Genomic DNA, 123,329 nt, shown 5'->3' with positions numbered 1-123,329 from the left:
ACACATATTCAGTATGAACATATGTCGTAAGAGACTCTAGACAGGACGCTCTTCTTGGGTGGGACTTTTTCAAAATGCATGGTGCTTCAATTGACACAGCCTCTGGTGTTTTTTTTGTTCAAGAATGACAAAATTTCACTTCTCAGTTCCTCCCAAGCACTGCCTTTTTGCTGTAATGTGTTCCTCCTATCACAGGTCTCAGTCCCCCGTTTGACAGAGATTGTTGTTCCTGCCTCTGTAGCATGTAACTCAGAAACAGGAAGTCAGCTACATGGTTTTCAAGGTATTCTGGAACCACACGTGACCTTTGACAAAGATTTAGCTGTTGCTCGTAGCTTCTCTAATGTCGAAAATGGGCTCACAGTAGTTCATCTGCTTAATCCTACACACCAAGACATTGAGTTGCCCAAACAGACCCATTTGGGTCAGTTCTACACTGTGCGTGACATGCCTTCTGATTTCTATAAGCCTGTAGACGGTCTTGTAGCTCAGGTTAACCTGCCAAGCCCTTCATGCCGATTACTTGATGTTCGCATAGGTACAGACACTCTTACTCCCAATGAGTTAGAAGTAGTTAACTCCCTCCTACAAGAGAACTGTGATGTATTCAGTACTTCCTCTACTGATCTAGGTAGAACTGATTTGATTAAGCATAGCATACACACATCCTCCACATCCCCTGTGCGTCAGAGAGCATACCGTACATCTCCTGTCCTACGAGAGGAAATCCATAGACAAGTACAGAAACTCCTTGATGCTGACTTAATTGAGCCTAGCCATAGCCCATGGGCCTCCCCAGTGATACTTGTTCATAAGAAGGATGGGTCTTACAGATTTTGTATTGATTATAGGCGTTTGAACTCGATAACCATCAAAGATGCACATCCACTGCCACGTGTGGATGACAGTTTAGATGCCCTTTCTGGAGCCACCTTGTTTAGCACTCTAGATTTGTCAAGTGGCTATTGGCAGACTCAAATGGATGATGCTAGTAAAGAAAAAACTGCCTTTACTACAGGAGATTCCCTCTATCAGTTTAAGGTCATGCCAATGGGCCTTACTAATGCCCCCCCAACATTTCAGAGGTTGATGGAGCTTGTTCTCCGTGGCCTCCACTGGTCTAAGACTCTGGTTTATCTCGATGACATCATAGTCTTCAGTAAGACCTTTAAAGATCACATTCACAATCTCGCTGAAGTGTTTGGTAGATTGCGCCAGGCCAGTGTCAAACTCCATCCTCAAAAGTGTCAGCTTTTCAAGCAATCTGTACTCTTTCTAGGACATGTGGTGTCAAAGGATGGCATTCAACCTGACCCCAAAGTGACTGAGAAAGTGCTGAATTGGCCTCGTCCAACTACACCTACAGAGGTTAGAGCTTTCATAGGCCTCTGTTCATACTATCGCCGGTTTATCAGAGACTTTGCGGAAAAGGCAGCCCTTTTACACATTCTGACGAGGAAACATACCAAATTCACATGGAGCGAACAATGTGAGGACACATTTCAGTATTTTCACCATGCTCTATCCTCCCCTCCTATTCTCACCTACCCTGATTTCAGCAAGTCTTTTATTCTCTATACGGACGCATCTCACCATGCGATTGGCTCCGTGCTTACGCAACAGGGTGTTGAAAAGGTAGTAGCCTATGCCAGTCATGTGCTAAGCACAACAGAGCGTAACTGGGACAGAGAATGGTGCTATTGTTTGGTCTGTTCGACATTTTTCACACTACTTGCAAGGATGCCCCTTTGTGATTGTTACAGACCATCAACCCTTGTTAGGGTTAAAGACAATGCCTATTGATCGAGATCCAACAAGGACGTAGGGCACGTTGGGTATTGGAGCTTGACGTGTACAATTGGGTCATAAAATACAGGAATGGCGTAAAGCACACAAATGCAGATTCACTATCTAGACGCCCGAGTCACAGTGATACTATTCCTTCTGTTCCCGCAATGTCAGACAAACCAGAACCTTCTGTAGACACCGCCCCTCTGACAGCTCATGCTGTCATAGACCTTTCTCAGACTTTGTCAGTCGATCTTGCACAGTGTCAGAAAGATGATGTCACACTGAGGACAGTGAGTGAATGGTTGAAGGAAGAAAAGAGACCCCAGCTTGGGTTCTAAAGAAAGGTTCGACAGAGCTCAAAGTATACTGGCGACAGTTTGATAGACTGCATTTGCAGGATGGAAAAATCTACCGTTTTGCCTGTAACAAACCAAAAGAGTCACACTCTCTTCATGTAGTCATTCCCAGTAAAGCTGTCCCCCAGGTATTACAGTTTTTACATGGTCATTCCACTGTAGGTCACCTTGGCTATAAGAAGACACTTGCAAGGGGCAGGGAGCATTTCTATTGGCCATATATGGCTAGAGACAGAGAACTACTGCCAACAGTGTGTTTCATGCCAGTCTAGATCTATGCCAGTCCCACATCGAGTAGCTCCCTTACAGACTATTCATGCCAATCATCCTTTTGAAAAGGTGGCAGCTGACATTACTGAGCTTCCTGTGACACCATCAGGCCATAGATATGTCCTTGTTCTTCAAGACTATTTCACCAAGTATGTGAATTTGTACCCCATGAAGGACCAAAGAGCTGTAACGGTGGCATACTGTATTTCTGAACAATATGTCACAGAGCATGGAGTTCCTGAATGCCTTTATACAGATCAAGGCCGCCAGTTTGAGGCAGATTTAATCCAGGAGTTGTGTTCCAAGTTGGGTGTCACCAAAACTAGGACTTCTCCTTATCCGGAGGGAGATGGTTTAATTGAAAGATTCAATCGCACCCTGAAAGACCAATTGAGTAAATGTCTGTATCAGCAAACAGAGCCATGGGATACCATGTTGAGGTCAATCCAGTTCTCTTACAATACCAGTGTGCACAGCAGTACTGGATACACCCCTTTTTTCCTCGTTCGTGGACGTGAAGCCAGACTGCCTGTTCATTTACTCTTTCCTTGTCCTACTGAAGCTTCTACTGCCTCTGCTGGCACCCCGGCAGAGTATGCTACATCTGTCTACAGGAAACTACAGTTTGCATTCAAGTTGCGTCAGTAGAATCAGGAAAATGCTCATGTACAGAAAAAAGCTCAATATGACAAAAAAGCCAAATTCACAATTATCCTGTGCTGTATGCTATTCAGCCAAAAGGTTTTCCTGAAAAGACACCGAAAGTGGTACATCACAACCGTCTTAAACCCTACCTGCCTTCCACATATAAGCTGGGGCGTACAGCATCAGATGCATTGTCTCCCATTACACAGACTGTTGAAAAGGAAGTACCCCCTAGCACTTCTAATTCTTCTACGCTTGCTGTCCGAGAGAACTTGCCTTCTGTTGTCTTTACTGGAGAAGTCCCCAATCAGAGTCCAACTAGGTCATTGTTTGTGGGACAGTCACCGCTGAGCGTAACTCAAAACACTGGACAGTTTCATGTTCCTCAGTCTGATAATATGGACACTGTAACCTCAAAAGGGGGCTGTCCTACTGCTGTGGCTCCACAGGCTGTTCTAGACTCTAGACCGTTAGGTCGCAGGCCTGTCAAATTGCCTGCAAAGTTCAAAGACTACATTGTGAAGTAAAAGAAAGAGAGAAAAAAGAAAAGGGTTATCCATCCTTTGCTTTATAACTTTTGCTGAAATCCTTGCATGTCTTGGACTACAGACCATATTGTGTTTATTGAAACTTTTGGTTTTAGTGCACCAATAATCTTCACATTGCTTTGCCTGGTTTATTAATGGCATTGTTATTTTCTGTATGTTGAAAACGGAGATGTTTCTTTTCCTACAAGGTAACTAATGTGACGTTTCTTTTGTTTAATATTCATTGTATTCTATTTATACATATTTTTGTTAAGGACTTTTATTTTGGTGTTAAGTCCTCAGAGAAAGAGGATGATGTAATGAGAGGGGAGGAGTTTTGGGAGAGTCGAAGAGTTTTGTGCGGGAGAGAAGTGTGGTGTTGCTCTGCTCTCCAGTTCTAACACTCTGCTCAATAAAAGTTGTTAGCCGTCAATATTTCAAGTCCATCGTCATTCTTGAGATTAATCCACGGACAGTTAAACCCCACGCCTTACAATATGTAAGGAAGGACTACATGCCAGCGCACATATATTCAAACGCGCATACTTATGGACTGAACTCATGGTGTGCATGTGCACACCGTCTGCGTTCTCGCAGGTTCGCGTTTTTGAAGTTTGCGCAGAAAGAACTTAAGAGTTTTCTGTTAAAACGGTGTCGTGTTAGCGGCCCCTAAATTAATAACTAATGATCGTTGCGACGGAAGTGAATCAAACTAACTTTGGCTGGACAATAACTTTATTCTAGAGCTGCTATAAAACCAAAACAATCTCTGTTACTTTCCTATTATCAATGTAAAGCTGCTTTGGAACAATCTACATTGTTTAAAAGCGCTATATAAATGAAGACGACTTGACCTGACTTGACCTTTACCTTTATGCTGGTGAAATGACCTGGAATGACTGGCTGTTTTCGGAATGATTTATTTTCTCTTCTACTCAATATCTATTTATTTAAAAAAACATCATTTATTTTACATATACTGCGTTAGACTAAACTGGGAAGGGTCACACTTACAGTACATATTGTTGTCCTATTGTTAGTTTAACTGCTTCTATTGCTCTCCTCATTTGTAAGTCGCTTTGGATAAAAGCGTCTGCTAAATGATTAAATGTAAATATAGAAATAAACTGCTGCAGAAAAAGTAAGGACATGCAAAATGTAACCATTAATTGCATTACTCATCATGAATGTATTGGAGTAAAGAGTACAAAATACTTACTCAAAAATGTAGTCAAGAATAGAGTGAAAGTACACTCTTAAGTACATACTTAAGTACAGTGACATTACATTTACTCAGATACTTGGTATAGGTACACCACTGCTCATAACTTTTCAATAGCATGTGCTCACAGTATACATGGACAAAAGGATACAATAGCAACAAAAACAGACATTTAGCATGTTCTTCCTGACATGGGAAGTCAAGAGGATTATTTGTTAGACTCATGGGGATCTGGGTCGTAACTTTCTTTCTCAATCTTTTTATTAGACTTTTTATTATTATGGCATTTAGATATGGATAATAGCAAAGCCATTTTTGTAAGAAATGTTCAGCAAGGACGATTTGCTAATTTGATTAAAAGTGACAGTACAGGTTTTTACATTGTTAATTTTTATAGTTCAACTTAATGCTGTTCTTTTGAACTTTCTATTCATCAATTAATCCTGAAAAAAAATGCATCACTGTTTACACAAAAGTATTATAAAGTACAACTGTTTTCAACATGGATAATAACAAGAGATGTTTCTGGAGCACCAATTCAGTATATTAGAATGATTTCTGAATGACACTAAAGACTGGAGTAATGGCATTGATCTTTGCTGTCAGGAATAAATGGCACTTTAAATTATATTCAAATATTTCACAATATCATTGTTTTAACTGTATTTTTGATCAAATAAATGCAGCCTTGGGGAGAATAAGATACTTTCAAATACATTTTACCAACCCCTAACTTTTGAATGGCACAGTGTAATTGCCAGGCACAATTAGATTTTTTAGATTAGGCCCTATTGTTTCCGGAAGGAATTATTTTTTTAATTTTTTTTTTTTTTTTTTTGTGCCTTTTTGACACTTTTGGGGCCCTTAACATGCTCAAAAACTCTTGAAATTTTGCACACATGTCAGAACCTGCGGCCATCAGGGCCGGACTGAAGCTGGTACCTGGGCGTGGCAGGGGGCTCGACAGCGCCCCCTGGAATGGTGTCCGAAAACTTGGTCCATAAATCAAACACGCTTGCATGTAATAATATGAAACTCAGTACACATATAGATCCCATTGGGCCGAACAACTTTCGTGCTCTAAGTTTTACACCAGCCCAACAGGAAGTCGATTATTATACGTTGTTTGGAAAACGCATACAATGGAATGTGAAATACCCCTCCTAGGGAATTCATCCGATCGCCACCAAACTCGGTGTGAATGAAGTCAAGACATTGAGGATGAATTCTTGCTAACAGATTTTTGATATCTCGAACGGTTTGGCCGTGGCGAGGAAACGAATTTATGGCGAATAATGCAAACAGGAAGTGTGTTATAACTTCAGCATACATTAACTGATCTTGATTAAACTTCAGCAGTGTGTTCGTTGTAAGACGCCGATCACATGGATGTGACTATTGTGAGTCAAAGTTATAGCGCCACCAACTGGCAGCAGGAAGTGTGTCAATTTCAAAATGCTTTGAAATCACCCTCTTATTTTTACCCGATTTGCTTCAAACTTTGTGTATAATGGAAACGCACGGCAGATGTAGACCTGTGAAAGGATTTTTGATATCTTTAATACTGTTGTCATGGCAACGCATCGAACTTTAATATTCTTTGTTGATGCTTTTGAGACTCTTAGCATGCTTGAAATTGCATGAAACTCGACAGACACATCACATTTATTACCTAGTAGACATGTGCAAAGTTTCAGAAACGGGCGTGGTGAGGGGCTCAGTAGCGCCACCTTTAGCCAAAAATGGGGTATTAGTTTTACCTACATTAACAAAAATCGGTATGTATATTGTTCTCCTCGAGCCGGACAACTTTCTAATTTACAGTCATTAGCTCCGACCAATAGGAAGTCAGATATTTTGGTTTGATGTGTTTTTTTTGGAGAATTGTCTCTCTCTCTCTCTGTCTCTCTGTGTGTGTGGGGTGTGGGGGATTGTCTGTTAGGAGAGACTGCTTTTATAATTGTTTTTCAAGGTTTCAGGGGCTTTTGGGGCCCTTAACGTGCTCGAAAACTCATGAAACTTTGCACACAGGTCAGAACCTGCGGCCATCAGGTATGGAGGTATTTTTGGTGCAAAACTACTGAACGCCTGTGACAGTGGAATTTGAAGTTGTAGAGAAGAGCCACACATGTGTATCAGTAAATTTGAAGTCACAGAGAGAAATGTTTTAAGAGTTGCAAACTTGTAGACTTTTTTTTTATCTTCCACAAACACAACACAACAGTTACACCTTCTCAAATTCTCCATTGCAGGTGGGCAGATGACGTGACGCATGTTTTTTCTGTAATCAAGTGTAAACTGCATTTTTCAACTAAAACAACACATGCCAGTGGGGCATAGAACATCATTCAACAACATCTGATATGTTGCATTTTCATTAATGTTCAAATAGAGATGCAAATGAATTTGTTTGTTACAAAAATATTCAATACATTTCACCATAAATGTTCATACAGTGTCTCATTTCGTCCTGTGGTGTGACGGGATGTCCTGTGGTGTGACATCACTTCAAACACAATTAAACGACTTTTACTATGTTAAATAGCTTAAATGATTATATGCATTTGAAAACATTGCATAATATAACTATATAAAAAATAATAAACATTTTCAAAAGAAAATTCTCATTTTACACAATATTTCCACTGGAGTGACTGGTAAAAGATGGCACAAGCAAAGAATATAATAGAAAAACAGCTGTGAAAAAAATAATATGCAGAATTTTAATGATCATTCTTTAAGAATACTTGTTAAACTTAAAACATACCTGATTTGTATTTAAAATTAATAATATTTCAATATTTGAATTTTATAGTAATGTCATGTCACACCGCAGGACATATTTTGCCTGGAGCTGTGAGAAAAGCTTAATAAATTACATAATGAGAAAAAAAATCTGCTAACCTCTAACAGTTTCAAAAACAACAGTATTTGAACTTTAGAAATTCATACAATTCTCAAGCAATTTAGAACTTTGTTTAAAAAAATGCTGTTTCACCCTTATTTGTCATCAATGCATGATCTACTTCCGACTTGAACTCTTGAAAATGAAACCCTTAAACTTTGTTGGATCAATGTTAAAACATGACATTCTGGCATTTAAGATTTGCATGACAAAAGTTTGGAATCACTATGATTTAAGAAATGTTATACTTTTATAGCAGGCAAGGTCAATTTCCACACTTCATTAAGCAGCACAACCATTTTCAACTGTGATAATAATCAGAAATGTTTCTTGAGCAGCAAATCAGTATTAGAATGATTTCTGAAGGGTCACGTGACACTGGAATCTAGAGTAAAATGAGCTCTGCCATCACAATATTTTTTTTTAAACATTAAAATAGAAAACAGTTGATAAAAATATTTCACAATATTACTGTTTTTCAGATAAATGTAGTCTTGGTACCTTAGAGGTACCTTACCTTAGAACCTTAGTAATACCAAACTTTTGAACAGTGTATATATTATTATATCAAAACCAGCACAAGCACACCTTGCAATCAAAACATTCAAAATAATATTGTTACATTATTTTGCCAGTATGTTTGTAAATATTTTTTTTAGAACATCAGATTGGTGGCTTATTATATTCCGTAAAATAATGTTGTGTTTTTTTGTTTCTCATTTACAGTAACCTAGTTGTATCAAATGTAATTTATCCACTTTTGTCCATACAATTTTGTTTAATCCAAATTGTACGTATGTATTAAAGCAACACATTCATGCTTGAGTTTGGTCTTAAATGATTTGGCTTATTTAAACGAACAAGAATTTAAGAACAATCACACCAGGATATATTATATATATTTTAAAAAGTGTTAGCCCACAGATACATTTATGAGGGTTTATTTAATTTATTGCAATCAACAAATGATAACAATTAGTAAAAGCCACAGTTTTAAAGCTTCGCAAGGTGCAATTTATACGGCGAGTTGAAGTTTGCTGTAGCTACTGTATATAGGCCTACACAAAGTGAATGCCAGCAATTCAGTCAGTGACGAATTAATAAAAACATTATGAATTTAACAAAACGATACACAATTGTAGTTTAAGTTCGCGCTGAAACTATATTTACCTTTTTTGAAATAATCCATTAAATCTTGTAAAACACTTTTTGTTTGTAAAGGCAATATGCGCAAGGGGCGTCAACAATTCAACAGCATCATGCAAATGTAGTGGTTCACACCTGAGGAGACAATGGGGCCCGCATACTTAATGAGCCATTCATTCAGGTGTGTCACCTATAGCCACAAGAAAGAATGCAAGAGCAATATATATATATATATATATATATATTCTACCAAATTGGTTCACAGTTGGAAGCATGTCAATTTATTTATTTTTTATTTTTTTTCACAAATTTTGCTTGCAAATTGTATAATATCCAAGGAAAACATGTCTAGTAATTGTGCAGTTAATTCTCATACTGTATTTTCAGTTTTGGAATATGTATCCTCTCCCTAAATTTGTCAATAATAAAACACAATAAAAATTATTTAAAGAAAAGGCTTATATTTACCTTTTAAAATGTGTTTACATCTACCTTGTAAATATATATATTTTTTTTATTAAAAAGGTTACAATTACAACAACAATTGAAGTGTAATCTTTCTTTGTAAAAACTAAAGTATACATTTTATCATACATATTTCAAAGTTAAGGATTCATTACTTCGAATATAGCCTACACTGACAAAACATACTATATTTAACATATTAGCAAAAATTGGCAAACAAAAGCTTATTTGAGGTGGCAGATATTTTACAGTAAAAATGTGTAATCTATCCAAAACTAATCAACGAAATGTTGTCTTTCATTTGTCTGTAACATAGGTCTTTCCTTTTTATTATAAAGAATATTTTGTTAATTTGCAGTTTAATACGTTGCTTATACAAATACATTTTATTTCAACATATTTCAGTCGATTTTTACTCAGTATAGCAAAATAGTTTGCTAAAAGCAGATCATTCATTCATTCACACACGCGATTTAAATTTAAACTGTCTTTTTGCGAGCTGTCTGCCGTTCATTCATTCATAAACAGAAACCCGATTCACGTGAGAAGGAAAAAAAACTTACTACAGTATTCCTCAGCTCGCTCCTCGATATACCCGCACTTCTGAGGTACATTTTCCATTATTATTATTCCTCACAGCGCTACGGTGTAAACAAGTAATGATCTGAATAAACTTGTGTTTTCTCGAGCTGATATGGGGGCCTCAATCATTTGCATTTGAATAGCGCGCGCTCTCAGTGGGCGGGGTCACATTACATTTGAATGAGCTGTAATGAGCTCGACTGGAATCGCTCTCTTTTAATACAGATTTCACAAGATGAGAATATTTGTTTTTTATATAAATTACTTCATTTAAAAGAAGAGAATTCAAGCTTCATGCCTATGTGTCTGTATGCCTGTTTGACTGAGTATTCGCTGAGTTATTGTTCATTTTCGGACACGTTTCAGAATGGACTTCACTGGCAGAGAGAAGGCAGAACTCGCTTCGTGTTTATTTTTCTTTATTTGGCAAAAAGCACAACACTTTGTTTTTATTGTGAGTATACATAAAAATAATACACATTTAACAGAATCGATTGATGTATGAAACTCCTATGGAAAATCAAAGTCAACAGAGTATTTATGAGTTTCTTTTACACTGATAAAAAAAAAGCGAGCTGGTATCACCGGCGATACCGCCGACCTCAGGGGGTTAAACCTGCTGAGAAACGAGGAGCGTGAACTAGAATGAGCAGTTCCATGCGCATGCCTGGGAAACTCATGAATATTCATGTAGGCTCCGCCCACTGCCTCTACAGATGCACAACTCACTTTTGCCCCACATTTCACGGTGCACTTGGTGCAAAAGGGAGAGCGCGCGAAACTTGTCACTTGAAAGCGAAAAACAGTGTTTGAGATTCGTCGTAGCAGATTCAAGCAGCTGTAGTTATGTACTTGTGTTTGTGCTAGAAAAATATACAAGACATTTGTGAGAAAATATTCTACAAGTGTGCAACTCTCATTGGATGAATTCACATACTAATTTGCAGATGAGCAAAATTTCTCTGTGACTTATTCACTGCAGCAACTGTAGCAAAAATGTGAGCGTATGAGTTTCTTAATTTGTGATTTGTAGAATAGTATTTGTGCACCTGCAATGGAGAATTTGAGAAGGTGCAACTCTTAAAACATTTCTCTCTGTGACTTCAAATTTACTGATACACATGTGTGGCTATTCTCTACAACTTCAAATTCCACTGTCACAGGCGTTCAGTAGTTTTGCACCAAATCAGGGCCTGGCTGAAGCTGGTACCCGGGCGTGGCAGGGGGGCTCAACAGCGCCCCCTGGAATGGGGTCCGAAAACTTGGTCCATAGATCAAACTAGCTTGCATGAATAAATATTAAACTCAGAGCACGAAAGTTGTTTGGCCCGATGAGATCTATATGTGTGCTAAGTTTTGCGCCAGCCCAACAGGAAGTTGGCTATTATGGGTTGTTTGGAGAACGCTTGCTGTGGAATTTGAAACACTCCTCCTAGAGAATTAATTCAATCGCCACCAAACTCGGTGTGCATGAAGTCAAGACATTGAGGATGTTAAATTGCGGACGGATTTTTGATATCTCGAACGGTTTGGCCGTGGCGAGGACACAAATTTATGGCGAGAAAAGAGAAACATGAAGTGTTATAACTTCTGCACACATTAACTGATCTTGATGAAACTTCAGCGGTGTGTTCGTGGTAAGAGGCCGATCAGATGGATGTAACTATTGTGAGTCAAAGTTATAGCGCCACCAACTGGTAGCAGGTGTGTGTCACTTTCAAAATGCTTTTGACAAAAGTGGGGGGGGGTTAGTTTTACCCACAGTTACAAAAATCAGGACGTATATTGGTCTCATCGAGCCGGAAAACTTTCTAATTTACAGTCATTAGCTCCGACCAACAGGAAGTCAGATATTTTAGTTTGTGAACTGTGAACGGATAATAAATATCTCAAACGGTTTTGCTATGGCAAGGGATTAAAGTAATGTCAAAAAAGGAAACAGTAAAAGCCTCATATCTTCTAAAAATGAAATTATACATCATTTATTTCTATATAAAATTATACAAATATCAGAACTAAACCCAGTTTTGGGTTTATTCAGTTTTTTCAATTCAAGAATTATGTATAAGTTTAAAAAGAGCCAGAATGCGCTATTTAGTAAAAAAAAAAATCATACATAGGGCTATTCTGCCCTCTTGTGTTCAAAATCAGGTAGGCCTATTACAAAATGACGGAGTAGCCTATGTTTTTATGTTTCCAGAAACATGTTTCCGCCCGCGCCACACACACACACACACACACACACACACACACACACACACACACACACACACACACACACACACACACACACACTGTGCATTCCAGCATTGCAATCTTGACATCGCAGCCGGTTCATTATAGCCGTAATAAAATATAATAATAAAATAGTCAACCTATTTGCAGCAAATGATAGTAGATTTCAGATCAATATATTTGTTTTCCTTACAATTTTAATTAACACTAACTTTATTCTCATCTGAATTATAAATAATTTATTTCTGTATAAAATAATACTACCGATTGAATATATAGTATTTCCAAAAGAGGGCAGTATTGGATTATTTTTAAACAGGGTTGGATGAATCCTTGAGAACAGTGTTTTACTGTAAAGAAAAGCAGAGCCAAGTGAAGCAGAGCGAGCGTTTTCAATTAATTCCTATGGAAGTAGGAATGAACTATTATTTTATGCCTAAACATACCCAGTCACAGAAAAATATTAAAGCTATCCTATGGCTTTATATCACTTTAACACGGTAAAGGGCTCATACTGTAGGCCTACATTTTGGCGAATTATTTCCAATGCTATCACGGATCATAACCTCATCATCTAGAAACTGCCACCCAGAATACATACATAGGACATGAAGACATCATAGGGAATTGTGAACATATTTCACTGGAACTTCATCTTCATTACATCTATATCTATATTTATATATTTTAATGATTATTTTTAGATTAAATTTAGGAGTAAACAAAAACTCACCCAAATCCATTTTGCAAGACATAATTACACTTTATTATTAAAGTGAGAACAAGCAGCATAACAATTGATCATACACACACTAAAAACCATGAAACATGAAACCATTCAAAGAGTTAGTATTTAAATTAAAGAGAATCACTGCACCAATTTACAGAAATCTGTAGTATCTATAAAAATATACTTAAAAGAACAATCAACAAAACTATTCACAGTTTACGGCATGTTGATGGATGGATAGTACACCGCAGCATGATTTACCAGCCATACGTCTTAGCTGCTGAAGTGACTGAGAGCCGATCCTGTAAGATGATCTCAAATTGTCTTCAGATTGTAGATTCTCCCTGAATGTGTGTGTGTGTTGCATCCTGCCAAAACACAAGAAATGTGTATCAGGTGCCTTTCTTCAAATTTAGACAATTTTGGTCAATTTGTCCTGCACATTTAGAAAAGGTAGTCTCAATTTATACTTGAATCACTATATATCATTATCTACCAAGCCATTAGGTGCCTTTCGTTTCTGCTGAGGTGGGGAAATAATGTCAAGGTAGATGAAGGGAATGATAAGTGAGTGGGAACTGAACATAAAGAAAATTAATCTGCATTTACAGAAATCAATCTCCTCGCAGGCCTCGACGGAGCAAATCAGAGCTAGATCTATGTCACAGCCATATTTTAAGCATCTGAGAGGCAGGCCAGGACCTTTCATTAGACTATTTCAAATGACGTATTTTGAGCTAATTTGAGATGAGATAATGACAGTCCATGCCTCACTTGCTAAATGGTGCAGTATATTCACACTTAAATACCACAAAATATAAGAATGAGAATGCTCTGATAGCGGTTAAAATATGACCCAAAAGTATCATATTTAGATAAATAATTAATTAATTTACTATTATGTTTTTGAATAAAAAAATTTTTATTCATATATATTTATATCATATACAAAATATATATATTAAGATTATATATGTAATAATATAATATATTTTGTATATGGTATAAATATAAAATATTTATTAATTACACAAAATTATTATATTTTTATTATTATATATTTAATACAATATTACAATTATAATAATTGTAATATAATATTCTAATATACAACATTTATACTATATATGCACATACATAATTTCAGATTATTAAATGCAATATGTAAGGGTTAATGCCCGACGAGGTGTCCATTGTCAGGTATTAATGGACGACGGCGAGGCGTGAACCGTCCGACGCGCAGCCGAAGTCCATTAATACCTGACAGTGACAGTGGACACCTCGAAGGGCATTAACCCGCTTATACCATGGTCACTTGCTAAATAACACATTTTTAAAACATTAGTTTATATTTTAATTAGTTTTACAATCGAAATCTAAAGTTTTTACTAACAATAACTTGGTTTCGGAGATAGTCCGCTCAGCTCGTAGAACCCTTCAGTTTACTGCCTGTTGCTATGGTTACAGCTGATGTAGCCAGCGCATTTATTTATTAATTTCGAACGGTAAACAGTCAGTTTCACCAGATCTCCTTTACTAGGTGTCCTCTATCACTTTTTAACGGACACCCTGCAGCCAATCAGAATCGAGTATTCACCCAGACCATGGTATAAGTCCTATTATGCTCTATTCAGGAACTATAATTTCCTTTATGCCTGCAGTGTGCCTAAGCACAGAATAGAAGATTGCCTCTCTCTCAATCACTCAGTCATTTCAAAAAGGAGACTTTCAAGGTCTTTCTCTTCCTTTATTTGCTGTCTTCACCACTGAGGGAAATTCTTCTTCCCCAAGAGGCCTTGACATGCCTTCACAAGCTGTTAAAATGAGCCCCTCCCCACTGTTATAGCTTTCACTGTATTACAGCACTCAGCTTCCTGCTTTTAGCAGCATAAGGAGAGAGAAGATGTCAACAGGGCCGTGTGCCTCCATCAGTGAGCCAGAACCACATTACACCTAGTCATAGTATTTACCTCCAACCCGTACACATTCCCTCATTGAACACATTCAATATTTAGCTCTCTTTACATTTATCTCACCATATACAAGGGGTTGTCGAACATATCCACATCCACCTCGTGCTGTAACTGTGAATTATTAGCCTGTGTAAAGGAGGAACAAGAAATAAAGACACAGCTTAAATGACAGACACGCTCAGAACTGACTGCAATAACAGTTTCGACCAAAACACAGATCTATCTGCGCTAGCATGCTGTGAGGTATGAAGGTCGCCTGTGGGTTTGTGCTGTTTTTTATTGATGTCTCTCTAACTCCTCTGTGTCCTCTTCTCCCACATACTCTTTATCTTTCTTCCTGTCACATCTTCAGAATAACTCCTGGTGTGTGGGTGTGTTTAGGGCATTTATTTTGCTACAGTGTTTGCACGGCAGCACTATATTGATATTCCTCAAACATTTTGGATAGAGTTTGTTTTAAACCCCAAGAATTTCCCCCCTTAACAAGGCTGAAACCAAATCTTCTTAAAACTTTTTCACCATTTATTTTTGTAACGGTACACATATTTATACCAAAAATGTTTTATTGCTTATATTGATATACTTTGTACACAATTTTATTCCATTTATATCGGTATACTTTGATGTTGCAAACGCAACTTAAAAAGACACTGTCCTAAACATGAGACATGCCTTATATTAAGAGCTTCAAACTAACTCTAAACTAAAGTGGCTTGTCCGTTTGTCAGTTGTGTGTTGTTTAATACATTTGAGACCTTTTTTCCTCACATATTACGGTTATATTTGTAAATGTTAGAAATTCAAGCATTTCCATTTTGCATAAAGGCTCATTCTTCACTGAACGAGTGCCGGAACGCGCATGCGTATTAATTCTGACTAAAATATGCATTTTTCTAAAATGTATTGCATCTAAAAGTGGAAGGACTTAAAATGTCTTCCACCATTTACAACAACACCATAAACTGCAGTAAGAAGTGTGTATTGAAGCCATTAGACGCAGTACCAACAGACAGTTTTTATTTTAAGACATAGTTTGTTGGAAAAGTCATAGTTTGTTGGGGGAAAAAAATTGAAGAAATTTTATGTTTTGTTTTTATCGCTGCTGAACCGAAGTATGACTTTAAAACTGAGGTACATACCAAATAACCAGTTTGTGTACCATTACAACCCTAATTTATTTGCTGCCCTTGTAAAACCTGCTATTTCCTTCAGCAAAAAAAGTTTTCCATCATATTTAGGCTGGGGTGGTAGGGTTTACTAGAGCGAAATGAGTGCAGGAGCTCATGGTCTTTATCTGACTGCTCGGCTGGATTCTCAAAGGTCAGAGTAAATCACACAACCAAACAAAGCAAGATCATTTCCATGCATCATGTGGTTACTGTGACCATGGCTAACCTTATCAGGCTCAGTGCTGACTGGTGTGGTATCTGCACTGACAGGTGTTGCAGCATCAATTGGCTGGGTCACAATGCTCATCTCAGCAGCATAGAGTGGGTTTTCAACACTCTCCTGAAATTCAGAATTAAAAAAGGAAAATGAGCCTAAAAAGCAACTGAATTATTCAATTCACAATTTCAGTCAACATTTGAGGGATAGTTCACCCGAAAGTCTGGGTGAAAAGGGGACAGTTGCTCCTTTTATATTCCACAAAACAAAATTAGTGTCAGTAAGTGATGACCGAATTTCCATTATTGCCGAATTGATTCCTGTAAATCAAGGTTCCTCAAATCCGGTGCTAAAGGGCCACTGCCCTGCAGAGTTTGTCAAACCCTGATCAATACGGTGGTCTAGAGAGAGCTCAACGTGCTGCAGCTGAAGAAAACACATGCAAATAGAAAAAATCTTAATCAGTTTGACAACACATGTGGTGTAAATACTCACAACACACCCAAATACAGAAACAAATTCTACAAATTCTCACAACGCACATACAATCATGATGTGATAATAATAAATAAACAAAAACCTCACCTTTCTGGTCATCAACAACACCACTGACTAGTAGAAATTGAACAATAAGAGGTCCCAGTCAGGTTTGTCACTTTTTGGGGTCCCCTTGAAATATTTCCATGCTATTTGCAGTGCGTTTCTGTATTTGGTAGTGGTTTGAGTATTTGCAACACATACACATGTTGCCAAACTGATGATGTTTTCTTAATTTGCTGGTGTTTTTTCTATTTAGATCTCTCTGCCACCATTGATCAAACTCACCTACATGTGATTTTCTAGTGATCCTGAAGACCTTGATTATAGCTTGCTCAGGTGTCTTTGATGAGGGTGGGAGCTAAACTCTGCAGGGCATTAGCCTTTGAGGAACCCTGCTCTAAATACAGATAGCATGCATTAATCTGCTTTAGCCAGAAGAGGTCATACTTTTGCAGGCTCATTCATGACTGCAGTGGCTACAGCTTTAGGGGCAGCAGGAGAACCCTGTGTGTCATCACTGTATGCTGGGTTTTCAAAACTCCTTCCTGTTCCCTCCACTTCTACTGATGTGCTGGATTCCTGGTGACAAAGGCAAAAGTAGAGATATTAACAAGGCAAACAAACCTAGTATACTCAAACTAGCATAAACCCATTTGATTGTCAATTTTTATTTCCATTTTTTAATATTTCAATTATAGTTATCGCAATATTTTTTTTTAAATCTGTTTCAACCACAACATATAATACATGTAATATAAATCTAAAAATACACTACCGTTCAAAAGATTTGTGATCGACTTTTTTTTCAGGAATCTTTGATGAATAGAAATCTCAAAATAATATAATTTATTTAAAAAAATATATATATTGTAACATTATAAATGTCTTTACTCTCACTTTTGATCAATTTAAAGCATCCTTGCTGAATAAAAGTATTAATAAAAAAAATCTTACTGACCCCAAACTTTTGAATGTTAGTGTATATACATATATATACATATAATAAACTATACATGCTTTGGATATGTTTAAAATACATGGCGAGTACAAACCTCTTTAGGAAAGTTACTGCTGTCATTTTCATTTTCCGGTTGGTTGTTAAAATGTTCAGAGTTACCACCCCTAATTATGTGAAGTAAAACCAAACCAAAGGTTTAATTTGTTAAATACTGCAACTTTATTTAACTGAATTAAGTTTGTATTAAGTGCCCCTATTATGCTATTTTAAAAGTTCCTAATTTGTACATGCATCCAAAGGTAAAAAAACACTTTTCTCATGATACATACATTGCACATCACCTCATTTCTCAAAGAGTCTGAAAAGGGTTAATTCAAAGATTTGGTCTCTCTAAACCCCTCCTTTCCATAAGACTATGCTTTGATTGGTCAGACGGCCCAGTCTGTTTTTGATTGGTCTACTGCTTACAGCGCATGAAAAAAACTAAACGCCTATTACCATACCAGAATTTCAGCTCTAGAGGCTTCCTCAGAGCTTGATACGCAGTAATACAAACAATAACGATACCGTTGCTTTTTCCATATCAATTCCAGCGCAATGTATTTCCTCATCATTTGGAAGTGCATGCAAAGTTAACTGTGTCTTCTCAACATGTTGTTAACACGAACCAAACTATTTAGGGCCTCGGGTACAACTACAGTGTTTGAGAGCGGGTCAAAGTAGACGTTGTTCACAGAGGACCAATGAAGACTATAGGCTGGCATTATGCAAATGTATTATATTATTATTATGTAGGTAAGACTGGAATTGCTGACGGCTCATTTCGGCAGTTCAGAATCGATTCTTTCTTTTAAGAGACAATAACTTTATCAGTTGTGCACATTTATCTTTAACATTTTGCAGACCTTTTACATTCACAAACAGCTATATTACACACGTCATGAAAAGTAATATTCGAAAAAGAATAATAGGGGCACTTTAAATATGTAATATCTGCATTAATTATCTTTAGACACTTTTTTTCATCCTCACCAGAAGCTGGGCCTACTGAAGTTGGATACACTAATAGACAGATTAATGTTATGCAGTGTGTTCATTATTTTCTCCTTCTTTTTTGCAGAATATATCAAGCAACCCAGGAAAAGAGCCACAACAGCTGTAACTCCAAGAGCAATAGCAACTGTGGATGGACAGAGAGAGACAGAAAGGTTGTGGGTCATTGTGGTTTGTTTGCATAAGAGGACAGCTTGAATTGTTGTTGCACAAAAACTTCAAAGCTGATATCATGTCCTGCCATAAATTTTTACCTGAGGTTGTGACCACACCATAAATACTGGTCTCACATAAATCTCCTTTCCATTCAGAGGGGCAACTGTATGGGGAAAATTTACAGTCAGCATTACCCCATCCATAAGTTTATTAATCCCTGCTTTTATATCTATGAAAGATTTGTGTCATTATTAGATCACAAACTTACATGCAGAGCGCTTTATTGTCATCAAAATAACAGGTTCCGCCATTCTTGCACTGGCATGGAGGGGGCATGGTGGGTTCAGGCTCAACCCCTAACAAATCACACACAAAAATAAAAACAATCGGATGTGAGGGAATGACATATTTAAAGTGAAGTGCCCTCTTATATACTTTATTATTACTGGAAACCAGAGATTGACGTCAGCACTGTTGGTTTCAACACAGTGTTCAGCTACAATGAGTTAATTTATGGTCACATCATTAAGGTGACTATAAAGACAGAGATAAAGAGTATAAAAGGCACCTGCGTCACAGTCAGTACTGCTGCCAGGGAAGAAGCTAGTGCCCTCTGGGCAGGCGCAGGTGTAGCCTCCCGGCCTCAGCAGACACAGGTGACTGCATGTGCCCTTACAAGGGTTCTTCACTGTGGACGTGAGACAGTTTACACACATTCAACCCTCTCTATATCTATAACATCACTTTAAGTGACTTCCAACAAAATGACCAATATAACATTTTATCAGCGCAATAAAAGTTAGCTAAAGTTTAACCACAGACTGGATTTATAAATAGATCATCATGCAAATCTCACTTTACTGAGGTTACTTACGGGTTATAGAGTTGTATTTCTGCTGCTGGTAGACATTGACCTGGGTGAGCCAAGGTCCCGCTATTAGGAGTCTGGTTTTAGTGCCTTTGCCAAACTTGTCCTGTCGGAACACTTCACCCTTCTCCTGCGTGCTCCAGTACACATGATCCTCAAACACATTCACACTGAAAGGGTTTCTTACATCTGAGAGGAAAGAAACGTGGTAGGAGACATGAATGTCCCTTGTAAAAAAGAAGTACACCTTAGCATACTTTTAAAAAAGAGTACTTATTACAGAAATAATATACTTTAAATAATATACTCAACTGAAATTAATGTTTTCTGACACTTAATTGTGTAACACAGACGCGCAGCGCAAAAACACTACGAGGCCCAGAGAGAAGGAAATGAATAGTGGAATAAAGTCTGTATTTTTTTTGTTTTTGCGCACAAAAAGTATTCTCGTTGCTTGATATACTTAAGATTGAGCCACTGTAGTCACTTGGACTATATTAACGATCTCTTTAATAACTTTTCTGGGCCAGTAAGTTTGGGCCACCTAGCAGCCTATGGAGAAGTGATCCAGCACTCAGATTTCATCAAAAATATCTTAATTTGTGTTCCGAAGATGAACGAAGGTCTTACGCGGTTGGAACAACATGAGGGTGAGTAATTACTGACAGAATTTTCATTTTTGGGTGAACTAACCCTTCAAAATGACATGAAATGTAAATGACAAATTACATGACATGTAAGTTTCAATAGAAATTACATTTATTTTTATATATTTATAATTACACATTTGTAATGATGAAAGTGCAATTGATTACATTTAAAATATATTCACTTTAAATGTAAAATCGATTACAGCTAAGATTATTTTAGTGAAAGTACTTGTGCTACATGTGCTTTAGTATGTCAGTCAGCACATCAAAATAAGTGTAAAGCATGAAAAAAGATCATTAAAACAATTATTTAAAATGTACTTTTAATTTGACATTACAAAGTGCTCTTTTTAAAATTGTACTTAACTGTGGTAAGAAACAGTTATGAAAGTATACTCTCTTCAAGTACACTTGAGTGTCCTTGTATTTGAATAATATTATCTGCAAGTATAGTTTTTAAAAATGTACTTTTAAGATTTGAGGAATGCTACAAGTGCACATTTAAGACAATTAAGTGTACTTTTATTTCACAAGGAGTTTATTAATATCTAACGGTTTCTACTTATGACAATTGATTGTTGAATCAGTCAAACCCTTACCTATGAAAACTGAAGTTTGTCGGTTCTGTCCATCTGGCAGGATGGACTCAATGCGACTCTCCTTTGCATCTGACCAATAGATTCTGTCACTGTTTGTGAAGTCGATAGACAGGCCTGTAGGCCAACCCAAAGCACTATCCACCAGAACCCTTCTCTCTTGACCATCCAACCAGGAGCCTTCGATACGGGCCGTGTTGCCATTGTCAATCCAGTAAAGCATGCTGCACCACAGCATGAGAAAACAAAATCCAAACATTGGCATTTAAATGACGAGCTTGAAGAAATAGTAGTTAAGTAGTTTTGGAGATTTAACAAGAATAAAATAAACCACAGAAAAAATAACAGCATGTGGACTTACATGAGGTTAACATGAATAACATGAGGGTGAGTAAATGATAACATAATTTTTTACTGTGGGGTTTACAGTCCCTTTAAACAGACCACAAGCAAACAGGAAGCAAATCTCACCCCAAACGAGGGTTCACGGCCACAGAAGTGGGTTCTTCCAGGTCAGTGTTAATCAGATGCTTCCTGTAACGCCCATCCAACATGACCACCTCTAGACGTTTGAGCTGTGCATCAGCCCAATACAAATTCCTATAAGAATTGTAAAAGCTCATGAGTTGTTACAGACTGATTCATCAACTGGTGTTGCCCAAACTATTAGTTATTGTTCAATTTCATTCAGCTTCAGGGCAGGGTTTGAATATTTAGAATATTTTAACAAATATTATTGTAAAGAACATTTAAATTATTAATTTGATAAAATGCACTTAGTATGTATATAAATGTTTTTATATTGTACTTATATTATTCTAATTACCTGTTATCAATTTGGCAATGTCACTTTGTAAAGAAAGACTATGCGCCTGCGCACAAATGCATTCGCGCATGCCGTCACTGTTTTCACAGATTCACGTTTTGTGAAGTTTACACGGAAATGATAAGGGTATCATTTTCACAACTCGTTTTCAAAAACTTGCACTTTGAAACCTATTTCAACCTATTTGGCCTTATTCATTTTAAGGCCAGACAAGTAGTATGTTGAGGGTTGATTTGTAGGGAAGGACTACACGCCTGCGCACATATATTCAAACGCACATACCTATACTGAACACGTAATACGCATGTGCACGCCATCTGCGTTCTCACTGGTTCGCGTTTTTGAAGTTTGCGCAAAAAGAACTTAAGAGTTTTCTGTTAAAACGGTGTCGTGTTAGCGGCCCCTAAGTTAATAACTAATGATCGTTGCGACGGAAGTGAATCAATCAAATTAACTTTAGCTGGACAATAACTTTATTCTAGAGCTGCTATAAAGCCAAAACACTTTACTTTAAATTCCTATTATCAATGTAAAGCTGCTTTGGAACAATCTACATTGTTAAAAGCGCAATATAAATGAAGATGACTTGACTTGACTTCAAAGTTTGCGTTCTCAGGCCACCAGAACACCATTGTCGTGTAAATGAATGGCCAGAACACATTAAAAGTGTTCTGTTTTCAGTTGTAAACGTTGTCATGTAAGCGGCCCCTAAAGGCCTCATTATACTTCTGCGTCGGACCTACGCCGGAGCCTATACGCCGTAGGCAACGTGTTGGTTTTAATTTATACTTCTGCGTTGTTGTCCGCGTTGACGCGCACCTAGGGAGCATGTGAAACCCCGAGGGAGGGGTTCTGGCAGACCAATCACAGCGCTTGCGTCCGCGTAGAATTGACGCGTTGTTACATTTTTGGAGAGGTGCACGTCAGGGTACGCCGAAAGGCCTCATTATACTTCTGCGTCGGACCTACGCCGGAGCCTATACGCCGTAGGCAACGTGTTGGTTTTAATTTATACTTCTGCGTCGTTGTCCGCGGTGACGCGCACCTAGGGATGTGAAACCCTGAGGGAGGGGTTCTGGCAGACCAAATTACAGCGCTTGAGTCCGCGTAGAATTGACGCGTTGTTACATTTTTGGAGAGGTGCACATCAGGGTACACGCGCTACACACAGCCTACGACGTAGCTACGGCGGCAGTTCGACGCAGAAGTATAAATAGGCCTTAAGTTAATTATTAGTGACCGTAAAATGTAATGTGAGTGCTTTACCTGCCAACCCAGTCTACTGCAATTCCATAAGGCTTGGTGATGTACTTTATGTCCAGGTCGACGGCAGCAGCAATGTTATTATTATGATCATCCACAGCTGGCAGATAAGCTCTTTTAATAGCACCAGGCACTGCACCACTCCCTTCTACTGTAAAGTACACCATACCTAAAATACACAAGAGAGGGGACGTACCACTAACCATTATTGTATCTCTGAAAGTAATAAAATATGATTAGAAAGATAAAGATAAATAATGATAAAGGAAGCCCAATTGAAAGCCCATTTCCGCCACAAAGGAACTTTGGTAACATACTTTGGTAAACCATAATAAATTATGACCTAAAAAGTCAAAACATTTTGACAATTTCGAAATTTTGACGTGTCATAATTATAACTTTTTATCTCATTATCAATTACCAAAGCATTATTGTTTTTCTTATGCGGTGGAAATGGGCTAGAGAATACACCATGGGCGTAGTGTAATTTTTGAGGGGCTGAAGCATTCGAATTGAGTACATACTAAGTTTGGTGTTGTTGTGGTCCCAGTCGTAGTCCAGCGCCACAATGCGCTCCTCTTCCTGCAAGAAGTCATGGTACTCCTCTGTCTGGAGGTTGTAGCGACGGATGCGGATGTTCTCCGGAAGCAGGAGCAGCGGTTCAGGGCCTAAGAAGGAGAAGCTTTAAGATTCTACACATGCTCAGAAATTCCTGTCTTGTTCCTTCCGATTTCTGTCCTACCTTCAGCCTCACACTGATTGCCAGTGCCCACTTTCCTGTAGCCCTGGACACACTCACAGTCATAGCTTCCTTTAGTGTTCTTGCAGGCCTGCGGGCACGTGCCATACTCTAAACACTCGTCTATATCTGCAGGAAGCAAGAGACACAGACTTGAAGTCAAATGAGGCACTTAAAAACAGCAAGTCAAGTGTGGCAGCATACACAGGTAAAACTTTCTATTTACTGACTCTGATATTCATTTAGAAAATGTAAGACTGCCTGCCAAAATTTATCCAATGCGAAGAAAATTATGATAAGGTGCTTAATATGTGTTTTTGTGTGTACCATTGCAGCGGAAGGTGTTATCCGGATCTACGGTATAGCCGCTTCTACAAGAGCAGATGAAGCCAGTGCCGTTCAGGTTTGTACACTCATGCTGGCATAACTTCTCATCACAGTTGCGGTCGTGGCCAAAATCTAAAAAGAGTCACTCGTCATCAATTACCTAATCTTACAAAGTTCCATTATAAGTTACTGATCATATATGGTGATATTTGTTGACTTACTGCAGCCCAGTTCATCAGTAAGGTCTCCACAGTTGTCGTTGTGGTCACACACGTAAGGCAGAGCCACACAGTGGCCATTGGTGCATTTAAACTCATTGGGCGTGCAGGGTGCGAGAGTGGGTTCCTGACCTAATTGAAAAACACAATTCTTACCGTCATCACTGATCGTTTTCTTAATCAGTTTTTTTTTCTTAAATCACAAATTTGTTTTGTTTTCCAGTAAAAATATACTTATACTTCAGGAGCCAAATAAACTACCTAATATAAAGTTTATTTTATTAAAAATGTGGTAACATTTGTAAACATTAGTTAACTACATTGTCTAACATTAACTAACAATTAAAAATGTAATGACAACATTATTTGTTCTAATATATTATTCAAATCAAAAGCTGTACTAGTGGCCCAGAGTTGAAATGAACTAACAATGATCATTTGTATTTTTATTAAATAATGTTAACTAATATTAATAAATATTGTAACAAATGTATTGCTAGCTCTTAGTTAATGTTAGTTCATGCATTAACTAACGTAAACTAGTTACTAAAACGTCTCTTTATTGGCAAATTGTATTTTATCTTGTTGAGAAAAAAAAAGGTAGGTTTATGCTTAAAACAAGGGACAAAAAGACAGCGGAGTGAAAAAAATAAACTTTATTCTAGATATTATTTAATATACTATCTCACATAATAATAATAATTAATAATAATAATAAATGCTTCTTGAGCACCAAATCAGCCTACTAGAATGATTTCTAAAGGATCATGTGGCACTGAAGACTGGAGTAATGGCTGCTGAAAATTCAGCTTTGCCATCACAGGAATAATACAAAATGATATTTGTATATTTATATTCTATGAATAGAAAACAGTTATTATGTGTATAAATATTTGTGGAAAAAATAGTTAAGTTGTATTGAAAAGATATGGGTGAATCTCTTACAGTGGTCCTCCTTTTCGTCACTGCCATCCCCACAGTCGTCTTTTTTGTTGCACATGAGACCACTATAAACGCAGTATCCATTGTCACACCGAAACTTGGCAGGCATTTCACATGTAATGTTCCCTGATCACAAAAAAATTGTGACAGTAAGACAGAGTTATTATATTCCTGCTGAAATAACCATCTTAAGCCAACATGAATTTCCAGGTTTAAGTTGTAAGACCTAAGGGCTGGTAATGTACCATAAAGAGACAAATGTATAACTGTAATGGTAAAAGTTATCTGTAAAAATAGTATAATTTCAGTTTCCTATAATGTCTTACAGCACAGGCTGAGTTGCTCATCTGAGCGGTCTCCACAGTCGTTGAAGCCGTCACACACCCATTGCTGGTTCACACACAGCTTGTTGTTACACTGGAACTGGTGTGATGGACACCAGCGTCCTCCAGGATATCGAGTTGCTGTTGGGAAAACAAAAAGTACATAACTATTTCAATATTTCCAATATATGGAATAAGAAGACTTAAAGGTCCATATATTTCTAGCCCAGCATACTCACGGCAGGTGGACTCATCAGAGAAGTCCAGGCAGTCGGCATAACCATCACATTTCAGAGCTTCTGGGATGCAGTGTCCAGATGTACACTGGAATGTCCCAGGACGACAGGTCCCCAGCTCTATGAAGAAAAAAAAATACTTTCCCATAAATCCCATTGCAATCTAAAAAAGATGTGAAGGGGAATCCATGTATCTTAGCATTTTGTAAGCAAATTTTCTTTATATGAAGTATTTACTTATTTCATATTTCAGAGCGAAACTTTATATTCAATAAGAAGAAGAAAAATGGCAAGAGGGACTTCATGTTATCTATCAAGAATTGTTTGGATCATGAAAAGTGGTCTTTAATAACATGTGGTTGGAGGGGAGGGGCTGAAAAATGGGTGCCTGTTTCGACAGTCAATAAAGAGATAAGAGCTAAGAGAGTAAAGTGGGTTAATTTATTTTTTACTTCAACTTACCACAGTCCCGCTCGTCAGAATTGTCCCCACAGTCATTGTCATGGTCACAAACCCAAGATCCTGGAATGCACTGCTGGTTGTCACAGCGATACTCACTCTCAGAGCAAGGTCTGGGTTCTGTGAGCACATAAATAAAAACTGTGAGCTACAAAGACAACGTTAAGGTGACCTACATGTGTAGAAGTAAATGGATGGCCAATGCATTACTCACCACAATTTCTCTCATCAGATCCATCTCCGCAGTCATTGTTCCCATCACAGCGCCAGCGAATTGGCACACAGCGGTGATTATCACAGCGGAAATCTCCCACAGGGTCACAGGTCAGCTCATCTGCATGAAGCAAAATGTGCCAGTTAATTTTCATTTATTTCATATTAAAAATTTAATTATAATCCCTTTTATGTAATACATCAAAATAAATATTGTTTATTTGTCGAATCATGATAAAGGAACTTTGACAAAAGAGTACAGGCTCTGATATTAGCCTGTTTGGTTATTGTTTATATTTCAAATCTGATATTTAGGATCTTATGCAAAAATCACATATATTAGTGAGGCCAAAGTGCTTTATAATCATATCAGGGGGTCTACACACCAGCTATGTTGAGAGGAGAGAGAGTGAGAGAGAGAGCCAGTTGAAAAAGCAAGGGGATTATTATTAGGAGGCCATGATTGATAAAGGCCAATAGAGGGAATTTGGCCTGGACACCGGGGTTACAGGATGTGAAGAGAGTTTCAACCAGTATAACAAAAAGTGTTTATAACACAAATAGCCTACCCTACCTTTAAAAGAATATGTTTTTGTTTTGAGTCAGCCTGTCTCATGAAAATATTTTCAATCATTATATGTGACTTACGGCAGCCCTGCTCATCACTGTTGTCTATACAGTCATTGGCACCATCACACACAGCCCACAGAGGTATACAGCGATAGTTTGTCTTGCAGGAAAACTCAGTGTCTGCATCACACTTGTGATCAGGACCCACTACAAAAAGAGATGCAATGTCAAATAGACAAAATGTCAAAGGTCAGTTAACACCAAGCTGTTAAAGAAAAGCCAATTTTCCCAAAGGGACACTCACTGCACTCATCATACGGCTCATCTGAGTTATCTCCGCAGTCATTCTGTGCATCACACACGTAGCTTGGTGGTATGCAGCGTCCGTTTTTGCATTGAAACTGTCCAGGTTTGCAGGTCTTCTCTGTACAACTGTCGGCTTCCTCATCGCTACCATCTGCACAGTCCTGCACACCATCACAGTGCCAGGATATTGGGATACAGTGCTTATTTTTACACTGGAACTGGTTCTCGGAGCAACGGTGGTCACCTGGGTTACAAAGAGAATAAAAAAAATTTTAAATCAACTGGGATGTCAAACATGAATGTAAAAATGAACAACAGGAATCAGCTATGCAGTTCAATTCCCAGATACAACAGTCAACCAAAAACTGCTCTTTTGAGACCAACTTAAGAAAACTTAATTTTATTGTTCTATTATAACAATAGCCCCTTTCACACATGCAGTCTTTACTAGTAAATTACTGGTAAATTACCATTTAGAGATCGTACTTGAAACGGGATCTTTTAAAAAATAAAAAAAGCAATTTTATGGTATGAGAAGTTGTAACATTACCATCTTCGAACCTACCCTCTCCTTTGTACCGCATGTCAACCACGTCACCAAAATTGCCTTCTTTCACCTTCGTAACATTGCACGGCTCCGTCCCTCTCAGTCTACCATTGCAGCTAAAACACTCATCCATGCCCTCATCACCTCCAGACTAGACTATTGCAACCGCATTCTTTATGGACTACCAAACAAAATCATCGATAAACTTCAATATGTCCAGAACTCGGCTGCCCGCCTTCTCACCTCCACCCGCCGCCGTGATCATATCACCCCTGTCCTCTACAACCTCCATTGGCTCCCACTCAAACACAGGATCAACTTCAAAATACTTCTCCTCACATTCAAAGCACTTAATAACCTTGCCCCTCCATACCTCTCCGTCCTACTAACCCGCCACACTCACGCCCGCCTCCTCAGGTCCGTTGGTGCTGACAAACTCAAGACCATCAGGACTAAGCGCCGGACCTGGGGCGACAGAGCCTTCTCAGCTGCTGCACCAACCCTCTGGAACGCCCTCTCCGACCACATCAAACAGTCAAGCACCTTAACATCCTTCAAACAGGCCCTCAAAACTCACCTCTTTGACCTTGCTTTTTCCTGTAAACAGACTTTCCCAGTTCTTCATCCCTTTCATCGCCCCTGTCTGCTTTGCCTCTGCTTGTCCATGTACTTATGTGTTTTCATTTCTTGAGCTAGTTATGTAACCCTGTCTATATACCTTGTTTGTTTGTTTTATCGATGTAAAACCAATAACTGTAAAGCATCTTTGAGTGTCTAGAAAAAATTTATGTATTATTATTATTATTACTAATATTAATTACCATTATGATGCTATGTGTGCACAAAGAATAGGATTACCTGTATGAGCATGTACGAGGGCAGGGAGTACTGATGCAATCATAATGCTCTATTGGAGATATTTACATTAAGCTCAGCTGCTTTTAATTGTTTTTCTAGACATGCTACATGCACGTTGTGCTGTGTCTTGCGTTCGAGACCCTGCTTCTTTTCCATTCATCAGCACTGCAGGCTCTGTAGTTACTTAGTACTATAGTAATTGCAGTACTATAGTAACTGTTATGCATCTCATGTTTTTAAGAGAAAAACTGTGTTCCTTGTGATCTTTCGCTTACGCCATCATGATGTTTACTGAAAAACTAAAGCGCTTCTCATCTGGGTGGATAAAGAAAATGGTGCAGAATTTAAAGGTTATTTCTGATGACTGACCTCACAGAGTTTACCGGTATTTTTGTCCTTATGTGTGAATGGTATCTCACCGGTAAAAAGATGTGTGTGAACTGCACATTTGTGTATTTACCAGTCCAAATCAATCTGGTTATTTTTATGGAAATTTACCAGGTTTAATGTGTGAAAGGGGCTAATGCGGAAACAGCCATGGTTAAGATAAACTAGAATATAAAAGTTGCATACTGCAGAGTGCAGCATCTTCATCAGATCCATCAAGGCAATCATTGTGGCCATCACACAGGAAAAACGGATAGGTGCAGTTTCCATCCTGGCATTGGAACCGTCCAATTGGGCAGTAACGTGGAGGACATGTTTGAGGCTCATCGGAGCCGTCCCCACAGTCTGACTGACCATCACACTTCCACCATATGGGAATGCACCTGGAGACAAAAGGCAGACAGAAAAAAAAAGTGAGAGAGGAAGAGCACAAGATCATCAGATTATCATCCTGTGTGCTGAAAAATCCGCATTAAAGTATCACCATTAGAGAACAGATTCACTTACCTCTCATTGTCTCCACAACGGAATTGAGTGCTGGAGCAGTCAGCCACGCACTGGATCTTAAAGCCAACAGCTAGACCAATGAAGTGATCAGGACACTCACATCTGGCCGTTGTCCCGCCCGGGCCAATCAGACACAGGTGACTACAGGTCAGGTGATGGTCATTGCAGGGATTGTCACCTAAGAAAATTTTAATACAACTTTCAAAAAACCATCATGCAATTAAAGTTAATGATGAAGTGAATTATATATTGTCTTACTGCGTGGCTGTCTGTAAGGGTGATAGACGTGAATGTCATTAGGGCGGTGTGTGTTGTTGCCCATTACTACACGGTTAGCGCCAGTGTACTTGTGGGCTCTCTCTATGGTGTGGGTGTTCCAGTCAGTCCAGTACACCAAATCCTCAAACAGGGTCAGAGCGTAAGCATGGGGCATGGAACCTGTTATAGCTCTATGTCTGTTTTGTCCATCCATATCGGCATAACTGTAGGAAAATAGACATTAGAAAGGTAGTTTTTAGGGATGCACAATATATTGGCTTGTCAGTGCATCCCTAATAATTTTGTTATTGTGTTTCAAAATACATCTGAGCGTGTGTGGTGAATGTTTATTAAAACAACTTAAAATAAGTATTTTGCATGAAATTGACCAAAATCATAATATTGTAAGTGTTACATGAAGCAGGGCTATCTATTACTGCCTGGAGATCAGATTTGGTTTGGATACATTACAGGACAACAACTTACTCAAGGAAATTTAGGTGAGCATCAGCAAAAAAGATTTTGTTGTTGGTGTAGTCGATGGTCAGGGCATGAGGCCACACAAGCTTGGTAGTGATGATAGCTAATGTGTTGGTTCCATCCATGCCAGCCCTGCCAATGAAAGCAGTCCGCCCCCAGTCTGTCCAATATAGCCATCTGACCAGGAACAGAAAAGGGAATGTTTACACACATAAAAATAGCAGATGTTCAACTAAACAAATAAAATCAATATTTAACTCACCCATATTTAGGGTTAACAGCGACAGCCCGAGGACTGGCAAAGCAGTACGTAGAGTTGGCATCAACACAACCCTTCAGGAGTTTTTTCCGGTAACGGCCATCAAGTTCAGAGACATGAATGGCTCCAATAGTCCCATCTGCCCAGTACAGCTTTCTGCAAGGAAAATCCACTCATGGATTAACCTTGCACAGTTGTTTTTAGAACATACTTCAAGTAAATGAGTGAATCAAGCTGCTCATTAACCTACCGGCCCACCCAGTCCACAGCCAGGCCTTCTGCTCCATCCAGGTCATTCTGCAATATGACCTCCCTTCCTGTCCCGTCTGAATACATCCTCTCAATGTGCAATGTCCCAACATCCACCCAGTATAAACGCTTCTCAGTGGTATCAAAGTCTAGAGCCACAACGTTTGACAGGCCCTGCAGCACCACCGACAAGGACGAACCATCCGCGGTCAGGTTACGGATGTAGTAGCGGTTGCTGTAGAGGAGGTACGGTGCGATTCCACTGTTCTGACGGCAGGTGCGTCCATCAGGCTCCCGCAGGTATCCCGGAGCACATTTGCAGTAGAAGGAGCCCACAGCATTCTCGCACACCTGACTGCACACTCCCGGTATTTCCTTGCACTCGTCTATGTCCTCACAGGCCTTGCCGTCTGGCATGAGTTTGTAGCCGTCCCTGCAGGAACAGTAGTAACCCGTCAGTGTGTCTGTGCAGTTCTGAGCACACTGGTGAATTGCTGGGTTACTGCACTCATTTATGCCTGTGGAGGGACAGAAAGGCACATTATTACCTAATTCATCCAGTTAATTAGATTCATTGTAATTGTAAATGTGCTATTTACAAATTAATTGTAATTAATTTGTTTGTATATTTGCAATGACAATATGATATGTATGTGCATGTGGGGGCGGAGCTTAAATCAGAAATGTGTCAAAACTAAATAAAAGTCAAGTCAACTGTTCTTTTTTATTTTCTATTCATTAAAGAATCCTGAAAAACATGTATCATGGTTTGCACAAAAATATTAATCAGCACAACTGCTTTCAACATTGATAATAATGTTTCCTGAGCACCAAATCAGCATATTAGAATAGTTTCGGAAGGATCATGTGACACTGAAGACTGGAGTAATGGCTGCTGAAAATTCAGCTTTTTCCATCACAGGAACAAATTACAATTTAAAATGTAAAAAAAAAAAAAAAAAAAATTATAATAATATTTCAATTTTAATGTTTGACTATGTAAAAAAAATATTTCCGACCACAGTTTTTTGAAAGGTATTGTATTTAAGTATATATATACATACACATTTCAATCATGACAACTCTCAAAATAGTTTTAGCATGTTATTGAATATGGCAATGTTAATGTAATTGGCTGCTGATGTTAATTATTGCTGCTGCTGCTGCAGTGCAAATTTGGACTTGTTACTGCCAATAGATAAACAGACACGCTGCTGTGAGCATGTAAGATATGCTGCTGCATAAATAGACATACATAAATACCATAGCAGATCTAGGCAGGTGGAGGGTTTTCACATTTTAGACATATTGGCTTTAAAGACTCATCATTGCAATGTAATTTTAGATATACTCATTAAAATGTTGCTTTACTTTAACCTTGTGTTTGTTGAATAATCAGTCAAACAAATTTTTTCTACTATTCAATAGAATTCATTATTCATAAATAATTTATTTGCTGTTTCAGGCACATCAATAAATGAGCCTTTTCCCAAACACGAAGTGGTGTCTTACCACAGCCCTTCTCATCACTGTTGTCAGAGCAGTCCCTCTGCTGGTTGCAGACATTGTGGATGTCAATGCACTCCCCAGAATTGCAGATGAATTGTCCAGGTGCACAGGTGGGTTCTGGGCTCCTGCACAAGCCCTCAAGTTCATCAGAGCCATCCTGGCAGTCTGTATAACCATCACATGCATACGTTGATGGAATACACACTCCATTCTGGCAGGTGAACTCCCGGCTGGAGCAAGTGCCATACACGCAGCCGATCTCATCACTGCTGTCCCCACAGTCATTCACACGGTCACAGCTGAGGAGTTTTACACACACAGTATATATTTTATGAATATTTTGAGTAGCATTTGATTTAATGTGCATTGTTGGGTACTGCCGGAGAGTAAAAACTCACTGGAAGGGCACCAGAATGCAGCGACCATTGGCGCAAGCAAACTCGTTCATGTGGCATGTGCGGTTGGGGCAGTTGTGCAGCTCATCTGCAGCATCTGCACAGTCCTTCTCACCATCGCACACATAACTCAATGGAATACAGCGAGGAGAGCCTTGGTACCAAGTGGGGCATGTGAAATCACTCGGGTTGCAAGTCCTTGATCCTGAAATTCCAAATACAAGTCAGACTAGCAAGTTACAAGTGCACTGACTTGCTGTTTTATTAAATCTTGAATGACAGGCCTTACCGCATTGTAGTTCCTGTGCCTCATCACTGTTGTCTCCACAGTCGTTGTTGCCATCACATACCCACTTTTCCAGAATGCAGTTTCCATTCGCACAGCTGAACTGCTGAGGGTTACATGTATAAACCTGATCCTCTGTGTAAAGAGATAAAGAGAGTATTAGATAGTAATTCCAGGCTCTGCTTTGCAGACAGAAGAGGGATTCGACATGTACCGCAGGTGGGTGGCTCATCTGTGTCGTCCACACAATCTGGGATGCGGTCACACACCCATGACTGGGGAATACACTTCCCGTTATCACAGCGGAACTCGTCTGCAGAGCAGGTCCGGCCAGCTGTTGACCACAAGCGACATGACTTTGAGGACATGCAAGAGTATTTTTTTATATTAAAGGGACATTTCACTTAAACATAAAACTTCTGTCATGAAGGGCATCTGCAGGCAACATCTAAAAGTTGAGACCCTGTAACTCACCACAGAAGAGTGGATTTTCATCACTGTTGTCCCCACAGTTGTTAAAACCATCACATAGGCTACTCGAAGAAATGCAGATATTGGTGGTGTCACATTTTACTAAGCCAGGTGCACAGGTTCTGTCAGCTAATAAATCAAATAAATATGATTGTTCTTTGTTACCAGAAATTGCACACTTCACATTTAATATCATACTATACCAGTTAAAGAGTAGCACGTGCAGGGCTTAACATCAACAATTGTTTTAATTAAAAAGGGAAGAAAGGCAGCAAATGATATGCAAATCTAGATGTTGGTGTCAATGACCCAGTGTTATTATTGTTAACTCAAACTAAATCTGCGACTATTAAAAATAATTTTCACAAAAAAATTACATAAATATTAGATGGCAAGTTTAAACTTGAAAAACTTAAATAAAATGAGTTTAGGTTGAATTTACTAAAATTACTAAAACTAAAATAAAAATAAATAAACTATGACAAAAGAATGTAACAAAAAAATTACAAAAGCACATAACAGAATTACTAAAAATTTTAATTAAAACTGAAAATATAAAAATAAAAGCTAATTCATAATATTAATAGATACCATAACAGTATATAAAAAATACTAAAATAACAGCACACTCACGGCAGTTAACTTCATCCGTGGTGCCGTTGTCTCGGCAGTCATTGAATCCATCACACACAAAAGCCGCACTGATGCAGCGTCCGTTAGCACAGGTGAACTCTGTGGTAGGGTTACAGGTTGGGAAGGGACAGCCATGCTCGTCACTGTTATCTCCACAGTCATTTGTGTAATCGCACACATAGTACAGAGGCACACAGCCTCCGTTATCACAGGTGAATTCCGTAGGTGAGCAGGTGTGGAAAGCTGTAGAATGTAGAATTCATGTATAAAGAAAAAAAATTATAAAAAACCAAACAAAAAAAACATTTTTATTGCTAAGGTCACTTACCACACACTCTCTCAAGCTCATCTGAGCCATCCAAGCAGTCCCTGTAGCCATTACACTTCCAGCGCTGGAACAAACAGCTTCCGTCCAGACAGGTGAACTGATCCGCATGGCACCGCTGCCCATTGTCGGGGATGCAGTCTTTCCCATCATTGGCCAGATACCAGTTACCAGTGCTGGGACACTGACACTCTGGACCAGATGGACCTGAGAAAGTGATAAACGAGAGACATGAGATGTATAAGCTTCTCAAAAAAGAGAAAAAAGAAAAATAAACAAACACACTAGAATTTGGGTCCAAAAGTCTGTGAGTACATAAAAATCGTTCCATGTTGCAATCATATATAGGTATTGTCTGACTGTATGAACAAAAATTAATGTCACAAATTTTCTTATTTGATTAGTGACATCTGAAATATTTAAAATTCATTTTCAATTATAACATTTCATTGTTTAATTTTTTTTGAAATCCTAATCCTCTCTTTTATTTTCCAGGTTTCTATTTTAAGTTCTAATTTAACTACTAATTTAATTTACATTCATTTAAAGGTTGCAATTTAAGTCTCTTTTGACGCCCACTGCATGTATGTTCAACAGTTTCTTGGAAGCCTTACAGATCGATGTGCACTGATTGGCTATAACATGCACACTTGGCATGGGACACCAGACCGACCTGGGACACAAACATGGCTGCATCCTCCGTTGAACAGCTGGCAAGGACTCAAGCAGTTCTCCTGCCTACTGGCCGAGAAGACGTGGATGTCATTGGGTCTATATTGGAGATCAGTGGCAATTATAGTCAGGCCAGAACCGTCGTCCTTGTTGGCGCGGTACACAATCCTTGTGTTCCAGTCAGTCCAGTAGATATCCTGTTGGAACACTGTTACAGCAAACGGGTACTGTGTCTGACTAAGAATGACCTCCCTGTTTTCTCCAGTCAAAGAGGCACGCTCAATCTTATCCCTGTGAGTGAGAGAGTGAAACAGTTTTATCAGTTGAATGTTTCTCATCTGTCTGCACTAAATATGATGTAAAATGACTAGTAGGTGAGTATAAAACTCACAGTGTTGCATCAGCCCAGTACAGTAGTCGTTCCTCGTAATCCAAAGATAGAGCATTAGGCTGAGAAAGACTTGTGTTTACGATAGGGACCCGGAAGTTTCCACCAAGTGTGGCGCGTTCAATTTTAGCAGGGGATCCCCAGTCAGTCCAGTACAGGTATCTGCGTGACGAAAATCAGTTTTCACTGAGGAATTTTTGATCTGGCTGGAACTATCTGAACCAGTCTTTTAACCCTGGGGGCTTTTACACTTGTCATTTTGAAAGGGGGTTAACACTGTTTTGTGGTTCCAAATGTATAAGGTACAAACAACCAATTACATACTAAACTCATTAAATATTCATACATTTTCATGGACTGTTTTTCATTTCAGCATTTAAGGGCAAAATCATGGTCATGGAAAACACAACAATTGAAGTAAAAAATGGGTTATTCCAGCCCGATCTCACGGGAAAACGTACAAATTCTACAATGTGGCTTATTCGTACGAATTCATACGACCTGACTCGTACGAATTAGTACGATTTTTGCAAAATCGTACATATTTGACGAATTGGCCAATTCGTATGAATTCATACGAATGACCTACCCCTGACCCCGCCCCTAAACCTACCCATCACGTGGGTTTAGACAAATCGTACAAATTCGTACGAGTGAGGTCGTACGAATTAGTACAAATTAGCCAACTTTTTATCATTCGTACGAATTCGTACGAATTGGTCGTGAGATAGCGTTGGTTATTCCTACAGTTAAAGTACAAAATGTCTATTCAGGACAAGCTGTATCATATAAACCATATATTTAACCATATAACCATAAACCCGAATATATAAACCAAATTAATGTGCAAGAGTGAGATGAGGAATTATAAAATTACAAATACAAATAAAACTGTCAACAAGTTTACAAATGTACAGTGTGAAACCATGAAAATTTAGTACAGGATTAAAGGCCAAAGTGTACTTTTTTACGTGTACACTAGGGTATGTGCACAGTGCATGTGACCTAAATTTCATCATCAGCCATGCACATGCCCGATACTCTCTATGCTGAAATCATACATGCTTCTTGAATTTTTTTTCTTTTTTTCTTTTACACTCGTCAGTTTGTGCAGAAGATGACCAACACTACACTGGCCCGTTGTTTCACAGTTGAAAAATAAAGGAATGAGATGTAACAACAATAACCTGGATATGGCAATAACAATAGATGCCTGTGACAATGAAAGCATGTGAGAGGCAATTAAGAGATACCTGAAACACAAATTCATTGGTCATACCTTCTGAAGAGAAATAGCGAAGACACTGGCAAGAATGAAACGCATAATATGCTAAGCGTTTGCGTCAAAACTAAAGTATATTTTGGTTAAGATGACGATTTTAAATGTGAAAAACCCAAAAGTATTTTTACCCAAAGCAAGGATCCACCACGACAGCTCTAGGGCGGTCGCCATGTGCGATGAAGGAACGATTTTGGCCATCTATTCCCATAGACTGCACACTCCGATTGTAATAATCTGTGAAATAAAGACGCTTGTGGATCCAATCGTAGGCCAGACCTTCAGGATCATCCAGATCTAACAGATGAGAAGAAAGCAGAGAAATTTTTAACATTGTTATTGGCTGGTTTCTGCTTATTCATTCTGAGAATGTTAAAGCATCAGACTGTACCACTGGCTATGGTGATCGGTGGGCTAGTGCTGCTGGTGGTTGTGATGTATCCTATTTTACTCCTGCCTAAACCCACATACTGGGTGAAGAACACTCTCTTGTCTTGGAAGTCAAACTCTGTGGCTAAAACACCGTAGCCCAGGTTAAAGGTAGGAAATGGTGCGCTGTGGTCCTCTGGGTCCAGTCTCATGCTGTTCACGGTGTAATCCGTGGTGAAGATCAGGTACTCATCCAGGCCAAAGCCACACGAGACTCCATTGCTGAGCAAAGAGCCATGGGCACAGCCACATTTGGGCTGCTGCTGCTCAGGCATTGCAAAACAAAACTGTTGGCAGCGCCCATTGTCCTCATGGCATGGGTTGAAGCCCACCAGGTTGGCAGAAGTGGGCTGAACATGCGAGTCAAACACTCCAACATCTGTCAGATCCTCAATGCCATCTCGAATCACCTCAGGTGTGTCTGTATTCCCAGGAAGCTTGCTAGCCTGAAAGAGTTTGCCCAGCTTGCGATCGATCCACAGCATGTACTCGCCAAAGATGGCGACACTGTATGGGGCGGGGTAGCGACTACCGTAGCGTACAATCTGCCGCTGAGAACCATCAGCCGCCATGCGAGATATCATATCCAGAGTATCGTCAACCCAGTACAGGAAGTCATTGGTGTAGTCAATCGTAAGGCCTCGTGGGGATGACAGGCTCTCAGAGGCAAGAACTGTCCGATTGGTACCATCCAAAAGCGCGCTCTCGATCTTAGGTGTCTGGCCAGCGTCAGTCCAGAAGAGGAGACGCAATTTGGGGCTGACGGCAAGATCTACGGGACGATCCACTGAACTCTTCAGCAGGATCAGTTGAACGCTTGTGTTCAGACGTAACACCTCAATGTATGTCTGAGAGGTGAATGCATTAGTGAAGTACAAGTTTCCTTACATAAAAAAAAACAAGGATCAGCCCGATATTTACAAACACATAAAGCTATTTTCACAGTATACATGGTGTCACTTCATTTTCACAGTAATTTACCCGCGATCCAATCTACTGCCAAACCCTGAATCCTTCCAGTGCCCAACTGACTGATGACAGTAGAATAGCGTGAGCCATCTGTCTTAGTCCTGTAAATGCCTCTGTAGGATGAGTAGGTGCTGTTATCAGTCCAGTACAGGAATCCAGAGGCAATGTGCATGTCCAGCTTGTCAATAATTGAGTAAGTACCTACAGAATAAAAGCACATTATATTTTGTAGTACACAACACTACATCATAGGACTAACCTGTGGTGTAATTTTCATTAATATTCATTATATATTTAAATATGAATTATTATTATATATTATTTATTCCATTTATTATTATTTATACAATAAATGTTTTCTCTCAAACTTTTCAGTAAGCTTTAAGTATGTTTTTACAGCAAGACATAACAACCAAATCTGTGAATAGTTTTATAGTTTTATGTTTAATAAAAAAGTTAATTTAGAAAGTTTTTCATTGCCACTCTCTTCCTATAGATATCTAGCATACGTATAGATATCTTATAGAAAAATCTATTTTATTTAAAAAATAAAAGATTTATTTATTTATTATTTATATTTGAATATTATTTATTAGTATTACTATTACTATTATTTTATTCATTGTACTTTATCATTATTTATTTACATTTATTTAAAAAATATTCTCACACTTTCTGAAGTGTCTAATAATTTTTTTTTTTTTTTTTTTTTTTTTTTTTTTAAGAATAGATATTACCATTAACATTGCCATTAACCATTAAGTTATGTTGCCAGGGTTTTCAAAACTTCCTCTCTAACGAGAATCAAACTGCTTAGAATATTTTAAGATAAAGGTCTGAGGCACTCAGGAGGATGAAGATTAAAAAGCCTTTATTGATCCATGGCTAGAATATTTAACCAATACTCACCTGCTCCTACAGGAACCATGGCCTCAGAGTGGTCAGAGCTGTTGATGTGGAATCCTCTAATAAATTTGGAAGAGGACACTACAGCATAAGAGTCATACTGCTCGCATTGAGACCCATCCTGAGATGGGATAAAACCTGTGGTGCAGGCGCATGTCTTCTGTTCATTAGGTTTAGGCAGACACAGGTGGGGACAGCCTCCGTTGTTTGTACTGCAAGCATTGGTAGTGCCAGCAGAGTCTGGATTTAATGGATTGTGGGTGAACAGATTATAATCAATGATTTTTAAAAAAGGGAAAAAATCCAGAGGATTACACTTTTGGCTAGTCTTATATTGCATTATTAAATGTATTATTTTGTTTTTGAAAAGAATACTTGTTTCTCATTGGTCGATACTGGGATTTAGATGTTAATCCCATCTTTTGGGATTATTTTTGGGGTATTTTTTAATAAATGCTAGACTAAATATTGGACCATAGTCCAATATTGCTACTTTCAATTATCTTGTATCACTCTGGGGTCGCTCTTTTTTCATACCAACAAAAGTTATTGTATTATTATCCTTTACTTCAAATAAAGAGCAAATTGCATTGCTTCACTCACTGTCTCTGGCATGCACTTTCAGTGCTCGCACCCCTGCCATGCCGCTCCTCATCACCACCATGTCTGCTCCTGTGCTCTTTTCAACTCTCTCAATGACCTCATAGTCAAGGTCAGTGTAGTAGAGGTAATTTTGGTAGACAGTGATGCCCCAGGGATGAGACAGGCCACTCACGGTAGTCACCCTGCTCGCACCATCCATGGTTCCACACTCAATCTGCCGATCAAAGAGAAATACCAAAACCAAGAATATAATGCAAGTGCATAATGAGTTATTTCTGCATGTGGATTCATGAGCAAGTAATGTCTCACCATCCCAGTTTGAGGGACACCCCAGTAGATCTTCCTGGCCTCTATGTCAGCAGCGATGAACTCAACATTGCCCAAGTTACCAGTGTAGAGGTTTCTGAGGTTCCCACCATCCATGTCTGCACTTGCCACCTTTGGTGGAACTCCACTGTCTGAACCTCTGTCTGTCCAGAACAGTGTCCTGCATGGGTGAGAGGATGATGACAGTATATTAATAACTAAAGAATAAGTACAGGACAAATGTCTACTAGTCACAAAAAGTGTTTACCCCCTGGCTGGATCAAGAGCTATTCCTATTGGCTCTCCAGCTCCTTCTGGTTTCCCTGTGTTTGTGATGATAGTCTTCCTGTAATGTTGAGATCCATCAACCCTGATTACCTTTTGGGGGCAAAGAGCAAAATAAATAAATAATTATAATAATAATAATACATAAAATAATTAAATAAATTACAAATTAAGGTCACACTTTATATTAGGTGTCCTTAACTACTATGTACTTACATAAAAAATAAGTACAATGAAGTTATTGTGTTGATGTTTTATTGCAAAACACTTGTGCTGCTATTGAGATGGAATATGGGTAAGGTTAGGACAGGTTTGGTGGTATGGGTAGGTTTAAGGGTCGGTTAAGGTGTTAATGGAAGGGTCAACAGAGTAATTATAGATGTAACTACAGAGATTAATTACAGCTGTAATTACATGCAGGTATTTAAAAAATATATAAGTGCATTGTAAAAATGTGTATGTACACAATATGTGCATTGTATCAAATTATTAATTAAAATGTTAGTACATAGTAGTTATAGACACCTAATATAAAGTGGGACACAATTTAATTAAATAAATTGATATGTATGATATAATATGCTGATGTGTGTCACTGATCTTAAGAAATTATGATGTTCACCTCAATGGCTTTAACGGAGGGATTAGTGTAGTACATGATTCGTGTAATCCAATCAAAGGCAAGACCAGAGGGGGAACCAATGATAGCAGCTGGTGCAAACTGAGTTCGATTTGCTCCATCTGTCTTGCTTCTATAAATTGAACCCTAGGGGAAAAATTCAACCTTAGTTTCAAGATAAACATTACTTTAATTTTTTTACTTGTTTTTTATAAATATTTCTATTTCAAAATATTGTTTAATAGTTAAAGTGTCAGTAATGTTATGAGTTAATTCCAAAACAATGTTATGGAATAGTCAAGATATTGAATGATTTACTGACAGTGCCTTGCACCCAGTAGACAAACTGCTCTTGGTCATCAAAATCAATATCTCGGCCCTGTGTGATGCCTGAAATTGGTGCCATGGCATTGTTGGACGTGTCATTGGGGTTGAGAGGGATTCCCATAATCACTGTATCTCTGACGACCATCAAGAATGGTGTGTCATCTAGGAAAAATAAGTATTACAGCATAATTAAGTCAAGTAAAAGGCCATAAGACCTCAAGAACTCAAATGGCACACAGTAATTTGGAAAGAGACTGACCTTTAGCACAAGTACGACCATCGCTGGCAAGGGTCCAGCCAGACTGGCAGTCACACATGTAGTATCGGGGTCTTAAGGTCGATAGAAGACACAGCTGACTGCATGGATGGTTCTCACAGGGGTTGAGAGCTGTATGGTAGCCAAAAGACTATGTTAGTCAAGTGAAAGAAAGAAAAAACAGCTAGATATTCTTTCATAAATAACCTGCATGAAAACCTAACCTAAAGGCTGCTTGACGGGGTGATCCATGACGATACCCATGCACTGGTACACACTGCTCAGAAGGGTGGTGATGTTTCCTCCATGAAATTTGTTAGTCCTCATGATTTGACTTGTGTAGCGGTCACTCCAGTAGATGTTGTCTTCAAAGATGGTTATGCCATGTGGTTGCTGAAGAACCTGCAGATACAGAGATGTGTGATGAGTGAAAAATACGACACCAGATAAACTCAGACTGTGCCCTTATACTTCATGTAAAAAATAGATGGATTTTAACCAGGCACTTTAACTCCTACCATGTCACTTGCAAAGACCTGATGCCTGTTTTTGCCGTCATAGTCACAGTAGTCAATATATTTCAGGTAGGCGTCAACGAAGTATAGTCTTCTAGTTGTGTAATCCAGGGTGAGTCCATTGGGCCAGTATACCTTGCTAGTCACAATTGCTCTTCTTCCGAGTCCATCCATACTAGCCTGTTCTATGCGAGGGTTCTGACCCCAGTCTGACCAGAATATTAGATTGGTACTGAGAAGAAAACAGAAGGAATTATGATTTTATAAAAAAAGACTCCACTTTAAGTGATCTTAAAAGGACAGTTTACAAACAAATGAAAATTCTGTCATAATTTACTAATCCTCATGTCATTTCAAACCCATAATACTTTTGTTCATCTTCAAAACACAAATGAAGATATTACAAATAAAACCCGAGAGATTTCTGTCCCTCTATCGAAAGTTCATTCTTGACACTTAAAAAAGTCCATAACGAGATCGTAAAGTAATCGTAATCCATATGAATCAAGCCATTTACATGAAGAGACACAATCACTTTTTATGATAAACAGATTTAATTTAGGATTGTATTCACATACAAACATTGATTAAAGGGGACCTATTATGCAAAATTCACTTTTACATGGTGTTTGAACATAAATGTGTGTCAGCAGTATGTACACAACCACACTATAAATGTTAAAAATCCACCCACTCCTCTTTTTTAATACCCATAAGTCAAAAGCAGTGTCTCAGAACAAGACATTTGCAGATTCTAGCAATGTGGTGTCACATTGCCCAAGACTGCTGACGGACTCTGCTCTATTATGAATGAATGAATGAATAAATGAATGAGACACTTATATAGCGATTTTTATATGTGCTACTGTACACCCAAAGCGCTTTACAATCATATCAGGGACTCTCTCCTCAACCACCAGTGTGCAACATCCACTTGGATGATGCGACGGCAGGCACAGTACAACGGCGCCAGTGCGCTCACCACACCAGCTATAGGTGGAGAAGAGAGAGAGTGATAGAGCCAATTCAGTGGATGGGGATTATTAGGAGGCCATGATTGGCAAGGGCCAATGGGTGGAATGTGGCCAGGACACTGGGGTTACACCCCTTCTCTTTACGAGAAGTGCCATGGGATTTTTAATGACCTCAGGTAGGACCTCGGTTTTACGTCTCATCCAAAGGACGGTGCTCTTTGACAGTGTAGTGTCCCCGTCACTATACTGGGGCGTTAGGACCCACACAGACCACATAGTGAGCACCCCCTGCTGGCCTCACTAACACCTCTTCCAGCAGCAACCTGGTTTTCTCAGGAGGTCTCCCATCCAGGTACTAACCAGGCTCAGCCCTGCTTAGCTTCAGTGGGCAACCAGTCTTGGGCTACACGGTGATATGGCTGCTAATATGTCTATTAGCATAGACCTCGCCCCTAAATGAGCTGTACACAGTCCGCCATGTTTATCTCCACGCCAGAGCATTTAACAGCAGCATTCAAGTAAGAAATGTATTCTTATTAAAGCTACTAAAGTAATTCAATCAAGAGCAGTGAGTTATTTTCTAGAGTGAATGAGTATTTTTTCTTTTGTTGTTTGATTCGTATTAACAACATATTTAGCAGTAGGTACTGTATTTTATGCTGCCTTCAATTTAATACCCAGATCTAATATACACATGCACTTTCTTTTCCTGCGGTTTACGTTCACAGACATAACCGACTGTGTTTATGTGAACTTTGTGTGTTTTTTACATGTATTTTTTGCGTGTATTTGACAGTTTAAGTGCAATAAGATGTGAAAGAGAACTTAGTTTCACACTCACGGGATGCGCTGTCTGACATCCAGCTTTCTGTGCACATGCTTCGGATGTGTGCGCTCAGAAAACCATTTATCAGAAGTTTAGACTGATATGGCTTAAAAAAAACGCAAGCAGGTAAAAAACTTTCATGATGATAAAGAACTACAATGTCACGTGAGATTAACCGCAATAGAGATGATAATCAAAACCAAACAGATGTTTTAGTTTTTGGCAGAGTATGTGAGGCACAAGCTGTAAAGGCTCCGCCCTCTTCTGGAAAGCAGGGTGGCGAGCAGCAGCTCATTTGCATTGAGCTCATTTGCATTGAGCTGTTGCGGGGTTGCATACTGGTTGCGGGGGTCTAGAGCCAGTCCACAAGGGCTGGTGACATTCTTGGTAATCAGAATCTTCCGGAAGCGTCCATCCAGAGTGGCTACTTCAATGTTTTCCATGACGTAGTCGGTCCAGTAAATGTTTCTACCAACCCAATCCACTGCTATACTCTCAGGCACCATCAGGCCAGATGAGAACACCTAATATATCGACATCACCAAATGGGCATGGTATAATAAATAATCTGTGGGGTATTTTGAGCTGAAACTTGAGCAAAAAAAAAAAAAAACATTCTGGGGACACCCGAGCATATATTACATCTTGTAAAAAGGGGCATAATAGGTCCCCTTTAACACAAATACATAGAGCACATCAAATATGGTTAACGGAATATCAAACGTGCTTGCCAAACATGAGAAAACTGAAGAGATTTGTTCTCATGGGTCATGCAAGCACGTTGGAACTTCCACAAGGACCAATGAGGTTTGTTCTCCTGCATCAAGCAATTTCTGTTTAAAAATTTTTGGTTTGGAATGACATGGTAAGTAAATGATGAAAGAATATTCATTTTCAAGAGTCTCTCAAAATTCATTAAATAGCAACAAATTAGTAAGTATGTCCAATATGCATACTGGTTGCGGGGGTCTAGAGCCAGTCCACGAGGGCTGGTGACATTCTTGGTAATCAGAATCTTCCGGAAGCGTCCATCCAGAGTGGCTACTTCAATGTTTTCCATGACGTAGTCGGTCCAGTAAATGTTTCTACCAACCCAATCCACTGCTATACTCTCAGGCACCATCAGGCCAGATGAGAACACCTAATATATCGACATCACCAAATTAATTAATCCTAAACTGTAGTTGATTAACACAGATCCAATATATCCATACAATGAAATTCATAAGCCCTATAAGACAACAAATCTTTATTTCTTCTTATTACTTACCTGTTTTTTGTCTGTGCCATTCTGGAATGAACTATAGATCATTTTCTCAGATGAATCACCCCAGTAGACTCTTTTATTGACATTATCAAAGTCTACAGCAACGATGCTCACGCCGCTAACTACGGGATTGACAAGGGGTGGTCTGAAGTAGATGCGGTTAGCGACAATCTGACTGCGCCTGGCCACCAGAAGTAAGGCATCACCTGGGGCTGGAGCAGATTACACATTTGCAACAGATTTCAGGTTTTACTATTCTTATATTACTGTACAAACAATTTTTGAAACTACTTCACAAGAAATGTTTTGGATTTGGTGTTAGTTGGAGCAGTGTGAACTAGCCTTAAAGGGTTAGTTCACCCAAAAATGAACATTTTGTCATTAATTACTCACCCTCATGTCGTTCCCAATCCGTAAGAACTTCGTTCATCTTCGGAACACAAATGAGGATATTTTTGATGAAATATATTCTTTCTTACCCCTCCAGAGACAGCAATGCAACAACCACTTTCAGGTCCCAGAAAGGTAGCAAAGATATCGTTAAAATAGTCCATGTGACTCCAGTTGTTCAACCTTAATGTTATGAAGCGAAGAGTAACCACAGGTTGTAACCACAGTGCAGCGCTTCCAGGTTCTACGTCAAAAGGCCAACGCTAATTGGCAGACGCTGTTCATATGAGCACCATAACACATGCGTGTGATGCTGAAGCAGGAGTTGACCAATACAAAGTCAGCATTCTGACGTAGAACCCGGAAGCGCTGCAGTGTGTTTACGACGTCAACAGCGTAGGAGACTGACACAGAAGAGAAGAAATTATTTTTTAAAAAGTAAGTTGAATCGTCGCTATTGTGTTGAAGCAAAAAAAGTATTCTCGTCATTTCATAACATTAAAGGTCCCATGACATGCTACTTTTTGTAGGCTTTAATATAGTCATTAGTGGTCCCTAGTACTGTATCTGAAATCTCTTTCCAAAAATTCAGCCTCAGTGCAGAATTATAGCCACTACAAGCCAGTCCCAGAATGAGCTTCCTTCAGACAGGCCGTTTCGGTGTCTGTAGCTTTAAATACTAATAAGGAGGAGAAAGGAGGAGAAAGGCGGCGCAAGGTGGAGGGTGGGTGTGGCCTTGACCATCTTGCGCAACGGTAACGTGGCGTGCATGTTTACGTTGGATATAGCAATGGCACGAAGACACGCAGTCTTTCAAGCATTTCAGTTTGACCCAGAATCTGATCCAGAATTCCAGATGGAGAAGCAACGGATGAAGAAGTTGCAACTCCGCGGCTCCAGCAGGACGTTTCCGAATGGTTAGTTTAAAATATTATGTCTGGATACGGTACTTTATTCGGATGGTTTACAGTTATTATCATGTAGCTAACGCGAACCTACTGTTGCCTTTTCATGAGAGATCTGTAATGTCTGTAATTTATCTTATTACAATTACATCAAGCTCTGCGATCTTGAAATGTGGATATCGCGCGCGCCATATAACCAACAGGAAAACGGTTATCCAAATAACAAAGACGTGTACAACACTCGCGTTACAGTGTGTGTATTCACACACATAAACTGCATAGCTAATGTTACAGCCACATTCTACGTGTAAAATCTAGGTAACCATAAACAGTAAAGCAACACACTTATATATCATTAGTTGACTTACTTGTCCGAGGTGTGTAGCTGAGCCAAAGAGAGTGATCCAGACTTTAGTTTCAGACGTTCAGCAAGCCCAGCTCTGTATTGACCCTTCGGTGTTCATTTGTACATCCAATTATTGAGCAATTGTTATGCTTCGCTCGCTCAAAAGCCATGATATCTCTTGTGGACAAACTAAAATCGCGCGCGCGCGTTCCTACTTCCTAGCGCATTTTCTCATGGGCGGAAAATATTCTCTGGGCGGGCAAAGCAGAGAAAGGGGAGGTAACATTTCCTCCTTATGACGTCATAAGGAGGAGATTCAAGATCAGCGCGTATGAGCCTCCATTTTCTCAAAGGCAGAGAAAGATAGCAAAAGCTCGATTTACACCGATTGAAATTTTTTGAAACTTGGGGACCATATACAGGCTAGGGGAACTCATATTAATGTTAAAAAACCTCAGAAAGTGGAAATTTCATGTCATGGGACCTTTAAGGTTGAACCACTGGAGTCACATGGACTATTTTAACGATGTCTTTACTACCTTTCTGGGACCTGAAAGTGGTTGTTGCGTTGCTGTCTATGGAGGGGTCAGAAAGAATATATTTAATCAAAAATATCTTAATTTGTGTTCCGAAGAGGAACGAAGTTCTTACGGGTTTTGGAACGACATGAGGCTGAGTAATTAATGACAGAAATTTTATTTTGGGGTGAACTAACCCTTTAAAACCATTGAGTTCTAATCCATTTGACTAGAAATGCAATTCAGCAACATAAAGTCTTAGTTCAATCATGTTTGATGTATAAACGATCGAGATGTTACTTACAGATGGCTTTGCATGTACGTCCATCTGGCTCCAGCTGGTAGCCATCTTGGCAGTAGCATCGGAAGGAGCCACGCTCATTGAAGCAGGTTTGACTACAGAATCCAGGGATCAGACACTCATTTATGTCGTCACAGGTCTTTGAGTCGTTCAGCAGCTGGAATCCTGGGTCACAGGTACACTGAGCTCCAAATGGACCCTGAATACAACCATGACTGCAGCCCCCGTTATTTGCCTGACAGTCATTTTCATCTAATAATACCAATAATGAGAAAGAAAGAGACAGAAAAACAGTCTGAGAAGTTCATCAACAACATATAGCAACATGTAACACCTGCTTTACTCCAGCAGCAGCAGAACTCACTGCAGAGGGGAGACTCGTCAGCTCCATTTGGGCAGTCTCTCTGGCCATCACACACCTGAGCCTCTGTGATGCACACCTGGTCTGTGGGACACAACCATTGACCTGATGTGCAGCTGAATGGTGGAGTGGGACAATTTGTTTCATCGCTCATATCCCTGCAATCATTTTCCCCATCACAAATCCAGCTCTGAGGCACACAGTTTCCATTAGCACACTGGAACTGTACAGAACTACAGGTACGGGGCGGGCAGCCATTGTGCTCATCAGAGCCATCCTCACAGTCTGGATGACCATCACATTCCCACACTTTCGGAATGCAAAATCCGTCGACCTGGCACTGGAACTCATCGTCATGGCACAGACCTGGCCCACGTGTGGCTGCACATAAAATATCAGCTATTAGTCATCACTAGCATTAATTTACACTGCTAGATACACATTTAGTAGCTTATATCCATATAAAGATGATGATGACATATATGGCACAATCCCATGTTTCTGTTATGAAAACTATTAGATATGTTAGATTAATTATTTTCAACAACAATTAAACATCAATTACAATAAATAAATATTTATATTTTTTATATTTATATATTTTATATGACAGAAATCAAGGTTTTAAAATGTATTTAGATATTTGTGAAATTTGTAAATCTTGTGGAAAATTAATAGCGATTAAAATACTGGTTGACAAAAAAATTATTATGAAAGAATTGCAAGACCTTTATGTTGTGACTTATATCAATGAAATTAAATATGTAAAAACTGATTCACTTCCAAGAACATCAATCTCATTTTTTTTACAGACATGGACTCACAGTTAACAGCAAAAAAATCATAAAATATCCAAATTTATGTCATATGATCCCCTAAAACCAAGCTGAAAGAGGACTTCTAAACACATATAACTTACGACAGCTGCTCTCATCTGAGTGATCCCTGCAGTCATAAACCCCATCACAGCGGTAGCTCTGACTCACACACTGATCTCCACTGGCACATGCAAACTCGAACGTCGAACAGGAGTACACTACCCAAAACACAAAACATCCATGTCATCCATGTTAATTAAAGTCACGATGAAACAGAACTAGTTACAGATCTTTTCTTTCGTATTGTGATGTACATCCGAGTGTAACAGATTATCAACAAAGAAACAATTTAGGCTGGGGACTTGGGTCTATGAATTGATTGTTGATTGGATTTTGAGATATGGTCCTTGCTCTAAAAAGGCACAAGCTTGCAGGGGCGGGGTTTAAGTGGATTATGACTTTTTATTAAATATTACAAGGTGAAAAACGTTTTTAAAAATGAAACATACAATAGATATGATGAATTGTTCACAATAGAAAATAGATTTCCATTTCATGCCGACTTTAAGTGGATCCTTTGAGTGTAAACCAATACCTTAAAAAAAGTGGTTCAACGTATCACAAAACTCACGGTTTGGATAATGTAAAAAATGTTGAGTCACTCACTGGATCATTTTTCAGATCAGCAAGAAAAAAATATATTTGGGGGGGTAACTTTGCTTTCCATTTATTACTTAAAGGACACTTTAAAGGGACAATGTGTAGTTTTTTTTAAGCTATTTTATTATCTAAAATCTATATTTTTATTCATAAATATGTCCTCAATGGTGTACAAATACCTCTGCTAATTATCTGACTTATCCTCGTAAACGAAGAATTTATTATCTTTATATACATGGGACGGGTAGGTCCACGGAGGCTTCCATGTAGTTCCGCCATCTTGAAAAATAGCAGAGAGGGACAAACAGTACTAGGCCAACGCGTTTCCACAATGCATTTTCGTTCAGAGCCAGCGTCACGTGACTGAAACCAGCAGAAGCGGAGGAGCAGAGCAGTGAGAGGCGCTTGTCACTGCCCCGGCAAGTTTAAAAGGCTGCACTGCACGGTTATTTATAATGGAGGACCATACGCTGAGTCACAGGATAAGGAGTCCTCGTCGTCGGAAAAGTCCAAAATAGACCGTAAAAGGAAACGTGACCGGAGATTACAAAAAACAAGGGTTATTGTCGGGATAGCTTTTTCCAGGTGGAAAGAGCTAATGCAGGAGAAAGCTTTCAAAAGAGACGCTGAAGTTGCCTGCTTTCTTCTCGACAGGTAAGTCAATGTTACGTTCTTATTTACAAGCTTTTTTTCATTGCTTGGTTGTGTACTTTATTATATAATATACAAAAATATAACGAATAAAGAAGGCATCACTACTAATTACCATAGTTCATGTCAGTAATTCATACCGTAACATTTGTTTGTTCGTTGTGTCAAGTTGCAGTTTGTTAGAAATAACAAACCTGTTCACCCGAAGGAAAACTCGATGAAGTGCGATTAGAACATCCTGTCATAGCTTTTTGGTACATAATGGCTACCGTAGATGCAACACGCATTTGAAAAAGCGAGGCGCTGGAGAGCACTATTCGTTTGAATGCAAAATACATTTTCACCACTAGATGGGAGAAATTCTTACACAACGTCCCTTTAAGTACTCCGATACCACAGCAAAAAGTAAAGTTCAAACATTTTAATAGGCAAGTGAACAGTTAGAAATAAAGTAAGGTCTAGGTAAGGTAAGGTACATTTTATGTTGATTGTGTTTTGTTGTTTGATTTACATTAATGAACTAGAGTAGACAATGGCAGAAATGTATACTGCTGTCATTAAGACCTAATGAATCCAATATAATGATACACATTCAATATCTTTCTCAACTGTTTATGTTCACTTAAGACATAACCAAGAGTGTTAAATGAGAATGATTGCCGAGATGGGTATTTTGACATAATTTTGTGTGTATTTGTCCATCCAAGTGCAAGGAGACGCGAAAGAGGAATCAATTCGGAGAACTGAATTTGGAACTGAAACATGCCTCTCTGTGTATGCATGCGCTTTGGGTCTGTGCTGCTGTGCGCACAGATAACAGCGTACGAGTACTGCATTAAATTATTTTTTGCCTCTTCTAGCACTGGAATGGTTCAAAATCTATTGAATGTGTAAACTAGCAAGACAAAAAGCGTGCGAGTTATAAAATTTCACTCTATGGTAGTTAAACTTGCAATTAATCCACGAATCACATGCATGCCGAACCGTGGGGCCTGGTCTGTACGGATCACGGATAAACATGATCCGTTTAACCCCCTACTTAAGGAGAGACAACCCAGGTGTAAAGGGTAAACATTTTTTTAAAATAAATATCACCATGCTTCACCAGTTGATTGATTACATTAATAATTGCAAAAACAAATTATATTACAAGTTTTCAGAAATGTCGTGTTTAAATATGCAAATGAGGCATTATCTAAATGTACTAATTTGCATACATTTCTAGAACAAAAATCTGAACATTGGATAAAGTCAGGTTCAAAATTCTTGTTTCATTTTTTTATATATATTAGAGTCAAAGGTTTTACAGAGGGGATTTTGGATATCTCGATTTATCACTAATTTATCACATAAATACATTTTTCGCCATTTTTTTAAGAATAAAATGTTGTATAAAATCAGGAAAATTATATAATATGAACAAACCCCTCTGTAAAAACCTTCAGAATATAGATAAGAATAAAACTGTAAAGTAAGTTTGGTGTATGTAAGTGTTACTGAAGTGGAGATTTCTGGCTCAATGTAGGAGAAAAAACTCATTTTGAGAAAACGGCCTTTAAAGGTGAACTAAGTAACTTTTTTTACCTTAACTGAACAGCTTCGGAGTCATTGGAATGGTTATATTACTTATTTCGGGTTGAATGGTGGTCGTTTCGCACCCCCCTGGTGCCCGTGAGCGGAAAATACGCACTTGCAACTTTGAGCCGGCGGGCCGCCGGCCGCTGCGTCAGGAAGTCTCGCGTGATATCAGGTCTCGCGATGTAAACAATTGCTTTATGGCCAAAAGAAATCTGCTAAAATGCTGTCATTATTGCGCTCCCTCACGCTGTCCGAACCCGAATGAAGAAGACGTTTTAAAGAACGTCCCATCTGCTTTGATGTCGTTGATCTATAGCCTCTGGTGTCTGAGAATCACCAACGAGTTTTTACAACAGTGTTGTCAAATATCTATTCCGAAGCTGTGGGGGGAGCTCTAGAGAGAAACCTGCGAGCAAAAAGCGAGAATACAGCGAAGAAGTCCCGAAGCTACTGAGTGCTGCTTTAAAGATATATACTATAATTGAAATCTACGGACGCAAATAGATAACGTGCTCTAAAAGACACAGTTAAAAGTGTATTTTGGATGTTTTCTGTCCACTAGTCTGAAAAAACACTCTTTTTGCCTGTAGTGACTCGCCTTAAAAATCAAATCACTGTCTTACCGCAGTCCTTCTCATCAGAGCCATCCAAACAGTCCTGGTCTCCATCACAGACATATGAGTTATAGATACAGCGGTGATCTGGACACAGAAAGAAGCCAGGCTGGCAGGTGGTGATAGTGGAATCTGGAAGAGGACAGAGGAGAATGACAGTGGTTATAATTAACTTAATGTATTGCTGTGTCAAATTTGTATACATGGGCAGTGCTAGGGCTTTTCAGAGTGTTTTTTTTTTTTTTATCAAAATGTCTTTGACAATAAACATTTATGCATATTCACTGACCCTACATTCACCCCTACATTGAAATTCTTCAATACTCACTGCACTGTCTCTCATCAGAACCATCGCCACAGTCGTTGAAGGCATCGCACACCCACGCTTTTGGGATACAGTTTCCATTGGTGCAAGCGAATAGGTTGGATGGGCAGGTGGTTGGACCGCGTGTGGGGCAGTTATCTTCGTCGGTACCATCACCACAATCATCATGTCCATCACAGCGCCATCTAGCAGGGATGCAGTGCTTGTTCCCACAGGTGAAGGCATATGGAGAGCAGGTTGCACCTGATTAAAAAGGTGAAATGAGATGTTCATAGACATGTCTAGGTCTTCAGGTGGTCTACATGTTCATACACACCTGTATCTGTGCAGTTGGCTTCATCTGTTTTGTCGACGCAGTCGTTCACACCGTCGCAACGGTAAGAATTTGGCACACATCGGCCCCCGTCACAGGGAAAAGCATAGTCTCCACAGTTATCATCTGGTGGGGGCTCAGAGTCATCCTTCACACAGTCTCTCTGGTTGTCCTGCAGCTTCATGCCGTAGGGACATCCACACACACGGCTGGACGCAGGCGTAGGGAAACAGAAGTGGCTGCAGCGGCCGTTTGGAATCAGATTGCATCTGCTTTTGAATACTGTACACAGCAATGAGATTACAGTAGTTAATTATCACTTACTTTGCATGTGACAAATAATACTTTACATCTAACAAGTACAAGGATTATTTATTTATTTTTGTCCAATCTATTTGTTTATTTTTTAAAAACGCTATCAAGGAGGAGCAGTGGAGATCCTGGAGCTGTGCTGGTGTTGTTAATCCACCCCCTAATTTATATATATATGTATTTAATTTTTTTTTACAAGTAAACCCTGGTCTTGTATATAGTTATTTATGGTCGCACATGTGGACCATGTTCAACCTTGCAATAAATAAATAAATAATCACACAAAAAAGAACCTCCATTTGAGTTTGATTTTGGTGGAATGTTAATAATATAATGGCACATGCAAGTGTCTGACCATATAAATCCACAATATCGATAATTTCAACTGTGACAACACAGTGTTTAATTATTTTTGAAAATATATATAATAATAATTTCCTGAAAAGTAGTGGTTTTGAACATTTGAGGTTTATGCCAGACAGCGATGATATACTGTATGTATATAAGCTACCGGTTGTGAGGGTATACGCTGATTTCACGCAGCCGCCATTTTGAAATCGAAAGTGAGGCTCCGGTGGGAAGAACCCCGGAAGTAACGATAAACAACAATGCCTTGGATTACCAACCTGAAGCTGCTGCCGCGATTTACACTATTGGATGTTAATATCCAATATAGGATATGTATATAGTTCATTCCTGCTTCTTTTTTTACATTCTGAATTATACATAAAAAAAATATTTTATTTATAAATTAATTTCACTGCATATAGTCTTAAGTATGAAAGAAATGTATGTACATTTTTAGAATTGACACACCATCATTAAACACAACAATACGCCATCGCATTCACGACTCTCCTGTGATTAAAGGCGACACTTCCGGTTTTCTTCCCACCGGAGCCTCGCTTTCGATTTCAAAATAACGGCTGCGTGAAATCAGCGTATTGGGGGGGACCCAAAAACGTATTTTGCCTGTCACAGTATGAAGTGAATTCGGCACTGCAACATCATAATGAAGAAAAAATACTTAATTAAAAGAATGATATTATGGACAAAAGTACATTATTATTATTATTTTCTCTTGATCTACTTTTTTTTCATGTTTGCTCTTATTATTCATTGACCCAAAGTCATCATCATGTCGAAACATGTCTAAATAGTGCAGAAAAATTGATGAAATTCAAGTGAATTGCATAAACAGACAGCAGTTTATTAAGCAAGAGCTTATCTGTGTCACTCACAGTCCTGGAGATCAGCTGAATAGGCCTTAACATTCATTATGCCTGAGATGCCCTTTCGGAGAACTATATTTTCCCCACCATCCCTCTTCCTCATTCGGAAAACAGAATTCGTCCTCCAGTCTGACACAAACAAATGATCTAACAAATGGAGGAGACAGATCAGTCAGTGACAAGTGGAACAAATCTAAAAAATGCTGGATAACAGTCTTTGTAGTTTAAAATCATCTCAACATCAACATCACAATGTGGCTTTGAAATGACTAAAGAAACACAGAAGTGACAACCTGTGTGTATCGTAAGTGAGAATGGGTGAGTGATTTGTCCAATGCTGGAGAAGGCCTGTCGGTCAAGCCCATCAATGCTCACATGCTCAATCCGGTCCAGCTGCGCATCAACCCAGTATAGCCTATCCATCCTGTGGAGCACAACAAACATCTAAGACAGCCTTTAACCCTCTTTTTTAATTGTCCAAACTGATCTTTGTGTCGTTTCTCATTTACATTTACAAACTATTTCAGAAATCAAATGGTTTATTTTAAGAGGACTTCCTTACAGGTAGTCCACAGCAAGTCCGTTAGGCCAGCCAAGTGTTGTGTTAATTAGAGGAACAGCATTGCTTCCATCTGTGTATGCTCTGGTGATCACTGCTGGACGATACCAATCCGACCAGAAGAGGTATCTAAAAATTGCAATTTCGATTATTACGATTATTTAGGTCTTATATGCAATTAAGTTATTCTGTATTTACACTACATTATAAAGATGTTTTATTTAGCACAAAATGGTATTCTGAATTATGTATTCTTGCCCATGATGTCTCATACCCTGCACTGGGGTGCACAGCAATCCCCCGGGGGTATTTCAAGTTTTTAAAAACAATGTCCCGTCTTGATCCATCTGTTACTTTAAAAGCTGAGACGGTGCGATAGGTGCTGGATATCCAGAAGAGGATCTTAGAGGTCCAGTCATATGCCATTGACTCCACAGAGCCCACTCTGTAACCTGTCAGGATCTCATGATCTGAGATATAACCACAAAATAATGATTTTATATTTTATTAAAATGGTAATGAAAATGGTGAAAATCCATTTTATAATTTTATATATGAATTAAATTTTATTTTATTTGATAAATATTTGCAATTTATTTTAATAATTTTTTTTTATAAATATTTAAAATTAATTTAAAAAGTAATAAATACTACATTTATGGAATTATTTTTTTCCATGTTATATTTATAATATCAGATTAATTTTAACATTGCTGTTTGGATTTAATCAAAGATGTTACTTCGCATAAAATAAGTTTGAAAATCACTGAACAGTTTAGTATCCAATTGTTAAAAAACAACAACAAAAAAGCTGCGTGTTTTCCGGTGACTCACTGGTGCCATTGATGGGTGATTTGTAAATGAGCTGCCGCATTCTGTCATTGTAGAACACTGTCTCCAATGAGCCATCATACTCCACTCCAGAACCAGAGAAGGTTTCGGCCATGCCAGCGAGCGGCAGGGTGACATCCTCCTGAGAAGACACGTTAAGAGGAATCCCCCTGACCGCTTGTGCAGTAGCCACCAGTAAATAATCTTTAATCTCTGAAAGAGACAGACATGTTTGTTTCAGAGGATCTGGTGCAGTTGAACTGAAAATAAAGCCTGTGAACAAACAAAACAAACAGTGAGGTTCATGATTTGCAGGGCAGGCTCTGTCTGTCACTCACTAAAGCAAGTGTGGCGGTCATCCTGGAGGTCGTATCCTAGGCGACACTTGCAGCGGTAACCCAGTCCATCGTTGTCAGTGCGGTGACTCAGAAGGCAGATTTGCTGACACCCGCCATTGTGTCTGCCACATGGGTTTATCACTGCGGTCAGAAAAGGCCAATTATTTTTTTTTGGTAATCACTTTTTTTTTTATTTTCAATTTTGCCAAGATACAATAACAACAATAACTTGTGCAGTTACATTACTTCCAGTAATTGCATTAAACATAAGCAATATACACCACACATTCCTTAGCTACGAAAACCCCCCCTCCCTCCAACCCTCCCTCCCTCATCACCACATCACATCACACCAACGTTTTTAGTTTGGCATTATTAATACGGGCTGATGACCACTCCAGGTAGATCACCTCGAGAAGAGCTTGAAGCCAGTGTTTTATTGATAATTGGTGCGGAGGAAGCCACCTCAGAACAACAATTTTTTTTTGCTGCAGTCATGCCAGCCAACCAGAGTTTACGCTCTATCTCAGTGATCTTGAGCCTGGAGTCGTCATTTAGAAGAAGCAACACCGGCTCCAGAAAAGGCCAATTATGATGTATACTTAGCATTGGCCTTGTTAATTTTGTGAGTATTTTATAGTTTGTATTATAAACATTCAACTTTGTCTTACCGAAGGGCTGAAGAGCTGGATGGGAAACCACAATTTGTCCAGGCCTGTTAGTGGAGCGGTAGAGAAAAGTCGGGTCACTGCCATTGAAGCGGTTGGTTCGAATCACACCCATCTTGACCCAGTCAGTGAAAAAGGCATGGTTCTCGAATACCGAAATCCCGAAAGGATGGGGGACCTGATGACCTCCATTCAGCACTGTTTTCCTGGAGGCACATTTGAGAGCACAAATATAAACATAAATTTAGCAATCAGTTTTTTTTTTTAAATGCACTATATCAGTGTTCTCAACCCTTTTGTCTACAAAGACCCCCATTGTCGACAACAATGTTTAAAAGGCCCCATGACAGTAAATTTTTCATAATTTACTCGATAAGGATTTTAAAAATCCTTGAATGATCCTATGAATGACTGATAAAATGTCCATAAGCACAATTTTTTTTCCTAAATGCATCCCACTTTATAAATCACATTTCATTTTAAATTTGAGCGCAATGTGAACAAGCACATCATCTCCACCTACAGAATGCCCACAAATAGGCCTACCACTTTATGGTTCAGAAGAAGTATCTCATCATCATGGTCATATGTATCCACCTTATTTTTTACTAACCTGATTGTCTATTTGTCTTTACATTTTAATAAACAATGTTGGATTATTCTAATTACTGGTATATTATGAGCACAAAAAGTTTGTACGCATAAGAACATCTACAAATCAGTTTTTTTCTGTATAAATCACAATTTGTTCCTCACTTTTGACATAGGTTGAAATCCACTGAATTTGACCAAATCCCATCAAAGTGTGTTTCATAAATATATAACACTATTTTGGAGGGGAGGCAATAAAATAAGAAATATCCTGATTTGTAATTGTTTTGCCTTATTTTAAATCATTTTAGGTCATATTGAGGATATTGGATATTTGCTAAGGCCTCCTAGTGGGCTCTGGCCACCTGGTTGAGAACCACTCATTTACATGGTCCTAAAAGGTTTAAAATAGTGAGTTGCGGAGTATAATACCTGTCCAAGCCACTATATGTGACGGTCTCTACCAGGTTAAAATGGCTGTCTGTCCAGTAAACTCTCTTGGTAACCAAATCCAAGGTGATTCCAGTAGGGGAACCCAGTCTGGTCTTAACCAACTCAAACCGGTTACTACCATCCATGAAGGCCCGCTCCAATTTTACATTATCTGTGTTATAGCCAGTGTCTGTGAAGAACATGTATCTGTAGGAGACAGTATAGAGCAATCAGACAAGAAGGTAGATGAGTTAAAGTTTCCTTTACAACACACTGAATCAAATCCACACACAAACTGTACTTACCCCACAGTTGGGTCCAGAGCAAGCCCATGAGGAGTCACCAAGTTTTCTGCGATCAGCGTGACACGGTTTCCCCCATCATAATCACATGCTTCAATTCTCTCCACACGTTCCTCAACCAGGTAGAGCTTGAAGTTGATCCAGTCCACAGCCACATTCTGGGCATTATGCACTGCTTCAGACAGCACCTCCGTCTTATCACTACCATCAAAATTTATGGAGTAAACCTGAAAGAAAATTTGTTGTTGTTTTTTGTGAACATAACTGTATTCACATTTACAGTACATTGTAATTTCACACTATAAACCATGAAACACCTTCTGAGAATTGGTATCTGTCCAGAAGATCCTTTGAGTGTGCCAGTTGTAACCAACACCCACAGCATAACCTTTACCATCTGACTGGACTACAAGTCTGATAAACCGCCCATGTATATCTGCCATCTTGATATCACGCCCATCTGTGAAGATCAGCTGTGGTAAACCCCCTGTGAGGACCAAGAAGACAAGAGACATTACAACGTACTATCGAAAATGTAGATACAATTCTAAAATGCTGTGCGCAGCCTAAAAAGTGAAATAACTGTTTACTATAATACTATAACATTTGAATATATGAATATACCATTTCTATTTTTATCTGCATTATATTACTAAATTACATATTTATTGGATTCCTAGTACTGTGGGAAGGGCTGCTGTGATCCTGTATAAAAATTTCGAACTCAAACAGTTACATTAGAATGAAATTTAGAAATACCATTCATTAAGGCAAGCATTATGTTTGACACATTTTAGCATGTTAAAAGCATTTTCAGGGGTTTTTTCCACTCACCTGAAATATTGGCCTTGCAGACATGACCCTGCTCCAGGAAATATCCATCAGCACAGCTGCAATGATGTGTGCCTGGGCGATCCTCACAGAAATGATCACAGATACCCCAAATTTTACAGTCATCATAGTCTGAGGATGAACCACATACATGGGTCAATGACGTGATTCATTTCTTTTGTCCAGATTTATTAAGTTAATCATAAATGCATTCATACATACAATGACTTGAATACATTTTACATTTCTGAATTAAAAGTAATTTTTATATTTTTGTTGGGATTAAAGTAATGTCTAGGTGGTGGAAAAGTCCAGAGATTGTATATAGTTTCACTTTTAAAAAAGCAGTAAATCTGTCTAAAAATAGCCATTTTATTGTCATGTGACAAGAAGCCATTTTGTTGTCGTGTAAAATGAAAACTATAATACCTAAAATACTTTCTTCTTTTTTTTTAAACAACAATGATTATGTATTCTCACATGCATTTAAGTTGTAAGGTGTAACATTGTATTATTTTAACACCACTAAATATCTATCAAAAATGTATGAAGGCAATCTGAATACAAAAATTACATTTCTGAGAACTTGACACTTGCATTTTGAACTAGATTTTTTAAGATTTCTCCTTTTCATAATCTCAGACAACCTTATTAGTCATTAACCCACATGCTAAATCCGTCTTAAAGTGATAATCCAATAAATTAAGGGTTATTCTGAAAAACTGGATTGTATAAACTCACAGAGATTATTCTGTCTAGTATAATGTGGTATTATCCAGATTTTATCTGTAATCAGATAATAAAGGGGTATCATGCACTGACCCACACAGGTGCGGCTGTCATTGGCCACAGTGAAGCCATCGGGACAGTAGCAGGCTCCACCCTGCGGGCTGGGATGACAGCGGTACTCACAGCTCAGAGCAGAACACTGGTTTAAACCTACAGGACAGAGAGTGTTATCAGAGGTAGTTAGTTACTGTAAGTATCTGGGGCAGCTGAGTGATCACAGCCTGTCTGTCACATGCATAACATATGAAACACACATCAAAGAACATCTGGTCATCATGAGTATTATAATAAAATGTGACTTTAACCCAGACACATGTGACTGAAGTAAAAACTCAATACACATAAATACTCAATAAAATACTCTAAATTGTCCTGTAATCAGGGATCCCCCATCTCATACACCACTGAAAGATATTTATGTTATGACCTGTGTACATATGATCAGGAAAATAAAGTAAAATAATGATAATTTTATAATCAACTTGCTATATCCATTAAATGTATTTTTTTAAAAAGTAATAAGATGTGGAAGAAATGGTGCCTCAACGAAGTGATCCATGCCATGTTTTGGTGATGATCTATTGGATTTGACCGCTATTCGTATTTCCAACACACAACAATTAAATAGGTAATACAAACTTCGATGCACTTCAGTTATTTGTGAAGCGGTTTTCTGAAACTTATGCGTGGCATAATTGGCTTAATTTGGCTGTTGGAATAATGTAAGTATTTTATATTGGTCGCAAAATACGCATCTTTAATGTTTTTTCTAAAAAAAATCTATATTTTTGTACATTGCACAAGACGTGAACACCTAATTCTGAGTATCAGAATTTTTAAGTAGGCTAGTCCTATTTACTTCAAATCTACTTTGCTCTTTCCATGAACTGAATTTCCTGGCTATCCATGTTTTCACTGTTATACATGGTAGGGGGCGCTATTACGCATCTTCTGCAAGAGTAACCGAATCCCCAGATCAAAACACAGGTGAAGAAAAGCAGAAAAAAGTGATAGAGGATTTCCTTATGCAGATGTAAAACAGCGCGATCATCAAACATTAAACAGCATATAAATCAAAACTGTCTAACGTTATTGAATGAAATGATGAACACAAGAACTATGAAGCTTTGATGGACTCGATCTAACTTACTCGATCGTGTTTTGATCATCATTCTAAATCCCGATCTGGACGTAGTCTTTGATAAAAAATGAGATTTTTTTTCAGCTTTTTGTTTAATACTTTGCCTTTTTTTAATTAAACTTACCCACATTCAAGTGTTGATTAAAAAAAGCATGCGTGAAACTATAATAAAATGTTTTTAAAATGCAAAGTATAAAAAAAACATCGTAGTATACATATAGTTTACTATTTATATATTATTTTTGCACTTTAAGTATGATGTTGTGTTCACTTAAAGAAAACTTACAAGTATACTTGTGGTATAAAACTACTAAACTAGTAGTATTCACTTCAAAGTGTACTTTCATAAACTATAAAATGTACTACTAGTATACTTATAAGTTCACTAGTACAGAAGCAGTAAAATGAGAAACATAGTTGTGAACTAGTTGTGCACTTTAAGTTTACTACTGTTACACTTACAGTAGACTTAAACGTATACTTTTATATACTAAAAAGTGTCCCAAGTAAGTAGTATTGAAATAGTACACTTACAAGTATACTACTAGTACACTGATATCAGTATACTTATTACATTAACTATTATATTAAACTAAATATACTTATTATTATTAATAATAATTATGTAAAAAATTTAATTAAATTCATTTAATGTCTTTTAGGTATTTACCACAGGTCAGATGTGCTGTAGTGTTGCTCTCATCTGTTCCACCAGGGCAGTCAGGGTGTTCGTCACACACTTTGTTTATGGGCACACACATCGAAGAGCCAGGACAGGGCCATTCACCAGGGTAACAGTCTCGGATACCTGGGTCTGAAGGTATGAAATCCTCAGCATTTAGGTTTAACTAATTAATCATATGTTTTTTACTATATAATAGATGTGATTGAATCTGTTGCGTAATGACAGGAGAGAGGAGGTGTCAGTCTCACCACATCCATTTTCATCGCTAAAGTCTCCACAGTCGTTGATGCCATCACACACCCACTGCTGAGGCATACAGCGCCCATTACTGCAGGCGAACTCTGACCCAGCACAGGTCCGATACCCTGGCAAAGAAGACAACACAGCAGGGCTTTATGTGGCAGAAAAAAGACTATAAGTTAGCTATGTACTATGGTACTTACATGGTAGTCAAAAGTACATGGTACTACCATGTCCAAAAATCAGGGTATTAGCACATACCAAAAACATTTTGGTACTTTTATTAATGACCTAATGTACGTATATTTTGACTGATTACAATACATATTAAGAACCAAACCCTCCCGTATTCACTTCCTGATACATTTAACTTTCTCTAATGACAGTAGCTTTGGTAGAATAGGTGAGGTGTATGGAAGTAGAATAATGTCAAATGTTTTTGAAATAAAAAGCCTGTTGAATTGCACTACTTGAAAAAAAATAGGCCTTGCATTAACCATGCTTGCATTTTAATGCATTGTATTTTTAGTGCTTACATTTTTATGGGCTGAAATTCAACATGGTTTAATATTTAAGCTGTGAATATTTAAATTAAAAACATTTCAAACACCTTTTCATTATTAAAAATTCAATAATCCATATTCACCTTTCATATTTCACTTCCAAAATATTCAAACTGTTTAAAAATACAACCAATAATATTCAACAGGCAATTTTCGGTCCATTTTATTTCGCTTTGCAAATTCGCTTCCACAAATTCAGTGGTTCAAATTCGACAGTAAATTCAACATTGACGTCCAGGAACTGCAGGAAAAGCAGTAGATTGCCGAGCATACTCTCCATCTGCTGTTAGTCGACCTCACCATCAGATGGTGCAAAAGCGCTTGTTGCTGACGAAGACATTCATTCATAAAATGAAAATGATTATCTGTGTCAGTATATGCGGAAAAGATGATAAACACACAAAAGCTGTGTTTATGTTTCATTCAATAACTTCATTGTTACTTTCCCTGTGTATTCTACATGTCATCAGCTTTCTCTACCATGAACAGGATTATAATCGGTTTCCCTCAATACCTCATACTCAAGGATTCCCCTTCCGTTGATAGTGATATGAAAGACCAATCTTGCACCTTATTAGGGAAGTAGGCTGTAGGCTATTATATAGGCTACAGGCAAGAAGATGGACTCAGAATATGAACTTAACGCGCAAAGTTTCATGCTGAGCGTTTCGTGATATACTGGCATAAAATCAAACATACATATAGTATGCATACGTGTATTGCATTAGCTTAAACTGTCACAGCACTTGCATATTGTCCTCCTATTGTTAGTTTAACTGTAAATCGCTTTGGATAAAAGCGTCTGCTAAATGACTAAATGTAAAAATTGGCTTGACATGGACATTCGCACATTTAGGGACCGTCTCTAAAGTTGCATACAACATTGGCATACACGTTTCTAACTTCAATAGCAAACTTCAATTTATTTGAATAAATATCAAAAATCCAAAGGGTGCGCATTATGCCTGACACTAAATGAACACTTTACAGTTGGTTTTATGACTGTAAGCCGTTCTATTCAAATGCTATCGGAGTTAGAAACGTGTATACCAAAGTCGTATACACTTTAGAGACGGTCCCTAAATGTGCGAATGTCCAACATCAAGCCATCTGTATGCCAATCTATCACTGGGAAACGCTCAGCATTAAGCTTTGCGCGTTATTCTGAGTCCATCTGCTTGCCTGCGAGTTTGGTCTTTTACATCACTGTAGTCCATTAAGCTACGTTAAGCGTTGTATATGTCCAGCAGGGGAATCCTTAAGTATTGAGGGAAACCCTAATAGCCTGCATGCAGCACATCGCCACAATATAAAGTTAAGGCAACTAAACAACCAAGAGAAATATATGTCAACCTCAAAAATGTAACATTGGATCTGTATATCCGCATCGGGGAATAACATTATAATCTCGTTCACGGTAGAGAAAGATGCATGTAGGCTACACAGGAAAAGTAACCATGAAGACACTGAATTTAACATAAAACTGCCGTCATAATAATCACAAATACACTTACATTGCTGTAAATGAGTTTTATGAATGAATGACTTTTTCTAACTGTTGCTGGTCTTCAACACGCGCTTTTGCACCATCTGATGGTGAGGTCGACTAACAGCAGATGGAGAGTATGCTCGGCAATCTACTGCTTTTCCTGCAGTTCCTGGACGTCAATGTTGAATTTACTGTCGAATTTGAACCACTGAATTTGTGGAAGCGAATTTGCAAAGCGAAATAAAATGGACCGAAAACTGCCTGTTGAATATTATTGGTTGTATTTTTAAACAGTTTGAATATTTTGGAAGTGAAATATGAAAGGTGAATCTAGATTATTGAATTTTTAATAATGAAAAGGTGTTTGAAATGTTTTTAATTGAAATATTCACAGCTTAAATATTAAACCATGTTGAATTTCAGCCCATAAAAATGTAAGCACTAAAAATACAATGCATTCAAATGCAAGCATGGTTAATGCAATGCCTATTTTTTTTCAAGTAGTGCAATTCAACAGGCTTTTTATTTCAAAAACATTTGACATTATTTTACTGAGGTGTATTGTGGGACCCACCACAGTTTTGCTCATCACTGTTGTCGCCACAGTCATCCCAGTGATCACAGACGAAGGACATCGGGATGCAGTATCCACTGGCACATTCAAACTGATGCGACTGACAACGCCTCGCTGTTTCAGGGAAAAAAGACAAAGAATATGGAAGGATGGTCAAATGTTGAACATTCATCTGAACATGCTTTATTGGCATCTTTGATTGATAGTACACTCTCACTCACTGCAGTTGGATTCATCTGATCCATCTCGACAATCTAGTGTCCCATCACATTGCTGAGTGTTGTTATAGCAAGCACCGTTGGCGCATGTCTTCTCTGTGCAGGCGGGGTAATCTGGATTCAACAAGAGGAAATGTGATGCATTTTATTGGCATTCCAAAACCTGATGATTTTTTTTTTTTTCATTACCCACCACCAGCATACCATATTAAAATGGTAACTGATTTATCTTGAGATTTAATGTGTATTGGACAATTAAAAGTGGTCATATGCCTTTTGTCTTGTAAAGATAGCATTGCTAAAGACCTTTGTAACATTCATCAGAGGCCTGTTTGCAATAGCCTACATTTTAGTTTTTGAAGTTCATTCTGGATCAAATAATATCATTAACAAGTATATGTTATGTTAGATTATTAAAAAAAATATTTATTGAAATAATACTTTTAATTTTCTAACTTTATGAGAATTTTTAAGCTTCTATATATTGAACAGCAAGAGTCTGTACTGCTACTGAAGAATGGTAAATGGCAAATTTCTTTTCATTGTACAGTAGAAAGAGATGTTCTTACTGCCACCATATTTATTTAAATGTTTTATAGGCCTAGGCTACATTATTTTGTTTCCATGATGGAAGTGCTAAAATAAACATGCACATTTGTTACTAAACAGATGTTTAAGCCTCATTTCGTTTTTTTATATTTGCATTTTATTTAATTTAGGACTAATAATGTGTTCAAAAGTTTACATACACCATGCAGAATCTGCAAAATGTTAATTACTTTAACAAAATAAGAGGGATCATTCAAAATAAAAGTATTTTATTTATTTAGTACTGTCCTGAATAAGATATTTTACATAAAGGATACTTACATATACTTTTTTACAACAAAAATGAACCATCACTGAACTGGACTAAAGCTGGACTATGACACTATTTTCTTCTAGAAACAAACTTTGTTGCATTATTTTCCTGTTATCACTGTAAAGCTGCTTTGAAACAATCTGTATTGTAAAATGTGCTATATAAATAAAGGTGACTTGACTTACATATAGTCCACAAGACAAAATGACCCTGTTCAAAAGTTTACATACCCTTGATTATTAAAACTGTGTGTTGTTACCTCGATGAACCACGGCTGTTTTTTTGTTTTGTGATGGTTGTTCATGAGTCCCTTGTTTGTCCTGAGCAGTTAAACTGTCCAATGTTCTTATGCATACAAGCATATGTAAACATTTGAATAGGGTCATTTTTATAAATTCAGCTATTATTTTGTCTTGTGGACTATATTATGTAAACATCTTTTATGTAAAACATCTTATTCAGGACTGTACTTAATAAAAAATAACATTAATTTTGTATGATCCCTCTTATTTTGTTAAAATAATAAACATTTAGCAGATTCTGCAAGAGCTATGTAATCTTTTGAGCGGAACCATATACAGGGTTCCCACACCTTGGTAAACTTCAAATTCAAGGACCTTTCAAGGACTTTCCAGGTCTAATACCCTCAAATTCAAGGACTTAATGTGGGGACACATTTCAAGAGAGAGTAAGGTTACATCGTTTCAGCCTATTTTTGCAATGTTTCACAGTGTGTAAATGAAACGCTGAGGTGGCCTATCATCGTAGTAGTTTCGTGAACATGTGAACGTCATGGCAATGTACAACACAAAGTAAGTACTTCACGCGGGAAACACTTAGCGTAACGTGTAAATGTGCATAACTAGCGTAAATCAAGCAAGCTAGTATTCATAGACCACGAAGAGTTGGTGAAATAACACATTAGCGGACCGGAGGGAGTAATATGGAATTTTTACAAATAAATTCAAGCACTTTCAAGGACCTGTATCTATGTATGTTTATTTTCAAAAACTTTCCAGGGCCCTGAATTAATTTTTTCAAGGATTTCAAGAACCCGTGGGAACCCTGCATATATATTCGATTTTATATTATATATATATATATATATACTTTTTCTGTATATAAATATTCTGAATGTGACAGATGACAGATTTTTCTAAATAACTATACTCATAAATAGGTGCCTGTTTAAAAAACTTTTTATTTTATTTTACAGTATAAAGAAACATTCTTACTGCAGTTGTTCTCATCCGAGTTGTCCACACAGTCTGATACATGGTCACATCTGTATTGTTTGGGAATGCACTGCCCTTCTCGACAAGTGAACTGGTTTGGGCTACATGTCTGACCACCTTAGAAAACAAACAGTAGGGTCATGTTAATACTCCCATTTTATTTGCTGAATTAACTGTATTATTTCAGTCATTTAAGGCACATATAGACATACTGCAGGCTCTTTGCTCATCGGAGCCATCGGTGCAGTCCGGCTCTCCATCACATACAAACGCTTGAGGAATACACTCCCCTCCTGTCAGGCACTTGAACTCAACAGAGCTACAAGTTGATATAGCTGAAAATACAATGAGAAAATGTATGAAGATATTTCCTGTGCATAATAATAAAGTGCATTACATTTGTGCATTTGGCAGATGCTTTGACATGACATTGTCATGGGTCAATCCAACAAGTCAGTGTTCACCCAACGATACTCACGACAGTTCAGTTCATCAGAGTCGTCCGTGCAATCCTTTGTTCCATCACACCTCCAGTTTTGATTTATACATTGACCATTACTACACTGGAACTGACCGCTGGTGCACTGACCTGCTCAGAGAAGAATGGGTTAATTTTCTCTGACCAGCAATCTAATTTGACAAAACATCACTTGGTGTGCCAATTGGACATATGACAATCTATTATGTGTCCATATAGTCAAAAATTTAAATACGTTTAAATAAATAAAAATTTAAAAAGTGTTGTTGCTGGTTTGATAGTTGGGCGTCACTGCTCAGGTCCAACTTATTACATATTAGCATATATTTCTTGAGTCAGGAAAAATGCCAGACGCGAAACTACAGGTTGGTGTTAAATGAAATCTTAATGACCATGACCATGACCCTGACTTAAGTTTTTATGGCAATTTAGGGGGGAAAAAAATCACTTTTGCAAGGAATAACTTTTCAATGAGTAACTCTGTTTATGGATTTAGGAGCTACTGTGTAGAACATCTGAACCTCATGCGATTGTCTTGTAAAATTTGCTATAGCCTAAGCCTACTCATTTTGTTGGTGGGGTTACCCATAGATTACCAATAAAGTTGCTAACTTTTTCAGTGGCCTAACAGTAGAATGATAATGTATTGTAGATCATCCAGTATATTCTATCCAACGAGAAGCGCTGTAGCTGTATAGGCTAGCTGTACAAACGCTGTAGCTGTTTTTATTTTGGATAAAATATAATTATGCACTTACCTAAACTGTCTCACATTTGTTGGCGTGGCAATTTAGATTCATTCTAGTGAATCGGTTCAGCCAGCCTAAACGTGCCCCCATACAGTCATTAGTGAATCAGTCCGTTCAACTGAGATTCCCAAAAATGATTCACCAGTTCGAGCCTCTGTTCTATGTAGCTACTATTTCGACTCGGCTGCGGAATTTATTTAAATTTTTTTGTAAACTCACCTTTTCAGATGTGATACTGTCATCCTAATTATTCATTAATTTAAATATATATATATATAAAATTAATTGTTTTTTGTTTGTTTTTTGGCCAACAATTAACTTTGAATTATAAATCCTATTGGATAGTTGGATATAGATATAAATATAGATTTAGTGGAGATATATATATATATATATATATATATATATATATATATATATATATATATATAAACATTGATCCCTTAAGCATTTAAATTAAGATAGCTACTTTTTGTTTGTAGAATATATTAAATCATTGAATCATTGCTCAAATTGTTCACACTGAAAAAAAAAAATGAAAAAAAGATGAGAGTATTGTATGATTTCACAGCCTACTTTGTATTGTTTGTTGAATAATTATCAAAATCTAATCATTTATATAAGATATGTTATTACAGATTCTAGTGTTAAATATATTCTACAAAAGGATTACTGAAAAAAAATCATCCAAACACATATATATATAGCCTAGCTAGTGGAGCAAAGAGTTAGAACAAAACATGGAGAAGCTGCGTTTAGCGTCTCTGCTGTACACGACTGGAACAAACTACCAGAAGATCTTAGATGCGCCCCAAATGTGTTGATTTTTAAATCAAAGTTAAAAACATTTATTTTTTCACGTGCTTATGATTGAGCTCTTAAATCTAGCTATACTGTTCAGCCTTACAGTTTCTTATGTCTTTTTTATCCCATCTTTTTAATCTTTCTTGTGTCTGTGTGTATCTTGTACTATTATTATGATGTTTTTATCTGTTTTTGTATTACTTTTCTTTGTAAAGCACATTGAATTGCTTTGATGTATGAATTGTGCTATATAAATACATTTTATATATATATATATATATACAGAATAAGAATTATGAAAGCAAATATTTCAATATTGTATTAAACATACCTTGCACAATGGAGGGTCCATGGATTAAAAACAGCACTGCTAAAACATAAAGACCTAATATGTCCATTATTGTTTTATTTGGTCAAAACTTTTGCAGAGTTGAGGATAGCAGGCCATAGAATGAGAAGAACTCTACACGTCTAGCTCCGTAACTGTCTCAGTATCCATCCAAGGTGAGTTTGTCTCCAGACCACAAAGGTCCTTGATAAGCTTTTCTCTTAAAATAAGCAAAGACTGGATGAAGGAAACAAAGTTGCAGCCCTTTATGACCCTGACTCTGTATGACTTTAATCTAATATTAACTTTTTCCAGTTAAACATGTGAGCATCAGCAAAAAAATCTTCAATGTCATTTTTGTATAACAGGAGGATATACTGTCCTAACCAATAAAGGCATAAAAAAGGTCAAACAGTTAACTTAAAAAAAAATAAAAAATAAATAAATAAAAAGTTATATCTTGTATTCTTTGTCTATCCTCATGGTTTGTGTTATATTTTGTTGTTACTGTAAAATGTTATTTAAACTTAAAGATAGCTGTAAGTTATTTTGGGCCACTTTTCCAGCACTTATTTTTCCACTATACTGTGTATATATTGCAGAGATATGTTTGTATAATATTTACTTCTTTGATTATACAATTTGTATTTAATCTTGGGCAAAAAAAAATTATAATGAAATTCTCAACTTACAAAGTGAATATGTCCAAAATTAAGCTCGAACATCATTATAAGAATTTCCTTTAATGGTTAAATGTCATTTTTCTTTGGGAGGTAAACACTTAAGCTTTTGGGATTCCTAAATTGATGATGTCACATATTGTGGCATCAGTTCACAACCATCTACGGGAAAAGCACATGCAAATCTAAAATAATGACAGAAATCTGAGATACATCTTGTTTGGGTATAAGTTACATAATTTATGATGTGAATTGTGCCAGAAAATAGAATGAAATTTATTTTTAACAGAAACTTTTTTTCTTCTGTCCCACTTTCTCTGAGGCGTTTTTGCAAATAGGACAGGGTGATGCTAAGTAAGTTGAGATGAGTTTATCATTAACTTAGCCTATATAGAATTAAAAATGACTAAATGGCAGTGCAGTGCGTAATATAGGCTAGTGTATTTACAAGTGACTTGTGAAGAGTATTTACATTGATGAAATGTATTCCAGAATCAAATAGCAAAAATTATGGCAGGAAGGAAAAGTTTTAATAGGCATGCTAACAAGCAAAAGTTTTGTCATGACAGTATATGCTAATCAATGACTAGAAGATAGTTGACTCCACATCAGCTACATAAATTCATCAACTAAGCAATTCAGAAATGTCTTGTTGCATTCTACATGTTGTCACTTCTTCTTGAGTCTCTCCATCACTGTCAGACTCCGGTTTGAACATAAAAGGCTAAAAGTTTTTGACATTTTCAGTGTCTGTGTGAGGTAATCGGAGCTGCTAACACTTGAAGCTCCGCCTTCTGTGTTCACCCTCAAAAAGTGACAATTTTAACATGCAATATCTTTTGGGTATTTTGAGCTAAAACTTCACATAGGCCTACACACTCTGGGGACAACCGAGACTTATTTTACATCTTGTGAAAAGGGCATTATACCACCCCTTTAATGTCATACACTAATAGAGAAAAAAATGGATGGAAAAAGAAGACACAAATACCTTTGAAAATTAAAAAAATGTATTACATCTTTATTAATGTTATAAATATAACAAAATTATACCTTTTATTATATATATTTTTTTTTAAATGTGAAAGTGACATGTGAAGGCCAAATATAGTAACCCATACTCAAAATTTGTCCTGTATTTAACCCATCCATGTTAGTGCACACATATTAGGAGCAGTGAGTAGTGAACACACACACACTGCAAACTGTGGACAAAAACACCCGGAGCAGTGGGCATCCATTTTTGCTGTGGCGCCCAGGGTGTGATTGGGGGTTAGGTGCCTTGCTCAAGGGCACCTCAGTCATTTCCTGCCGGTACTGAGAATCGAACCCGCAACCTTCGGGTTACCAGACTCTCTTACCATTAGGCCACCAACAAATATATATATTTTAAATAATAAGTAATAAAATACATTGGCATATTCATAGCATAATACATCAAATCTCATAGTTACAGTTAGAACAGTTAATCATAATTTCTCTTTCTGAATAAATTGGGTGTATTACTGCTTGAATATCTCGATTTGTTTAGATTAATTTTGCATACCTGAGTTCCAGCCCAAGCATTAACAACACTAAAACCAAATAAAACCACAAAATGTCAAGGACAAACATGAAAATATCTGATTTACAAACATAGATATGTTTTGAAAGAATGTTTTGTTGGAACCAACAACAACAATTTTTTGTGAGATGGTAATTAAGAAAATGAAATGTAGAATAGGAGCTGCTGTAAAAGCTAAGGTCCCTGCAACACAGAAAAAAAACTTTTAAAGCAAAAGCTTAGATCAAGTGAAGCCCATGGGCTGAATTTCATTAGCTGCTAAAAGCATGGAATGTAAATACAAAGGATATCTGAATTATGTTCCTGTGGTTAAAGAAAGGGGTATATAAAAATGCAAAAACTGTTTGTAGTATTTGTATTTCATTTCATTAACCTTTGAATTTTAGTCAACACAAAAATAAAAATAAAAACAATTCAGTCCATATGAAGATGAAGGAAAATCCTCCAATTGCAGAGATTTGTCCTGATCAAGAGATGTTAATATCTGCGCGTTCTGTCATCATCTTGCCGAAAGTATGGGTTTTGGACACCATTTTCCACTCCTCTCCCACCGTGACCGGAGTACGCTGGGGGAACTTGACCCCTATAGCTCACGTCCTCCCCGTAATCAGAGTAGTGCTATAAAAACACAAATAATGATTATAAACACTTGCAGATTATTATTAATAATGAAGGAGATTTTATCACTTAGATCAAACTGTTAGAAACGTTCTTACCTCTTTGCTGTCTGGGCGATCTCTGGCCACCAGTGCCTGATTGCTCCCACTATTGGTCATCTCCAGACTGTTAGACTTCCAGCTGGCATCAGGGTTGGCCCGAGGGATCCTGGGAACTGCTGTAGGTTTGTGTAATTCCGTATTGCCATAGTCTGAGCTAAAGTCTACCCTGGGTGAAGAGCTTTCCTTTTGATCCCTACAATCGTAAATGGATGCACAGACAAAAATGAACGTGTTGCATCTATAGAAAGTTTGTCTAAACAGACCCAGAAAATGTGTCCTTGACACTCACCTGCAGCTTACAACTATCAGGGCCACAATAAAGATGATCAGCAATGCACCCAATACAGTGGACACCACGACCACAACCAAAAGATATGCTGTAACGAGAATTTTCATTGCACAGAGATGCATAAATGTTCCTCAAAATAACTGAGCATACCAGAGAAGATGCAGCTTGATTCTGATGATGGCGATTATGATTACTTACGATCATTGCAATTAAATCCAGAAAAGCCAAATGAGCACCTAAAATAAGCAAAACAGCTTTCAGTGATACTGTGCAACCACAACACCCATAATTACATATATTACATTACATTTATGTTTTGGCACTGTAAAATTTAAATACAAGCAGCTGTTTCTTTACGGAGCTATTTCTGTTTGATCTTAAAAATGACCTTTATTAGTGTAATCTCATGTATTCAGGTTGATTCAATCATAATGAATAATATTTGATTTGAATAAAACCAGTTAAAGATCCATCACTTAAAATCAAAGGGCTTGAACATTTTCATGGGTGAGCCTAATGAGTATGTTATATTATAGAGGTCCTTAGTGGACCCTGGAAAAACTTTAATAGAATTATTTATGAAATAATAATGACATTTACATATAGAATCATGAAAATCTCTAATGAAATGATGCAAGTGCATACTTTTCACATTTGTTTTTCACTGCTTTTTCCCCATTCGGACAAGCTGTAAAAAGATGGGAGCACAATAGTAAAATTATCAGAACCAGTCTGAATGTTTAAAAGTTGTGCAAATAACAGTGAAACAAAAATACTTACATACGCAGGAATATTGTGTGAATTCTGAGCTGATGTACTCTTCTTTGCAAGTACATTTTGCAGTACCAAGCCCGTCATTACAGACTGTGGTGGAGTCGTCACAAATAAGCTTACACAGACTGTCCCCTGTGATTTGAGTAAATGAGTTATAGAAATTGACTAATGTATGCTTCATTCCTAATTTTTTAAATGGTTAAACATTTCAATATTCTTGAAGGAAAACCAGTTAAAAGAAGCCGTAGAAACATACGACTGAATCCATCAAAGTCTTTTAATTCGTTTTCCATTCCTTCCGCAACCAGTTTTTCAACGTTCTCAGATGTGGCATTGGATGACAAGTCATAGAAATTCTGCACAACTGCAATTATACTGCCAGGACTGAAAGAATGGGTACAATTAAATTATTATGAAAAACACACATGCAACAAAACTTATTTTATATGAAATAATTCCTGTGGGGAAGCAAAATGCTGTTAAAGGTTTTAGATTTTATCTAGGGGTCAAATTAAAACCCTCTACCTTGAACAATGATTAAAAAACTAAAAGCTCAGCCTCAGTTAAATAACAATTATAAAAATGTTTAAAAGAAAGGCTATTATAACAACTGGTACTTACCTTAGACTCAAAACGATGGAATTAATGTAGCCTTCTTCTCCCAGAATCTTTCCGAGCTGTATTTTGGGTTGAAATTAGCTGTTACTTATTTACAACCATTTATTTGTATCACTCATCCTTTACACAATAGGAAGAATGGAAAATCTTTAAGCTGACATGATGCTGCCATACAGTGTCCGATAGGACTGAATCTCTCCTCAAATCAAAAGGAAATTCAGTCTCTTACCGCATTCTCAATTTGATCTGCTTCCTCTTGAAACAGTTTAGATGTTTTGTCATTCATTTCTGGTTGAAAATCCTTTTTAAAAGATAAACGACCAGGGAACACCTTAGCTGCAATTGTTAAAAAAGAGAGTAACATAAGTATATATATTCATTGATAAATTGGTCAAAAAGCAAGGTATAATACTCAGTCGTGCCTGATGTTGTTGTGCTTGTATTGTTATATTCTCAGATCACAGGAAAGCAGATGATGGCAGTTTGATTCATAATTAAGCTTAATTTCTATACAACAGGCTGATCGGTGGCTGTTTTATGCATATTTATGTGTTACACATCTGCACTTATTTTTTGATGATTCAAAACTGAGCATACCTTGACTACACCCTGTACCCAGATAAACCAGTCCAGGCCGGCAGATGCAAGCAAATGAGCCATTAAACCGTTTTTCACAGCTACTGTCTCCAACACAAGGACTTGCTTCACAGGCATCTTTAAAAAAACAAAAAACAAAAAAACATAATGCCATTTTTAACCTGCAGGAACTAGTAAATGATCTTCTCCAGCAGAAGTTTAAAGATTATAGTAAATTATTTTCTGGAAATTATAGTTATATTCTAAAATGACACTTCTCACTACATAAACTACAATGTACACTGCCTTAGTTAGACCTGGTGACTTCAGACCAGGAGACTTGGTTGTATCTTCAGCATCACCCTCATGTCACCCTAGCTCGTAGAACCCTTGTTTTTTACGTAACATAAAAGGAGAAATTCTGAAGTATTACACTGATTGCTCTTTTCCATTAAATTACAACAAACGGGACTGAAGTTTTCAAGCTTTAAAAGAGGCTCAAAGCACCAGTATCATAAAAGTAGTCCATGTGGTATATTCCAAGTTTTACAAAGCTAAATGAACCGACCAGAAATTTAGGTTATTATTCACTGAAAATCTAGGCATCTGCCCTATAGTGTCACCTTGGCAAGTTCATTGTGTAGCAATGTCTTAAATGAATCAGTTGATCCAGTTAACAAATGATTGAGTAGTTCACAGCAGGCATATAGCAGCGTGAAAGCAGAGCGCTGACAAACTGCTCTACATTCCCTTTAACACATAATTCTGTGTTAAACACTGGTATGATATATAAACATTATATGGAAATATATGGAATATACAGTGCATGCAGAATTATTAGGCACGTTGATTTTCTGATCATATTTTTTTTCCAGGCACATTTTACCAATTCCAAACCACATTAATCGTAATAACTACTATTCATTTTGTATTTAATCATTTATAAGTGATATATAATTGTTCATGAAGGCTGGAAATGAAAAACACCTTATATTCAGGTGTGCATAATTATTAGGCACGTTTTCTTTTACAGATAAAATAAGCCAAAAAAAAAGATTTAACTCGGACTGAAAAGTACAAAATTATTAAATCCCCATGAGAAAGATGCAATACTAATGCAATACTAGAAATTGCAGTTAAGGCATGACCATTGGAAAGTGAAATACTCATTGGGTCAGCAGGGTCAGACAAAAACAGGTGGAGAAGAAAAGACACATGTTAACTGCAAAATAATTAAGAATTAAGGTGAAGAATTAAAGTGTGAAACCATCAGGAACCCTTAAGTCTCCAGCGCCACCATTTTCCAGAACTGCAACCTACATGGAGTCTCCAGAAGTGCAAGTTGTCATAGTCTCAGAGACTTAGGTTAGGCAAAGAATCCTAAAAAATTACCCCCACTTAATAAGAATCACAAGCTGTGAAATACATGAAGACCAGAAAGCCAGTATCCCATTTTTTAATTACAAAGCTTTATTTTCTTTACATATGTTTAATTATAATGAATTTTAATTTAGGTAAAATGTTAATTCAAAAAGTGCCTGATGAAAAATCAATATCAGTGTCTTACATACAATAAGAGTTAACTTGTAGAAATGTTATTGTTGTTAAAAGCAGTAAATTTACGTTACTGCACTCTAGCTCAAAATGAATTTTACTGTCAAATGTGACAAAAAAATTCAATATTTTGATAACTGCATTTGCAATATTTTCAAAAGCCTAATATCTATTATTTTTGGTTTCTGTCCTATTTTATTTGTTAATTTATTTAAGGCCTTAACCCCAGCAAAACATTCATGGGGGAACCCATGGGCTGGATGGGCTGAATTTGTCCAGGGCCTAATTTTAGCCCCAGTCCAGCCCTGGTTCACAGATTGGTCTAATAGCTCTTGGGTTTAACTCTGACTTAAGGTCCCGATATACTTCTAGCAAAATGAACGAACTGATGTGACGTCATTTCGAGCAAAATGAGGCCAAAACTAACCTCATTTGGAGTTTGTTTTGGGAGTTTGAAACAGCTTGCCAAAGTGAACTTTTCGGAACTTTCCACCTTCTTTCACATGGAAATCTTTTCTGGTTCATTTCTCCTGTAGAGTCCTTCGAGGTCAGACGTCCGTGAGTGAAAACATGAACACACTAGAGAGCTGCTTTATAGTAAAAAATGAAGTTGTACTTCTGATGAAATGAGACACTGACACTGTTTTTCATGTTTAATATGGTAAAGCTGCTTGATTTTAAGCAATCCATTTGTATAAAGTGCTATAATAATAAAAGAGACGTGACTTTACTAGAATGCCGAATTGCAAAGCTCGTCCAAACATATCCACGTTCCAATGATCAGACTACATCCTCTCCACACTGGTGCGAGTGATACAGCACAGCAGTACGAGCGGCCTTTTTTCTCTCTCATTCTTTTGTCTTTGTTTTGACTTGAGCAAACAAAAGCTATTTTCACAGCTGGTAAGGTGCGCTTGAGAGCGCTCAAAGGCCGTTTTCACGGCTGGTAAGACCAGTGAGGAGAGAGCCTCCTTCGGGTGTGTTAACGGTGCCCGAGATGGACCCAGAGATGATGGCCATGCTTTCCCGGGCCTCCAACAGGATCGGGCTCGTGTGGAACCCTCCACCGTGTCCCGAGCCCTCGAGGCTGGATGATTGGTATCTCGGTGTGGCGCACGCTGGTTCTCAGCAACCCACCCCAGTGCCTTTCTTCCAGGAAGTGTACGAGGAGCTCTCAGGGACGTGGACGGCACCTTTTACTGCCAGAAACCGTTCCGGCGGCTCCTCCTCCCTCACCACCCTTAATGGCGGGGCGGCTAAGGGATACACGCATATCCCGCCAGTGGAGTGGGCCGTTGCTATGCAGCTGTGCCCTAACTCCACTTGGGGTGGAGAACCGTGTCTCCCTTCCGGGGCCTGTAAGTACTCGTCGGATCTAACCGGCCAGGCTTACAAGGCCTATGGGGAAGCCACCTCTTCCGTGCACGCCATGGCGTTGCTGCAGGTCCATCAGGAGTGCTCGAGTCCAGCATCATGTGCAAGTGTTTCATCATCGGACTCGCACTTGGATTGATATGGTAAAATCAACGTCATTGTGTGTTACTGTCTTTAGATTACAGTGTAGGAAGCCTCAGGACAGCAGACGTTGTTATGGCAATGGGCTTTTTTTTTTTGACACGCTGTACGCAGTAAACCAATCACAACAGACTGAGCTGTCTGGCAAATCAGAGCAGAGTAGCTCACGGAAAGGAGGGATTTAGAGAGTTTGATTCATCTCACGATTCGTTTGATAATCATTGAAAATGTGGTGATGTGCAAATGTATATTATGAGAAAATGATACAGTTTTTTGACCTTTGATGCATGTAAACCTGTCGTAGGAGTCTCCAAAACAACATTAGGAAACTTTAAAATAGCATAATATGGGCACTTTAAGAAATGTCTTACTGTTGCAGCTTAGAAAAATTAAACAAAAGCATGCACATCAGTCTCAAAAGGGTGCTCGACTAAAAAACCAACAAGTAAAGAATAAAATTGTTGTTTACTGTTGCAGCTTGCAATGGCATTCGATGCTGAATCAAATTACTTTAGATGTGAAAAATAGTTACAGTCAGTTTGTGGGTTCAGTAACAGTCTTTAAATGCATGCATCTTTAGCACGAATAACAGCACCATTTCAGTTGAAAAGTACTTACACTAGCAGTGGCATTACTAGACAGAGAAACATAATCACACACTAAATAATGATAAAGCGGTTAGACATTTTGTATTCTAGAAATAAGCCCAATGAAACACAATCTGTGACTGTCCAAATACACTCACCTAAAGGATTATTAGGAACACCATACTAATACTGTGTTTGACCCCGTTTTGCCTTAATTCTACGTGGCATTGATTCAACAAGGTGCTGAAAGCATTCTTTAGAAATGTTGGCCCATATTGATAGGATAGCATCTTGCAGTTGATGGAGATTTGTGGGATGCACATCCAGGCACGAAGCTACCGGTCCACCACATCCCAAAGATGCTCTATTGGGTTGAGATCTGGTGACTGTGGGGGCCATTTTAGTACAGTGAACTCATTGTCATGTTCAAGAAACCAATTTGAAATGATTCAAGCTTTGTGACATGGTGCATTATCCTGCTGGAAGTAGCCATCAGAGGATGGGTACATGGTGGTCATAAAGGGATGGACATGGTCAGAAACAATGCTCAGGTAGGCCGTAGCATTTAAACGATGCCCAATTGGCACTAAGGGGCCTAAAGTGTGCCAAGAAAACATCCCCCACACCATTACACCACCACCACCAGCCTGCACAGTGGTAACAAGGATGATGGATCCATGTTCTCATTCTGTTTACGCCAAATTCTGACTCTACCATCTGAATGTCTCAACAGAAATCGAGACTCATCAGACCAGGCAACATTTTTCCAGTCTTCAACTGTCCAATTTTGGTGAGCTCGTGCAAATTGTAGCCTCTTTATCCTATTTGTAGTGGAGATGAGTGGTACCCGGTGGGGTCTTCTGCTGTTGTAGCCCATCCGCCTCAAGGTTGTGCGTGTTGTGGCTTCACAAATGCTTTGCTGCATACCTCGGTTGTAACGAGTGGTTATTTCAGTCAAAGTTGCTCTTCTATCAGCTTGAATCAGTCGGCCCATTCTCCTCTGACCTCTAGCATCAACAAGGCATTTTCGCCCACAGGACTGCCACATACTGGATGTTTTTCCCTTTTCACACCATTCTTTGTAAACCCTTGAATTGGTTGTGCGTGAAAATCTCAGTAACTGAGCAGATTGTGAAATACTCAGACCGGCCCGTCTGATACCAACAACCATGCCACGCTCAAAATTGCTTAAATCACCTTTCTTTCCCATTCTGACATTCAGTTTGGAGTTCAGGAGATTGTCTTGACCAGGACCACACCCCTAAATGCATTGAAGCAATTGCCATGTGATTGGTTGATTAGATAATTGCATTAATGAGAAATTGAACAGGTGTTCCTAATAATCCTTTAGGTGAGTGTATATGAGCAACTAGAAAACACAAAACCAAATTGCTTATAATAAGCGGATGTGCAACTTTGAAAGAAAGTCATATGGATCCCTTTATGACACTTCTAGGATTTTTGTCCTTTTTGAAACTTAAAGGGATCACTTCTTTTGATTAAAAGTTGCTATGTAGCCTTTGGGCCTGCTAGTGGGATTTTGGACTATGGAGGTGTGAGTACCTTGTGTTGTAGACATAGTAGTTGTGGTGGCAGCAGTTGTGATGGCAGGAGTATCATCTGTAGAATTAGATGTTGTGCCTGTGGTAAAAGTACCATTACTCGTCTCCGCAGGAGCTGTAGGGAAAGGTTTTATGTTAGGGGAGGTTGCTGAAAGACCACAATAAACTCCACCAGGGTGATCAATCTTATATCACCCTGATGAAGTATGTTTAGTGATAATGACCAGATGACTGTAGGTACAATATCCCACATAATATACAGCTACTCATCAATAAATACATAGAAAATAAATATTGATTTGAGTTTAAATAATCATATACCTTTACCTGTATTTTATCTTACAGCTTCCGCTCAAACAAATAGTCAATTACAATGTACAAAACAACTGGCCTAGAACAAGAAGAAACACTACAACAATATTACAGTTATGTTAATACTGAAGTCCTCCAAAGTCATTTTCACTAGGCTTCATGCTGAAAGTCGCAAGAAAAAAAGGACAGCTCTCATCGCATCTGCTTGTCGCAGAAAGTATCAATGGCAGTATGAACTGATGGGGATATCTATGGACTTTTAAGGTAATATAGCTAGTTATTGTTTTATTTAATTTCAATATCCAAATGTTAGTAAGAAGGAAAAAAACTTTTAGATATCAATCTGTATGTGATGGACATCGGTTAGTTATGCTCATCTTTAGTGGATTCTCTGAAGGCATCTTGAATAAAACAGCTCAAGATGTAACAAAGCATATACAGAAGACTTGGACTGAAAGCGATGCAACTTATTTGACAGAATACGGAATTTTGTTCCACATAACCCATAACTGAGACGCAAGATGGCACCAGTTGCGTTTGTAAGTATAGCAAAAGAGATATATGCCGTTGCCATGAACAAGTCGATTGTGAATATTAAGAAATATTCAAAAATATCAACCATCAACACAATAGTACAGAAAGACAGTAGGCCTACTTTAATTTTTGTGTGAACTATATCCTAAAAGGGGAACTATGGGGATTAAAAGTTACTATGTAGGCCTGCTGGTAGGGTTTCTGATTATGGATATGAGCGTACCTGCTGATGTGGTGGTTGGGATTGCAGCATCTGTGCTGGAAGGATCATCTGTGATGGTAGGAGCATCTGAAGTGTCAGATGCGACTGATCCACTACTTTCCAAAGCCTCTGTGGTGGAAGATTGAATATTATGGGAGGCAGCAGAAAGACCATGCATGTGCAAAGACAAAACAATATACCAGAACTACTGTCAAAAAAGAAAAGAAAACGTGTATATAGTCAAAAAGTATATGTACTGTAGAACAAGACACTGGAAGAAGAACATTACATATTTAAACCAGGAAACACAGTGAAAAACATTAGCATAATGCTCTGCTTCTCTCTACTCTTCAGTCACAGCTGGGAAAACTCCCATAATCCATTCTGCCTGATGAAACTATCACATGTTTTCCATTTTAAAAAAGAAAAAGAAAAGAAAAAAATATATACAGTACTGTGCAAAAGTCTACACGAAAAGTCTTCATGTAATCACAGACGGACTCAATGATGGTGGTGAGATCAGATCATCCTGGCTGTTGTCAGATTCCTTGTGCATACACAAATCTCACTGGATTATAACAATTAATGGCAAAAAGAATGTTTGGAAATGTAAACTGCCTAACTTGGCATTAACATGCCTAAGACTTTTGCACAGTACTGTATATATATTTTTTAATGATGTTATGTGTATTTGACAGACATTACAGACCAGTTCTGGAATCTTAACTGTCAACACAAGTTACAACAGTGTCTCATGAGAGGGAATACCATGAACCATGAACATGAGCTTCCCTTAAATGTGTAAATATGATTACATTTTAATCATCTTGGTTTTAACAGAATTTTGTATCTATTAGGGAAAAAAGCATATTATTTTATCCATCCATATCATTTGGTGTGAGGGGTGATAAGCAGGCTGCTGTTAATGAGTCTTCAGCACAGCCCTTTCTGTTAATCCATTATTTGTATTTTAGGTGAAATCCATCTTTGCTGTAGAAACTAGAAAGTTAGAAACTAGATTTCTTTGGATACAAAACCCCCAAAAAGAAACAAATATATAATGGTTATTGAAGAGGTCAAATTGATAATCTGACTAGTTGAGCAACCTCAGATATAGTTGCTGTTTTATTTATTGTTTTGTAAACATTTATAAGGGTGGAAAAACATTCTTAGATATATTATGCTTGTAGTGAATGTGTAGTTTGGATTCTTTTTGATTGTTTTATTTGGGCAAAAGACATTCAACTAATTTGGAGTAGTTAACCTTGAGCTGGCTCTTCCTTGATGGTAAATGGCAATGTGAACTTTGTTATCTTAATTCCTTATGAGGTCTGAGTAACTGCTGACATTTTATTGCTTTCAAAGTCCTGACCATTTTTTTTTATTGGCTTTTCAAAGATTATCTACTGAAATGACTAGATATGGTGTGACAAGACCTCCAACTAAAAAAACAAAACCTTACATCCCACATCAACACCCTACCCCTCACTGATAACTTAGTTTAGTAAGGTTAGAAAAGTAAAGAATTACATTTTAAAACACACTGATCGAAAACTCTATGGTTTACCCAACTGCCCAGCCTATCTGCAGATAAATAACAGAAAATCCCAGTGTTGATTTAGGATTATTAATTACTTGCAATGACAAAAGTTTAAACTGTAATTATATTTCTTATATTTGTAGATCACCTTTAAACAAAAACTTTCAAACAATCCAAAACTGTGAATTATTTTTCTCAAAGTTGTCCGGTTATTAATAATTCCACCTAGATTAATATTTAACCTTAAATCTAAGCTAAAAATCCTTGCACTGAAATGACAAATATTCCATGTTAGCACACATAAAATAGTGAATTATTAAGTAATAAACTTAAGCCAAGAAGTCAAGGTAAAATTTACGTCCGATTCATAAATCATTAACAACAGGACAACATTTACAACAATAATCATCTTTTAAAACATGTGTAAACTAATTTGTAATCACGATTTAACAATCCAGAAATATAGATGTCCATAAAAAAAAAAATATTCTACAGTAGCTTAAAGGAACTTGTACTTTTTTGTTTAAACTAAATATGACATTCCTTTCAAATTTCTCTATTCCAATTTATTATAGGAAAGAAAAACACTCACCTTCATGTTTAGACAGAGCAATCAGTAAGCCGAAGACCAGAAGTGTCTTGAGTTTTATATTCATTTTCAGATTTTAGTCCCACAGGCAGTACAATACGTATGATAAGAAATAGGACACCGTAAAGAATTAAGCAGATCTTCCTGTGACAGGTTGTCTGGCACTGCCCTCAGTTCAGTGATTAGAAGGTGCTGCTGGGTAGCCCAGTTTAAACGCCGTGATCAAGGGGCAGCGCTAAGATGAGTAATGACGGTTGTTGACGTCGACGGGCAAAGCCACGCCTCCTGGAAGGGTAAAGCCATAGATATTATATAGAGACTAGATGCCCTATTGGCCGCTGGGCACTGAGAAATGCGGCCGCCATCTTAAACCGGTCGTATTCCTAGTTTCGTTGCGTGGCAGCAGTGAAGATGCTAGAGCACTGTGGAGTATTTTCCTGTTCTAATCGGCGGACCATCGCAAATAGGGCCCGGGGGATTACTTTTAACATTACCGTACTATTGGTTGTATTTTGTGAATAGAATATTACCAGATAATTGAGAAGGAGCAAGGATCTTTGATATTACTATACTGAAATCGTAGCCAGCTAACGTTAGCTAGGCAATGTTTACTGCACCAGTCAGTGTTCACCTGACATGGAGAGGTGGGGTAAAGTAATAATTACAAGAGCTTCTCGGTTATTTTAGTCCCGTCCGAATGTGCATCTCAGTAATCATTATGGACAATGTCAGTAAAGATTACGGCGACTTTTACCTTCTGTAAAAAGGTCCAGGAAAATTACCTCAGGTAACGTTAACGTTTATATTAATAGACGAGACGAGCGAATAGACCCTCTGTAAATCAAGTAATTTCGTGTTTAAAAGTAGTTTCCTGTGGTTTTTCCAGTATTGAGACGCTTGAAAAGGCATTCAGTTGCGTTCTGGACACTAGGAGAAGTCTTCCACAAGTGTTTTCTGGCTCCCTCAACGCAAGTGTTTTCCACATACCATTCAGATCAGAAAGAAGTTCGAAAGCACTTGTAAGAGGCACGAAACTTACTTTTAGCGCAATCCAATCTGAAGTTAATTCATACATTTTTCGACCGGACATAACTGTTTTATATATAGGTTATTTGTGTTTGCGCACGTGATATCAGGAAGCAATGTAAATGTAAAACACACGTTTCTTCAACTTATTAAAATATCTTACTTTACTGCAACTATCTGTTTCTGCTTCTTTATCATATTTATAATGTGTGATTTATAAAATACCTTATATCCTACATCACATATTTTGATTTTGGACGTCTGGTCACTTTATATCTTAAATCAGAATATTATATTAATGTTAAGCCTACTATGAATATTAAAATATGCCGAACCATGTGTCCTGTATAATAGCTACATGAATGACCTTTGCAGCAAAAAAACCCGCATGAAAATCAGAGGTATTCAGTGAGGTATGATTAATTAAATGCGCTGACAGCTCCTTGCACCTGCCATTCAGATAACACTGAGTGGAGCGGGTGACCGGTCTAAGATGGCGGTCCCACGGCTCGCCCGCGCCAGTAGGCAGTAGCGGTCGATAGGGCGTCTATCTATATTATGTCTATGGGTAAAGCAGTTATCCTTGTACCGCGAGAGCAACTAGAGCTACCGACAGGAGGCTTGTTTGAGATGCGCCTTGCCTCGCCTGAAATGTATGCGAGAGTAAGCGGCTGCAGTGAGAGGAGGAGTGAAAAAAGCGCAGGCAAGCCGGACAGATCTCTCTTCTCGTAGTGGATCTGACACCTGCGAGATCAAAGATGGATATCGCGGGATTCACGCTCGTGCACAGTGTTGCTAATAAACTGGAAGTAATTCAAGTTCTGTTGCTTTTATATGAAAATAAATAAAATTAACAAGACACCCAAAGTACTTGTTATTTAATTCCATTCCAAATACATGTTTATCAATATTTTTTTTCTTTAATACAGTCGACATATGTGGTTTTTTTTATTTTTTTTATAAAAATTTAATTGCATAACCCAAAGAGATCGCACTGTCAGATAGTTTGGGAATATTCACTAACATATACACATAAAACATGATATTCGAGTTTTAAAATCAAAACATTTTAAAAGAGAACAATACATCACAGTTGTTTAAACCAATGAGCATTAAGCTGTGTCGTCAGCAAGTCGTTTCCCATCGTGCTTTTGATCAGCGCAGTTGGTGGAGAGCAACTGCGCTCGACTGCAGAATCCGACACGTGCGCCTTGCGCTCGCGAGAGGTTTTTGACATACGTCAGCATGACATCAGAGCAAACACTCGGACACATTTCTAACCGGCAGGCATCTCGCGCTGATCACCGGTGATCGATTCTGCGCAGATTTTGCTCATCTCAAACAAGCCTAGGCTCTCTATAGCCCCTTTCACACAGAGATTCCGGAAAATACACGGATAAAGTGACCCGGGTTCGTTTGATTTTGGTTCATTCACACTGCCAGTGATTTTCCGGAATCAGAGAGTGCGTTCACACACAACCCGTAAAAATGCCGTAAAGACACGTGACATCGATGTGACTTGTAATCTCAGCAGCGTCTTAAGTTTGCTTATGAGCTGCGATCTCTCTCTCGAGAAACCACGCCTGTGCATTTGTTTCTCTGATTCGATAAGGCTTGTTTGAGATGCGCCTTGCCTCGCCTGAAATGTATGCGAGAGTAGGCGGCTGCAGTGAGGGGAGGAGTGAAAAAAGCGCAGGCAAGCCGGACAGATCTCTCTTCTCGTAGTGGATCTGACCATTGCGAGATCAAAGATGGATATCGCGGGATTCACGCTCGTGCAGTGTTGCTAATAAACTGGATGTAATTCAAGTTCTGTTGCTTTTATATGAAAATAAATAAAATGAACAAGACACCCAAAGTACTTGTTATTTAATTCCATTCCAAATACATGTTTATCAATATTTTTTTTCTTTAATACAGACATATGTGTTTTTATTTATTTTCTTTTTTTATAAAAATTAAATTGCATAACCCAAAGAGATCGCACTGTCAGCTAGTTTGGGAATATTCACACATAACATATACACATAAAACCTGATATTAGAGTTTTAAAATCAAACATTTTAAAAGAGAACAATACATCACAGTTGTTTAAACCAATGAGCATTAAGCTGTGTCGTCAGCAAGTCGTTTCCCATCGTGCTTTTGATCAGCGCAGTCGGTGGAGAGCAACTGCGCTCGACTGCAAAATCCGACACGTGCGCCTTGCGCTCGCGAGAGATTTTTGACATACGTCAGCATGACATCAGAGCCAGGCGGACCGCACTCGGACACATTTCTAACCGGCATGCATCTCGCGCTGATCACCGGTGATCGGTTCTGCGCAGATTTTGCTCATCTCAAACAAGCCTATAAACTTGCGCATTACGTACCGTTTCACAGCTGGAGAACGAGCCCGGCTTGGCGGCTTCAGCGTCATCACTACGACACGGCATTATTACGGCTTTTGTTCACACAGTGCGCGTTCCGGGACTGAACACGGCAATGTTACTAGGTCCCGACCCGGCATCGATCCCGGCATAAATCCCGGGTCGAGTTTGCGTTCACACAGAAGGCGCTCTGGCAATTTGCCGGGTTCAAAGCGCTGTGTGAAAGGGCTTTATGCTTTTGAGTCCCTCTCGCGGTACTTTGATTTTGATGTCATACACTGATCCATTGCGCAGCCCAGCTTTAAATAGAACACACCTACTAAAGTTAGTTGACTGAAGATGTTTAAATATTAGTATTAAAATATATAGGCTACTTAATTACATTTGCACGGTTTTTAAATAAAGCCCTGTTTAACACCTTTTATTAAGGGGTTTGTTCACCCAAAAATGAAAATTCTTTATTTAACGTACTCACCCTCATGTCTGTCCAAACCCGTAAGACCATTCATCTTCGGAACACAAATTAAGATATTTTTAGCTAAAATCCGAGAGCTCTCTGACCCCTAGACAGCCATTTAATTGTTGATTTAACTTGTTATTATTGTTTGTTTGTTTTTGCGCTCAAAAAGTATTCTTGTCACTTCATAAAATTAAGGTTGAACCACAGTAGTCACATGGACTATTTTAATGATGTCATTACTACCTTTCTGTGCCTTGAAAGTGCCAAATAAATTGCTGTATATGAGGCGTCAGAGAGCTATTTTACGTATGTAGAGTCGTCCACTTGTGATCGGCTCAATGAAAACGTTTTTTAATACCAGGTGTAAACAGGGCTTAGGTTAAGCGTAAACAATACATTATGATTATTGACACATACGAAATCTTTGGAAACAGTCCCTAAATTCCGAAGAGATATGCCTCAACGTAGACAAACTATAGTATATTATTAATTTCACTTTTCTTTACTTAACCAACTGCATCATAGCACTGATGACATGCATACTTAATCAGAATAAAACTTAAACTAAAGTTACAACAACTTATTACTAGATCTGGCTTATGTCTGTAAGATATTTTTTAACCTAATGATTTAAAGGCTATCCGATTAATTTTGGGACCTTTGACACCAAACTTTTGATAAAAGGCTGATGCACAGTGAAATTATACCTATAAAATATATTAATGGTATAACCTTCTATTGAAAAAATACATTGTTATATCACTGAGTGATAATACAATGCCAAATTGTGCCAATATTAGATACAGAATAATGAAGTGAATACACACAAAATAAGTACATAACACTTCCTGCAAAAACATCACTACTCAAATATGACAGTTTGTGACAAATGGTAGATAAGACTGAATCATAGTCATAGAAGATTAAAGTCCCATAATCAAGTGTTTGTAATTAAGTGTTTTATTAATCTAGAGCACCTACAAACTTTGTCCCTCTTCTGAGATGTAATGTGCTAGTATCGGATCAGTCCAGCTAAATCACTATTAAAACTGTGACAGACAACTTCATATTTCTTATTTAGCCTAACTTTTATATTACTTTTTGGTAACGAGAGCTGAATCAGAGAGGCATTATAATGTTTTTAATGTAGTAACAGACTAAATATCGCTGTTGACGAAACCATTGGTCATATAATGAAAGGCTAAAGATATAATGAAATAGACTATTGTAAATTTTGACCAAAGTTCAAAGCATGAAGTCTGACTTACTGGAAAATGAAATTGTCCTGTTGCTAAGTCACTGACTCACTTACCTGAAGTCCAACCCATTCTTTACCGATGGCAAATAAAGAACAAATTAAGTAAAGCCATTATTCACCTGGTCTGTTTTGATTGAGATACATGGGCGACCTGGTTCAGACTATAATATACATTTGATAGCTTCACAGAGGAAATACACACACAAAAAGAAAAATAATTATGTCCAATCAGTAAACTAAGTAAATTTCCGGTTGCCCACAACATGAAATCTCCTTGTACAAGCTCATAAAACAAAGCCCTTTGTACTGTACTTTATGTTTGATAAATTTTTTCCACTAAGGATCATGAAAATATGAATAAAGTTAAATTTTTCTGTAGGTTTACCAGTATGGTCCTCTGTCCATTTTATACCAATAGTGTCATAACAGACACATTTACAGTTCAAAAAATATTTGACCCAAGTTGACCTAAACTGATATAAATGTCAAGTCAATTCACACACTCCCATCAATATTTATGGTCCCCAGTAAAGCCTTGCCCAGAAGAACTGATGTTTACTCATGTTAAAATTCATCACATTTGACAACATCCAATAACAGGACATGGTTTTTCCTTGTCAGATAAATAAATGGTAAATCACTTGTTTTGGTCTGATACGCATACCTTTTTTGCTGCAACAAAAGAATTTGTGCCAAGGGGCCTTTATAAAAGACCTGCTATTTTGCTGCCTCCTAGTGGTACAGAACAGATAAAGATTCAATAAATATCCTAATGGCAAGGATGTTAATGGTTTGTTGCATTGACAGCTACAGACGAAAATGTTTTGTTCTATATGTAGTATATTTAGGTCAACTCAAATATGTGTATGTTTATGCAACTGTATGTGAATTGCCATCGAAATTGAATTGAGTAAATGGTGTACATGAATGAAGAATTAAAGTTTGGCAAATGGTAACGCAACTACATTTTATACTATAATGTAGTATACAATCTAATTCAAATTATTTGTTTTAATATTTAGATTTTAATGAGAATTTAACTCTCCATAGCACTTCTAACAAGTTGTCATCAGCTAATGATTATCCTAATTTCTTACCTTGATGTCATTTAATTGTTGGCCAACAGTGGTATACTAGAAAAATAGCTACATTAATATTCACTGTAGCACAAATATCTTTTTAATTAGCCTTATGCTTACACACCTTTTCCTCTATCTATAAGCTCAGTAAAAAAAACTGCACATTCCATTTTCCCGCATTACTAAGAGCAGAGAAAACATCCCAGCATGAAAACACTCATTCCCATTTCCTGTCTTGACATCAGCTGCCCTGAAGTTACTTCACTAACCTTATCTGGACAAATATGATAAGTTTTTTTTTTTTTTTTTTTTTTATAACAAAAAGTTTTTATTGGCTTACCTAATCATTTATAAAGTCATCTGACACGTACAGCCCTGTGACAAATGAGACTGAAGTCGGGGACATATATGCTACAAACATTTGGTGCAATAGATCAGAAGAAAGCCATAAAAACAACTTCATATCATGCATATCAGAAACAAAAAGAAAACAAAAACATTTTTAGTGTTTTTGTACATTATTGTAAACAAAGTCTCTCTAGAAATCATATCAGAAGAACACATGGCAAGTAACAAAAACAAGGGGGAAACGAGAGATTTCATGAAATTCTAGGGATTATTCTACAATGAAACACTGCTTGGCATCACCGCTTAACAGAAAGAAAAAAAAAAGTACATTTGTATTCCAAGAAATCAGCTTTAACTGTAAACACAGGTGGCATTAAAGGATTATACACAATACAATATTTCCACTACATGAAACATGTCCCTGGTTTCTCATTTTTACAATGATATGAGGTATATTAAGGTCAATCCTATTCTTCACGCCACTCTTTTTTCCTTATTTTTTCATTTCATTCTATAAAAGCATGGAACGAGTTTGGAGTGCAGCATTCAGACTTTGTTCTTGATAGCATCGCACCCATGGCATTTCTCTGGGACAGGTTTACGTAAAAGGCAGGGAAACACGGCAAGACCACCGAAAGGCCTCACGCGGGACACAGTCTTGCTGCATGGGCCAAAAACCAGGAAGACAAAGCAGCCCACCACTCTTTCAAAAGGACATCAAAAATTGCATTGGGAAGAAAACACCTCGTCTCAACAGTCTTTTCCTAATTCACTGCTCATTTAAAAACAAAAACACCACAGGTTTAGGTCCTTTACTTCTGATTCATTAGGTTCTTAGGTTCTCCTCCCTCCAAATATTTAAAAGGGAAGCTTGCAATTGTGTCAGGCATTAAATTCAAAACCACACTATAAGAGGTAGAACTCCAAATGATGCTGCTCAGCCCAAGTCAAATAGTCATGATACCTGAACACCTTCAGCACAAAAATGCTTCAGAATAGCCCACAACTATAAAAAAGTGGCATTCATGTCCAATAACAGTGTTTTTAATTAAAGGAACAAAATATCGCCTATACCCTCCAATGAATATTCAAAAATGCCCTTTGTCATAGCAAATCTGCCGTTCCCTCCCCCACTTTAAAAAAAATTAAAATAAAATCACAGCTTTCTTCATCAAAAATAATAGTTTTATGTGTCCTGAATCTGAATTCTTGCTTTCAGTGGTTTATAAAAGTGCTTATTTGATTCCTTGAGAGACCAAAGTGATGTCAGCTGACAAAAAGTAAAGTTTAAAGAAGGGGATAAGAATCACTGCTCACCCTGAGACATTAGTTATGCAAATTCCATGTAGCTACAAATAAATATCTACATACTCAAGAATGTTTGTATCTGCCTACTTGACTACCAGTATATTTTTTTGTTTTAAACATGGCCCTTAGGGATGAAAGTGTTTTCACATTGATATTAGAAGTACCATAAACTTTACAAATGCACAAGAAGTGGAAAGGTCACCAGTGTCATTCCACTGAACACGCAGTTTCCCGATTGGCTTTGTCTTTTTCTTCAAGGAATTTCGAAAACAAAAAGCTTCACTGTCATTTAAAAAAGTACACCTGTAAAAAAAAGGGCGCTAGCACACCCTGTTTAAAAAAAGTTACTGCTTTTTCCTGAGTAATACTTTAGATCATTGTAACAGACAATACATTTTTTTGCCATTGAATACTGGGCCACTCCCTGACATCTGTTATTATTGTAAATCATCTTCAATTATTAACTTAATCTTACAACTGAACTATGATTGCTAAGACATACAAGGTTTCTGAAAAAGTCCTTCGCTAGCCTCTAACATCGCTGGAAATTTCATTTAATTCTAGCCTTACATCCACTACACTAATAAAACAAAAAGACTAAAACACATTAAAAAACATGAAAAATTGCATCTGAGGTCTTGTAGACCTTCCCTGGTAATGTCTTCTATTGACATTTAATGGCAGTGTAATAATTAAAGTTTTACTCAGCGAGGAGAGGGACGCATTAGAGACAGTCCTCATCCCACATAACAGGGTCAGGTGAGTTCCCTTAACCTTTACCTGTAGCTTTGGCTTGTGGGGGTTTTGGATCCTGAGCTAATCGGCTCGTTGACATCTGCTAAGAGACTAGTATACCCTGAGAATTCAGTCCGCTGTATCCTGTGGTCGACCTCTGTGATGCCTCGCGGGTCGCCGCCGTAACCTAGTGGGGTTCGGCAACCAGACTTGAACTGAGAGCCGAAGGCTTGGGCGAAGTTCTCTATCTGGTAGGTGGAACGCATGTCCACTTCCTTAGATGGATCCAGGGCAGTGAGGTCAGGATAGACAGAGCCATTAGATGAGCCGCCAACGGTGCCGCTCCCATTGTTGCTGCCACTGACTGAAGATCTGCCGTCCTTGGTCTGCTGGTCTTTCTGGCTGCCATTGGTCAGCTCCTGAGTTGCGAGAGTGTACGGTGGCGAATGCTGCTTCTCCAGCTGGTCGGTGAGCTCTTGAGATGGAGTAAGCTGCTGGTGAGGGACTGGCTCCAGACTGCTGAGATGAAAGGCCTGCTGGGAGGATGGTGAGGCATGGGAGGGTGACGGAGAACCTACCAGCATACCAAAATGGGACTTACTTAGGGAAGTTGAAGAGGAAGGTGCAAGAGGGGAGGAAACGGGCTGTCCAAATCCACAATCCAGTGGCGAGGTGGTGTAGATGTTCTTTTCTGGGAAGAGTGCGCTAACAGGGCTGCTGCTAGATGATAGGAGGTTTGGGAAGGGTCCGGACGGGCCCAAAATGAAACTGCTGCTGTGGCTGGTTCTCTCCAGGGTCTGGAGCAAGAACTTGGAGTACTCGTTCATCACCCCACTCTTGTCTCCAGAGCCAGGAGATCCCTCATCCTGGCCCAGTTCAGAAGTGGTGGAGGCAGGCTGCAATTCCACATGGTGTGAATCTTGCAAATCAAATGTCACATCGTGGTGAGAGCCATCAGATTTGTGGCTGTAGTGGTCCAACAGGCTCTGTAGCACCTCATCTGGGATCCCTGATTTGTCATGCTTGTCAACGCTTACCAAAGGCGAGGTGTCAAGCAAGGCTAGTGTTGGTTCTCCTATGCCGCCTTGGATGACCGTCGGCTGCGGAAGGTGGACAGAGCTGAAGTCAGCTGCAGCACTGCTGTTTGCAGCATGCAGGTAGCGTCTTTTTTTCAAAAACTGCATTGCATCGTCGTAGTTGCTGCTGGTACCTCCTTGTTTGGGGCCACCGGAGGTTTGGAGGAGGCTGAGACCATCCATACTTCCGGCTCCAGACAGGTCCATAGAGCCTTGCTTCTGCGCCAGCAGCTTCTGCTCATGGTTGACCTCCTCCATAGAAACCTGACCCTTATCCATTCCCTTGTGGCCACCTTTCTTAAAGACAAGCTTGGGTGTGCGTCCATGCTGGTGGTCCATACTCGTCTCAGCCAGAGCCCCTGAAGAAGATGCCCCTGACCCACTGGGCATGTCCAAAGTGTAGTCATGTGGGCTGAGTCCTCGTGCCATCTGCACTCCTCCTCCCGCAGCTGCTCCTTTCTTCCTTCGCCGCTCTCCTCCATCATTGCCACTTTTGGACTTGCCCCTCTTGCGTGGTGGGGCGCTGGTGTTTCCCTGAGTGAGTAAGTAGCTGCCTTGTCCCACGTCCTCGTCTCCAAGGTCCAACATCCCTGGGTCCAGACCTTTCTTTATGGCTTCTCCACAGGTTCTCTTGTGCTTCAGTAATCGATCCGTCCTTGAGAAATACTATGGAGCAAGAAAGAAAGGGTTCCTGATGCTCATTATTTTGTCCAAAACAATTAACTTATTCAAAAGTGCATTAAAAAAATGCAATTCATACATAAAATGACTTGAATACATATCTTCGATGATGAGCATATGTTAATTCACATTAGGGCTGGGCGATAAAATGGTATCGGTAGATTCGGTACTTATCGACGGTACATCATTGTCGGTAACCGATCTTGATGAAGCGACACCGTTACTACACAGCGCTAAGAGATCTAGTAAAGAAAGCATTTGAATTCGCCACTGAAGTAATAACAATCGCTGCGAGATCTAATGAGAAGCATTCAAATTTCTCAGTTATTAACGGTTCAAACAGCGCTGACGTGGAAACCTGGAGAAACATTGTGCCATGAATGAACTAGTTATAGGCTTTAAGTCCACAGATCAGCAATATTCACCATGGATTTAATGTAGTAACACTAACTGTAACTATGGAGGTTTGGCAGGAATAGTAAAATGCTTTCAAGTACATTTTAAAACACATCTTTTTCAGCACTTCAAAACTCAAATTATCATATATAAATGTTATTTATAATGTGATGGCCAAACCATTATTTGTTCATCCTACAAAGATTATCCCCATTTATAAAAACTAAAAGAAGTAGGAAAACTCACACTTATTTAAAAAGCATTTTATCATAAAACTTATCATAAAATTTGTTTTTTTAAATCAAGGAAATTTCTCTGGCATTACTTTCTTTTTGCTGTATCAAAAACGTGCCGAACCGTGACACCGTGTCGTATTGAACCGAACCGTGAATTTTGTGAACCATTACACCCCTACTTATTACAGATGTTGATCTACCTCTAAGTTTGCCATGATTGTTCGACTACATTTACATTGCACATATTTTGTAACATTTTAAGTTCAAGAGTTTCTTTAACACTTACTTTTTTATCTGAATATAAGACAAAAATAATTTTTTTAATTTTTTTTATGGATACATACAAATAAAAAATTCATACATAAAAGGAGTTGAATACATATCTTCGATAATGACCATATGTTAATTCACGCTAGGGCTGGGCGATGCAACCACACAGTGGTTTAAATTCAAACAAAGAGCTGTTATTCTGCTCTTTGTTATTCTTTTGGCTTACCCTATAATTGACCTATAGCGGAAAAAGAATGGGAGGTTTGAACATTCCCAAGAAATAGCTTATTCTGCATTGAAAAATAAGGTGGCCTTTTTTTCCTTTCCTTTATTGTGAACATTATTATTTGTCATTAAGTCAAAAAGCATTTTGTGTTAGGACTTACCTGTAGACAGGTATCACATTTATATGGCTTTTCTCCACTGTGTGTTCTTTTGTGTCTCTCCATGTGGTACTTCTGAATAAAGCGCATGTTGCACTGATCACAGCTGAACGGTTTCTCCCCTGTTGAGCAAAAAATACAAAATAAATAAATAAATCTCAGCACCATCATAATATTTGTTTTTGACAAGTATAAGACTATAGGCTTGTTCGACTTAAACCGGCGCTGCACAGACCGATCGGTGAATGACATCAAAGTACCGCGAGAGCGAATAGAAAGTAGACGGCTCCTTATGCTTTTGAATTGCTCTCGCGGTACTTTGATGTCATAAACCGATCGGTCTGTGCAGCGCCGGTTCAAGTCGAACAAGCCTAAAAGTAGACTGACTCACCACTGTGGATTTTCTCATGCCGCTGCAGCAGATACTTCTGTATGAAGCTCATATTACACTGACTGCATCTGAAAGGCCTCTCACCTATACAATAAAAAAAAGAATTCCATTAATGTTGTTCACCAAAATATCCCATGAACGCTGTTTGAGTCTGAATCTGAAAAGGGTAGTGAAATTGGGAATATAAGCTGCTCACCTGTGTGAATGAGCACATGTCTGCGCAGATGATAAGAACTGCGGAAGGCTGCATTGCAGTGCTCGCATATGTGCGGTTTAGAGTTGGGAGAGAGGGGCCCAGAATCCCCATCCAGCATGAGTGACTAAAACAGCAAGTAGACAAAAAGAAATTAAACTTCTCAATGTATTAACTTTGTGTGTAATAAAATAAAATACATTTTTTTCAGCCTTTAGTTATACATTCAATACGCATCTTGATATTTATTCATTTGTTCTGAAATATGTATCTACCACTATTTTAATGACATTTAAATCACAGACACTATTAAAAAAAAAAAATCTCCACCTTGGCACCTGGGTTACGTTTGTACATGAAATAACATATACACATACCTATAATAAATATATTGTAAAAACTACCTAAATCACCACTTTATTTTTGAAAGGTCATGATATAGGTGCATTTGTTATGTTTTAAGTAAATGTTGAATTAAAAGTTGATAAATAAATTTACACTTCTTCAGTAATCAATTTTCATTTTCATAATCATTTTGAATTTAGGCTTTTATTCACATATAAACATTCATCAAATCACACATACCGGTAATCAGTTGTGGTAAACGGAAGCTCAAGCATGTTCGTGCAAGAACCAATGAGGTTCATTCTCGTTTGTTATGTAGCACGTTTGAGATTCGCAAAAGAGGTTTGTTCTCACGCGTCAAGCAGGTTCAGTTGAGCTTCTTTTATGTTCGCTGATCAGTGTTTATATATGGAATAAAGCCTAAATTCAATCTGTTCATCAGTCAATCAATCTCTTTATGAACTTTTTGAAGCATCAAAGAGTCAGTTGCGTAGCTATCTATGGAGGGATAGAAAGCTCTCAGATTTCATCAAAAATATCTTAATTTGTGTTCCGAAGATGAACGAAGGTCTTACGGGTTTGGAACGAAGGTCTTACGGGTTTGGAACGACATGAGGGTTTTTGGGTGAACTATCCCTTTAAAGTGTCATGAAACACCCCTGTTTTAGCACTGGTCGTTCACACCTCAGAATTTAAAAAGACTCAAGAAATGTGAGTGTAAAGCGGGAGTGTATAGGGTGGGAAGAGGGGAGACAACAACCAATAAAATACAATAAAATACCTGCAACACACTCATTATACAGACAAATGAATATTAAAATGTGTAGAAAAAAAACAGCCTCATGACAACAAACTCACAAATCTTTTCTTTAAAGACTACAACTATCATGAACAAATCATATGTTTTGATAAATTATTCTTAGAAGTATCAACAAATCAGCATTATAGTAGAGCTACTGGTCTGAAAAATGAGGAAGAACATTTAAAAGGTCTAATATGTATCACCTTTACGAGCACTACAATCTCTGAACAAATGACACTAATCAGTTTAACAGAAAGAATAAAGGTATAGTTATGTTTTTGACCATTCTTCGTTGAATTTTCAGTCTACATCATTGTCTTCTGTGTATCAGAATAATTAATTGTGTCATCGCGTTCATGATTAGACGTGTAGCTGTACCAGTGTCCTTATTTGCACATATATATTTCATTCGAAGACGACATGATTAAATATGTGAGCATAGAATACACAATGCTAGTTCATGTTTGGAGCATTACAGTAAATTAAATATGTCCATAATAAGTTAAACACGCTGGTCGGTCCATAAAATTAACTGTGATTCACGCTGCAAGAGTTGTTAAACTAATCGCTTTGTTGCGTGCATAAACTGCTCTCATACATGCACCGCATGTGTGGTTACATATTAAATATCGTTGCAGCCACATTTTCCATGTGGTAGTCAAACTCCAACTCTGACTGCATCATGGGGGAAATGCAAACAACACTTTTGTGTTACTTTACTGAGGAAACATACACTGTGTCTAAGTGTCTAAACGCAAAGCTAAAGAGGCAGAGGTAAACTAGCGGCGCATAATAATAGCCTACATACATGTTTTCATATCCACAAATTTTGTTCTAATGTCACAAGTAATAATCTCAGGGTTTACTGGATTTTACACGATTCTTTTTGTAGTGTGGTATTGGTGGTGATGTACTAAAATAAACATTGTTACGTGTGGACCTTTCTTCTTCTCACCTTTGATTCCTGATGGTTAAGATTTGGCCCACATCTGGTACAAGTGGATTCCACATGGCCCAGATGTGGGCCGAAACTATGTTGCTGCCTGGGCAATTACTTGAGTCGCCCCCTGTCATTTCACAGAATAGTACAACGGCAAGCGCGTCAGGTATAAACACCTCGTCCGTTTGGGGAGGTGCGCGCGCAGTCTGCGGAGACTCGCGCTGCGGAGCCAGGCGAAAGTATAATCAAGGCTTTATGTTCACTCTTACATCCTACCACAGAACACCGGGATTGCTTAAGAGACATTTTTGTAGCTACAGCTGCTTGGAGCACAAAGAAAAGGGCGAATAGAGTACAACTCGCTGACGGATGGACACTATGGTAATATAGTTCTGTCAGTCAGTGGCAGGGGTATGATGTCACACTGCTCAGAGAATCAAAACAACATGTCTAATGAAACTGCTTTGGTTGAAAGGGGATTAAAAAAAATTATATGATGAGTATATATAAAATAATAAGTAATATGAGTGGGTGAATTTTTATTATTTTAGGGTGATGCCAACACACATTTATGTCCAAGTGGATTTAGCATAATAGGGGACCTTTAATAATAAACAATGACTGCTATCATTGTTTTCATTGATGTGCATCCCGTTCATATCAGTTAAAATGTCAAAATCAGTTTTAGAGTTTTGTGACCCTTTAAATGACAGTGATTAATGAAAAGGCATATACACCTTTGCAGAGTCCCCTTGTTTCCTTCTGGCTTTGCCCTCTGATCCTTCTCCATTTGCTCTTCTTCCTCTTCTAGGTCCAGATTCTTTTGGGTCTTTCCCCAGTCTTCCAGAAAACTGCTAATGAAGCAAAGGAAAACAGCTTAAAATAAAAACCACATAGACAGTATAGTACAGTATGGAGTGCACCATGTATTGATAACTCCTCATTTATCATCTAGACATACGTTGGTAAGGCTTAGGTCATGCAAAAGTATATTCTGGTGGTTGCCAAGTGACATGTCCAGCATATCAGTGCTTTTTCCTCCTGGTGTCCCGGTTCCCGTTGCATACATTGGGAGGCGGTAGTCCAACTCGCTGAGCTTCTCCTGTTTGATACCCATACTGTGGAGAAAGCCACCACCATGGTCAGGAGAGTCACGCTCCTTCTTCAGGATCATCTCCTGGGGAAGATCCGTCATGGAGGTTTGTGAAGTCAGGCGTGTGAAGCTGGTCACTGGAGGTAAATGGCTGAACATGATCATGCTGGGGGGGAAGTTGGGGTCCATGCCTCCGTTCCGTAAAAACTCATTGCCTAGCTTGTCCTGGATAATACTCATGCTTGGGTCTTCCAAAGAGCAAAGTTCATTGATGAAATATGCTATGAAGACAAGAAAAAATGAGATTGATTAGGACATTAACGTAGTAGCTTAATGCATAAACTACCGAGTAGTATTAGTATATTAGTTATTTATAGAAAAAGTCAAAGTAAGTTTAGTAGTATTTAATATGCAATGCATTTTCTTAATTATTCCTGGTCCATAAATACAATTGATGTCAGTTACTACACTGGCTGGTGATTCAGGGAAATGTGCACATTTTGTGCATTACATACTGTCATGTGATTAGGCTAGGCCAATAGTAATTGTAATGCAGCTTTTTATGACAAAGCAAAATCAGATATAGTTTCTGCTGCTTTGGTTTGCTATACCACCAGAGACATCATATCTTTAAAATCAAGGTTATAATTTCTTTGCAGGTCATTGACAATTTAAGACCTCTTAAAGGTCAGAAAGACTCCAGAGCTTCTGACTGAAGCAGTTGAGATGAAAGCTAAAAAAAAAAACCCACCATTTAGTGTTTACCAATCAGTGACTTCAACTATCACTGTATCACTTAAAAAAAATCTATTATCAAGCGTTTTATATTGTATTTAATTTCTTTGTTGCAAAATTGACAGGGCTATTTATAATATACATGGTCTAAATGTGAAAATGGGGTACATTTATAGAATCAGTCTAGTCAAGGCTGTCTAAAATGTAATAGTAAGGAAATGATGGAGATTACTCACAGTATTGTGATCATTTAAAAATAATAGCTTTAGTTTTGATTATTGGGTTAAAAAAGCACAAGTTCACGGAAATAAATACAAACAACCCCTGTGAAGATCCAAATCAGTCATTTTTGATAATCTGTTAGCCTTAGCATCATTAGATTAGAGATACTTGCGACGACTAAATGACGACTATGAAAACTCTATATTCGGAAACACACAGGAAATTGTTTCAATAAATACTTAAAACTTCCTTAATATGAGATGTATCATCTTTTCAGAAAATAAAACACGGTCCAAGCTCCGAGTCTGCGGGTTGCCGCAGCATTGTTCTCTATTGTGATCAGCTAACGTTAATGGATAGCTACTTAATCTTATTGATATGGCCCAGTCTCTTAATACATGTGATATGATAAATTAAAGCAAGTTTAGGTGCAGTGATGCTTTGATTTCACATTGTTTATAAGTTTACTTCCTACTTTTCAGAGCTAAACTGAGTCAAAATGTAATCTTTTATCAAATCCGGCTAATCTAGTCGTTCATCACAATTACCAAACACATCTCGGTCTAAATGACTCCATTAGCAGCTAACGGCTAACTAACGCGAACGAGTGAACCGTGAGAACTTCACAACACAAGATGTTAAACAAACTCGTGTGTGTAACGTTACATATACCTCTACACAGGAATACACACTAAAGACAAAGCTTAAAAAACACAACCAAAGTGAAGCGTTTTATTGAACTAAGTGATGGACGGGGCTAGCCAGCAATAGCATGCAGATGAAAGAGCTACTGCTAACAGCCCATCTCCACACCGCACGCTTTACTACGCTACAACAAACGAAATCTGATACACTGAGAATCGGGATCTTCCAGGGTACAATTTCTTTGATAATAACGAGCTGTAATTATAACGCCTCTCTCGTTCTTGTCCTGTACATGAGTGTGATATATAATGACCATTCATCCATTCGTCACCATCACTAATTATAGCCACACACAGTAACACAATCCGCCGAGAATATTCGGCGATAAATGCGATGTAAAGAGCACGCAGAGACTGGTATGTATGTACGCCTGCAAAGGTAGATCGAATTTTTATGCTAAAAGCGTATGCTAATCGCCACAGTATATTGCAGCAGAAACAATGATGCTCGGCGCTGAAATGCATCTCTCGCTTGAGCGGCTGTGATTTCAGTCGTGCGCGATCCCTCATCTTTACAACCTCGGGCTCAAATAAATGGCACAAACGCAATCCCACTTACTTGTTCATGACCACGGCCGACTCGCAGCGTTCAAATTAATCCCGGCGCTCGATTCTTTGAGTTATTTTACAGCCAAAATATTGTTCTCTTACAGCTGTTGGCCTCTTCCATGTTGTGCCGACGCTGGGAATTATGGGTTGAGCGGACGGGTCGTGAGAGGAGACAGACGGATACAGGCAGGACTAGTCAAGTAGGGGGCCACTATGCAAATGAAGATTGTGCCTGAGCATCTGCGACTTTGTCCTGCGTGTGAATTAGTTCTTTACATAATAGCTGCCACATTTTTTTTTTTTTTTTTTGCCTGCCTGCCTTTTCCTCAAATCAGGCTATGTAAATGTGTATAATACAGATATCTATCTATCTATCTATCTATCTATCTATCTATCTATCTATCTATCTATCTATCTATCTATATATATATATCTGATATGATCCTTCAGACTCACTCAACTAATTTTAGTCATTCATTTTGTTATTGCTTGAACTGGCTTATATAAATCAATGTCATTGTGCCATTTGTTTAGTTAAACATGTGCAAGGGCATCTCTTGTTCAGATTTTTTTTTTAAATGTAAAAGGGACAAAATGTAATTTAAATTTAATCATGCAGCAATCTTGTATGAACTAATTGGATTTAGCCTACTGAAAACAATAAGAAGTAAATGAAAATAAGCTATTCAGAATTATATTTGTTTTGTTAAATATTTTTAATCAATATGTCAAACTTCATTGATGTGTTTTGATAAACTCTCGATCAATTCAGGCTTTGCTTTATTGGTTACTTTCTCTCTTAAAAAATGATTGATGGTTAATTGTAAACTAACATCCTCACAAATGGACAATCGTAGGCTAATTTTACTGTTGTGAAAAACATTTTGGAGAGATGAAAAAAAAAAAAATCCTTAATCAAAACATAAATTGTACTAAACCCCAAACATAAATGACCATTATAATTTTAGATTTATTAAAAATAAAGTTATTTTAATTTAATAAGTTACTTCTATAAATAATTGTAGTCCAAAAGAACAAAATAACTTAAAGGGCAAAAACATTTAGGCTTTTTTTTTTTTTTTTTTTTTTTTTTTTGAGGTATGGTGCATTTGCTGTAAATAAATATTTATATAAATATATACAGTACTGTGAAAAAGTCTTAGGCATGTTAATACTTTCAAAAATAAAATCACAAATTGAATTTATTTATGATTTAACTTTTCAGGTAGCTTTGCAGGAAGGTTTCTTCAAGCATCTTGGAGACGTTCCCGCAGTTCTTCTGGATTTAGTCTGTCTCAGTTTTTTCTGTTTCTTCATGTGATCACAGACGGACTCGATGATGGTGAGATCAGATCATAACGGCTGTTGACTCCTTGTGCATACACAAATCTCACTGGATATTAACATGCCTAAGACTTTTGCACAGTAGGCCTACTGTATACATTTATTTATATAAATCTTCATTTACAGCAAATGCTTAGCTATCTCCAAAAATTTTAAAAAGCCTCTGTTTTTCCCCTTTAAGTTCTTTTGTTCTTTTGGATAGACTAAAATTGAAACTTTTGAGAAAAATTATTAATTCAGAAGTACAGGATAAGAACATGAAAGTGTTTGTATATTGTGTTTTGCAGTAACAAGCATAATAAGATGTATCTTTCAGAAATACAAACATTTTACCCTAAACTTCTAGCTAATAGCTTTTCACAATTTTTTATGAATAGGCCTATTTTAATGTCTATTTTGACATCGCTTAATTACCTCGAGTATTTGATCATTGTTAACTTTGGGTTTAAATTAGATTTTGATAAACAGCTCTTATAGCCTTTTAGATGACCTTGAGCGGATGTTATGATCAGTATGTTCTCAGCAGATGGCACTATAATGCTAGTATTCCACAGCAGACAAAAGCGCGCTCGAGTCTCGCTCTCGAGAGATATACGACCCCTTTCTACTCACTATACTACAGCTGCTCAGTGATTTGAACCCACACACACTGACACACACACACGAACGAGCGCATTTGCCCAACCTCTGCCTCCCTCTCTCAGCGTATAGGCAGAAGAAGCGCGCGTCAGTTCAGATTTAGTGCCGCAGTTCATCTACACTATACATCTCCACACTGAGAGAAGTTGCTGGAAAGACACGGGAGCACTTGCTCTGTTTTTGAGCTACTTTTTGCGCGTCCACACATTTTATTAATTTAAGGATATCAGTTAAATAATCTGAACTGAAAGGCTGCAAGTGAAGTTGTCGATCTGTGGAGCGATGAACGTGTGGAAACGTACACCCTTAGCGTGTTTATTCTAACTGTTGTGGATCGAGCATCATGTCTGCGATCAGACGAAAATTCGGCGAAGATTATCAAGTGGTGAACACCAACCGGACCATGTCCTTTTCTGCCCCGGCCAAAAGAAAGCGCCAGCGGTTCGTGGAGAAAAACGGGCGCTGCAACGTCCAGCACGGTAACCTTGGGGGGGAGACCAGCAGGTACATCTCCGACCTCTTCACCACGCTCGTGGACCTCAAGTGGCGCTGGAACCTGCTCATTTTCCTCTTAACGTACACGGTCGCGTGGCTCATCATGGCATCTATGTGGTGGATCATCGCGTACATCCGTGGGGACCTCGGTCACGGCCACGACGACTCGTACACCCCGTGCGTCGCCAACGTTTACAACTTTCCCTCCGCTTTTCTGTTCTTCATCGAGACTGAGGCTACTATAGGCTACGGGTACAGATATATAACGGAGAAGTGCCCAGAGGGCATCATACTTTTCCTGTTCCAGTCGCTGCTGGGCTCGATCGTGGACGCGTTTCTCATCGGCTGTATGTTCATTAAGATGTCTCAGCCCAAGAAACGCGCAGAGACGCTCATGTTCAGCCAGGACGCGGTCATCTCACAACGGGACGGGAAGCTCTGCCTCATGTTTAGGGTCGGGAATCTCAGGAATAGCCACATGGTGTCGGCGCAGATCAGGTGCAAGCTCATTAAGGTAGTGCTTTCTGTGGCAAATACCTACTGAAATATCAATAGAGCCCATGTGGATGGTGTGATGTGTGTGTTTGCGCACAGGTTTTAAGAGCACAAAGTCGCATCTCGCAACAATGCTGTGTAGGGAAAATATCCGGCAAGAAATTTAGTTACTGGCGTTCTGGTGAATGTAGCCTAGTTAACTGGTCCTCTCTGGGAAGAGCAATATTGAATGTTTTTAAGCTTCTCGTGACATATGGGCAGGGGAGCTCGCATCGATTTTAAGCAAAGCTCGTCATACTGTAAATTTGGCCATTGCTTGTTTGCACCCCTAATGTAATGCAATCCGATCTCAACAGTCTCTGATATGCATAGAAATCGTGTTTGCTCTCAGAGCGCAGAGCTGTGGCGTGCATAAATTAATTGGACACATTCCCTTTCTGATTATATGGATTCCCACGGGAAGCCTTGCGGTAAGAGTGCTTCTTTGGAGACAAAGCACATTTCCTTCTGCTCTATAAGCTATTAGATCCTGGGTTTTAACGAGCAGATTGCAACACTGACATTTCAAGGGGTTGTAACAGTAACAGTAATTACTAAAAGTAATTAAGATTTACAGTACCATTACCATATTTCAGTTTTACATAACTACATGGTAGGCCTGCTGTAATTGTGTAATACAGTGCATTACTGTAAAAACCAAGTTAATCAGTACACCACTGTAATTATTTTTATTTATACAAATTATAAGTTAGATTTCATAATTTTGATATAGATTTTTTTTTTTTTTATCCTACATAAGTACTGACATACAAATCAATTAGACAAAATGATTACAAAATAGGCTACCTTCTTTTTTTTTATTTAAAACATTTAATATATAGGCTATCACAAAATAAACAGTCTGCCAATGCTGGAAATTATGTTACATTTTCACACATTAATGGGTGAGTTTAGGGACAACTTTTTTGTGTGTTAGTTAATTTGAACTCTTTCATTGTGTTAATGATTTTAATAAAGTAAATATGTCAGAAAGGTTACCACAAAGATGTGTAAACGTGTTAAATTAACACATTATGTGCTGTCCTTCACTGCACACATTGTTAAAAAAAACATTAGCATATGACAAAATGAATGTAGAGCCATTGGTTGTTTAGCTTATACAATTATTATAATGAAATATCAACCCTTACATTCATAAAACTGAAGAATATAAATACATTTTTAAGCAGTCAAAAAGGAAATATCCAACACAGGACAAAACACAGTTCTTTTCACAATACATGACACATAACCCTACCTTCAAAATAATTTTACTTATTTCCAAAAATTTGTTGGATTTATGTACACTGGTGGCCAAAATAAGTATTTAAGTGTCTTAATGTTTTTGAAAGAAGTCTCTTTGATGCTCAAGAGACATTTCTTATCATTATCAAAATCTGACTGTCTACTTCTCCATCTTTTCCACAGCATAGGAGTAAAAGTCATCATCAAAATAATGCGTGGCCACAAACACAAAATGTACTCAGTCCTTCAGAGGAGATCCCGGTTCCATATAAAACAGAGAGAGAGAGAGAGAGAGAGAGAGAGAGAGTGAGAGGCGAAAATTCCATATTAGTGTCAAATAATTTTTAACCTCTTTTTTTTACATTTTTATTATTCTTTTTACTATAACTTAAGAATATATATTTATAAAAAAAAAATTGGAAATAGCATATTCAAACATTTCAGCTGAACTAAATTAAAATTATGTCAGATTCATTTTACATAATACTTACATATCCTAAATTCTGTCTAAAAATGCTGAGATCCATATAGAGAAAGACTGAAATCGATGATTTAGCCCATTTCAGCTTGTCTTTAGTGAGACCTGTTTGAGACAAATACACCATAAGAAACATGCAAGAAATCACTGTGTGATGATCGTTCTCCTTCCTACAGTAGTTAACTCACCTGTGCACTGATATTAGGACCTTCCTCAGGTGGGACTGCAATGGTAGAGAGTCTTCTGCCTAATAAAATATCAAAATAATGAAAAAATATAAACTTAAGTTGTTTAGAATGCTAAATTTGGTATGAAAGATTTAGTGAGAGTTTTACTGCAGTGCTTACCTGGATATGTTTAATCTGGTGAAACTGAACATAGAAAATGGCCCATCTTCTGATTGGTTCATTTGCTGTGTAATAAATATAATGTTAGACATGATGTAAAGGTCACTTATTTGATAAAGTTAGCCAATTTTATAGAGATTTTATAAGATATTGCATGCTACCTAGTCTGCACCAGTGGCTCCATAGCATTTATCACATATTGCTAATCATTTCAGCAAACTTATGTCAAATCAAAAATATGATTTCAAGTAACGTTACAGCTAGGCCTAACATTACCTCAGGAATACGCTGATTTCACGCAGCCGTTATTTTGAAATCGAAAGCGAGGCTCCGGTGGGAAGAAAACCGGAAGTGTCACCTTTAATCACAGGAGAGTCGTGAATGCGATGGCATATTGTTGTGTTTAATGTATAAAATGAATTATTCTAAAACTGTACATACATTTCTTTCATACTTTAGACTATATACAGTGAAATTCATTTATAAATAAAATATTTTTTATATATATATATAATTCAGAAAGTAAAAAAAGAAGCAGGAATGAACTATATACATATCCTATATTGGATATTAACATCCAATAGTGTAAATCGCGGCAGCAGCTTCAGGTTGGTAGTCCAAGGCATTGTTGTTTATCTTTACTTTTCGATTTCAAAATGGCGGCTGCGTGAAATCAGCGTATTGCTAGAAGTCACTGGCGCGAATTGACGCTTTGTTGCAGTTGCCTTAGTTTAAACATGTTACAAAAATTGCAGTAAATATTAAATTCCATAAAATAAAATAAAATAAAACTATAATATGTTATAGTTTGCAAACTAATGCTAAAACTAGAAAGGTGGCCGCTAGCCATAAAACTTGTTAGCTAACATACAATGTTATTTTCTCAGGCCAACATTAGATACAACCAACACAGAATTTCACATTAGTTAATTTAATGTTAATGTAAACTAAGCGTCGCTCGTTGGCGTATTTTAACTCGACAATTCAATAATCTAACAAAGTCTGTAAAATGAAACGTTAGCGCAGTGAACCCAGTGATATTACACTGGATGCTCCGACGCGACACGACAAATCCCATAGTGATGCCGCGTTATATTTCTGACGTATGGTCGGTACTCCAAACAGGTTTGCATTTTGCATTAATGGTCCGGTCGCTTCAATGTGTCCAATATAGACAGTCTCTGGCTGTTATAGCGTTGTAGACACGCGGTAAAGAAAAAAATTGAAAAGAAAAAGCACGATGGAATGGTGCCAGAGAGGCCGTGTCAAATACAGTAGGCTAGTAGCCTATACAGCAAATTAAAAAAAATACAGTAAGTCTCTGTATGTGGTGTACTTGACGTCACAGAAAATTCCCATGATGCAATGGGAATCACAGTAATTTACTGTAAAGAGAAATAGCAGGATAATACTGGGTGATTTAAAGTAAATAACTAGAAATTACTGAAAAGTCTAACAGTGTAGGCTATATCTTTGAAATGCAGCATAAAATGTCACGGTAACACTTTGTAAGATCCAAGGTCACATTGCGTGAACACTGAAAGGGCAGAGATGTTCTTATGTTGCTTAAAACACACACACACACACACACACACACACACACACACACACACACACACACACACACACACACACACACACACACACACACACACACACACACACACACACACACACACACACACACACACACACACACACACACAAACAAACAAACAAACAAACAAACAAACAAACACCTCACACTCACACTCACTCACTAATCACACGTCTTAAGCAAATACTTTTAAAAAAAACAATTAAAGTTATGTCACTGCCATCTTTTGCCATATGTCATCCTTTAATTGTATTTGGAATTGATTTCAATATAAAACACATAATAAAAAATAAAAATAAAAATAAATAAAAATAAACCGAAGAATCTGAATTTGGACACTGCAAAATAAAACAAATTTGTAATGTATATTTCAGTTTTGTTTTTCAGTAAAAAAATGTAGGCCTACTATTTGCCATAGAAAATTGATGCCATTGGAAATTCAAATATTAACTTGTTTTCAAAGAATATATCTTTAATTATTTTACTCTAAAATTAAATAGTTTATTTTGTTACCTTATTGGCAAATGTTGTGTCTTTTTGAAATAAAAAGAGAGGTGTATGCTTAAAATCATAAACAAGTCTACACAGTTTGACTTTTACTGGAAATTTAAAAAAAAATCTGATTAAATATTGTTTTTCACACCGGATAATCTCCATATGACAGATTTCACCAGCACTTCCTCAGTGAGAATGACATAAGAGTTAGTGAACATATGGGGACAGGGCAAAGAAAATATGAGCTCATGGAATTGTTACAAGAAAGACTGTAAGATACGGGACTGATCAGAGTAGAAGTGTAGAGGGCTTTTGTACTGTGTTCTTAAAGAAGAGCATGATTGACACATGGCTTTCACCACCCCCCAGCAGGTGCAATGCAGTGAGCACAGGATGACGGATGGTTGACTTCATAAGCCTTCCTCCCTTCTGTTCCGCCCTTTGTCTGTAAATGTCCTATGCAGAACGCTAGGAGGAAAAAACAGCAGCCCATCTATTACTCTCAGAGTGACCTGCACTGTAAGCACTCTGTCCCGCCTCTAAAATGTACAGTCTCTTTTGCTTTCTTTTACTGTTTTCTATGGCTAATGTCTGAGAAGATTAACTAGACAGGCACCTCAAGGCACCTTAAGAGCACCTCAAGAAGATAATGATTTCTAATGACAACTTTATGGAAATTAAATGATGTTTTATTAACAAAGTTCGGGAGGAGCACGCTCAGATAATTAACAAGAGTGGAGAGCACTCAGCAATCAATGATAAGAGGTGTATATATAGGCAGTTTAGCAGCATCCCTCCACCACCCCTTCTCCACACTTCTAGTCCTAACCACTTACATACGGGGGGGGGGGAGTACTCTGGGTTCGTGCCGAACTTCGAGCTCGGAGCCCTCCCCCCGGACAGCACGCCAAATACGCATTAAAGTGTGAACTCGTGAAACTATTTTCAAACAGTCATTGAAATTTGCAATTAAAGTTCTCCCTCAGGTCAAAGAAGTTCATTTGAGGTGCATGCAACACACAAAATATCTCTTGCACTCATCTGTCTAAATGGGCAACTGCATGCTGTGCCCTGTGAGCTTTGATGTTTTTCTTTCTATGGATATTTGAAGGAAAATCCTGTGAACTTTTGTACGCGAAGACGATGGTGAAATCAAACTGCGCCAGAGTTACATGGTTAGAATGGCGGGGCTTTGCATCTCACTCAGGCAGAGGGATTTGACAGGAGTGATTAAATATCACCAGGGACTGTCAGGAAGGGAATATTAGTCTCATAGCTCCTTACCCCTTAACTTCATTTTCTCCTGAACTCCAGGGAGCTGTCTTACCTCCCTTGGCAGCCTCGCTTTAAAAAAAGGCATGTTAAAAGTGTCTTGTTGTAGCCTTACCGTTGCCTAATTTTGTTTTCTGTTTGAACTCTTTCTCTTTCTGCGAAATTTGACAAGACTTCAGTGGCTTTAGTCTTGGCTATGAGTTTGTGTGCTATTCTTCTAAAGTTAAACCTTTTCATATTTTTTGGACAGAATATCTGTCACAAAATTGAATTTCCAACCAAAAAAACAAACAAACATTAAAAGATCTTAAAAATTAAAATGATGGCATTCTGATGTGTGTTTTTGGTTTGCATATGTGGGATGTGCAATCCACACTAGTTTCAGCAACAGTCAGGGACTGTCAGCAGATATTTATAATTTATCACCACTACCTTTATCACACCAGCAGATGAAACATTGTGTTCCTCTTTGGTTTTGTACTTGTGTTTAACAGTTTGCTTAAAATAAGAATGTGTTTGTTAGGGTGTGGCCTGGTTAAACCCTACATTATGGGGATAAAATGTCATGTCAAATGTCATCAAAATTACATTTTATATTGTCCCCATGAGGAAAACAGCATGGAAATAAAAAAAAGTGATGTTTTTTGGAAAATGTAAAAAATGCAGAAAGTTTTCTGTAATGGGTAGGTTTAGGGGTAGGGTTAGTGTAATATACAGTTTGTACAGAATAAAAATCATTATGTCTATGGAAAGTCCCCATGAAACATGGAAAAAAACAACAACAACGTGTGTGTGTGTGTGTGTGTGTGTGTGTGTGTGTGTGTGTGTGTGTGTGTGTGTGTGTGTGTGTGTGTGTGTGTGTGTGTGTGTGTGTGTGTGTGTGTGTGTGTGTGTGTGTGTGTGTGTGTGTGTGTGTGTGTGTGTTTGCGTGCGTGCGTGCGTGCGTGTGTGACATTGGCACTGCATCTATACTTGTGAAAGCTTGCACTCTTTTCCTGGGATTGGAGCTCTCAGTCTGTTCACCATCTGTGTCCTTCGGCACAGGCAGCCAACCCCGCTGACTTCACTGCCAATCTCTAATGTTAATATGGAAACACAAGGCTATGTGTAAAGGTAGATTAACAAACCGTGGTTGTTGACTGAAGATGCCCTTTAAAAGGTTTTGTTATGCATGTAGATATCTGTCCATATTAGAAATAGATGACCAGTGGTAATTTTGCACAGCTTTGTCTGCGAGTTGGTGTTGACATGTCACACTACAGGACACAGCAGTCACTGTTATATTATACTTAAACTAAAAATCTTTTAAACAGCACTGCAATATTACGCATTCAGTTTTAAGACCTCATATTAATAATAATAATAATAATAATTCATTACATTTATATAGCGCTTTTCTCAGCACTCAAAGCGCTTTACATAGAAGGGGGGGATCTCCTCAACCACCACCAATGTGCAGCATCCACTTGGATGATGCGACGGCAGCCATATTGCGCCAGAACGCCCACCACACACCAGCTTACCGGTGGAGAGGAGACAGTGATGAAGCCAATCAGTATATGGGGATGATTAGGAGGCCATGATGGACAGAGGCCACTGGGCAAATTTGGCCAGGATGCCGGGGTTACACCCCTACTCTTTCGAAAGACATCCTGGGATTTTTAATGACCACAGAGAGTCAGGACCTCGGTTTTACGTCTCATCCGAAGGACGGTGCTCTTTGACAGTATAGTGTTCCCATCACTATACTGGGGCGTTAGGACCCACACAGACCACAGGGTGAGCACCCCCTGCTGGCCTCACTAACACCTCTTCCAGCAGCAACCTGGTTTTCTCAGGAGGCAGACTGATCTCATGAAATGGCGTATGTATGACACGCCAATTCGATTTCCATTTTTGCCGTGCTATCAACACGCATAATCGCTTTTCAGCGTGTTTATCAATGCCGTTGACTTAACGTTACATTACTTAGTCTGTATATAGATATGACCTACCCCAACTCCCTAAAAGTCCCTAAACCTACCCGTCACTGGGGTTAATCTTCCCACACCTAAACATACCCATTTTATGGACAATATTAAAATGATAAAACGTAATGGACAGATATATAGGAAAATGGCATTTTTATGAACAATATGGCTTTAAAAGATAATTTGAGCCACGAATCCTACCCCTAAACCTAACCATAACCATTTCTTAAAACTACCTAGGCAACAATTATAAAGAAAAACAACAGACAGACGAGTATAATCACAATAATTTATTTATGGTTCCTATAGAACCATAATATACTAACCTTACAACACAACATCGATTCACAAAATACACCAATTTTATTAGCTTGATGTAATCCAAACCTTCAGAATCCATATTATTTGCAAGAAAAAGATCCAAACTCAGCCCTTTATCCAGTAATCGTCATCTTGACCGTAAACGTCAAACCCCGCGTTTGAATTCAAATTCAAAAATTGCGCCCTCAAGAAGCGACAGGTTACTATGGTTACGGCAGTAATATCAAACGCTCATTGGCTCTCGTCTCACCTGCTTCGTCACAGATTGCGTCATGCACATTCACATTTGAAATGAAGCGCGCACTGCCGCGCAGCCCTCAGTCAGAGCGAACCGAACCGAAGACGGATTAACGTTTTCATGGATTTGAATTAATAACTTAAATTCTGCTCTGTCTGTTACCTCATACAAAACCACTGCCAGAGAGGACTGCGACACATCGATCGTCACGTGAACAACTTTTGGTACCGATTTTGACATTTTCTCATTAAATAAATTATCGTGATTATACTTGTCTGTCTGTTGTTTTTCTTTATAATTGTAGCCTATAGTTTTAAGAAATGGTTATGATTAGATTTAGGGGTAGGATTAGCAAACGTCCGGGGATAATGGTACGTGTGTAAGAATCACGTCTGAGGCTGTTAAACTGTGACATCTACACGTTTTCCAAAGGGGACCAACATGATTATTTCACGTACATTTTGCTCCGTTTCGCTCGGACATTTAACGGCGTAGACATACACGCGGAAGATGACGGTTCGTTTCGGCGTGAAAATACACGCGGATAGCTCAAAATGCGTATAGATAACACGCCACTTTTGACTTGAAAGTGGCGTGTATGTTTACGCAAAGTCATGATGTCATGTTGCAGGAGGTCTCCCATCCAGGTACTAACCAGGCTCAGCCCTGCTTAGCTTCAGTGGGCAACCAGTCTTGGACTACAGGGTGACATGGCTGCTGACTATAGTGACATGGCTGCTGCTGACATTAACTGTGTCTACATGGCATATTTGTAGTCTTAAGATATTTAATTTAACATTTAATTTAAATAATTGTATTTAAGCTTTAAAATACATTTGCTGGCCAGATGGTCTCCTGACCAGGTGAAAAATATCCACAAGACCTCTGCCTGGCCAGGCTAAGAGACCAGCTAATATCAGCTAACCATCCTAGGCTGATTTAACAGATATTTTAAACACATGAATTAGTGATTCAGGTACCTGGATTGCAGATATTATACAGTCAAGTCACCTTTATTTATATAGCGCTTTTTACAATACAGATTGCATCAAAGCAGCTTCACAGTGATAACATGAAAATAATACAACAAAGTTTGTTTCTAGAAGAAAATTGCGTCATCGTCCACCTTAAGTAAGGCAGATCAATAATATTGTTGAATATTAAATGTCCCCAACTAAGCAAGCCAAAAGCCATGGCAACAGTGGCAAGGAACCAAAACTCCATCAGGTGACAGAATGGAGAAAAAAACCTTGGGAGAACCCAGGCTCAGTCAGGGGCCAGTTCTCCTCTGGCCAATGAGCGAACAGTGTATGATTATGATCCAGGTAGCATTACAGGTCAGAAGTCAGATTGGATCAGAACATTCAGAATATTTATCCAGTTCCATCTGGTTGGAGGTCGGAGTCATCACGCCGGTATGGAGACGAGTTTGTTGAGGATCAGTGCCAATGGCTGTCATGTCGATGAGGCCTTCACAGGGCTGATGAGGCTGGCACTTCAGGGAACACAAATGGTGTTATTTTACATTTAGGCTTAATTATTAATTTATGTACCTGAATATACTGTTAGACTTTGTAAACTTTGTTATTTAGTATTCATGTTATGTAATTTGTGTATTTGTTCTTATTTTATTACTGACTGTTCACTTGTTTTAAATAATGTGTGAACTTTATCAGTTAGGCTAGTAGTTTTTTAATGTAGTAGCTATCGAAAAACTTCAACTGAGCTTTAAGTAATAAATGAAAAGCAAAGTTATTATAAACTTATCTCAATTAAACTACAGTATGAGATGGTTAAAAACAAAACTGCTCAATCACAAAGTACCAGCGGCCAGACGAAACAAACGTCTATAAAAGCAACGCTATTCAACGCAACGCCATACCCAAAAATGTTGATAGTGTTTCTTGCTAAGAATCTTTAATAGGTCTAGCCTGGCGTAATACCTTTGAATGATGTCAATGTTTAATTGTCATTTTTTATTTATTTAAATATTACATTCTTTTTGTTTACTGCATTTATTTAAATTTGACTGAAGCAAGCGTTTTATGTCTTATTTTGTTTCTATCTTGTTTGGTAACCTAATGTTCAGGATTTGTAGATCTTTAAAATAATAAAGCTTTTCAGAATCGTGAGAGAATCGTGATCTTGATTCCAAGCAAAAAAAAAAAATCGCGATTTTCATTTTAGCCAGAATCGTGCAGCTCTCCCCCTGAGCGCCACAGGCTGGGATCTTTATCTGAAAATTCTGAGTGAATGCCAATGAATGCACTGTAAAAAAATTGGTCACATCTACATTTTTAAATTGGCCCAAGTGCAATTCTTGTTGCAATAGTCTGTTAACATTGGTCTGTCTGTCAAAAATTTAGATGTTATCAGTCACTAGAAATTTTTGACTTGGGGATGCAATTTTTTTTTACAGTGTGAAAAAGGTGAATGCCAAGATTAAATGTAATAGTACAAATGCTAGTACAGTATATGAAAGAGAAATTGTGAATGTGTCAATGTCCTAACCGCTTGTCTCACCCTGTGTTTGCTTTAGTCTCGTCAAACCCCTGAGGGAGAGTTTCTTCCATTGGATCAGCGGGAATTGGATGTAGGATTTGGAACGGGTGCTGACCAACTCTTTCTTGTCTCACCCCTCACAATATGTCATGAGATCAATTCCAATAGCCCATTTTTCGACTTGTCTCAGCGTTCCCTCATGAACGAGCAGTTTGAGATTGTCGTCATCCTAGAAGGCATTGTGGAAACTACAGGTTAGTATCATACAATATCAGTATCATACATTCTCAGAAAAAAAAGTGTTCTCAGAAAGAAATACAATCTTACTTTCAGCTTGACCCTTTTAACTTGCCATGTTTACTCTGAGTAACAAGCCTATTTTTCTTCACTTTGCAAGTGGATGTTGCATATAAGATGGAAATAAAATTATACAATAGAAAGGCTTTTTCTTGGTCACACTACATGGTGGCACGGCATGGAACACCTTTTTTTTTTTTTGCACAACAATACGTTGGTAGCTATCAAAAATCTGTTTATTCCTAAATCCAGACAAAGAAAACTGCCTTAGTGCCTTTTCATGAAATCTGAAAATTTTTCTAATTCAAGTTTTCTCCGATTTTGACCTGAAAAACAACACAGACATGGGCACAACACATGCACACATAAAAACCCCATGTCAGAATAGCAGTAAAAGAGTTTACATGCAGATTTAAATTGGGGTAAATGGGAAAAGTCTAAGTTGTACATTTAAAATACCACAATGTCAAGCCAATATTTTTTAGCATTCTGTCATTAGCAGAATATTATTATTATTACTATTATTTTTTTTGAATGAATGAATGAATGAGGTCCATTTTATGCAAAAAATTTAATAAAAATCCAAACCTGAATCAAGCCTTTTAAACATTGCTTTCAGGGTTCATGACCAATGGCTTGTTTTATATTCATCTATTCAGTTTATGTCTCTCCATTGTAATATGAATCCATGGCTTCCCTTTCAGGCATGACGTGCCAGGCACGAACATCTTACACAGAGGATGAGGTGCTGTGGGGTCACCGCTTCCTACCCGTCATGTCGCTGGAGGAGGGATTCTTCAGGGTGGACTACTCTCAGTTCCATAACACATTTGAGGTTACCACTCCTCCATATAGTGTGAAGGAGCAGGATGAGAAGTCCTCCTTGCCCTCCCCCGGTCCTGTTCTCTCCCCTACGTTGCTCGATGGACGAAGTCGCAGAGAGCGCATCTTCTCCTTTGACGGGGTTCCTCTCACCGAAGCACCCGAGTCCAAATTACCAAGCAAGCCCCAGCGTACGACTTCCAAGAATGGAAAAGAGGTCCTCAAAACTGGAAGTGTGCAGCTGACAGAAAAGGCCTCCAGCACGGGTGACCTGCCCCTCAGCGTGCAGCGGCTCGGATCCCTGGTGGGTCAGGGGGAGGCGGAAAATCACCTCCAGCTCAAACCTTTTAAGATGGGTTCAGAGGCCCACACCCGGTCGGCAGGAGAGCTGGAGCATCACAGACTGTTTCCAATCCCTGCTCCGGTCCCAGGCCCGAGCCTCAACCTGTTGCCTGCCTCCAGTGGCCGACCAGAGGACAACCTCCCCCCTAAATTACGTAGAATGAATGCAGACCACTGAATGAGTCTTTATCTTTCACACAGAGATGAACAGTGAGTCCTAAGGAAGGGACACACCAAACTGACGCCAAAGAACTAACGCTGATGCGTCACCAAACTGAACAGCCAATCAGAGTTCTCTCTCTCACTGACGGCCCAACGCTGATTCTACATGTTGAATCCCCCCCCCCCCCCCCCCCAAAAAAAACAGACGGCGCCTTAACTACAGCCAATGGTGTGGAACAAACCGAAAAAACGAAGTCGGCCGAAGCTTAAAAACGGCCCGACGTTGCCCAATGGCCGACCGTCGGCTTGGTGTGTCCTTGGCTTTAGGAGGTAGACATAGAGATAATTCTCGAACTCATTAATTATTGAATAATATTTATTTAAATAAGGCCTACAGTATACTGTGATTCCTCTTCTCCATGCTTATGGAAGAGCTGCATCCATTTGGTCAACAATCAAACTCATTGCTTTGCCCTCAATAATATGAGTAATGTAGATATTCTGAATTCAATTTGAATTCAAAAAAGCTTCAGCCACTTTTAAATAAGTATGCACCTTTATAGTATGAACACACAATATCACATGTATTTATTTATAAGTTATTTATCGAGAATTTATTTAGAGCAATGTTTATTGATACAGTATGTACAGACTTTAAATGTTTAAGTCTTTTTGTCATTTCTGTCAGCAATATATATATATATACACTTTCAAAAGCATATTTATTGCCACCAATGTTAAAAGAAAATCTTGGTATGTGAATTATTTACATCCATCAATACTGAGGTTAAGAGAGAACTGAAATAACATTTTTAAATATTTCTCAAATTCTTTCATTGGGAGATGGTGCAAATACAGTATGACATTTATTGTGCAGTTAAATGAACAATTCTGACTTTTAATAAATGCATTATTCATTTCTACAACAGAGTACAATAACTTTGAAAGCATAATTTTTGTATTCCTGACCGGCATCTACAAGTACGTTAATTATAGTGCCCAGACAGGCAAACCAAAGCATGAAACATTTAGCGAGTAATTAAACCTTTCAATCATGCTATTTGCATTAGGTCCCATCTATGTTTAGGGCCAGAGACCTGTGCATCCTCTACATCTAACACTAATTATCATCTCCTAGGGAACCTCGTGATCTTTACCTCAGGCAGTGGGAGGAAGTCAAAGTAATTCAATTTGCCTCCAAGAAAGAATAACTGTGTACATGGACCATGCCATAAACCTGCCATTACTCTTAATTAAATGAACAGAGGTCCTCTCAAATTGTCCATTACCCATGCAATTCATTTTTAAGGAAACAGCAGTGGCCAGAGAAGATGTGAAATAATAGTGCAGCGTATCCTGGGGGGTACGCATAAAGAGCATGCATTTAATCCCCATTAATGCAAACCATAAGCAATAATTATATACATAAAAAACAAACAAAAAAACAAGCAGACTAATGCAAAGATTTCCTAATTCAATCAGTGTCCTCATAAATCAGTATATATACTGTATCTGCCGGGAATGGAGATTGGCTAAACGTATTTCAGCATTGGGAAATCAATTTAATTGACATGATGAAATTTCCATATTTTGAAAGAAAATGCCTTCTTAATTCAACAAGTTTATTTCATAAACTCAATAACCGAGAGGTCTGGAGTAAATTCTCCAATTACCTGTCCAGGGTTGTGCAGCAGATGACCAGACAAAGTGCTTTTCCATCATGAAGGACTGTATTTGACCCTCGCTCTGATGGAAAGGTTATTTTCCTCCATTTGACTGGGTGCCAAGAGACTCGAAACATTGATCGATGGGCGCCATCACATCACTCTGGACAAATGTTACATCTGAATAATCTCTTCTCTAGAGATGAAGCTGCACAGAAGCATAGAAATGTGCTCAGAAAGGAACAGGGAAAATGGGAATCATGATCACAGAAGTCTGATATCCTGAGTCAAAGGAATAGCTTCAACTCAGCAGCTGGTATTGATGGTAAGAGTAAATTTCTTTACAGTATCTTAATGCCTTTCAGAGAAAAATAGTGCATCTGAATTAAGGGACTTTTATGTTCTAGTTTCATGATGTCATCATCATGCACACCCCCATGTGCGCTCCAAACCTCTTTCTTTTTTATCTGTGGAATATAAAATAAGATATTTTGAGAAAAGTCAATGGGCTCCCATTGTTGTTCTTCAAAATATTTCATTTTCCTTAGAAGAAAGTCAGTCATACATACATACATTTTTGGTTTAACTATCCCTTTAAGTATGCAGGAATGTAATATTCTGAATATACTACATCTGATGATCTGCTATTTTTTTTATGACCAGTATGTTCTTCGACCTATGATGTACTAACAACAACCACAAACAAAATTGATTTGGCTGAGAAAAAAAGTACAGACTTCCTTAGTATCTGTAACACACTTTCAGATAGCCGACTGAATCACCATAAATGCTGAGTATTCAGACATCCTTCTCATTTGATGCATTGATTTTTTGCATCCTGCGTATCTGGGAAATATGAATATTCAAACAGCTCTTCTCTTAACTCATACTTAGATGTTATGAGGATGAGGTCTTATGAGGTCTAAATTTGGGCTACGGATTTCTTCTTACATACAATTTAAAACAAATTTCTCAATGAAGCTGGTCCTGAACAGCCCAGTAGGTCACATAACGTCAACCTGCATTTCTAATGCAGGAACAGTGCTTTTCATTGCAGCACTATGTCCACAGTCATGCTCACCATGCACTATAACACAATTCCAGATACTCATTAATACATAATAAGCTTAGTAAATTCTCTGTCAACCACAAACAAAAAACTAAAAAACAGTGCATTACCAGCTCAGCATGTGAATGATGAGGATATATCATACAGAGAGTGAAAGAAACTGTGAGTGGAGTATACTATCCATGTTTACCTGCACACTCTTTACACCCCTCAAAGCCTAACAGATGCTCAGTGGAAGCTGTCATAAACTCACTTTTTTCTTATTTCAATGCCAACTGCTTGAAGTACAATCCTTTGTTTTTTTCTTTCAGTAGGCCTATCTATCAGTAATTTGTGTAAACTGTGTTTGAAATTAATTCTCTGAAGGCCATTCAAGGTGGTTCAAAAAGTCTGCAAGTCTATTTCACATCGAGCTCCCATCGGAAAAGGTATAGAAATAACCCTGAGCTGTCGCTGGCATATTTACGCTGCAGGCTTGGCCTTTGGAGTTCTGGAGAAAGTGCATGCTCAGCTATGGCCCTGAATCTAAATCAATGAAAACTGCTATGCTTTGGGTTACAACTTCACTTTTGAGAATTTGCCGCACTATGAAGAAATCCAGCAAGACTGAAAACACTCCTTTCCTTTGTTAATATGCTGATTTAATAAAAGACTTTAATCAAGTTTCGTGCATTTACATGAGGAAGAAATTAGTCATAAGATTCTGCTGAACTTTAATGACAGGCCCCACACTGTGGAAAAAAAAACGAATTAAAGAGAAAACAATCATTAAAACATGTTTGTTGTCACATGTGCTACATAAACTCAACAACCCATTGTTGTTTCATGAAAACACATCTGTCTGACAAATTACTTTTAGCTAGTTAAAGGGGAGCTAGTAGTTCACTCCAGTAAAGATTTATCAGGGTTCATTTGAAAGTCAATTTCAGCATATACACAACCTTCAATGACTATTGAACATTTCCACCATAATTGCACAGGAAAACAAATAGACCTTCATTTAATTTAATGCACACTAACAAACAATAATGTGGAATTTTGTCACAATAAAAAATGTCTATTAATGATAGGCTTTTCAGGAATATTCAAACAGTAAAGATATTGTTGAAAAAAAAAATGAAACGATGAAAATTAAAACATAAAAATATGAGACAGCAAAAATATTAAATATAGGGAAGATGTCCCCCTTAAGAACAATATTTATTTACTTTTAAATTGTAACATATTTAGATATAAGTTTTGCATGTGCAGGATGATGATGCATCAGCCAATGTGTTATTATAGGAAATAAATAGAAACATTTGCTAATTTAGTTGTTATAGAACAAAATGTAAAATATTAAAAGAGGGGTAAGTTAGGACCTACTTGGGGTAAGAAGCCGCGCCTGGATAAACTTTTACAGAATGACTTTTGATATAATTCTTATTAAATTCAAATTTAAATTAATAACAGTTTAGTTATTATAGAAAATAAATTGAGGCATTTGCTAATTAAATGTCAAATATTAAAAGAGGGGTAAGATGGCCTTCACATTATATATATATATATTAATGTATATGTATATATATATATATATATATATATATTAATGTATATATATATATATATATTAATGTGTATATATATATATATATATATATATATATATATATTTACATTTACATTTATTCATTTAGCTGACGCTTTTATACAAAGCGACTTACAATTGCTATATATGTCAGAGGTCGCACGCCTCTGGAGCAACTAGGGGTTAAGTGTCTTGCTCAGGGACACATTGGTGTCTCACAGTGGATTCGAACCCGGGTCTCTCACACCAAAGGCATGTGTCTTATCCACTGCGCCACTACCACCCCTACCATACCACTACCACTATGTATATATATATATTATATATTAATGTAAAATATATATATATATATTATATATTAATGTAAAATATATAATAAACTATTGTATTTAACATTTTATTTTGACAATTTAGTTGACAGACAAAGCAGAATACCAGTAAAAGAGATTCATTTGAAAGGTAAGATTATTCTATGACTTATATACAAGCATATGGATATTTTCTTATTTAATTGCCTTTTAAGATATGTCATAATAGTAACATTAGGAATGCAAATTATGATGAGAATGATTTCATTCAACTAACATAATAGGTATCTTACCCCAAGCGTCTAGTTTTATCTTTTTACTTCAAAATAAAAACAAATCCCTAATTAACAAATAGACACAAAAAAACGTCGATATTCAACATAATACAATGCCATAGACCTCTATTTTCCAGAGACACAAAATCAGATCAATCATCCTCAAAACTGATTTGACAATGATAACAAAACCAAACCCATCTTACCCCAACCTACCCAAACACAAAAACATCAAACCATTTTAGCCAACAAATTGTCATGAGTGGCTTTAGTAAAATAGCATACGAAGACGAATGGCTCAAAAGGTAAAAGTCTTTCATATAAATCCACAGACGAACACAGGAGAAGCTCAGGAGAAAACACAACCACATTACATAGACAACACGGAACACAGAACTGAGTAAATTGTGGGCCTAAATACACACAGAGATTGTTAAAGTAACACACAATACCTGGGTGACTCAATTAAAGACAATTAATGACCTTGCAAGGAGGGACTGTCAAACAGAAAACAATGAAGACTGAACCAAAACTCAAAAGTTAACTAGACAACTGCATAACCCTGACACAAATATTGTATGCTGAATAAATATATTTACTTTTCCGTTAAAATTTTCATCATATATCTGACTCTTGTCTGAGTGTATCTGTGTATTTACCTAAATGTTTTATTTATTAATATAATAATTGTATGTGGTGGAGGATGAAGTTCACAAAAATATTTAAAAGGATTTTGAACTATGTTGACAAATATACAAAACTGCTAGAGAAATGACACATTTGTGTATTTGGACTTGGACTTGAATCGAATTACTGATATACAGTTTGGCCCGTGTAACAAAGGTCTCCTATTTTATTGAAAAACTGAGTCAGTCACAGAATGTCTGATTGCTTGCTACAACTAAACAGGAACTAAGAATTTTGGTTGTGGGCTGAGTTTGTGTGCATTACAGGTTTGGTGAAGGATCCCTGTGATGATGCACTACAGTGAAGGGTTTCTGTGCCAAAGTCATTAAAACCCACTTTATCAGCCCTGTTATTATTCTTATCTGCTGTAGCAGCTTAATTAGCTTCCCTTGCCTAACACTTTCCTAAAACACAACAACCAGCTATTTTCCACACGCTCAATCAGGAACTGACATATTAATGACCCTAGTGTAACGAGTATTTAACCCGTCTTGTAGGGGAAAATGTGTTAGCGCTGCCACGGAAGACTGAATAACGAAAAGATCTAAGTCCCCACTTTCATGTACTTTTAATCTCATTACACACTAAATGTATACGCTGTGTACTACTTTATTGGAATCTACAGGCCGACGAGGGTAGGCTTCAGTTTGTGTAACGTCACAAGATGGCTTCCTGAAGTAAAGTAAATGTGTGAGACAGTCTAATATACTCCTCCCTCCCCTGGTCTAATAAAGTAGCTGAGATGCCCCTACTCCTTGACAGCTCTAAACAAAAAGGTACAATACAGGTAAGTACGAAAATTAAACAATATTTATTCTCTGTGTACTTTTCTTTCTTGTAATCAAGTGTTAATTCAGGGTTGATAATCACAAAATAAAATAAAATAAATAAAATGTATGGTCTTTGTGTTTTCTTTTAAACTCACTACAACACAACCACTTTCAATGTAAAAGCTCTAAACCATTCAGTTGTACAATGGTAAATCTCACTTCAAAATAAAAAAAAAACACTTGTAAACACCACTTTCAGTTTCCAAATGATCAACTTCAAATGATCAAACAATCACATATTGAAAAAACAACATCAACAATGGTATACCCAATGAAATTTCACATCTGGAAGAGCACTTACGTGAAACGTCCCTTTATGTGTTCACTCACAGTTCACTTACAGTTCACTTTAGGTTCTGTGACTCAACTGAACTCTCACAGTTCAATTTTCACCAGATCAAAATATAAAAAAAAATAGATTGAAGAGTTTAGACGAGTTGTCTCGACGTAGCGTGCGTTGAAATGAACTTTCGTAGCAATATCACTCAAGCTCAATGAAATGTCCCACAAAAGAAAATTATTAATGAATCAAAAATGAGTCAAAAAGCAAACGAATCAAACTCAGATTCTTGAATCAGAATGAAATGTATCAACTGTAATGTATCAAACAGATACACCAACTGAGATGTGTCAAATTAAGATGTCGTTGGATGGCAGGGTAATACAAAATAGTCTTAAACTCAAATCTTCTCGGAAAAAAAACTATTTTCAGCACAAACCGCAAACAGCAGTTTCCATCTCACGTGCGACAACACGTGCCGAACACTCAGATACGCGCATGACCAGTCTGGTCGAAACTTTAGTTCGTAAGAGTGCTTCTCAATCAAGATGAAAGAAGTCCAAAAATCAACAAAAATGTCAAAAATCTCTCCAAACGTCACCAATCAAACGACACTTGTATTTTAAATGCACTCACAGTTCTCGTAGCCTTCACAAAACATTACTGCGTCACTCTAGCAGTCCAATGCAATGTGGTTCAAGGATCAAAACTACACAAATTACGAAAACGTGGGACACAGCTCACAAAAATCACTTGATGGCGTCCTTTACTCGACTAATGCCCCGATTAACTTTCGTTTAAGTTACTTTATCGAACGAGCTTCTCGAACACGACACGACACTTTCTCTTCTCTGCAACACTCTACTACACTCCGCTCTTCTTCTCCTCTCGCCGCGCACACTCAACGCCGAAAACCAATCCACCCGTCAAAATAAAAGTCCGCCAAAAAAATTAAAGATTTTTAGGTAATATATATACTCGTTACATTTCCCCCCTGCTAAACCCTGCCACTCCATCGACATCTCCAAACGGACCAGTTCCTA

At 38.0% G+C, this 123,329-nt stretch overlaps 4 protein-coding genes and 1 long non-coding RNA gene across 8 annotated transcripts; 1 reads left to right on the top strand and 4 right to left on the bottom strand.

Moving 5' to 3' along the window:
* Positions 1 to 12,894: 12,894 nt before the first annotated feature.
* Positions 12,895 to 69,505, bottom strand: lrp2b (low density lipoprotein receptor-related protein 2b). The gene is made up of 79 exons (XM_082152648.1): positions 69,296 to 69,505; positions 67,412 to 67,522; positions 67,146 to 67,268; positions 66,934 to 67,050; positions 64,840 to 64,950; positions 64,619 to 64,732; positions 62,001 to 62,117; positions 61,738 to 61,881; positions 59,960 to 60,076; positions 59,141 to 59,269; positions 58,624 to 58,793; positions 58,310 to 58,533; positions 58,005 to 58,211; positions 56,985 to 57,187; positions 56,314 to 56,454; positions 55,979 to 56,188; positions 55,419 to 55,614; positions 55,148 to 55,273; positions 54,879 to 55,009; positions 54,595 to 54,732; positions 53,045 to 53,323; positions 52,732 to 52,971; positions 52,413 to 52,535; positions 49,002 to 49,118; positions 48,086 to 48,463; positions 47,725 to 47,973; positions 45,265 to 45,473; positions 44,951 to 45,135; positions 42,198 to 42,426; positions 41,904 to 42,081; positions 41,683 to 41,811; positions 41,419 to 41,585; positions 41,100 to 41,243; positions 40,461 to 40,570; positions 40,196 to 40,373; positions 39,887 to 40,100; positions 39,287 to 39,523; positions 38,390 to 38,578; positions 37,371 to 38,291; positions 37,111 to 37,276; positions 35,704 to 35,862; positions 35,314 to 35,603; positions 34,644 to 34,847; positions 34,316 to 34,558; positions 33,686 to 33,811; positions 33,426 to 33,545; positions 33,215 to 33,346; positions 32,929 to 33,130; positions 32,534 to 32,829; positions 31,023 to 31,539; positions 30,776 to 30,928; positions 30,520 to 30,690; positions 30,034 to 30,257; positions 29,776 to 29,953; positions 29,455 to 29,651; positions 27,475 to 27,720; positions 27,249 to 27,377; positions 26,602 to 26,721; positions 26,391 to 26,507; positions 25,932 to 26,048; positions 25,696 to 25,833; positions 25,373 to 25,495; positions 24,431 to 24,559; positions 24,210 to 24,341; positions 23,886 to 24,011; positions 23,668 to 23,811; positions 23,147 to 23,312; positions 21,526 to 21,654; positions 21,058 to 21,278; positions 19,815 to 19,997; positions 19,509 to 19,628; positions 19,209 to 19,296; positions 19,039 to 19,103; positions 18,764 to 18,911; positions 17,826 to 17,895; positions 17,221 to 17,352; positions 16,243 to 16,356; positions 14,911 to 14,973; positions 12,895 to 13,242 (listed from the first exon to the last, which is right to left on the bottom strand). Exons 1-79 carry the CDS (start codon positions 69,360 to 69,362, stop codon positions 13,201 to 13,203), a joined length of 13,812 nt encoding a protein of 4,603 aa, XP_082008774.1. The 5' UTR covers positions 69,363 to 69,505; the 3' UTR covers positions 12,895 to 13,200.
* A 1,533-nt stretch (positions 69,506 to 71,038) lies between these two features.
* muc13b (mucin 13b, cell surface associated) lies at positions 71,039 to 83,107 on the bottom strand. The gene is made up of 13 exons (XM_082152822.1): positions 82,911 to 83,107; positions 80,800 to 80,907; positions 79,732 to 79,845; positions 74,534 to 74,650; positions 74,166 to 74,272; positions 73,940 to 73,995; positions 73,575 to 73,702; positions 73,325 to 73,450; positions 73,190 to 73,232; positions 72,743 to 72,780; positions 72,545 to 72,632; positions 72,253 to 72,448; positions 71,039 to 72,154 (listed from the first exon to the last, which is right to left on the bottom strand). The coding sequence occupies exons 1-13, from the start codon at positions 82,972 to 82,974 to the stop codon at positions 72,014 to 72,016; spliced, it is 1,326 nt and encodes a 441-aa protein (XP_082008948.1). The 5' UTR covers positions 82,975 to 83,107; the 3' UTR covers positions 71,039 to 72,013.
* A 6,478-nt stretch (positions 83,108 to 89,585) lies between these two features.
* On the bottom strand, positions 89,586 to 100,680 carry znf281b (zinc finger protein 281b). Of its 2 annotated transcripts, none has more exons than XM_082152723.1 (7): positions 100,517 to 100,680; positions 98,165 to 98,577; positions 97,941 to 98,054; positions 95,120 to 95,243; positions 94,924 to 95,007; positions 94,536 to 94,654; positions 89,586 to 93,232 (listed from the first exon to the last, which is right to left on the bottom strand). In XM_082152723.1, the coding sequence occupies exons 2-7, from the start codon at positions 98,534 to 98,536 to the stop codon at positions 91,532 to 91,534; spliced, it is 2,514 nt and encodes an 837-aa protein (XP_082008849.1). In that variant the 5' UTR covers positions 98,537 to 98,577; positions 100,517 to 100,680; the 3' UTR covers positions 89,586 to 91,531. The 2 variants fall into 2 exon arrangements, with proteins under 2 accessions (XP_082008849.1, XP_082008848.1); XM_082152722.1 differs by having other exon boundaries at positions 97,941 to 98,057; positions 100,517 to 100,678.
* A 1,326-nt stretch (positions 100,681 to 102,006) lies between these two features.
* Positions 102,007 to 116,282, top strand: kcnj19b (potassium inwardly rectifying channel subfamily J member 19b; the record flags this gene model as incomplete). 2 transcript variants are annotated; one of them, XM_082152787.1, is made up of 3 exons in its annotated part: positions 102,007 to 103,498; positions 114,021 to 114,237; positions 114,985 to 116,282. In XM_082152787.1, the coding sequence occupies exons 1-3, from the start codon at positions 102,833 to 102,835 to the stop codon at positions 115,620 to 115,622; spliced, it is 1,521 nt and encodes a 506-aa protein (XP_082008913.1). In that variant the 5' UTR covers positions 102,007 to 102,832. The 2 variants fall into 2 exon arrangements, with proteins under 2 accessions (XP_082008913.1, XP_082008914.1); XM_082152788.1 differs by lacking the exon at positions 114,985 to 116,282 and having other exon boundaries at positions 114,021 to 114,242.
* LOC309485889 lies at positions 114,077 to 118,561 on the bottom strand. 2 transcript variants are annotated; one of them, XR_014201308.1, is made up of 3 exons: positions 118,530 to 118,561; positions 117,280 to 117,478; positions 114,077 to 114,212 (listed from the first exon to the last, which is right to left on the bottom strand). It is a non-coding gene; the product is annotated as an uncharacterized lncRNA (long non-coding RNA). The 2 variants fall into 2 exon arrangements; XR_014201309.1 differs by lacking the exon at positions 118,530 to 118,561 and adding an exon at positions 118,450 to 118,468.
* Positions 118,562 to 123,329: the final 4,768 nt, after the last annotated feature.

The sequence above is a fragment of the Leuciscus leuciscus genome, assembly GCF_965113295.1.
Source record: "Leuciscus leuciscus genome assembly, chromosome: 21".
Classification (NCBI taxonomy): Eukaryota; Metazoa; Chordata; class Actinopteri; order Cypriniformes; family Leuciscidae; genus Leuciscus; species Leuciscus leuciscus.
Note: the sequence above shows the minus strand (reverse complement) of the source record. Positions and strands in the feature narration are given on the sequence as shown.

Coding starts and splice junctions, on each gene's coding strand:
- znf281b (XM_082152722.1), bottom strand. CDS start 98,536: ATGAGTATTATCCAGGACAAGCTAGGCAATGAGTTTTTACGGAACGGA. Junction 95,244..97,940: donor AACAAGGGGACTCTGCAAAG/GTGTATATGCCT, acceptor TTGCTGTTTTAG/TCACTCATGCTGGATGGGGA. Junction 95,008..95,119: donor ACATGTGCTCATTCACACAG/GTGAGCAGCTTA, acceptor TTTATTGTATAG/GTGAGAGGCCTTTCAGATGC.
- muc13b (XM_082152822.1), bottom strand. CDS start 82,974: ATGAATATAAAACTCAAGACACTTCTGGTCTTCGGCTTACTGATTGCT. Junction 80,908..82,910: donor TGCTCTGTCTAAACATGAAG/GTGAGTGTTTTT, acceptor CTTCCACCACAG/AGGCTTTGGAAAGTAGTGGA. Junction 79,846..80,799: donor CCCAACCACCACATCAGCAG/GTACGCTCATAT, acceptor CTTTCCCTACAG/CTCCTGCGGAGACGAGTAAT.
- lrp2b (XM_082152648.1), bottom strand. CDS start 69,362: ATGGACATATTAGGTCTTTATGTTTTAGCAGTGCTGTTTTTAATCCAT. Junction 30,258..30,519: donor GCTCACCTAAATTTCCTTGA/GTAAGTTGTTGT, acceptor ATTTTCCTACAG/TTATGCCGATATGGATGGAC. Junction 21,279..21,525: donor GCCGTGAACCCTCGTTTGGG/GTGAGATTTGCT, acceptor GCTGTGGTGCAG/CATGCTTTACTGGATTGACA.